The 111,506-nt window shown below is 41.8% G+C and overlaps 3 protein-coding genes and 4 non-coding genes across 10 annotated transcripts; 5 read left to right on the top strand and 2 right to left on the bottom strand.

Annotated features, from left to right (window-relative positions):
* Positions 1-33,037: 33,037 nt before the first annotated feature.
* On the bottom strand, positions 33,038-38,932 carry rnaseh1 (ribonuclease H1). Of its 2 annotated transcripts, none has more exons than XM_040125409.1 (8): positions 38,425-38,932; positions 37,581-37,705; positions 37,135-37,317; positions 36,759-36,858; positions 36,571-36,625; positions 35,543-35,627; positions 35,057-35,181; positions 33,038-33,352 (listed from the first exon to the last, which is right to left on the bottom strand). In XM_040125409.1, exons 1-8 carry the CDS (start codon positions 38,550-38,552, stop codon positions 33,236-33,238), a joined length of 918 nt encoding a protein of 305 aa, XP_039981343.1. In that variant the 5' UTR covers positions 38,553-38,932; the 3' UTR covers positions 33,038-33,235. The 2 variants fall into 2 exon arrangements, with proteins under 2 accessions (XP_039981343.1, XP_039981344.1); XM_040125410.1 differs by having other exon boundaries at positions 37,135-37,314.
* Positions 38,933-39,262: 330 nt separating this feature from the next.
* Positions 39,263-47,628, top strand: rps7 (ribosomal protein S7). Of its 3 annotated transcripts, none has more exons than XM_040125412.1 (7): positions 39,263-39,380; positions 40,094-40,179; positions 41,121-41,192; positions 41,887-42,030; positions 43,874-43,938; positions 46,475-46,625; positions 47,518-47,628. In XM_040125412.1, the coding sequence occupies exons 2-7, from the start codon at positions 40,105-40,107 to the stop codon at positions 47,593-47,595; spliced, it is 585 nt and encodes a 194-aa protein (XP_039981346.1). In that variant the 5' UTR covers positions 39,263-39,380; positions 40,094-40,104; the 3' UTR covers positions 47,596-47,628. The 3 variants fall into 3 exon arrangements, with proteins under 3 accessions (XP_039981346.1, XP_039981347.1, XP_039981348.1); XM_040125413.1 differs by lacking the exon at positions 39,263-39,380 and adding an exon at positions 39,446-39,622; XM_040125414.1 differs by lacking the exon at positions 39,263-39,380 and having other exon boundaries at positions 40,073-40,179.
* Positions 41,364-41,583, top strand: LOC120789494. The gene has a single exon (XR_005707397.1). It is a non-coding gene; the product is annotated as a small nucleolar RNA SNORA73 family (small nucleolar RNA).
* LOC120789502 lies at positions 43,228-43,448 on the top strand. The gene has a single exon (XR_005707405.1). It is a non-coding gene; the product is annotated as a small nucleolar RNA SNORA73 family (small nucleolar RNA).
* LOC120789504 lies at positions 45,425-45,645 on the top strand. The gene has a single exon (XR_005707407.1). It is a non-coding gene; the product is annotated as a small nucleolar RNA SNORA73 family (small nucleolar RNA).
* On the top strand, positions 46,701-46,921 carry LOC120789503. Its single transcript, XR_005707406.1, has one exon. It is a non-coding gene; the product is annotated as a small nucleolar RNA SNORA73 family (small nucleolar RNA).
* A 529-nt stretch (positions 47,629-48,157) lies between the features above and the next one.
* On the bottom strand, positions 48,158-104,807 carry cnksr3 (cnksr family member 3). Its single transcript, XM_040125931.1, has 22 exons — positions 104,489-104,807; positions 86,866-87,029; positions 79,441-79,643; positions 77,375-77,462; positions 73,404-73,445; positions 70,866-70,985; positions 69,208-69,267; positions 68,915-68,983; positions 68,107-68,256; positions 65,715-65,845; positions 65,258-65,439; positions 64,277-64,366; positions 62,386-62,682; positions 53,933-54,219; positions 53,003-53,076; positions 52,187-52,258; positions 51,352-51,407; positions 50,718-51,218; positions 50,473-50,564; positions 50,172-50,388; positions 49,911-50,083; positions 48,158-48,725 (listed from the first exon to the last, which is right to left on the bottom strand). The coding sequence occupies exons 1-22, from the start codon at positions 104,538-104,540 to the stop codon at positions 48,549-48,551; spliced, it is 3,297 nt and encodes a 1,098-aa protein (XP_039981865.1). The 5' UTR covers positions 104,541-104,807; the 3' UTR covers positions 48,158-48,548.
* Between the last annotated feature and the right edge of the window lie 6,699 nt (positions 104,808-111,506).

The raw sequence follows: 111,506 nt of genomic DNA, 5'->3' as shown, positions 1-111,506 counted from the left end.
CCCCCCCCCCCCACCCCCCCCCACACCCCCACGGCCCCAATGAATTCCAAGCGTGTAGACTGTGTGTGTGCGCGCGCGTGTGCGCGTGTGTCAGCCCTGCAGTGAGTCTCTGGGTGTTGTTTTGATTTTCCAACCCGCAGACTAGATCTGTCTCTGTCTCTCTCTCTCTCTCTCACACACACACACACACACACGTTAAAGCCTCTATAGGCGTTGAAATGCGTCAATGTGTAATTCCCTTTGTTCAGCTTTGTGTGAACAAAAGAGTTCGACTCCTATTTAGACTTTTACTTCATTATTAACAGTAGCAACCTACCAGTGTCAAATCATTTTCTGATGCTTTATTAGTAACAAGCCCTTAATTAGAATAATTTGCGGGTTGCCAGGTTGTGAAATTTGGCTCTGGCTGGTGTTTATCCTCCACCTGCACGACCCTTGTTTCGTCTTTTTCGCTCCCTGATAGCTGTTACGGCTCGTGAAGTCCACTACGAGACTTCATGAACCGCAACACGGAGCTCCCCACAACCTGAATTCCTTTGAGAACCCGTGGGGAGGCAAAGGTGGTCGGTCCTGCCCGGCTTTTCCACCGCACTTTAAAAACTGAGAAGGATTAGATGTAGGTCACTGAAAAGGCGACAGCGGGAAAGACTTCATTTCCTTATGCACGTGTCCAAAACGTACTCTTCAGTGGTTTTCATTGTAAAACCTTTAAAGAGTCCGTGTCGATGTACCTATGGGGGGGTGACGGGGGTTATTGCTGTGTTTGAAGGGTACAGAAATGCAGAAGGTCCCAAGTTTTAAGTTTGAGACTGTCCTTATGTAAAAGCCAAACAACCCCGTAGGTCGTCTGTTCAAGCCGGAGTTCGGGCAACGTGCACCTTTTACACCATTCTAACAGAGCATGTTGTTGTTGAGTGGACGTAAAGCAATTTTTGCTTATCCTTCCAAAATATTTAGTCGCAGGCTTTTACTTTATAAGAACTGTGTTAATTGTGGTCAGGCGCTTCCTGTTTGCTTTAGTTATCCTCGAGGCACTTGACTGGAGTCCCCCTGTAGCATATTGAATCAACTGGACATAGTTTAGAAAAAGGCACATACCTGTGTACGGACGTGGCGAAAGATGTTGGTACCCTTCTAGTCCAAAAAAGAAAACACACACTTTTCTCTGAAATAAGTAGAAACAGACAAAAGTTATTGGCATCCGCTTTTCTCTGTTCCATGTTTAATAAAACAGACACGCTGATTTGATTTTCAATGTGACATATTATTTTAAATAATACAATAAATGAAAATGGCATGGATGAAAATATTGGGACCCTTAACCTGGTAATTTGTGGCACACCCTTTTGAGGCAATCACTGCAATCAAGCGCTTTTTGTAACTCTGAATGGCACATCCACACTTCTCAACTGATAGTTTGGTCCTCTCTTCCCGAGCAAACTGCTCCAGTTCTGTCGGGTCTGATGGGTGCCATCTGCAAGTTCCAGATCCTTCCACAGATGTTCAAATTGATTTAGATCCGGACTCACAGCCACTCACTGGGTCATTATCCTGTTGGAGGAGCCATGACCTGCAGCTGAGACGGAGCTCCCTGACACTGGGCAGTAATCTTCTGATTTCATTGTGCCCTGCAGAGGCTGAAGGAACCCTGTGCCAGACGCAGCAAAGAAGTCCCATAACATAACTGAGACTCCTCCACGTTTCACAGTGGGGATTGGCGTTCTTTGCTTTGAAAGCTTCGTTTTTTCTTCTGTTAACATATAGCTGATGTGACCAAAAAGCTTTAATTTTGTTCCATCTGTCCAAAGGACATTTTCCCGGCAACATTGCTGCTTGTCGACATGCGTTTTAGCAAACTCCCGTTTCTCTTTCGAAAGTGGGGTCATCCTTGGGGTCCGCTTTAATTCAGAAAGTGACATATGGTGCAACTGGACACTGATGCACCTTGATCTTTGAGGTCAGCTTGTAACGGTTTTAACGTTTTCCTTGGTTCTTTTTCTACCATTCAAACTGTCCTTCTTTTTAATCTTTTCCTCCTGTGGCCATGTCCAGGGATGTGGGCTACGGGCCCATAGACATTAAACTTCTTAATAATATTAGCGACTGTCGTCACAGGAACATCAATCTGATTGGAGATGGTCTTGAAGCCTTTATCTTGACCATGCCTGGCAAATATTTGCTTCCTTATTTCTCAGACAACTCTCTTCTTTTCTCTCTCCTGTACATGTTCAGTGTGGTACAGAATGATCCCAAACAGCCCAATGAGGACTTTTCTCCATTGAAATAGGCCGAATGACTGATTATAAGATTGAGGACACCTGAGGTAATAATTAAAGACAATTGTCTGCTGGAAATATCACTACAATCCACTTATTTATCACCACTTGTCCAAGCCATTTTAGAAGATCTTATTAAAATAAGCAAGAATTCAGCTCTTTTCACAGCTTCTCTTATTATTCTATGGCAAACTAAAGACATACATGACAAAAGAGCTTTTAATTTCAACGCTTTTCAGGAAGAACGGAGCATTGTTTCATTTAAGTGTAAGAATAGGTGCAACCGTTAGGTGCCGCAATTCCCACTGCATGTCAGGACAAAGACCAAGCCATGAAGTCCAAGGAACTCTCTGTAGACCTCCACAATAATGGTGCGGCATAGATCAGTGCAAGGGTATAAAACCATTTCTATGTTTGGACCCACCAGGACTCTTCCTAGAGTAGGGCGACCGGCCAAACTGATTAACAAGGCAAGAAGGTCCTTGCTCAAGGAGGTGACCAAAAATCCCAACGGTCCCTGTAACAGAGCTTCAGAAGTCGTCTGTGGAGACGGGAGAACTTGCTGGAAGGACAACCATCTCAGCACTTCTCCATCAATCAGATCTTCATGGTCGAGTGGCTAGATGGAAGCCTCTTTGAGTAAAAGGCAGATGACAGCCCGCTTGGAGTTTGCCAAACAGCAATGAAAGGACTGAGAGCTTGAGGAAAAAGATTCTCTGGTCTGATGAGACAAAAATTGAACCCTTTGGGCAGAACTCCAAACACTGTTTCTGGTGAACACCAGGCACTGCTCTTCACCTGGCTAACAGCAGCCCTACGGTGAAGTTTGGTGGTGGCAGCGACCCGAGACTGAGGTGACGGTTCAACACGACATTGACCCAAAGCATTCAGCCAAGACAACGCTGGAGCGGCTTCGGGACAAGTCTTTGACTGACGTTGAGTGGCCCGGCCAATGCCCAGACTTAAACCAAATAAAACATCCATCATCTGTTGGTTTTGTCGGATGCGCCCCGTCCAATATGAAGGAGCTTGAGAGGATCTGCCAGGAAGAATGGTATGAACTGCCAGAAACTGAACTGAGTTCAAAGCTTGTCGAGACTCACCTATGAAGACTCAAAGTGGTGACTGCTGCGAATGGGGCCTTTACAAAGTACTGAATTAAGGGTCTAATACTTTTGTAAATGAGAGATTTCCGTTTTTTTATATAATTATTAATACATTTTCTCAAATGAACTAAAAACATGTTTTTATTTTGTCATTAAGTATAGAGTTAAGGTCAAACATGGCAATTGCATCCACTGACAATTAAATCTATAACAAAATAAAGTACACAAAATGTGAAGATGTCTGAGTACTTTCTGACTCCTTCCCTTGATCTTTTGCTCTGCTACTCAGTTTTTCCCTCCTTTGATTTGGTGAATCCTACCATCCACCTCCTCACACTTCTCAGCTTTCCTGTTTTTCTAACCTTTCCCTCTTTTCTCTCTCCCCCTCCCTCCCTTCTTTCCTTCCATCATATCCTAATTTCCTTTCCTGCTTCCTTCCCTCATCCATCTTTCATCCCTCGGTCCATCGATCCTCCACTCATCTGGCTTCCTTTTCCTTCTGCTCAATCCCTCTTATTCTCTCCATCTCTCTGTCTCTCTTTCCATTCAATCATCCCTCCGTTCCTCTCCTCTTCCACCTCTCTCTCTGTCTCGTCTTCATTTTGTCTCTCCGCTTTGACAGTAGACAGGAGTGAACTGAGGACAAAGAGACAGAGAGAGAGTGGTAGAGCGAGCTTAGTTTGAACAGGCTGACCTAGTTAGAGTCTCTCCTTTAATAAAATATTGAGACATAGAAAAGAAACACGTAGGTCTCTCTCTCTCCATGTATGTATATACATATATGTGTATATATATATATACATGTGTGTGTGTATATATGTGTATATGTGTATATATATATAAATATATATATATATATATAAATATGTGTATAAATATATATATATATATATATATATATATATATATATATATATATATATATATATATATATGTGTGTGTATATATATGTGTGTGTATATATATGTATGTGTGTATATATATATATATGTGTGTGTATATATGTGTGTATATATATGTATGTGTGTGTATATATATATATATATATATATATATATATGTGTGTGTGTGTGTGTGTGTGTGTGTGTGTGTGTGTGTGTATCACTCTTTATCTTTACTTCTTTCGACTTCAGTTTTTAATATTGCAATTACAGATTTAAGTCCGTAAACTCGAGAACTGTTTTCTACTCAGTCAAAAACATCCGGGAGTAGTGATAAAGATGATAATTTTACTAAATTAAAAATAGATATAAAATGAAACATAAATCTGCAATTTTTTATGTATACTTTAGAAGAAATTTGATATTTCCAGAATATTCACTATGTTGTTTTTATTATTATAATTATTATTCATTTTGGCTTTATTCTATGAAAAGAAAATGTTGAGAATTTTTCAAAACCTGAATCTGCATCAAACTACACACAGTGATAGTAAGTGCAGAAATGTCTCTAAATCTCATAATGTTAAAGCCCCCTATGTGGTTTTAAAGGTTCGGAAAATTTATGACTTTGGCAACTCCTAGAAGAAGTATTAAAAATGACAGTAGCTGACAGCGAAGCACAACGCTTCCCCAAACACACAACAGAAGGCCTAGCCGGAAAAAAACAAAAACAAATAATAATGGTGCACAGCTGTGAGGCAGTTTAGAAAAGAAAAAAAATTTAAATCTTCTCGGCACAATTTCTGAATACAGAATTAGCAGCATTTTTTAAAAGTTGCGGTTTGACTCCATCAGCACATTATTCTGTTATTTCTGATGATGGTGAGATGAAGCTTTATGAAGCACTGAACCATTCCAGCAAAGTGGTTCCAGAAAGGGGCTCTTTTCTTGATGCTTCTCGTTAGGCGAAATGATCTCCCCTGCCTTTGAGAACAATCTTTCGCAGGGTTGGGGATCACAGATCAGGGTTGGGGTACACAGAAACCCCATTACCAGCTTGTGAAGGTGTGGATAAATTAATTTCTGTCTTTCCCTATATTTCAGTGGATCCTCGAGCCGCCCAATTACTGGGTGAAAAAGATCGAAGTGTTCCCAAACTGAAGAAATCTTTTTCCTTCCTTTTCCGTGGATCCATTGCAAGTATGTTTGTTTGCCACCCACAATAAAGTTTACCATGTTTGTGTTAGCATGCTAAAATTTGCCAATAAGCACTAAAGACTAAGCACAGCAGAGGCTGATGGGAATGACGTTGGTTTTGCAGGTATTTGGTCATAAACCAAAGTATTGGACAAATGGAAATTTCCATCTGTTGATGGTGCTGGACGAAAAGACAGAGGATCTACAAAGTCAGTAGGACGACTGACTATCAGTACGACGACCAACCAATGAACACTGCCTGGGGGGGGTCAGTCGCAGCTGAAGAAAACTCCACAGGGTAAATGTAAACAAATTAATTCAGTTAAATGCTTTGTCACCACGTCTTCCTGACTCGTCCTCACTTAAGATTATAACCACATACGAGTGTCTGATAGAAACATACACTGTTCGGCATTTTATTGTGCCATTTTTTTGTAAATTAGTTTAAACCGGAACCATAACTACAGAGGTACACTAGAAGAAGGTGACCTTGTCTTCCTCTTCAGGGTGGCCTTGGCTGTTGGCTGCAGTGCAGCGTATTTCTCCTGATAAAACTCTGTCATAAAGGCAGGCATCATGTTTACTGTGATAGATTACAGAAACTTGAGCAAGTTTCAAGCTTCTGCAGGTTGGTTTTGTCTGAAAAGATTCACACTTTCTTACCCTTACACACACACACACACACACACACACACACACAGATCCATCATCCTCACGCTGATCTGAGCTGGTTAATCAGATTTCTGTCGTTCCTACCTGTTTGGATCTGAACCAATAGACACATGCTGTCGACTTCTCTGGATGAATTCAGAGACACACTCCCTCATCCCTCTCTCTATAGGTCTGCAGTGTGTAGGTGTGCAGCAGTGTGTAATAGGTTTTTCTGTGCAGCTCTGCAGCCTGAAGCCTCCACTGGGCTCAGTGGGAGAAAGTCAATTACAGCAGGGCTGAGCCTGGCCTGCGGGGGGGCGTATGGGAGGGAGATAAGAACGTAAAGATGGCTGCCGCCGAGCACTCCCCCCGATTGAATGCATGGGCGGCGAGCGCTGCACTTTGCCCTCCTGCATCTTTCCAGACGCAGAGCCAGAGAGCTGTGGCAGAGGAAAACTCAGACTGAGACTGAAACACAAAAGAGCAGATGCGGCGACTGTTAATCCTTAATATTATCTGCTTTAACACACAAGTTTGTTATTGATTACTTTCATCGGTTCAACGGTTCAATCAATAATATGACACCATGTAAATTTGCTGTTTATACCCACAGAGTTTAAGGAAATTCTGGTGTGTTACAACTTGGATTTTATTATTTAATCAGTTATCGGTGGTGGGAGGAAGACTCAGATGTTTTTACTTAACTAGCAACACCACATTGTAAAAAGACGACAACAACAAAAAAAAAGCCCACAAAAAATTGTGCTTGAGTTAAAGGGCACAAGTATTATAAACAAAATGTACTTGAAAATGGCCCCTTTCAGATTGTTAAATTATGGAGCCCCAAAAGTTCGTTCTTTTGTTTCGTTTTTTAGTTTTGTTCCAGGACGAGTTACAACTTCATCATTCTTATTACTAAATGGTGACACAAATGAGCGTAAAAGGCACCGGCAAAGAGGATCCAAACGTAGACACACAGGTGGGCAGGCAGCTGCGGCGAAGTAGCTTTAATCAAAGAAACGGTGATGGCAAAGGGCTTATAGGCATATACTGGCAGTCAGGTACAGGAACGGGCTCTGTTAACAGAAACAATAGAACAGACAAGCCACAACAGCGTGAACAGCGCGAGAGACACACAACAATCTGGCAGGGAGTGGGTGTAACTGACTGGAAGAAGTACAGGCTGGAATAATGGGGGAACTGGGAACAGGTGCGTGAGTGGGTGGGGAGGAACTGGAGGGAAAGTCCGGGGGCATCGAGAAGAATGCGGGTGCCCGCGGAAGTGAGAGTGCGGCGGAAGGCGGAGACAGAGGCACAACATGCGACATAAACGGACCCGGGCAGGAATCGTGACATTACACAACTCCAGCCTGAGCAGGTCTACAGAGACACATAACTTCAAAACACCGGTGGTGGTATGCAGGGCCTTTCATCTATAATGATGTATCATATTTTATAAGCTGAACATATGTTTTGAATGTAAAATCTGAAAGTGAGTGCAGCTGAAATGTCAACGCGCCGCGAAAACCGGGTGCTCGTTGTTACAAATCCCGTTTCCCTCCAAACCATTGTGTGTATGCAGAGCAGAGAGAGCTGGTGTGAGTTAAAAGATGGACCTTTCAACCTCGTTGTTTATTTTATTTGGTTAATATTCCATGGGTATGGAGCCTTCGTGGCTCGTTTGAATGTTTTACAGTTTGTTTTTGTGGTGCGCGATATTAGATTCCTATGTTTAGTAAAATGACCGAAATGCCAAGTGTGAGTGACGGTAATGATGACTTAATTTACTCTGTTCATTCAATTCTTTGTTTACTTCTGACATTCTGATTTGTAATACTATTCATGATATATTTCCTTTTACGTATGGAGAAAAAAAAAAAAAAAAATCGTCCATCCGTCCACCAAGAACAATGTCATTATCAACACAGAAATGACCCAAGTCGTATTAAACTGGAATTATTCTTTAAGAATTCGAACTCTCTGTTTGCAGACTGGTTGGTGGAGATTTAAACATTCCCAATAAAACACTGAGGTGATTATTTGCAAGTGAAACGACACCCACGACATCCTGGTCGAACCTGGTCTAAATTGGGCTGAAAGTCTAACCTCTTACAGTAACAAGCAGTTGTCCGATTGTGAGCCAGGAGCAGGTTTGTTACTTTATTTAGGACGTATACGTTCTTTAAAAGCCTAACGCCTCATAATTTTATCAGTGGGAGATCCCATTATTGCTGCCGCGAAATGCGCTTATTTTGTAAAGGGAGCGCGTACAAAACAAAAGAGTAGAACTAAAAAGATTTTTTTTAAATAGGCGAGAAAAGAAGATACATCTTTACCATGTATTGGACTAATTCTCACTCCAAAGTGACCGGAGGGGGGTCAAGAGCGGTAACCATTTTTATTTTGTCTGTGTCATTTTCAGGCTTGTGCACAAAGAGAAGATTCTCATCTTAGGGCTCAGGTTGTTTACACGTCTGCGTAGCACGTAATCAACAGCTTCAACAGCGTTCACATGACGATATGTGAACACGCAGATAATGTGTCAGCTCAAACGTAACCTAGTTCTAAATGCACCACTAAATCAAATCAGGTTGGACCTCACAAATAAATCTGGAGGATTTTAAATTACATTTCAAAAAAACTAACACGACAAACCTTAAATTAAAAAAGGTTTTTATTCATATTTCTCCGCATTTGCAGGCATAAATAAAATGAATAATGTTTTTGTTGTTGTGTTCGTTTCGAGCCGCCCAACGCTTCTGGGACTCAGTACACACACACCATCAGCAGCCACACACACACGCACACACACACACACACACACACACACACACACACACACACACACACACACACACACACACACACACACACACACACACACACACACACACACACACACACAAATGAATCTGAGGAGAAGTGAGGATGAGAGAAGACACGCAGAGATGGAAATCAATCACATCATACGTGCATGAACAAACACGGAGTAAGTGCCTTGCTCAGGGACACTTTAACAGAACACACACACACACACACACACACACACACACACACACACACACACACACACACACACACACACACACACACACTCTGGAGACAATGAGAGGCTTCCAGCTGGTGTGTTTGTGCGGTCTCATATTTTTCATCCCAGCAAAGCAGGCAGTGACAGCAACTCCAGCCAGGCAGTGTGTGTGTGTGTGTGTGATCTTGTGCTTCTATATTTACGAGGACCTATTTCAGTTTTAGACCTTAAACATGACATAACTGATTATTTTTTGGCCACTTCTGTGCACCGGAAACAAGAACACAGCACTGACGTATCATCTGCTTTTAAGTTTATGTGTCAAACGCGTCAGCAAACATTTGCTTATTAACACATCCAGCAACATTATCCTTCATTTGGATCTGTTGTTTGTGTCCACCTGATGAATGTAGTCCAGTACTCCCTCTCTTTTAGCTCTGTTTTTGGTCTCCACCAACTCCTGATGGAAATATCCGGCTCTTTAGCTGCTAAATGCTCCGCCGTGTTCACCAGCTGGTCTCTGGCTGGGTCTGTCTGCTGTTTGCTGCTGAGCAGGTAGTGCGCAGTGGCTTTTTACAGCTGTTTCTCTGAAAACATCTGCCTGCTGTGGCTGAACACGACGCCATGAGAGCAGTGAGAGTGAACCGGAGCAGTAAAGTCGTCGTCCGGACAGATAAACATTGAGCTGAAACTCACTGCCAAAGCCCCGTGAAGCCGAGGGGAGCTGCAGGTTCAGCTGATAATTCTCTCTAGGCTCATCGTTACAAATGGCCCCTTTCACATTGAACCCTTTGTTTTCACATTGCTATTTCTCAAAATACTGATTATAGCCGCTTTAAAGAGAGGGCGTTTTTGTCTGGTCCTCGCTTCGGTTTTAGGGTAAGTGTTAAAATTTGGTTTCCTTTAATATTGAGTTTAGGGGCTAGAGAGTGTACTACGTCAGCCGAGGGTCCTCACAGGGACAGAAATACAATAATGTGTATGTGTTTCTGAAAGCCTAAAGCTCCTCGCTGCACAGGATTAGCAGTCTTGCGTTTCAAACGGGGGGGAGAGGGAGAGAGACAGAGAGGGAGTCGGACTGATGCTCCTTCTCTCTGCAGAAGCTAATAAGCTCCACTAGTTTTCCTCCTGCAGTGAGCTGATTACAGCATTTTACCTCATATACCTCAATTCAAGACCAACACATCCGACCAACATACTTTACCACTATAACCGAATATACCCTGCCATATGCCCCAGCGCACTCTTATCACCAGGTGATTCATCTCATTGGGGTTATTATTGCAATCTAAAGCATCCCATTATACTGTATCTGTGTGTCTCCTCACATATGTAGTCGTGTACTACATTTTTCTTATTGTCCAGAAATCCCACCGAAAGTAATAATAATAATTAATCGATCCTACTGACAAGTAATGTGTGTGTGTCTCTCGGCCCTTCTTCTATTTGAGGGGCAATCATGCTCTAATTTTTGGAACGACAGTTGGCATCGTTAAAAGTATGTCGAATTAGCTACTAGCAGTTCCTGTTTGCGGCGCACCCACGGGTGTACAGACAGCTATCACTGGATCACTGTGATAGCGAAGAAAACTTAGAAACGTGATGACTCTCAAGCAAGTTCTGGAGTTGTGAGAGGTGTATTTTTTCCATGATTTCTGATCTGATTTCTGGACATTTATTCCCGACGGACAACAGAGATAGTGATAACCTCACGCCGATTCTGTCACGGTGAATCCAAAAAATGAGTGTGTCACATCTGTGCGCTCAGATTTGACTGAGTTATGACTCAGAGAAGAGGTGCAATTATTGACGCACTTTGCAGTAATCGGGCGCTAACTGTTTTCAAGTACCTTAATTTCCTCCACCTACCGACACTCACACAGGCCAAATCGTCGGGCCGAACAACAATAACCGAGACACAAATAAAAGCACACAAGGACGCACATGCACGTGCACGCAGGTAACACAATACACATTCCTGCCAGTGGCTTCACATTATTCTACCCATCAACAGGTGGCGATGATGTGCCAAGGTATGCTGCGATGCACCAACAGAGACAGAGAAAAGGACTAATTGCTGGTAAACATGGATATAACCAATGCAGGTTTCAAAAAAAAAAAAAAAGGAGACATGAAAGAGAGAAAAATCGTCTTTGCAAATGTTTTATAAAGGAAGAAAATGCACTTGACGTGTCCGCTGGACCTCACGGATACAAACAATGCATTTTGATAAGTAACTCTGAATGTAAACATGCTGTAGCTTTTGTTTGTTTAGAAAAAAGCTCCAAGGGGCAACTTTAAATTTAAGACAACAAAGTTCCAGAAAAAGTAAAATGGGTGCTGAATGCTTTTCCCATAATTTTATATGCCCGAATAGACCTAATATATCAAATCCTCCCATATCTTCCCATATTTTTCCCCATTTACAGCCCTCCACGTGCCGCCTATTCCACCACACTCCTCTACATAACCCTACATACCACCATGTCATCCCTATATCCACCCATAGATCCCTATACTAATCCCTGTACCCCCCATATATCTCCATATGCTGTTACACACCATAAACACCTACCCCTTGTACTAACTTTTCATATTATAATTACCGTTTGCCACATAAATCCTCATCCTTATAAACATCCATATGTCTCTATATAAATCCCCTAAACCCAATATAACCTCATATATCTCTGATATGGGGTTAAATAGCCTCATATTCTCACACACTCTGAGACCCTTTTCGGTAAATCCTGACTGTGGAGTGCGGAGCCTGAGCTCAAGCAAGATAATTATGATTAAGTTTTACATATTCCTGTAGATTATACCAGCGAAGCTGTCGAGTAACTACCCTCCTCGCTTCCTCTCCTCCAGTCTGTGTTTGTGTCTGTGTGTGTGTGTGTGTGTGTGTGTGTGTGCGGGAATGACTGTGTATCGCTGATGTCTCCGCTTCCCTGCTTTATATTCTGCTCCTGACTCTCACTTTCTCTCACACACACACACACACACACACACACACACACACACACACACACACACACACACACACACACACACACACACACATACACATACACATACATACATTGAAGGTCTCAGGATGGACAGATAGAAGAGAGAATGAAAGGGAGAATGCAGAGAACAGGATATATAAGGCAGAGCAGCAAAGGAAGCTTTAACATGAGCCATCCTCCCTTCTTCTGTCCTTTCCTTCCTTCCGACCTTTCATCTTTTCCATGTTTCCTTTCTCCCTTCATGCATGAGTAGCTGTTTCAATACTTATATAATATATCTATACTGCCCTGAGCCAAGTATCTTTAATGGAGGGCATATGAATCTGTAAAATTACGCTTAACTATCCCTTTAAAATATAAACACTGTTATTCAGCAGCGATGGAAACAGAGTACAAATCCTTCACCGCACCAACAGTATAAATACTACAATTAAATACTACGCTTTTCAAAATAAAGCCAAGGTCAAGGTCCGTCTGTAAATACGTTCTGGCTTCCCTACTCTGTCTGTCGCTCTCGGCTCCGAGCGCATTGGTTCCTCCTGAAGACGTAAATCTTTAAAAACACCTCACAAACATGTTATTTATTTTGACGAAAAAAAGAATTTCCTAAAACTGCTGGTGACTGTAGTTTTTAATCGGACAAACAAGAGGAAATGGTGCATTTGTTGGGGACTATTTTCAGCGGCGGATTAATCCACGTTTGGTGCTCTAGTGAGTATCTGGGGCAGCAAGACGCTGTGTGTGTGTGGGACTGAGTCTAAATAAACTACAATGAGTGTGTGTTCATGGTGATGAGGGAACATGTCACCCAGTGCAACAGTGTGACTCACTGATGTGTGTTTAATAGTTTTTGGACAACAGTTGAGCTCTGAGGCACATATCAGGCTAATAGGAAAAACTACAGTACAATAGTCTACATGATAGAACACGATTAATTGGATCTAATGGCTCAAAAGAGTTGAGGGGTATTTGTGATCCTCAGAAAAATGTATTCTTTTTATTTTACAGCCGTCTCTTTTGTTGTGATTGTGTATCACGTGACCTGCAATACCCAGCGTGGCCACTAGACCACAACTGGTTCGTGGCTCCGCGTTGCTGCCAGAGAATTGGTAGGTATCAGCTGAACCCTGATCAGATCAGCACACAGCTGGAACTGCAGGAGTGTGTATCTGTGTGCGTGTGTGTGTGTGTGTGTGTGTGTGTGTGTGTGTGTGTGTGTGTGTGTGTGTGTGCGAGTGGGGTGGGGGTGGGGTGGGGGGTAGGGGTGTGGAGGTGGGGGGTGATGTGTGCCAGGCAATGATGTCCTCTCTGTAGGTCATTCAGCTGGCTCTGTCTCCCTCTTTCACACACACACACACACACACACACACACACACACACACACACACACACACACACACAACACAGCAGTGCATCATGGGTAGAACAAATGTCTGGATGACAAAAACACACAAGCCCTCTCTCAGTATGTGTTCTTCTTTGTTCTTGTGGTCTACGACTTTTGAAACATCATCAGTCACAGTCCAAGCACCGTTCCAATTCAAAGTCCGCATCGGGCCAAGTACAGATTAGATAAGCCGGAAGTGTTGGTGCTCCACCCGTCGTACGGAGGATACTCCGGGACCTGACCTACTGTGCGTGTGGTGCACCAATCAGAGGTGACGGCGGAGAGTTTGAGCCAGGCTCAAAGCTGTCATCACTTTCTGTTACTATGTCACTTTTATTAGGTTTTCAGGTTTTTTCAGGTGAGAAAGATTGGAACATGTGGTCAGTTCAAATTGTCTCTGATGTTTTTTTGGAGACGCGAGGACCCTCCTGCCGGGTAACGACCGCCAACCGTCCCAGGCGACTCTGCTGACTCTGTCCTTCACAGCCTTTTGAAATGTGTTATAACTCTTTTCAGACGTCAAATCCGGTCTGAGAGTTGTAAGAACGTAATATTGTTACTGCCTGGTAGTTTGAAGGTAAAGCTGAATACATGTTAACTACGTTTTGTTGGGCAGTTTTAACAACAGCGCTGCCTCTGTGGACTCGGTTCAGATGCATCACCACCTTTAGTATCGATGAACATATACGTAAACGGAAATGAACAGAAGTGCCGTCTGTGTTAAATTGGGTTAAATTTTTAATATACATTGCAGACGGGGTAACAGCCGTATCTTTTACAACACTCACCGCTCTCTACTCTGCCTCCTGTTTTTCTTCCCATCTTCCTCCTCTGCCCTCCCCTTGATCCTCCTCCTCTCCTCCCTTGTGCTACTCTCATACTCCATCCTTCTCCTCCTCTCTATTTCCCCCCATTCTTCCTCTTCTGGATGTTCCTTTTCCTGCTTCACCCTCTCTTCTCAATCCTCTTCTCTCGTTTTCTCCCTCCTCTGCTTTCTCCTCCTTCCAATCTCATTTGCCCTCTCATTATTCATCCTTTCCTCTCCTCTCTTGTATCCTTCTCTCCTTTCCTCCTCTCTTTTCTTGTCTTCTGCTCTTCTTTCTTCTTCTCCTCTTATTATCTACTCTCCTCCCCTTCCTTCCTCTTCGCTTGCCCTCTTTGCTTACCTCTCCTTTCGTTTCCTCCTCTCCTTTCATACTTTCCTCTCTTGTCTCTTCCTCTCCTTTCTTACTTTCCTCTCTTGTCTCCTCCTCTCCTTTCCGCCTCTCCTCTTGTTTCCTTCCCTTCCCTCCTCTCTTCTCCTCTCCTCTTCTTGTCTACTTTTCTCCTCTTCTCCTCTCCTCTGCCTTATTGTTTCCTCCCATTTACCTCTCTCCTTTTCTCTCGGTTCCTCTCCTCTCCTCTCCTCCCCTCCCCTGGTTTTCTCTTCTCTCCTTTCTTTCTCTTCCTCTTTCTTTTCACCTCCTCTTATTCGAGACAGAAAGTTTCACCTGTGGTTTCTCAGCACTGGCGCCTCCGGCGCACAGATCTCCTCCTAGCACCTCCTCAAAGAGCTTACCACCTCCTCCATCACACACACACACACACACACACACACACACACACACACACATCCATATTTGAATTCCGTTATCTAACGTTATCGAGGCCTGTCATGTTGCGATGGGATGAACGTTCGATGTTCGAATGGGGGGATTTGGGAATTGTCAGTGTGTGTGTGTGTGTGTGTATGCGTGTGTGTGTGGGTGTGTGTGTGTGTGTGTGTGTAAATTATTCATCTCCCCTTGAAATGCAAATGACAGCTGAGGCGAGGGAGCCGCCACGCTATGTAGGTCATTTCCTATCTCGCACGTCCGTGGTGGGGGAAAGAGAGTGTGGGGGGGGGAGCAAAGTGAAGCGACCGGCTGATGAATCGCCAATCAGAGACGCACTCAATCACCACCGACAGGAAGAGGAGGCAACGATGAAGATGAACTCCTCTTCACTGGTTTTCTCAGAGGGAAGAACATCTCTGTGAACTGCAAGAATTTCCTCAGAGGTAACTTCCACTTTAGTTAAAGTAAAATTTCTCGTTTGAAACGTACTCAGACGCACTCCACTATTACGGTCTGTAACTAATGTCACCAACTTAAGAGACAGACAATATGCAAGTGCGAAACCATTTCCATTAAACTAAATAAAATAATTCAGTGATCTTCTGCAGAAACTCAGGGGCAAAAGTGAAGAGTTACAGGTAAGATAAATGGCGGAATGGCGGTTTAGGCGCCAGCCGTGAACCGCGACATCCCTTGGTCTGCGTCCAGATAATGACCTTTGTGGCATGGCCCCCTTAGTTCCCCGCTATCTTGAATAATAAAAAGATAATAATTTTAAGAAAAAAATGGGTTAAAAATTTGCATTAAATCAGTCACAACCCAGTCCTAGTATCTAACTGAGCAATTCTGTAGAGCCAAGAGAAATTCAATACCCGCAGTTCGTCTCATGAAAATCACCCAACTCAGAGCAACTTTTACAAGCCAAAGCAATTTTAAGAAAATCAAACATCTAGCTCTACAAACGTTCTTGTAACTGCAGTCAGCGGCGGAGTGGCCACACACAAACAAAACAAAAAAAGACAAAACAGAGAGACAAAGAAAGAGAGAGAGAGAGCGGGAGGGAGAATCGACGTGGCTGTGTACGTGTGATCAGCCCCGTTTCATTCATGTGTTGGTATCTTTATCAGGGTTTAAACACTGAGGCAGCAGTGGACCGTTGCTGAGTCGCTTTACACGAATAACAAAGTTCTGGGAAAAAAAACAAAAAAAAAATCACAGGTGCAGCTGAAAAGCTCAGAGGAAAGAAGCTAAGATCCAAAACAATCCAAATACTACAAATAGCTGTGCATCTAGCAGCAGTAACAACAGAGAGGAGGAGCAGAGCGGCAGAGTGGCCTCAGGACCACAGCTCCCAGTGATCCCAGTACAAACACCACTCAAGTTCTACACTCAGGGCCGGGCAGAAGTCAACAGGAAGCTAGTCTGAGTTTATTTAGCGGGATAATGTTGTGTGGCTGTGTTTTCTGCTCCGGTGAGCAGCAGCTCAGACCGACAGGACTTTATGACGGAGCGAACCAACGAAGGAGGGAAAGCCACTAATGCTATGTCTGGTGCTGTATTTACTGCTGTAGTGTCCAGTTTGAATTCTACTCTCAAGCTCTCTATAGCTTCTAACATGTAATTATAGAGACCGGAAAGTGAAAAATCGAAACACATTTTAATACGTTGCATACGGAACAGCAGTAAATAGCAGCTACGTTACTTATTAATGTTCAGCTTTTGTTGATATATGGTCATTTTTTTGAGATTGCAGCTACTGCAATATGACTGTAATAAGAAAAGGTGCTCCCATCAAACATTTCTTCACAACCTCCAGTCACAAAGTCATCATAGAATCTGTAATTGAATTGTGTAAATAATGATTTGATTACAAAATTATAAAAATATAATTCATGCATTGTTCTACAAATCATCATAGCTAATTCATCCTCTACATGTCTCTTGTAAAAGTGTGACGGGGGCCGTACGTGGTGGTCTGTCTCCCGACGGGTTTTGGTGGGTCAGCCCGGTAAATCTCGGGCCAATACCTATTGCTTATACTTTATTCATTTTCTATAAGTTCTTCAAACAATCACATTTTTTTTTACAGCTGGCTTTCAGTTTTTCAAATACATTATTACCACAGTTTAGCACAAAACAACAAAAAAAAGGGTCACATTTAGCTTTTTTTTTCTAGTTTGGGGGGGGTGCTGTTATAAATTTAGTCATTTTTGGTCACAACAACCAACTAAAAACAATGTCTGAGATCCTTTACGGCGTCAGCTATGTAAATCCAACTTTGAAACGTCCATTATTCAGTAACGTTTGCGACATTTACATTTCTGCGGGAAGCTACGCCGCAGGCTGGCAAGGCTTGAGGCCACTGACAAAAAACCACTGGAGCAGACGAGCGCTTGAGTTATTTAGCCAAAACACGTCGGTCTTTATACCACAAGTGTTGCCGGAGTTTCTGACCTCTTCAAATTCAGTGTCATTAGTATCAATCACCAATACGAATGGATCGATCACATGTTACATCGCAACCTGAGCACATTATCATTCTTCTCAGTGGTGCAATATTTGCTCCTCTGTTGTTGCTGTGTGCAGTGATCACCTCTGTAGATTAGCGGATTTACACACTGAACATTTGTTATTTACCATTAAAAACCGCCCGTAGTCTCCTTGGAAACAGGCAGCCATTTTGGATTCTCACAGGGAAGAAGCTGATGTCGTAAAATGTGGCTGCCATCACTCAAACTGTCGTTCCCTGTAGTGACGGGTCGTCTGATCCGAGCTGCAGACACCCACACAGACACAGACGCAGACACAGACACAGACACACACACACACAGTATATGTGTCATACAGTGGATTTAAAGGTAGATAGTCAGATAGTGATGGTTAACACGTACAGGCAACTGATCCACAGAGGGGAAATGCAGTGTATCCTGATATTAGTTTGTATGTTCTGTAATTTAATATTTGAAAATATTACAATATATCCATTTAAATAAATTCATTGTAAAATGTAGTTATATCCCTCATTTATTATGCATAAATTATCATAGTATAGTTCTTTCATGTTTTCTATACTTTAAATGTATTCTACAAAATATTCTACCTACAGTTTTTTGGTGCAGACTTGAAAGTAAAGTGAGAAATGAAATGGTGAAACTTAAATATATTAAATCTTCACTTATCAGTAATTTTATATTGACACCGAATCACAGTGTTGGTCATCGTACTGAAACAAGAGAGAATTATCTCCAACTCTGCAGCTCTACGGAGCCTTTCAGCCTCTTTTAGCTCATAACTTTTGGTTTTATGATATATTTATATCGCCGTTGCATCGTTCGAATGTGGGTAAAGATGAAATATTCCTGACCCGTTTGGATTAAAAATGTAGTCTATAAGCGCAACGGAACTTTGAAGTAGTTTACCTTAGATGGTAACACTACAGACAAAGACGAGGATGTTTGCGTGCTTTGCAAAAAGCAGCTTCCTGACTCTGCGAACACAACAGATCTGAGGACTCACCTGCTTCTGCAACCCAGGTGAGGCAGCAGAGGTGCAAGAAACGAGTGGAGCACAGCGCCACCTGTGCAACCTTGTCCAACTACCAACTCTTCATCACACTCATCCTCAGGACTTTCGCCAGAAAAAGAATCCAAGTCGTACCGAAATCTAAAGACGCACAGATACTCTCTCTGACCACGGCTGGATCGACATCGCTGGGGAGGGCATTACGCCGTATGGGTTGTGTTCGAATAAATTCCATTAAACTATGTGTTAGTTTGAATTTCTTCAAACTTGACTTTTTGAAAAAGCGTCAGTGCTATAATTTTTATGTCATCACGCCAATCGCCCTCATTTTCCAGCATCAGGAGGCAGCTTTTTTATAAGCAAAACAAGCTCTAAAAACCACTACCTGCTCAACAGCAACCGGCAGACGGACACAGTCAGAGACCAGCTGGTGAAAACGGTGGAGCATTTAGCAGCTAAAGAGACAGATATTTCCTTCAGGAGCTGGTGGAGACCAAAACCAGAGCTAAAAGAAGTTATTGGATCAGCACACAGCTGTTATTGGACCTACATTCATCAGGCGGACACAACAGCGACTCAGATGGGATGTTATTGTTGCTCTGTGTGTGCTGGATGTCTGCAGCTATTTGCTGACAAGTTCATCAAAACAATTTCATAAGGTTTTCATTCGGAGTTTCTCTGCCCACAGATGGCAAAAAAAAAAATCAATTAATGCAGCTTTAATTTTTCTTCTGCGAGAGTCAGGGCCTGAGGATGTTGATGTAATTCAAATCAATCAGTTCTTTTTGTTCCAGATCACAGTATCTCAACAACCACTGAACAATTAGACGTTAAATGTGCTGTGAATGTTGATGATCCCCAGATGGTGAAATATAATGATTTTGTTAACCCCCCTGACCTTTCCTGTAACGTCACCATCAGGGCAAAGTTTCCACCTGTATCTAGAGTAAAAGTGGGCAAATTACCATAGAATTTACAGAGGGTATTTATTAGAGGATGACCCCGTGACCTTTCCTCTCTGGCCAATCTCAGGACAAACTTTACAATTTCAGTTTCTAAAAATAGTTATCTGCCTATCTGCCTTTTATTTTGGGAGCGTGGAGTGTCTCTGCAGGGTTTTGGCTTTCAAAAGATCTTTTTTTTTGGGGGGGGCTGATTTTTGCATAAAGAATGAGGAGAAGATTTGGAGCCGAATTAAGAAACATTAAGCCGGAGAGAGCAGCTGAGTCTGCAGGAGGCTGATTAACATTTAATACAACGGAGAGACAGAGAGACAGACAGACAGAGACAGACGCCGTCCATGTTACTGAAGGAATTCATACAAGCTGTCTTTTTTCTTTTCTTCTGCTGCTGAATGAATGAATGGACGAATTAATAAATGTTGATGATTATTTTTCAGTTTTGGTTCTATATTTGTATATGGATGTAAATACCACCAGACCTTGTCAAGATTACTAAAATTTTAAGAAATATTGAGGAAAAGGCTTTTTTGTGTTTGTGAGAGAGACAGAGGGAGACACAACCTAATTAAATTGACTGACGACAAGGACATAATTTATACTTGGGGGCTCGCTAAAATCTCTCCAAACAGTGTCCTCTAATTGACCAGCGACCACAATACAGATGAGCGAAGAGGGGAGCTGTTGAAAAAGTCTCTGAATGAGTCGCCTTTAGTTGTTACTGTGCTCTCGCAGCAACAAGCTTGTGTGACTGGGAAAATTTGTAAAGAAAAAAAGTCGAGAGTTTTAACACTTAGCTGAAGTGGAGAAAAAAAAAAAAAAACAGGTGCAATGATAAAAACGGAGTGCGACAAAGTGCAATGGAAACACCGAGGAGACGATACATCACAGCAGATGAAAAACGTCGGCTCTACGCGGAGTGATGAGGAGCCCGTGACATTCCTCAAATCTATACAGTAAGCAAACAGAAACGTCACGTTTCCATCACATTTTCCGAGCGGTCGTCCCTCATTTGAGGTTTGACTGGAGCTCTATCAGTTACGTCATTTCATTGCACCATCTTCCTCTGCAATGATTTAACAGAACCCGACTGGAGAATTGGCTCTGCAAACTGTTTATCTACCAACTGCTCATATGCGTGTAAGAGTAGTGGATGGAAACGCCCATTAATTTGCATTTTCTTCTGCAGATTTTATGGAAATTCGGATGCAAGGATGCTTCCGAGGGGCTCCAGCTCCACTGCTGCTGAGCCTGTGCTCACCATTATATATATAATATAAACTGTAGTTTCAAGTTTCTAGGGACAGTGAACTGACAACGAACCCAATTTCCCAGAGACTGCTGCTGTGCCATGTGAGAAACCTAGACAGAGATTCTTTCTCATCAGAAAGTTTTGCGGTTTTATTGTCAGTTTCGGAATCAGTGTTTGTCCGCGTGATAGAGCGCCCCCTGGTGTTTCACATCTCAGTCCGGTATGGTAACCTGACTATGGCAAAAGAAAACAGACCAGCTAGGGCTGTAAAAGGCAGCTGGGAAAAGTGCAGGTCGCCGGGAAGGATCATTGGCTGCTCTGTGTAGTACTGCTGTAAACAGGAGACCTCTGTCAATTGTTAGTGACACTGAACATCCCCTCTTTTCTGAATTTGAGTTAATGCCTTCTGGACGACACAATAGGACACCTCCGGTAAACAAAAAGGTATGTAGGGGATCATTTGTTCCAAATACAATCAACAGAATGGACAAACTGCACTAGAATATCCCCATGTCGGGGATCCCATTAAATTGTACTGTATAAACTGTTGTATATACAAACAGCATATCGCTGTGGTGCTGATGTTTGACCTTGTGTGTGTGTCTTCATTGTTTCTTATTGTTGGGATCGTTCTTTTATCGTGTTGTTGCTTTTAGTGGTGTGACAAAGACAAATTTCCTGCCGTCGCGGGACAATTAAGCTCTGTTCTATTCTACATTTGCTTTACCTGAGGACACCTGATCTCGTCTTATTTACGGAGGTGGTTGGGGCTGTAGGCAACCTGAGAGGAAGACTGCAGATGCTGCTCAGGGCTGAAAAAGTACTTTCACCTCCTCTGCATGTTTTCTGGGTAAAAAAGGAAAAAAAAATGTAATTGAACCTTTTTTTTTTTTTAACAGTGAATCTTCTCCTAAAAAGATGCTGGATATGAATATCAACCAGAGAACAGGCTCTATAGGACAAAGCTGTCAATGAAACTAAACATGATTATAAATAGGATTCGAGCATTGAAATACATAGATTTACATTTGTAAATTACTGTTATTATGGGACGCTTGATAACACATTTTTTTTTTTTTAGTTGAAGAACCTGACTCCTGAAACCAAACCCACACCCTTGCAGGTCGATGTTTTCTTTTCTCCATGCAAAGCTTTTCAACAAAGCTGCAGACACAACAGCAGCGTGACAAAAGGAATCGACACCAAAACAATTACTGAACAACAGCCCTGGGAGAATCTATAAAAATCTGTTTTTATGAGTGATTTTCGAGCTTCTACTCATCAATATATTCAGTACAGCACAGTCTGTGGATCATTTCTATTCAAACACACATACTGTGCTGTGTATTGTAAGCTCCCGGCAGCGTGTTACAGTGACATCTGGATCAGCGAAGAAAGAAAGAAGAACTGAGGTTTATTTGACTCACTCGACGATCAAAAATTAATCCACTATCGTCACTTTGCGCTGGATAAAATAAATAGTCTAAATAGTTTTGTGTAAATAAATAGTCTCCTATTAAAGTCACCAGCTACGAGCAACTTTGTCCAAAACAATCTCGTCTCAATCCTGGCACTACTGAGAGGCTAGTCTTGTTTCATAGTCAATCACAGTGCGCCCACATAACAATAACAATAATAACAATAATAATAATAATAATAATAATAATATTAATTCCTCCCATAACTGTGAACTGAGCGAAGGAGGAAGCTGAGGTTCCCATGAAACAAACGAAGTGAAACACTTGAATCTGAGTAAATAAATGAGCCAAAAAAAACAGGCTAATTTATGCAGAAATATGCAGAGGCTCACTGGCCTGTGGCAGAGCCCAGAGGGCTTCACTTTAGCTCCCTGTAATCGAGTGGTACGGCCGGAGCAGACGATTGGTTGCTTGGTATCGTTGGCGGTGGTGTTCTGTCAAATCGAGACCACATTTCCCATCAGCCCTCTTTCCTCACAGATGAGGATAAAGACATTCCAGCAGATATTCCCTGCAGATCTGATCCAGTCTTGTTTGTGTTTCTTTTTTAAGCACTAATTCTGCCTCCCCTTAATGTGTCTGGGATGATTTATCGATGCTAAAGCTGGAAGAAGGGACGTGTTGTGCTGGATGTATGTTTGGGATTCAGGCGGTCTTGCCTCTGCTGCCGGCTGCCTCACTGGATGTCAGCCTGCTGCAGACCTGAGCAGCATTTTAACAGCCAGCAGGCAGCTCACAGCACCACAGTGTCCCATTTCTACCACATGCAGAGCTCAGAGCAGAGCTGGAGAGTAATGAAGTACTTTTACTCAAATACTCTATTTAAATACAGTGTTGAGGCATTTGTGCTTTACTTGAGTCATTTTATCCTAATATTCCTTTACCAGGCTCCATTTTAAGACAGAAATATTGTACTTTTTTTTTTTAAATCAATATGGTACATTTATCTGACAGCTGCAGTTATACTTTGCATGTTAGGATTTTAAGTACTAAACATATCAGCTTACAAGTTATTCTGCCCTTTTAGCCATAGTAGCAGCAGAGCTGCAGGGTAGGCGACGTTGGTCGGCGAATCGGTTCACCACCTGGTCCACGCTGAACAATTTGGTCCCACGCGTTCACGTTCTCCTCGGCTCAGCTACGGCAACCGCAGCCTCTCAGGGCTGCAGGCATGGCTGTAAACGCTCGGTCTTGCTGCTAATTAAACTCCCCAGAGGCATGTCGGCCACTTAAAATGAGCTCCACCAACAACAAGCTCCTACATTATGACGGCCCCGTCTCCCAGAAATATCGCCTCTATGCGACTTACACTGCAACAGCAAATACGTTTCGTAAGGAAACCGCATCGCTGGCTGGATTAGGCCCAGAAGCCATGTGTTTACTGAATGAATGAAGGCTATATCTATCGACGGCAGCGGAGTCACCGGGAGGCGGTGGCGGTGGCGGTACAACGTGCACAACTATCACACCAGAGATTGGTTAAGATTACGGAAATATTGTGGTTTCCGTTACATGTCAGTAACACATTACACGTACACATTAATGCGTCAGTATTGATAATATAATACAACACATAATATATATTTTAGCATTCTTAAAGCGGACATTCGGCATAATGAGTACTTTTACATCAGGGCTGCAACTAACCATTATTTTCAATAGCGATTGATCTGACAGTTATTTTTTTCGATTCATCGATTATCGTTTTGTCTACAAAATCCCAGATAAAAGTGAAAAATTATCTGCTGCAGACCAAGGTGATGTCCTCAGATGTCTAGTTTTGTCTGACCAACAGTCCAAAATCCAAAGATATTCATTTGACTTTCATGCGTGACAAAGAAAAGTTAGAAATAGCAAATATTTGACTTTTTTTTTTTACAAAGATGACAAAAACAACTATTTGATTGTCAAAAATATTTGCCAGTAATTTTATATTTTAATATTTTCTGTCGATCGACTAATCGATAAACTGACTACTCGCTGCAGCTCTGTCTTATGTCTGATAGATTCTGCATGTAACACTAATACCTTACTTACTTTAGCTCAACTAAAAACTATCAGTCCATTGCTTCTACTTGTACTGCAGTGTCACACGGCCATGTTTCCTCGCATGTTAACTCTATAACGTACACACTATATACTAACGCTGACAGTCAGCAAACTATTCTGTACAGGTGGCAAATGATTTTCATAGTCTGAGGTGGCGTAAACTTGCAACTCTGTCATTTTCTCACAGGTCAATAGAAAAATGCTGCTTTGTAACAAGAGAAAGAAAATCGCTGCAAACTTTGATCCTCAGTCCCCACCACCACGTCTCACTTGACATCACATCATGCCATTGGTTTTGGGGCACTCTTTTTTGTTTAGTTTTCTTCGTTCCATAAATTTTAGAGTTTGTTTTCCCTCAGCGACCCTGGGTTCCTTCTGACTTCCCTGATCTTCTCTTTCCATCCCCTTTGTATTTCTTATAGATGTTCCCGATTTCATTTTCTCTTAATTCTGCTTTTCCATCTTCTCTGTCTTTCTCCGTCAGTCATCGTGCTTCCATTCCCTCGACCACCTTACTTCTCTTTCCCCTCTCAGTTCCTCCCTCTCCTCCTCCTCCCCGTTTCAGTCTATCTTTGTCTGCTGCCTCTCCTGTTTCCTCAAATGTCCTCCGATTCCCTCACCGTCGTCAGCGCCTCTGTTCTCTTGCTTCCTTTTCTTCTCGATCTTCTCCCCCCTCCACCTCTCATCTTTTTTTTTTCCCCCCTTCCGTCACATCTGTCCTCTGTTTCGTCTCCTTCCTCCTGTTTCCCTGCCTTCTGAAACATCAGCGCTCACAGCGGGCTGTCGAACCACCCGCAGTATCTACCCACAATTCACTTCTCCTCATTATGAGGACGCCGGGTGATGGCGGTGCCGAGTTCAAACGCTGAAATCAGCAATTAAAAGAGGTTTATGAGTCAGTTTCGGTGAAGAGGTGAAAGCGGGGCTGTTGTGTTTGATGCCGTCGTCAGCATCGAGATTCTTTTCTTTTGCTGTCAACCACTTAAAATCTTTTTTAATGATAATTCCGACACAAAGACGTTTACTCTGCCTCTGCTGCAGCATCTGGTCAGAGCTCCACTGGACTTCCACATCCTGAACTGTGATCAAAATGAAACGGACACATCAATGCTCATCTAATGAACAGAAAACTGTACTGAGGCTGTTCTTTCCCACACTGTGCCAAATTGCACCAAATCATTTCTAGCTCATATTTTTTAAGTTTCCAAACTTCACACCTCTACAGAATGAGGAAACATTTTGCTTTTTTTTTTTTTAAATGATGCCACTTTGCTTCATAAAAATAAGTCCGGAGAAATTTTGCTGCCTCCTGTACTTAAAAATCCTCAGTTATGTGCTCCTCGTTACTCATCATGGGATTATCTTTCAACACAAAAACGTGATGAATATATAGAGAATGAAGACTCGCTGTAGTACAGCTGTGACTGTACTGAGTTTTCCTGACAATGGGGATTGGACAAAGGCAACGCACACCAGTGGTTTGGCAGTTGACCGCCATTTACAATGAGTGGTGTATTTAGTGGGGGTTTTTTTAAGCAACTCTGCATCTGTGTTGGTTATAGGGTTGAATTGGGAATGTGTCTGCTTTTGGGGTGAAATGATAGCAGTTTTTTAAGATTTATTTTCATAACATACAGGTCTCTTTTAGCAAATTTACAGGCAATTGGGATTTTATTTGCTACTGCTGACGGAAAGGTGAATGATTATAAGGCAGTGGCTCCCAAAATTTTATGATACGGGGATTGTCGTCTCCCGGATCTCTCGTTCCCCGTTGCGTGTAGGAAAACCCGTTGTACCTGCCTGCCGGCCCGTCCATTTGTCTGTAATACTGGTCCGCTTCATTTTTTCCATTAAAGTTCCCTTACTGCACCTGCCTGCGCTGCTGCTGTCACCCTTAACAGTATGATCTGATCACCATGGACCCAGCAGGCCTGACGTTTTCTGTGGAGGAACTTAATGAGGTGACCCGCAGCATGCGTTTTCCTCCACCGCACCGCCAACATGTCTCTAGCACTGAGCAGAAAGATGCGGCTCTGGCACTGGTGCTGAAACCTGTGTCATCAAAGCCTTGGATGATGAAGATGGATGCAGATTCTATGGCTTCTGCCACCACAGAGCTTGCTTCCTGCCGTTCCTGTTCCTCAGGCAGCCAGCCTCCGGCCTGAACCCCTGACTGGCGACTTCCACCTCTACTGTCACGATCCCTTTGTCAGCCCTGTTCATTTAGGCGTCCATCTCCTGCCGCTCTCCATCCGCCCACCAGATGTCCTCAGACTTTCCTCCCTATCTCAGTCACCTGACTGCCAGATCCACCTGCTCACCTGTGTCCTATTCTCAATCACGAGCCTCTCTGCCCACTCACACACCTGTTCCCAGTTCCCTCATTATCCCAGCCAGTAAACCAGCCATTTCCACCAGCTCCTTGTCAGATCTTTTGCTTATGTCTCTGTGTCTCCCTATGTGCCTGCTACCTGCATGTAGTAACCTGTTGTCTGTAGCTGCCCTGCTGCCTGCCTGCGAGTCTATCCATCTGTCTGTAAGACTGGTTTCACATGATGGAGACTCATATTGTAATTAAACTCATCCAAAACAAGTAATTACTGAATGATTCAAACTCATTAAGAGAATAACAAACTTCACCTCTCTGTATTTCAAAAACTCAGACACCATCTTGGAAACTGTCTCCTCGTTTGCAGGCAAATTTCATGAATAGTCAACAATTTCAGTGTATTTCCATAATGAGCTTTACTTTCATGCCAATATTTGATTTTTTTTTTTTTTCTTTTTTCTTCCTTTCAGAGTAGGCGTCATGATTTCCAAATGCTGAAGATTTCGTTTCGGAGTGGAACTTTAGAAATACAGAGATGGCATCAGGGTGCGCAGAGCACGCAAAACTTTCCAAGAGGGCACAGATAGATTCATACGTTTCTGTCCACGATGCAAATCATCAGGGAGACGAAACACCAAAGCCCTCAAAGATTTAGTACTAAAGAAGAAAAAATAAAAATAAAAATAAAAAAAATCGATCAGGATCAATCACAATCACCGAGGTCTGACCGAGACCTGTGGTGCGTTCACCGACCCCACTGACCAACATCCATCCACAAGCCTAAAATGTAATGGAAGTGTTAACAGGAAACTCTATGCATCAGGGACAAATACATGATTTTGCTGTCCGTGTGTTTATTACTTGAAGATTAAAGTCATTTCACCCAAATTACCCAAAAAAAAAATGTATTTTCAGTCTAATATTTATGTGAAAAGATTTGTTGTTATTTGCCAAGATTTTGAAATGGTACAATTTCGTCAGAATTGCTTAAAGTAAAAAAAAAAAAAAAAAAAAAAAAAAAAAGACACTAAAAGACTGAGGTTGTTTTCTAAAGATAAATCTGGTGGGTTTTTTAGTTTGTTTTTTTTTTTAAATGCGCAGAGAGTTGGCAGGTTCTTTATTCTCTTTGACCTCCAGTTACTTTCTGATTTCACCGATTGACACATCTTCAGCTGGAGAAAAACCACTAAGCAGTTGCTGTGGGGTTTGATTTGTGAAAACACGCTGGAGTGAAAAATCAGGAATGACAATCCTTATTTAACAAATCAGAGGGGTCTTTGAGCCATTACCCCTCCTCTAGAAAAACAGTGCCTCCACCAAAAATGCAAAAACCTCTAAGAAACTCTCCTTTTTCTCCATATCAAACAGTCCTGTTGGTAGCGAAGGGGTTGGGGGAAGCTGGTTTCAGAGCTGGATGCAGACAGCTGTCATGGAAACAGATGCCACTTTGTTCTTCTCGGCATCTTTGATTGTGACTCCTTCTGTGCCTCCTCCATTGACGACATGCTGAGCCCTGCTTCTCCTTGATGCCGGATCAGAAAGGAAGCACCAGTGTAAACACCGTCTCGGGACTGGATGAAGAAATAACTTGATGATAAATGTTGGAGAGGAGAGCAGAAACCTGTCTTAAGAGCTACGGTACGTCGTCAATGCCAGATGTGCGCTGATAACTGAAAGAAACAAACCAACTCAAGATTTCCCTGTTCTTCAGTCATGGTGGTAGGTTCTAAATGAACCGAATGGCATGACCCCAGGGACTCAGACGTGACCTCAGGGACTCAGACGTGACCTAAGGGACTCAGACATCTCAACAATTGGGAGATGAACTCAGAAATTCAGAAAAAAAAAAAAAAAAAAAAAAATTTACTGACTGCCTTGCACATGATGTTAGCAACTAAGGAGTCGGGAACTCGGACGTGAGCTTGCCAGCTCCAGATACAACCTCAGAGACTCAGACATTGACCCAGAGACTTGGACATGACCTCAGCAACTTAAGACATGACATGACATTAAGTCATTGACTTGTATGTGGCAATGGCAACTCTGATATCATGAGTTTTGGAAAAATTACACGTGAACTCACTGACATGATTCCATACACGATCTTGGCAATTCAAGAAATGGTCTCAGCATCTCAAATATGGTGTCAGTGACGCAGGCATTACCTAGAAAACCCTCCAATTTCTACATCTCTTATACATGATTCAGACATAACCTCAGTAACTCAGAGCTGACTCAGAGCTAACTGCAGACGTGGCCTCAGCGACTTCGATATTAACAGTGTGACTTGGAAATAGCCTCAGCAACATGGACCTGAGCTTGGCTACATAAAAGTGACCTGAACAACTGACAGATGACCTCTGGGACTTGGACATACCATCATACGTGACCTTTGTGATTCAGAAATCGTCTCAGCGATTCAAGCATTACATGAGTGAGCCGGACATGACCCCAGCGACTCCAGACATGACTACAGCAACTTGGACGTTTACTCAGTGACTCTGACATGACTTCAGTGACTTGGACATAATCTTAGTGGCTCAGCTGTGACCTCGGGGACTCAGACGTAAACTCGTCAACTCGGACGACTGACCACAGCAGCTCAGACGTGGACAAACATTACCATGACTCGGATGCAATCTCTAACTTGGACTTAAGCAACTTGGATACAACACTACTGAGCCCGGGCTTATTTTCTGTCAAGCAACTGAAGTTTTCTGCGTTAAGTTTTCTTTCTTCCCTATCAGCACTGCGAGCACTTCAGCGAACATCCCCCGCTCAGTGTCAGGTGGTTTGAGGTGTCAGAGAGTTCTTTAACCCCGGCAGAACATTCTGGTTTATTTTAGACACTGTTGGTCTAAAAACTGACAAAACCTCTAACTGGAGTGTGAGCAGGATGTTTCTAATGTCTGGTTTGTTAAGTTTCTTTACAGTTTGCTCAGCCTTCCTCCCCTCCAGCAGGGCAGCGGCGGACGGATGCCAGAGCCCGGTCTGCTGCAGAGGCAGCAGTGTGTGTTGAGGAGGAGTGCTAACGAGGCTCAGCCAGCCAGGAGGTGAAGCTGCTGAGGGGCGATCTTTGACCTCCTAGAGGCGTTTTCTCTCAGACGGAGCTGCCTCTGGCGGGGTCGTGGTGCCCAACGCTTGCCGCGAGGCAGCGGTCGAGGTCAGAGCGAGGAACCCCGAGCCTCCGTCCTGCCGTTTCCAACATCGACACCGACCAATTGACCAGCTGCAGGAGAACGGAGGAGGAGGAGGAGGAGGAAGAGGAAGAGGAAGAGGGGAGCGAGGGAGGAGGGGTGAGTCTTCTGTTTCCATCAGCAGAAAGAAAGCTGGAGATTATATTTTTACGAACACGTACATTAGGTCTTTCGAAGGGAAGGAGAAGAGAAGCAGTGATGGAAGAAGTAATCAGACACTTTACTGAAGTAGAAGTACCAAATCAACAGTTTAGAAATACTTCATTAAAAGGTTAAAGTTCTGCACTCAGAAGCTTATTAAAGGAAAGTATTACCAACAAAATGTACTTAAAGTACCAAACAGTGTGACTGTGTTGTATTAAGCATATATATTTTAGGATTATTATTACTGCTGCTTAATGTGTAAGTACCTTTTTTCTGTTGTAATTTGTTGAGGTGGATTTTAACAACTTTATAAACTGTTGAGCAGTTTAATCTGGAAAACTCACTGTCAAATGAAGACATTTGTTTAAAATTATGTCCTCAAAACAAACAAAAAAAACTTATTATCCTAAAACAAGTGAATAAAAACTAACAGCAGTAAGAATACTGTTCAACCTATTTATTTTTTTTTTTTTTTAAATCAGTTTGTTAAGAAATGGAGTGTCTGTGGCTTGAAACTAGAAAGAATTAATTAAATTTGTTATAGAACGTAACTGAAACATGGAATTTGCATTGAAGTAGGTTGGAATATTAGCACTACACTGTCAGGTTTTGTATGGATCAGTGAATCAAATGACTAACTCTGAGCTAACTACCGAGCTTTTCGCCGTTTTTAGCTCATAGTTTGGGCTTTACGTCGTTACTGTTTTGGTTCAGCGTCAGCGCCACTATCGGCCTCGTTTCTAGCAGCATCAGGCAGCTTTTTGCAGCAAACAAGCTCTGATAGAACCTCTGTCCACTACCAGCACAGATAGAGATAAGCTGGTGGAGAAAGAGGAACATTTAGCACCTTAAAGAGTCAGCTATTTCCCTCTGGAGTTGGTAGAGACCAAACCAGAGCTACAAGAAGAGTGAAGGTTAAACGGAGATTCATCAGGTGGACACAAACTCCAATTGGGTGACAATGTTGCTTCTTAAATGCTAGACGTAGAAACAGGCAATCGTTTGAAACACATAATCCCTAATGACTTTATCTTTCTACTGGCTAATACACTTATGCAACATAGTGCTCCTTTCACCTCCACTTTTCCAACTGCAACTCCTCCAAGCTCAGTTGCTACAGTCTTACGGACTCCTTTGTCTGTAGGTCGTGGGTCAAAAGTTAAAGTCTGTTTTTTTCCGGGTGAGAAAACCACCTCACCACAAGGTCAGTTTATCATATCACATGACATGATCTTCATCAGCAGATGTAGTTTCTCAGTTGTCATGGAGTTATAGATGTTCACGTTTCCCTTTTTAAAAAGCATTTTAAGGACTTCCCATCCATGTCGAGTTTTTCCCGGTTTAGCTTGAGTCAACAAACAGGACATTGGTTTGATATCATACATTTTGTACCCCGCTATGGCTTGCCCTCGCTTATATTAGCCATTTGCCTGTTGAAGATCCAGTAAGATTGAAATGTGCCTGTTCAGTCTAATAAAGTTGGAGGCTACAGCCCAGTGTGCCGATACCTTGTCTAAACACAGGATTAGATGTGCACACATCTACCTTTCTGTGCTAGCAGTTAATCCGTCTCAAATCTATCCATCACCAGACATTCACGTCATAAACTAAAAATACTGCATGGAGCCATGGTTTCACTCAAGTATTTGCCTGTACCTGTAGTTCCAGAAACAAGAAAAAATCATTTTGTTTTTCTTTAAACTGCATCTCCTGGCTCAGTCTCCCTCTTCATCTTATAATTTTAGATATTCAATTCAAAGTTTTAATATACATTCAGGTATTATATCTATGAAGGTATGAATGAAGATAACTGCTAAATTGGGTTCATTTAAGATATGATAGTGACAAACAAGATACTTATTTCATACCACTTACCAGTATTTTATTTTTGGAGCTTTTTATTCAGTTGTTAATTTCTTTGTTTATTCATTATCATTGTTTCTCAGTTTCTCTGGTTATGTATCTTTTGGGCTGGTGTTATGTGTTGGAATGTCATTTTCTCCTTGTCTGTTAATGTGGTGTGTGAGTGGATCCCAGAAAGAATGACCTCTGTTTTGACGATGGCTAAAGGGGATCTTAATAAATGAACTGAAATGGTTGCTGTTTCCACTAGGAGCTTTGGTTCTTACCCTGCCCAGTATGAGATGACATCCTCTCTCTCTTTCTGTGTGTCAACCTATAAACTGGCCAAACTGTAATTTCCTTTAAAAAAAATAAAGATTTATGTTGGGCATGTTTTAGATTGAAACGTGGGCATCTTCAGCCTTTACTTATATCATGGAAACAAGTACATATTAATAGAATATCTCCCACGTAGACCCCCACACAATCAAGGTCAATACTGTTTAATGTATTAGTGTTTTAGAGTTTCTCCCGGTTTAATTTTGTGGCTGGATGTAACACATTTGGATGCAGATCTAAATCACTCTCAATTCGATTTCACTGTAATTAAGTTTATTTACATGTAATTTGAAGACAATATTCTCCAAGCAATGACATGTATGAAACAATGTGCATCAAATGTGTCAGTCAGTATTTAAACTGATACTGTGTGTGGCTCTAATAATGATATGGAGCGCCTCCTGCTGGATGAAAGACTGCACTACAAGTAGACTGAATAATCGACACTAAAACCAACAAACATATTTCTTCTCCCCATACCACACACACACCGTTCCTCGTGGACCTCTCTTTGCCCTTCCTCCTCTCCCTTCTAATTTCATTTCCCTCTTCCTATTCCTTTTTTCCCCCTCACCTCCATCAATGCGGCTTTTCCTCATTTGTTTCCTCGTCTTTGCTCTCATCCATACTCTCCTTCATTCTCCTCTGTCTCCATCTCCTTCTCCCCTGTCCTCAATATACATACATACATACATACATACATACATACATAAAGTAATAGAGAATCCTGGGGAGAAACTTCACACTGACGGACTTTGATGTCACGCTGCATTGCAAAACACAAATCTGGTGGTTACAGATGAAACTGAAAACTTTATTCAGAGCAGAAACACAAATTTAAAAAAATCAACATTCGACAGAAAAACACAGAGTGCCCCCTCCGAGTTTCAGTTTAGTGACAAGCGCTATTGTGAAGAAAAACAAACCTCCGAATCAAAGCGGTCTGGTTGATAAACCAGAGTACACGTGATCAGTCCTGCAGTAGACCTCTTTAATGGTAACTGTCTCTGGCCTCATCCTGCTGCGGTAAAGGCTGCGCTGCTCCTTCTCTCGACAGTCTGTCAGCCTCCTCATTGCCTCTGTAGCCGGCATGACCTGGAATATGCATCTGGAGGACGAGGAGGAAGGAGAGGAAGAGTGAGAGAGAGAGAGAAATGCTTCTGACTTGTAAAGAAATTCTCTGAGACTACGCATCTGGTGATTTCCTCTGCAGTGCTTTACTTTCTTTGTTATCTCTTCTGTTTCTTCATCTGAGCCTTTATGCCACATTCATTTCATCTGGGAGTTACAACAAAGATGAGTTTCCAACTTGTAACTAGCGTTCGCATGAACGCCAAAGTCATATCTACAACCTGGAAAGTCAGGTTTCCCTGAAAGCTCGGATATATCCAACTTGGCGCTTAATACAGAAGTGCCTGAAAAAAACAATCAAATATCACCGCCTCACATCAGCTTAAGTCCACTGTTAAATGTAATTAAACCTACAATTTATGAACATAGTACTATATTATCAAAGCACGAGGTTTTTAAACCTCACAATGCCGACTTTGCACTAGACTGTACAGGTGTATTTTATAAAGTGGCCACTGAGTGTATTCTGTATAAAAAGGAGCATGGGTGACACAGCAACAGCAAAAGCAAACAAAAAGGACCAGTCTGAGACATTTTGGGGCAGAAATAGTCACATTTAACTATAAACAACAACAAATTAAAAATCTCTCCGTGGAAATTAGATAAAAATCACTTGGTACCGGTTCGGTCTCATGGCTGAGGAGCTCTAAACAGCCACTTAGTTTGTCTCAGGCCGACTCTCTGCAGCAAAAAGCAAAATCCTACTGGTCCACTTGCAAAAATTGGGAACATGCACATGCTCCTCCATTGTAGCCGTTTTTAATTTTCACGCACCAGCATCACATTGGTCTTGTTTCCACCATGTGAACTGCTTTTTACTTTCACACACTGAGACCCTCTGTTCAATGTGAATGAATTGTGCCTCTGGCGCCCCTATTGGCCATTTTTCTGACTGTTGTAAGGTTGACGTGGAAGCTGAACAGAGTCACCGCCTCACGGTTGAGGGTAGTAGACCGCAAGAACAAAATCTACAACAAAATAACACTGTAAACATAGGATGGCAAAGTATCACAATATCACCCACCAATAAGTCTAATAACATTGCTTTTTCTTGAAAAAGAGCAAAATAACACATTGGTCTAAAGAGTTTCAGTGATCACATCACAGGTAATGATCTAACTGTTGTCTTTCTGTGGCTATTAAACCTTTTTATTGGTGTAATATCGATGAAAAAATTCCTTATGTTTGGCTTTCCTCGCATTATGTTTTGTTTCTGTTTATTTGGAGCTCTTTTTATCTTAAGATTATTCTCCCATGAGACCAGTCTAGCTTCAGGTTATGTTGAACATCCAAAACATAAAACACGATGTAGGGGTACAAGCCACCCAAACAGCTCAGATGAATTGGAAATATTAAATTCAAAGCTGCAGGGTCATTTTTTATGTCCTATCTAGAAATCTAGAAAAGTATTAGGATCTTATGTAATATGATAATGTATAAGATTAAACCAAGGGGTAATGCAAAAGTTAGGAGGCACATAATGTAGCCAACTGCCCTTTTCTCAGGGGGTAATTAACCTGCTAAATCCTTCATCTTAGATCAGTAAACGTAACTATTGTGGATTTTCTTTTTCTCATAGTCAGGGTCCTAGCTACTTACTCTTCTGCGTGGCCAGACTGTATATATTTTTACAATAAATTTTTAAAAAGGAAAAAAAAATGTGGTGCAGTCTGATATTTACCCAGACCACCTCCAGCTCTGCATTCAGTCTGTCCAGCTTCACAAAGTCTTCTTTGTTGGTGATCTGACCTCCAGACTTCAGCCTCCAGCCGTTCAGCTTCCAGTTCTTCACCCAGGTGGTCACACCTGCAGGAAACACGCCACAGAATTCAGGCCCAACTCTTTAAAAGATAATTCCAGTTTATTTAAATCCTAATGCAGTTAACCACACACTGGTGTTTCAGACTCGGACGAGTGTTTGAAATGATTCATGTTTTAAAAAGAACGGGGCAAGTGCAAAGTTAGCACGACTCATAGAGCCACCACAGCCAGATGCACGGGTTGAGATAACCCAGAATGATCCTTTATGGCCTAATACGGTGAAATTCAAAAATCTGAACCTGACACGTGTTGGTATGAACCCCAACACTTTCAACCAGCGTTAGATTCAGCAGGGTCTATGTTCATGTCCCCATGACTTGTTTTAATCTGTGTTTCTGTGACTCACCGTTAATTGTAAACTTGCTGTCGGTGTAGAGGACCAACTTCTTGATATTCTTCTCTTTGGCTTGTTCCAGCGCTCTGCAGGCTGCCTGGTTTATACACAAAGACGCACACGCACGCACACACACACACACACACACTAAGTTAACAGGGTTACAGCCATTAACACATGGTTGTATCTGTGCAACTGCATGAAAATTTGATATTTGCAAAAATATGTTTAATGTTGTAATATTTACAAAGTCTGTTCATAAATTTTTTAAGACTTGTCAGGCCAGTTCTGGGGAGAAGAAAATAAATAAATAAATAAAATCATACCGTAAGGTTTGACTCAGAATCTTTTTGATTTGTAGACCCAGAGAGCCTATAATATGTTGAGGATCAACACAAGTACACACTGCTCTATATCATTCAGCTCTGTAAATGTTTTATTAGTGACACCGTTTTCCTCTAAGTACTGTGATAAATCTACATCAGAGCCTCATACAAGTAAGTTCGTTGCTTTTCTCTCCGTGGGTCAGCGTGAGACATCAGTATCAAGTGAGTTTTGTCCAAAATCTAGAACAGGACTTCACAGAAACTTTCTAACTTTTATCATAAGAGCTCAGCAGGTCAGGGCATGGTCCGGATGTTTTCAGGTTTAGCATGAAGGGAAGCATCAGGTTGGCCTTGAGTTCTACGGGCAATCAAAATTTCTGCTTCTGACAAATAAAACTGATTTAGATTTAGGCCCGATATTTGTAAACATTGAATGTGAGACATTGTAAGGCTTTAAAGAGCAGCAGACACACTAGTTTGAAGTAATCTTTAAATTAGAATAAAAACATGATTTAAGCTCTTGATTTCGTATCTCTAAAATCTAGAATATGTAGTTTGGAAAAGCGTCCATTTAGACTTTACCAAACACTTAGAAGTTTTCTAGCATACTTTTCATTTTTATCCATTTATTAAATTTTGCCAGATCGACATATTATGTCTGTCTGACTATTAAAACTGAAGCACTTATGCCGAGATATGATGAAAGATGTTTACCCGAATCTCTGCGCGCTGGTTGGTTTGTCTTCCCTGCAGCCGCTCTGCAACATTTCTGCAGGAAAGCAGTGATAAATTGACTGACAGGTTATTGGATTTATTGATTTCATTTTTATTAATTATGGAGATTTTGAACGTGGGTGTCTTCGCTTGTCTTGTGCCTGTCTATAATGAGCGTGTTTTCTCACAGTGGGTGGTTGTGGCCCCAGTAGACTCCGATTCCAGCTCGGGCTCTGCTCTTTCCGTTGGCCGTGCAGCAGCCGTCAGTGTAAACAACCACAGCGTCTCCTGGACGGAGGGAGAACAGCACTGAATTAAGTGACACTCACGAGCCTGCTGTAGTTCAAGTTCTATTCGATGCCAAGGTTTTCTACATTTGAAATTTTACAGGCATCAGTATGTGTTAAATGCCATGTAACTAAATCATTTTACAGATTATCTGACCACATTTATTCAAAAACGCCTATAATCCAACTCAAGTTGGACAAAAAAGTGAGGAAAAGCTCCAAATCAAAAATCATTAGCACATTTATCTTATTTCCACAGAGAGTTTGAACATCTTACCCATGTATGTGAATCCGTCTGTGCTTACTGAAGATGAGCTTTCTGACCGTTTGACTTGTTTGGGAGGAGACACCACCTCCTCGTTGTCTGAGCGACATCTCTTCTTACCAAGAGGGATGTACTCCAGAGGCTCGGGGCCTCTTTTAGGAAGAAGACTGACGCCCGACTCCACACTCTGAGCTGCTGAAAGGAAAAAACACAAAGTTTGTCGTCACCTTTGTCATTTAAAATTCGAGAAATGCCATAGTGTTCTCTCTTAAGGGGCTACAACTAAACCCACAACTTAACTTGCTTCTGGAATCAAAACTTCAACCTTTTTAATGACGGGGTTTTCTCGGATCAGCCCCTCCTCATGGACTGATGGGTTACAACCTCTAGAATAAGTCAAGAGATTCTTGGTGGCTGTACAGAAGGAAAAAAATTCAAGTCAGTCTAGAACAGCGTACCTTTCGTCACCTGTGGAGCTCCAGAAAGTTCAACTCCTCTGATGTACGCCCAGGCATCTCTCTCTGATGCAAACTTTTTGAAAGAGGCAGACGGAAATTTGTCCACCTGGCTCTTACATTCATCCCTAGGTAACAGTGAAAAACGGGAAAATAATCATCAATAATCCCAGCAATCTGAACACAAGTCCTGCAAATTTCTTACAGTAAAAATTTAAACATCACCCCAGACCTAACATATTCTCTACTTAACAGTATCTCCATCTGATGCATCATGAGCTCAACATTATTCTTGATTAGTACAGGTGTTGTGTGTGTGTGTGTGTGTGTGTGTGTGTGTGTGTGTGTGTGTGTGTGTGTGTGATCACGATATGCAGTTTTACAACTCTGAAGCTCTATATCCTGCACATCATCCCTTTTCGTAATGCTTTTTCGTATCTGCTGGGGTTTGGTGGACCAAACCTCAAATAAAAATGTGACAATTTTATGGCCTAAAAAAAAAACCCGATCACCCGATGTCATCCTCTGGTTGCTCAGCACCGCCCACACTGAGTGTGTGTGTTTTGAAGAAAAGGGAAATGTAATCACTAAAATACGCAGTTGCTAACATGTTTTCTTCCATGCCGAATTAAAGTGTGGATTGTAACGATTACAAAATGCTGTTGAATTATCCTTTCCGTGGTCTTTTGTTATGAATAGGCTCAAACAGACTTTAAAACACCTGAATTCTAAAAGGAATTTGGCATGTGACTCCTCGCACTAAAGAAAGAGATGCACTTTGAGGGATCAGTGGCTTTGCTTTTTCTTACAACCAAATGTGCTGACGTTAGGATGTGAACAGTCTCACCATGAGTTGTAGACTCCAGGTTTGAAGCCTTTCTTTACTGCATAGAAAAACTTGCCCTTCGCCATGTCGTCGACGGCGCTGCAGACGGTCCTGCGTGCTACTCTGAAAAGACCAGTCAGTCTCAACATCACTGTCTGCCAATAAACCGCCGCGAAACGGAAGGGGCTGACATCGTGATGCTGACTCAAACACAATAAAATATCATCAAAATAAAAATGTGGGACGAATTCAGCAGCCAAAATTAGCTACTTAATACTAGCTAGTTTGTCTGGTTCCTCCTAACCGGAAAAGTGACACAAACGCCCAACGAGTATTCCTAATAAACACGACAACAGTGTAAACGATCTTATAGCCTTCTAAGCCCGGAATTAAATGGTTTTTTTAGCCTGAAAAGCGCAGCGACGAAGAAAAGACGAGGAAATATCAAAAACTAATGTTGACAACGGTTAACAATCATCCGTGTACTCGGCAAACTCTCGCGATGTTCTGACGCTGCATTCAAAACATCTCGTTTAAATCGTAATTTCGAGCGACCAAGTAGGAAAAAAAAATTCACGTCAAACGACGATTTGTAGTTGAGAGGCGGGGATATCGTGAATTTCTGATAATTGCCGCTTGGTGGAAAAAAAAAAACTACAGGCATTTCAACAAACTGTGGAGCGGACATCAACAGTATTACAATCAATTCAGCTAATTCCAGCGGAGCTATACACTCTTTTTGAGCCTGGTTTCAACAGGTAACGAACTGCTACAATGAATAATTTAGGCTGTGTAAGAGGTGTGGTTACAAGGGAGTTACGCGTACATTTCTTACTTTTCTCGTTGTGCCTGAATGCAGCATTATCACTCAAAGCGTGGACCCCAGAAACTCTCGCGATATTAGCGTTGCTCGCTCGCATGGGATTAATTCAACTCTCGCGATGATCCGGTCTCTTCCTTGGCCGTCGTTGACAGAGGTTAGTCGTGCCATTTTCTAACGCCCTGAGTTTTCTGCTCCAAAATGTGTTTTAATTTAATTAAAGTGTTAAATTTACGCACCGTAAAACTTGTTTAGTGTTTGATACCTTAGATTACGTGATTTGCGGCGACGGATGGCTGTTTAATAGCACAAAATAGATCATAGTAGAGTCGGTCCGTTGAATTGGTTCTGGTGATGGGGAGCAGTTAGCAGGCCGTGCATGTGTTCAGACAGGAGGAGGTGACAGACCTGGATTTATTAAGCTCTGCTCATGAGTCGTTTTATGACAAATAAAAGTAGTTACTGCTGTTTTCTAAAATCTCCAGCAAAATTCTGGCAGGGCAAAATAAGACAGCCGGCTAAGCCGTAATAGCTAACGTTCCCTTATTGTAGCTGACCTGCAGTGGGTTTCTGCTATCTCGGTGTAATTTCTCAGTTTTTCTGGCTCCAGATTTGCGCGGGTTTCTCTTAAAATAATATTTTTTTGGTCCTCAACTGTTTCCTATATCAGAGAGCTATGGGGTAACCCCCTGGCTCCCAGTTAGCTTTGAGCTGGTTTGTCCTCAGTTTAGCGCCGTTCATGCTGGTTTGAAAAGAGCTCCTCCAGGATTCGTGTCAGCCCGGTGTGTTCACAGATTTGTGTGTGTGTGTGTGTGTGTGTGTGTGTGTGTGTGTGTGAGAGTGACCCACATGTCTTCTTTCTCTGTGCAGAGACAAAGGCCATGTTCAGTACCAGCGCCAAAATAGTGAAGCCCAATGGCGAAAAGCCAGACGAGTTTGAGTCTGGGATCTCCCAGGTAAGAAGACCAGGTTCCAGATCATGTATGTTCATTTTAAAGCTGGATCGAGTGTGTGACTGTGTTTGTGTGTGTGTTTAAAATAAGTTATTTGTTGTGTGAAGTGATGCTGTAAAAGTCAGCACCGCATTGGCAAGATAAGGGCACTGAGTCAACACGTAGAAAATTTAACTGCTAAACAAATGTATTAAATTGAATGTTAAACTTTGTACTGGAATAGAGAATAATATTGTAGACACACAAGTGAAACTCAACCCTCACGGTACGAGTTTTCCAATCCTCAGACGATGAGTCGAAGTTGAATGCAGGAGGGAAACCGCTTGTGAAATGTCTGTAGACATACTGGTCTTCCAGATAATAAGATGTAAAGTGCTGTGCAAAAGTGTTTAGGCACTGAAAGTCAAGTGTTTTCTATAATAATCCTACAGAATATTTTCTGTGGATCAGTTAACTTTATATGAACTACAGTAAGTGTTAAAATCAAGTCTGTATTTTCATGTGGTCCCAGACTGACTCCATGATGCTGAGATCAGGGCTCTGTGGGGGCCAGACCACCTGTTGCAGGACTCCTTGTTCTTCTTTATGACTCTGGCTATGTGTTTGGGCTCGCGTTCCTGCTGCAGGATGAATGTGGGACCGATCAGACGCCTCCCTCATGGTTTTGCGTGATGGATAAGAACGTGCCTAAAAGTTTTGCACAGCACTTTACATTAGAAGGAGAAAGAATCCACTGTACTTGTTTACTGATGGTGTCGCTGTTGTTAGGCAGGAATCAGATTCTGCTCAGTTGCATATAAGTGAATAGAAACAGATTCAACCAGAATCAGAGATACCATTTTAACAGTTTGATTATCGCGGCCCTTGTAAACGTGTTGAGCGAGTTGCTCTAACACTGTAAAAATACAGATATTCCAGGCTGATTTTTAAGTGTCTCCCTGCAGGCTCTGCTCGAGCTGGAGATGAACTCTGACCTGAAGGCTCAGCTGAGAGAGCTGAACATCACTGCAGCAAAGGTAGGAGCTTTTAATTCATCCCGTCTATACTTTCTACATTATATCACTCATTGCAGTTCATAAAGAGCTAAACATCTCACGCAGCATAGAACTTTTTGCTGCTAGTCCTTTTTTGAAATCTCGGTTGAGAAGCTGTTATTTACCTGAAAATGTTGAAATTAAAAATCCGGTCCGACGTGGACACCCAGCGAGTTGCTCTCCTGGCTCTGTCCTGGTGGCGTATGGGAGCGTAGCTCTGAGCTGAGACGTACAGTCCCGTTCCACAACGTCGGAGAGAGAGCCCCGTCCCCGGCTGACGGCCGGCGAGGACGGGGCGTCCTGCATATTCCTACAACTTCCCAGAGTCCTTTTGGGGCCGTTACTGGGGAGCTAAACCATGCAGTGCACAAATTGTTTGACATCAGGATTATACCAATACTGTGTATGTTGAAGTAGCAATATTCTGGGGTCAGTTGAGTAAAGTTCAATTTTCCTTTTGTCCACTCCACAGCAGTTTGTAAATCATGAAATCTACCTAAATTATTTGTTCACCAGGCAGTTATGTATTTGAGACTCCTGAATGATGGTTGGTTTCTTGCAGAGAAGATTAACTCAAATAGTTAAACAATCCTGGTCTTAGTTGGTAAGAAGTACGGATGTTACTCGGTGTTTTTTCTTCTCGTGAAATTAAGTTTTTGGTTTTTTTCATCTCTAGGAAATCGAGGTTGGTGGCAACAGGAAAGCCATCATCATCTTTGTCCCCGTTCCTCAGCTGAAGTCCTTCCAGAAGATTCAGGTGCGTCTGGTGAGGGAGCTGGAGAAGAAGTTCAGCGGAAAGCACGTGGTCTTCATTGCACAGGTGAGGATGATGGTCCACCTGTAGGGATTCTGTCCAGCGGTCCACATGTTTTGAAGGATACGCTGAAGACTGTTGACCCACCCCAGAGTGTCCGGTGCAGGCTTCAGGAGGAGAATGTGGGGTGTTGGGGCTGTTGTTCCTCATGTGAGAGTTAAAGCTGCGTCTGCATCCAGAGCTGTAAAGAAATTCGATCTCATTCTCCCATTTGCACAACTTCTATTTCTTATATTTTCTGACCTAAGGTTGTAGGAATAACATACAGATGGCACTTTCCTTTGTAAAGTATTAAATAGTACAAAATTTAGTCACTTTAAATGACTGAAGTATCTTCTCTTGACTGTCGTTGGCAGTAATGTTAGTTATAAAAACACTTTTGTGTCAAATAGCAGGCTGCCGGGAGACATTACACACAAATTAAAAGTGGGATTGTTGTGACAGTTTATTGAAGCTGCATGAGGCTGTTCAATCTTTTTTTTTTGTGGTGTTTCAGTCAAACTGTCACTACTGCTGCTACAGTAGCCCAGAAGATCATCAGCTCATAAGGAGAAAAGTGGCAATTTTTGCAAAAACTTACTTAATTGATCTTTTTTAATTTGGTTAATCTCTCCATCCATTTCCTGCCGCTTATCCTGGTCCATGTCACACAAATTTAATCAAATCGTTAGTGTATTATTGTTAAATACTGATGGGAAGTTCTTCAAAATATGAGACAACAAATAATTCTAGGCCGTGTCGTTCCAACTGGTTTACCATCATTCTTTCATAGTAGATTGTGAAACGGGTGTTACATTTAATTCTGTGTGGAATTAAAAGTTCTTAAAAACTCTTAAATGTAACTTGGTGAACCCTGCAGAAACCCTGCTTTGAGTCATTTGCCCGCTGTCATTGACCAGTCAAAAGAACTAATCTTCAAGTTAAGTTTCTCCTACGACCCCAGAGCCTTTGGGATTATTACAGATGTATCGTTGTCGAGCTTAAGAGAGAGCATTTTGTCTCTTTCTGAAAAGTTTATGGACTTAACAGCAATGACATGCAGCAATTTGATTTGGTGTTTTTATTTACCTTGAAAAATAACTAGCAAGATGAGCTATATGACAAGTTTTTTTTTAAACAAACCCATACTAAATGAATCAGTTACATAAGTCAGATGAACGAGGGGGTGTAGAATTACCGGTTTTTATGTCTTCTCAATTTTATCCGACGTGGACACCCAGCGAGTTGCTCTCCTGGCTCTGTCCTGGTGGCGTATGGGAGCGTAGCTCTGAGCCGAGACGTACAGTCCCATTCCACAACGTCGGAGAGAAAGCCCCCGTCCCCGGCTGACGGCCGGCGAGGACGGGGCGTCCTGCATATTCCTACAACTTCCCAGAGTCCTTTTGGGGCCGTTACTGGGGAGCTAAACCATGCAGTGCACAAATTGTTTGACATCAGGATTTGAGTGACGTGGCTGTTTGAAAGCCAAATGTTAAGTTTTCAATGAAGTTCACTGTAGTTTTAAAATTAAGCCATTTGTGTAGTTAAATTCTCATTATACATGTCTTGCTAAATTTAGTCCATGTTTGTGGTGAAAATGTCTGAAACTCACAGTATTTACATGGATGTTTTGTTGGAGAATGAAGCAGGTTTTTGACGCTTTTTGTTTTATAAAAACTAGGATACATAAATATCTGCAGGTCACATCCAGTGCTGACACTGAATATCAGCCTGACCCTGATTCATTTGACTTATTGGTGTTTTTATTTATTTATTTTTTTTAAATTCAAAAATTTTCATTTGTCTCCTGTTTTTTAAATGTTGGTGAATCCTGGTTAGAGACTGATCAAAGGATGTTGTTGACTTTCAGAGGAGAATTCTGCCAAAACCCACCAGGAAAAGTCGCACAAAGAATAAGCAGAAGCGTCCCAGGAGGTGAGTAGAAATTCTCAGTTGAATGTCACACTGCCTGAGATTTATTCATGCTGTCAGAGTGTAGAGAAATAATGATACGCAAGATGGTCTATCAATGTAGTTTTTCTTTAATAGTCCTTTTCTGGTTGTTACTGCTGCGGTATAACTCAGTGATACAGATTTCTGCATCCCTCCGGTTGTTTGAGCTGAAGGTAAACAGTAGGTCTGGGTGATATGATTTACCTTTTAGCTGTATTGTTACGCTGTTACAGGCAGTGTGGCTAATAAAAAAGCAAAACTGCTTTGAGACAGTTAGATAATTAGGTGGGGGAAAAACGTCAACAATTTTTACGTCATTTTTGTGCCAAGAATTGACTGGTTCCAGCTTGTCAAACAGGAATGTTTGCTTTTCTCGTCTTTGATGGACCCTGAATATGTTTGGGTGTTGGACTGCTGGTTGGACAAAACAAGCATTTAAATAAAGCTCTGTGAGGTGGATTTGTGATTTTTGGGCTTTTTAAATAAATTGACTTGACTGCGATGGGTCAACTTGAGCTCTACGAAATCGTGACGGTTATTGGTCGACAGTTGATTGACCAACTATTGGTTAAACAAAAATAATTTAGAAGAATTGATCATGAAAATAAAATAGCTCCAGCCTCTAACGTTAAATTCAGTGTATTTGATCAATATGACGAAGTGCCTTGATTTGTCAAGTATTTAATTCACTGATCTATCATTTACCGGATGTTTCCATCTTGTCATCTTATCTGTAAAAAGTAAATTGAATTTCCCAACTATTAATTGTTAAAATTTAATGTTATCACAAAGTAAAATTACATAAAGCATCATAGATTTTGTCCAAATGGACCACCCTTAACCTACAGTGACTAAATTTCCATGTTTATTTTTTTTTAAATGTAAAATCCTAAAGCAATAAAATCGTCCCAAAACATAACGAGGGCTGCAGCTAGTGATTATTTTTCATTATCAATTAATCTGCTGGGTCTTTGAGGTGTGATGTCTTCAAATGTCTTTTTTTTTTTTTTTTTTTTTCTGACAAACCGGCCAAAACTTAGAGATTCAATTTTCATCACATAAGACGGGGAAAAGCAGCAAGTCTTCACATTTTACAAGCTGGAACCAGTGATCGTGTATTTATTTATTTTTGAAAAAAGACTTCTAGCTATTAATTATTTTTTAAAATTCTTCTCATACAGTAGGTCTTAAGTAGTTGATTAATAGGTATTTAGTCAGAAATGGGTTAGTTTTTTGTCAGTAAAACTCAGACCCACCTGTCGCTCACAACAGCAGCTCATTTTTAATGTTTTTAGGAAAGTCTGAAGATCAAATTCGACCATTGAAAGCCTGTTACTGTGAAGGTCTATACTGCAGTTTGAGCATTTTGATTTTCGGGAAAAGGTTTCTTCATCGTTTAAATTGTTCTTCCTTGGTACCAGTGCTGATGAAACTGATGATGACACAAAGTTATAAACCCACTTTTTATCCGACGTGGACACCCAGCGAGTTGCTCTCCTGGCTCTGTCCTGGTGGCGTATGGGAGCGTAGCTCTGAGCCGAGACGTACAGTCCCGTTCCACAACGTCGGAGAGAAAGCCCCCGTCCCCGGCTGACGGCCGGCGAGGACGGGGCGTCCTGCATATTCCTACAACTTCCCAGAGTCCTTTTGGGGCCGTTACTGGGGAGCTAAACCATGCAGTGCACAAATTGTTTATACAGATTATTAAATTGTTATATGACTTAACATGGAAACCAAACAGATTGTGAAACGAATACATGCTTTTATATTATTTACTCAGTCACTGGCATTAATACACATAAGATCCATTTAACTGTATTTGTACCTGAGAGGTGCTGAAACAAAGTCCTTTTTGTGTCATTCCTGTTTGGGGGGGATTAAAGGTATTCTGCAGGGTTAAGTCCTACAAATTTGTATTAAATGTAAAATATTGTAAATAACAATTGTTTAGCTTTTTCATTTTAATTTGACACATTTGTAATGTGACATGATAAAGAGTAAAGTGAAATATCACCACATACATGTTTGACTCATTCTCCTATAATTACAAACCACAATTACAGATAATTCTCTATTGATTAACCTGACGGTGGTGGTTTTGTCTCACCGACAGACCAAAACTCAGACATCTAATTTAGAGCTGCAGCAATAAGTCGATTGATTAGTTGATCGACAAAATTGATTCAAAAATTTTAACTGAATGTAACTAATCAGTTAAGTAATTTTTGCAGGAAAAGCATTTGCTGCTTTTCCTGGTTTGACATTTATAGAAAAGTAAATATCTGTGGGTTGTGGACTGTTGGTTGAACAAAACAGACACGTGACCTGAGGCTCTAGGAAAAAACTGTTTCTGATGTTTTATTGACCAAATGATTAATCGACTATCAGAACAGTTACTGACTCATCTTATATTCATGGAATTATCAATTTTAAATGACAGATTTGTTTTCAGCTCAGGTTATGTAAGCAGAGAGGCTGGTGTTCAGTATTAATGTGATTTCTTTGATTCGTCCTCCAGCCGTACTCTGACCGCGGTCCACGACGCCATCTTGGAGGACTTGGTGTTCCCCAGCGAGATCGTGGGTAAGAGGATCAGAGTCAAACTGGACAGCAGCAGGCTCATCAAGGTCCACTTGGACAAGGCGCAGCAGAACAACGTCGAACACAAAGTAAGTGTAGACGGGTCTGGATGTTCCGACAACGTGACGACCGGCGCTTGGCGTCATTGGCCGGTACAGTTGGATCCGACGTGGACACCCAGCGAGTTGCTCTCCTGGCTCTGTCCTGGTGGCGTATGGGAGCGTAGCTCTGAGCCGAGACGTACAGTCCCGTTCCACAACGTCGGAGAGAAAGCCCCCGTCCCCGGCTGACGGCCGGCGAGGACGGGGCGTCCTGCATATTCCTACAACTTCCCAGAGTCCTTTTGGGGCCGTTACTGGGGAGCTAAACCATGCAGTGCACAAATTGTTTGACATCAGGATTGTACCTGACATGGGGGGTTTTCACGGATCCTGGTGTTTTATGTTGTTACATTTAAATAAATACAGATTGTCCTTCAGGTGCTTGAACAGTTGAATCCATCAGCCTGGGGGGGTCCGACCCGTGCAGAGCACAAACTCTCTACCCCACTGATAGTGAAGTGTAACTGACTTGAGCTGATTCAAAGGAAGCGAACATGTAGATAAATGTTTTTGTTACTCGAAGGTGTGAACTGGTGCTGGAAACATGACATCAGCTGTTTCTGGTCTCCCAAATGTGGATTTATTTTTTTAATCTTTCATGACCGGATAATTTGGCTCCATTTGGTGTTTGACAAATTTTTAAATAACCAATTACGGCACAATTCTGTAACTTGGCTTCCCATAGACCAACCATGAAACTCAAGAATGATGAGTAGAAAACTCAGTGTTTCTGTTTCAGTCCCACCGAATGAATAAATTCGGAAACGTTTAGGAAACGGCCCAAACCCTGTTAACGAGTTCAGTCAAATCAGTCGATAAATGTCTGCAAATCAAACTGATGTGAACCTGAGGCTGACGTTTGTCTCCCGTTGTCTTTCAGGTGGAAACCTTCTCTGGTGTCTACAAGAAGCTCACAGGCAAAGATGTCGTGTTTGAATTCCCAGAATTCCAGCTGTAAATGCAGATGACAAAATAAATTTGTTTACTGTCATTGTTGTTTTGACGTTTCTTTCATTCTTGTAGAGAAAATCTTGTGAAGGCTACTTGACACAGAAAATGACCCCAAACCGTTGGTGCGTTTGTCCTGTTTATCTGAAACGCATGGAATCGATTTTTCTCCCTGGATTGTTTGGTTCAGTTGCAGGACCTCCCTTGTCCCAGAAGTAAAGAGACAAATTTAGCTTTGTTTTTTTTTTTACATAAAAGTTTACTGGTGAGTCAGAAGCATTGCAGCCTCCCAAGGCTGATTCTCGTCTTTGTCTTTGTAAAGTTCAAATACTGAAGTCGAATGTGTTGTGACAGTGTGGGTTGATGGGAAGTGACACGAAGAGCATACAGACGCTTTCAGCTTCGGAAGCATTTACTGCAGAAAATAGACAATACAAAAAACTGTAAAGTCAACAGGAATAATTTATCTGATTTAAACAAACACCGGGCTGCACATTGGGGAAAATAGGTTGAAACGCTGAACAGAGGAGCCCGAAAATGTGATTTTTTTTTTATCCTGCTGCAAAACACTATGTAGCTGGTCTGAGGTTGTAGTGTGGACCTTCCCCGAGCAACGACGCGTGCCGCTGCACAGACGCGTCACTGTTGCTTCCTACTTCCCCCAGTAAGCACGGAAAACTAAAGCAATTAAAATCACGAGCTGTCATCAAATCACCGTATTATACTCGCGCGGACGCCACAATGTCTGTGTGTGTTTGGATATTTTAAACTCAATGGTGACCATGGAGCAAATGAGGCAACAGGTCGGAGGTTTAACTTCCATCGAAGCACTTAGGATTTGGAAAGTGGCCCAGACCACGTTCAGCGCCACTGCTTGGTCTCGGTCGCTCTGGTGAGAACCTGCCCTCTGCTCCACCTGGTACCAGAAGTGTGGACACGTGGAAGCGTGTCCGTAAGCCTCCGTCAGCCGCTCAGTTGGTCGGGAGGTCTCAGCCCCGCAGCGGCCCCCGCTGCCCGGCTGTGTCGACCGATCTCCCGCAGCAGGATGAGGTTGGAGAGCTTCCACTTCCTGAATGTGGGCGCTGCGAGGTCCGGGTCGGTCAGGATCTGCTCCACGGCCGCCAGCTCCGACTCTTTGGCCTGAAAGCACGCGAGAGGGTTTGAATCATACGGTGGTCTTATCAAACTGAAGGCTGAGCGCACATGAAGACGCGGGGTTCACATCCAGACTGAGGAACCTCTCGACAACCTCGCTGCGTTGGTGGACTCAGCGCCTGAAGGCAAATAGCTCGTTTTAGGCTTTAAAAAGTAGGAACTGTGAGTTGAAGTTACACGTCGGAAGTGAAAAAGTTAACATTACTGTTTTCTTACCTCTGCCAACTCACATCTCTCTAAGTTCACATTTTCAAAAGTTCACAATCAGCACAAAAGCCGTCGGTGTGGATCAAAATTTGTGTCATTGCTTTGATAGAAAATGCACCGAAACTCTTATTAAATCTCTATTTTTTTATACGTTGACACACTATCAAACATTAGACCGACGTCTGCCACCTTCTGCCACATCTAGAGAGAAAAAAAACAAACATTCACAGCCCATCCCAGGATGGCATCGCTTCTCCCTCCATGTTCACGTGGGCTCGGACAGTTTATGATCAGACGTCCCGCTTGGACACAACGAATGCTGGAGGCCTGGACGCATCTGCTGAGGACCGCCGGGATCTTCAAAAGGTCTCTTCATCCCCGGTGGATTGAGGAGAAGGCGAGAGGTTTGATGTGGATCTGAACTTGTGGCAGGAGCAGTTACTTTATAGTAGTTCTTCTAAGTGTTTTGGTCGCGCTGGGTGTGGGGTTAACTGCGGCGCTTGAGCTGCGTGTCGGTGAAGAGGAGCGGAGTTTGGGAAATGGGAACTCAGCACAGAGAAACGTACGTCAGCAACTCACGTCTTGTAAACCGAGAACATTTTGTGTGTGTGTGTGAGAAAAACTTTGATCTTCAAAGTAAAAAGGGACTTCAATCAAATAAATGTGGTGCAGTGACGGGTACAATATTTTCCTCTGAAATGCGGCTGAGTAGAGGTAGTACATGATGAAAATACTCAAGTAAGGTACAAGTACCGGAGAGTAAATGTACTTAGTTACTTTCCACCACCGCTAATTAGTAACAGCAGCGGAGCTCTGTTGTAACCTACACGATTTGAAGATGGTTCTCTCTCCGTCAGCAGCTCTCAGGATTCACAGCAGCCAACCCGAGTTGTTTCTGGCCTCAAGACCCGCCCCCCCGCTCCCCATTCGCCGATTGGGTCAAAGTCAAAAGTTCGGGCTCACCTTCAACGTGCTGTTGAGGATCCTGAGCAGGTGAAGCTTCTCGTTGACATTGTCGTCCTTGCATCGTCTGATGAACGACGCCCTGAAGTCCCTCTGCCTCGACTGTCCGATCGGAGACAGGCTGGCAGCCTTCAGGTGGTTGTAGAGGTTCTCCATCTCGTCGGGTTGCTTCCCTGGAAACGGAAAAAAAAAAAAAAAAAAGAGGTCAGCAAGTTACATCAGCGGTAGCTTTGGTAACCAGGTGTGGTTCCGGGTGTTCACCCTGGACAGCCTCCTCTTCGCTTTTCCCTCCGGCGTGGGTCGGAGGGAGGGCCGCCGCTCCAACGGTTCTGTCCGGCCTGGGTAGGTCCTGCCCGGACAGGCGCTCGCCGCCCTCTGAGGCCGCTCTTCCCCCACCCTCCAAGGTGCCACTGCTTGTGTTTCCAGCGGTTACTGTAGAGGGGGGGGTCGAGCCACGGAGAGGCTGGAGGACGTCTCCCTGTGAGAAGGACGGAAGCTTTTAGAGACTGAGGGGAGGATCTGAAGCAGCGTCTTCAGCAGCGTTTCACACTTTGTCACTCACGTTTTCACAATCTGCTGCTTCCTGCTCAGAGTCCTGAACACAAGTCGAGGCAGACTCATCGGGGTCCTGATCGCTGCCCTCGCTGTAGCACTCTGCACACAGGAGGACAGAAAGAGGGGAAGAAAGAAAAGCAAAATGGATAAATGTGATGCAAACGTAGGAAGAAGATTCATGTCGACAAGGGACGGGAGAAGGGGGGGGGGCACGGGAAGAAGGGGTCACATGAAGAAAAAGAGGAGAAAGACTAAAAGAAGAATTGAAGGATGGGAAGATGGGGAAAGGGAAGAAAGTAATGAAGAAAGAAAGAAAAGCAGGTAAAGTATAGAAGAAAGAATGAAGATGGTTGTAAGGATAGGAGAGGTGACAGGAAAAACGAAGAGATAGGCAGACGGGAAGGGAAAAGAGAAAGAAAGGAACGGAGGGAAAAGAAAGAAGTGAAGAAAGAATGGAAGAAGAGAAATAAACATGGGGAGAAAGACTGGAAGAAGGATTGACTGATAGGAAGGGGAGTAAAGGAAGAAGTAGGAATAAACAAGTGAGGTGAACAAGATAATACAAGAAAGAATGGAAGAAGAAAAGAAAGATAAAAGACAAAGGACCACCGGACAAAAGAATCGAAGAAAGGCTGGGAAATGGACAAAAGATGAACAGGACGAGGGAAAATTGGAGGAAGAGAAAAGGTGCCGACAGGAAAGAGGATGAATATAAAGAATGGAAGGAGGACAGCAAAATGAGATAGAGAAAAACTGGTATAGTCGAAAGATAAGAATGGAGAGAGGGAGCGATGGTTGTTATTCATACGTATTTTTTGTTTTATAACGTGTGTTGTCTCTTATGAATAATTCTTGTGTTTTCTGCGTGTATGACCGAGTGTCTGACCTTCAGCCTGGATCGCCTCACATGGCTCGGCAGCCTTCGACAGCTTGCTGATCCACCTGCGCCAACACGACACTCAGTGACTCAACGTTCTCTTATTACAGCCAAAAAAAATAAAAGAAGAGGAACTAGGTAGATTTAGTTCCTCTTCTTCCTCCTCCCCTTAGTATTGTCTCAAAGTGGGGACAAACAAGGGCGATCACGTCTTTCTGGAGAGAAAGATCTCAACAACTATCAGCTGGATTCGCAACAAATGTGACGTGGATGGTCATGGTTCCCAGAGGTTGGATCCTAGTGATCCTGGAGATCCGCTGACTTTTCATCTTGTGGCACCAACACCCCCAAAAAGTTTAACTTGTAGACAAGAGTTATCGAAAAATCCAACAGACAGATTTCCATGAAATTTTCCTGATCGCATTCCTGCTCCCCAGAGGATGAACTCTTTTGATTGTAATGACCCCCGTGGCCTTTCCTCTAGCGCCACCATCTGGACAAACTTAACACTTTCAGCTGCATTAATGAACTCCCCGCTGAACCACTACTACACCATTACCTATGCCAGCACTTCCCTACACCCCCCCCCTGTTCTCGATTTCATGGCAGTTTATCCAATAGTTGTCGCTGATATGTCACTCAAAACCCGAAAACGGGAACCTCATGGTGGCGCTAGAGGAAAAGTCGGAGGATCACAAAAGTCGGGATCACCGAAGTCCTGAGGGAAACATGAACGTTTATGCGAAATATCATGGCAATTTGTCCAATAGTCGTTGAGATATTTCACTCTGGACCAAAACAAAAAACCCCTGGAGCCAATCGTAAAGAGTTCTACACCACTCACTGATTCATCTCGGCCAAGCTCTCCGCAGCCATCAGGATGGTCACCACCAGCGGATGGGAGGCTGTGATGGCACTGAAACAACACAAAGCAGGTCATTAACAGGACCCATACGCGCTCCTCTGGTCCCCCAACCGGGACGCTTACATTTCAAAGTGTCCATCCTCCAAAGCCCGGCTGGCTGAAACCCACCCGGGGGCGGAGGGCAGGTGCGATACCTGCCGTGCTTCAGTCCCGGGTTTTACTCACGCTAAGTTCGGCGGATCAAATTTGAGATTATGTCCAAAAATATTTAAGCAGAAGATTAACAACGGCCCCCTTTTTCTTTTCTTTTTTTTTTGCAGTATTTGGTGTCCCCCGAGGACCGGGACCCATTCACTTCCGCTCAGCTAAACATTTGAAACCTTCACATCTTTATCCGCTGGGCCCCGGCCACCAAAACTGGAAAAGATCTCGGGTAAAAGATCAGAGAAATTCCCGAGGAGAGGGTAACTTTTAATTATGTGCTCCGGCCAAGCAAAAAAAAAGTAAATTCTGGATTACCAAGTTAAAAGAGAAGATAGAAAGATACGGTTAAAGTCTCTGTACACGGCTGGATAAAGTGCAGTGTGTTGGTGCAGCTTCATACAAACTGCGAGCAGGAGGCAGCTGTTTGACCACGAGCAACTGTTTGTGGTTTTTGATTGTGTTTTTTTTTTTCTTTCCTTCTTCCTTCCTTTCTTTCTTTCATAATAATCGACCGTCGCTAAATGTTGCACACGGTAACACAGACAGACAGAGAGAGTTTAAAAAAAAAAAAAAAGAAAAAGCATGTCGTACTGTTTCCTCCTGCATTGTCTGGCCTGTTCGATGGTGAAGCCGGACAGGTTGATGAATCCCTCTGCCTTCTCAGCCTGCAGACAAGAGGCAACAACACACACACAGTTTGAGCCACTGAAAGCTGCAGAGAATCGTGTGTGTGTGTGTGTTTTGTGTTTGGGTTGTTTTTTTTTAAGTACAACACATCGATCTCGGGTTCCTGTGTGAGCTGCGAAGACTCGGTGGCGGCAGTCACAGGATGCAGACCCGCGTTCGTTCCTCGCCGCGCTGGTTTCCCCTCTTACCCACCTCTTACATACTTTATTCAACTTGCACATCACTGAGATCGGCACCTATTCTTACAGCCAGATGCCACATGCAACCACGCAGCGTGCTCACAAGAGGCCACGGTAACACTTCAATTCAACCCCCCCCCCCTCCCGTTTCAGATCATTTTGTAATGATCTAAAATGTGTCTTCATATGAGAAGTTAGAATCGTTGACATCCTTAAAAACTCACACAGTGTAGCCGACACTTCGGCCACAGTTGAACAAAAAAACAAGACACCAGAGTGAAGACAGACGTGATAAAAGCATCGGACACTAAAGCTTTAACATCTGCGTGGAACCTGAATCCAGCGCTGCCCCGATCAGTACAGATATGTATGGGGATATCCAGAGTCGATCAATTATCATCGTGAAACTGATATGGCACGGCCAAAAGTATGTGGACAGGCCAACAATACACCACGTGTGTGTGTGTTTGTGGTAACCTGCTGCTGCCACAACCTCCACTTTTCTGGTTTCGGTCTTTCCACCGGATGTGGAACCCGGCTGCAGGGATCTGATCCCTTTTCAGACACAGGAGCATCAGTGAGGTTCACTGGGCTTCCAGGATTGACTCTTGGTCAAGCCAGACAGTCTTAATTCTCAAAAAACAATCAAACTTACCATCTTGTCGGTGTACCAGTACAGGGAACTCTTCTTCAGGACAAACCATTTCTTCTTCCATTTGCTCCCCAGGAACCTGCGGCCCTCCTTCCTGCGGTGAAGCCAGCCCTGGCAGTCCACCACGCCCAGGTCTTTGACCGAGACACGCCGCCGGCTCATGGCCGCAGTGGACCCGGAGGACAGACGGCAGGCCAGCGGTTGAGATGGAACTGCAATTTCAGATGTCACGGGTTCCGGCCGCACGGCAGGTAGCAGGTACCTCGGGGCTCCATGGCTCCAAATGGGTTTCAGTCACTCAGTCAAATCTGAACACACGGGCGCGAGACACACATTTTTAGACTAAGTGTGACCTAGACTTCCCGGAGATATCATTATCTTCTATGTCCGTCGTGAATAAACATCTGGCTTTTTTTGTTCTTGTTACACTGTCAGTATTTTGGGGCTTGTAGTTTTAGTAACCACTTAATCGTAAATCCTTCACTAAGTTGTGTGTGTGTGTTAAGTCGTTTCTTAAGTTCTTAGTAGCTATTCTTAAACTAGTGATTTACTGAATCTGTTTGCACCAGTAAAGCTCAAGAAATGTCAAAGTTAATGAGGCGTCGTCCAGACGGTTACTGTACCATCGCACGCTCAACCGTAACTTTCAGAAACAACAGTTTTTGGGAGGACAAATGATAACTGACGTTGTTTTTTTCCAATGTGTGTGTGTGTGTGTGTATGACATATGACTCACGTATGCGTGCATTCATGTAGTAAGCAGCGTGTTAAGAGATGAGAGCGCGATGCTTCAGTCTGGCTGGTAGTTGAGCCATGGGGAGTTACTTTGTGAAACCGGCCCCTGACCCCAAAGGTCCATTTAGTGGGTAGTAGGTGTGCAGATAAAGTATCTGCACACCTACGAGTCTATGTCTGCCCATGGAGACCGGTACTTATGATCAAAACACTCCACACCAGCCTCGAAATGGCCCCCCCGTCACACCTTCGACGGACATTTTACTTTTCTCAGTGAGACGAGGCACATCTTCACATGCGTGACAGCACTTTTCATTCTTTGCACTGAGCTCAACTTAATACTACTTACGCCTTTCCTGTCTTTGTTCTTGTTTCATGTCTCCTTTTTTCATCAATACATATTGAGAGAACGACAATAAAAACTTTCATAAATAACGCTGAGTAACTAATTGATTCTACAATGGTCCATAGTCCAATCTTATATAATGCACCTTCATCCAAATTACAAAAAAAAAAGAAAAAGAACAAGAAAACGAAACATATCTTCTTACTCACCTGTAGCGCCACCTAAACCTGCAGATAGCTTTAGTTTTATTTGTCCGGATTTTAAAATCTCTCTCTGAGCTTCCAATACAAAATATGTTTCTCAAAATATCAAGAAAAAAAAATAAAAAGAAAGAGAAAATTCAGCATTTCATTCCAGAAACCCTGTTACTCTGGATGCTCCCCAGACCCAACTGTGACCTGCTCTTGCAGGAAGTATTGAAGATTAGACTAATAAGCATTAGATGTATCTTCAGTAGAAGGTACATTTAAGTGACATTTGAGTTTTTGCTCCTAGCGAAGGCCTAGAAAAACCACAACGAGGTCTAACCTGCGAGTCTGGACGTCCTCTGGGTTGATGTGTTTTCAGCAGACCGACGCTCAGCAGAGGAGGAACTGGAGTTTTCTCAGAATCGCCTGTGAGAACTTACAGAACAACCCAGAGACCGACCACAGAGTCAAAATCATACTCACTGACACAGACGCTACATCAACCCCACGGTATCCTTCCTGTTTCACACTTTCTTCATGGTCCTTCTGCGCTCCTCTGTTTCTCAATAGTCCCTCTACTCAGAAACTTCCCCTTTGTTTTTTAGAAAATCTGCAGCTGCAGGTGTTCAAATGATGATGTATTCAGTAGAAGCTTTGTTTTGTCGTTGGTGCAGAGTCGTGCAGTCACAGAGGAGACTGTGGGCGTTTGCTCTCAGCGAACTTGACCCAGCAGCTGTTTGATCCCACCCGAGCCTCCACTAGCTGTCCGCAGCAAACACACAACGCATCTGTCTTTCAGTGGCATGATGGTTGGAAGAGGAGTCAAATTTAAAATTAAAATAAATCAATCAATCACCTTTACTGGTTGGTCTGAGTACTCGGTAGGATCCAAGTCCTACCACTTGGATCCTGGCCTCATTTTTCACCAAATTTCATATAAGTGAACTCAAATCTTTCCAGATATAATGTAATGTGTATAACAACACACAGAGAAACCACTGCGGCGGGAACATTAGGTTCTGTCGACAATTTTAGAGTTTAAGGTTTGAGGGCTTTAAGTCTGGGCCGCGGTTGGGTTAGGGTTTGGGTCACATGCACTCTGGAGCAGGTTTTCCATCAAGGACCTCTGCTGCATTCATCCGTCCCTCAGTTCTGACCAGCCCCCCCCCACCCCAGCATGATGCTGCCTTTTACTCAAACTGGCCTCCATCGGGCCGCTCCACCACGAAGCCCTGACTGATGCGGTGCTGCTGAGACGGTCGTCCTTCCAGCAGGTTCTCCCACATCTGCAGGGGACTTCTGAAGATCCATTAGAGTGACCGTCGGGTTCCCGGACACCTCCCCGACCAAGGCCCTCCCTGCCCAGTTACTCAGTTTTGGCTGGAAAACCAATTCCAGGACCAGTCCTGGTGGGTCCAGACTTCTTCCTTTTCACAGTTACTGAGGCCGCCGTTCTCCGGGGAACACTCAGAGCTTTAGAAATGGTTTTATAGCCTTGACCTGATCTATGTTTCACCACAGTTTTATCACCGAGGTCTGCAGAGAGTTCCTTGGCTTTTGTCCTGACATGCAGTGTGAACTGCGGGACCTTCTATACACATGCGTGCGCCTTTCTAAACAATGTCCCATCAATTTTCAGTTTGCCACAGGTGGACTCCGGGACATCTCAAGGATAATTAAAGCAAACAGGATGCACCTGACCTCAGTCTGGAGCCGCAGCAAAGGCTCCGAGTGCTTTTGTAAATGAGAGATTTCAGTTTTTAATTTTTAATAAATTTGAAAAGAATTTCTGAAGCATGTTTTCGCTCTGTCAGTGTGTGTTAGTGGGTCCAGATCAATAGGCAAAGGTGGCATATTTCATCCATTTACAATTCAAGCCACAACACAATCTAAAATTAAAACTGGAGGGGTCTGAAAACTTGACAAAACTAGTGATGCAGAGATTTGTTTAACTCGTCGTAGTACGGACATTCTCCACTAGATGGGGCATTACCACTATAATTGCAAAAGCTTGGGACTTGAACTTGGCTCCGGGTCCTGGTCCACACCAGCTACATTAGTCATTATGATGCATTACTCCATCATCCAAATTGTGGACCACCCCCCGTTTCTCCCACTCTCTTTGAGCAACAGCAGCAACTGTTGATGGATGCTGCGCTTTGAGTGCGAGCCACTGACAGTTTGGATGCATTAGTCTGTATATCAACATTTTGATAATGGACTGCTAATGTTTATTATGTAGTGACTGAATCGGTTTGATCCCTGCTGATACAATTTACACTGAATATCCTCTGCTTTAAAGCCGAATAAATTCGGTTTACAAAAGAACTGCAACTCAATGTCCGCTTACTTGTTCCAGAGCTTTCCTCCATGTCACAGTCTTCTTCAGCAGATGGGTGTTTGCTCTGTTGTCATTGAACTGTTAGGTGTGAAAAATAATTTAAATATGACACAGTTGAGGCTGGTTTCATTGATATGGACTTTACAGAGGTTGAGAAAATGAAATGTATGGATGTGCGCTCCATCACAGTGAAGCCAGACTCTGATCTAAACTGATCTAAACACCCTCCAACGTGGAAATCACTACCTACTAATTTAGTAAAAAAACAAAACAAACACACACCGTTGACGTCCCCAATGTGACAAAGTCTGACAAAGCTCCGAATTCAAAATGTTAACTCTGAATGTGTATGACAACGAAGTAAAACATCTTCCTTTTGCAATGTTGAACATATTATTCATTTACAGAGGGAAGGTGTTTTTGTTTTTGTAAAATGTTTTCGTGCCTTACAGGTTAATCATCCAACCAAAGGTATTGGCAGTACATTCTTTCCAGTTCACCAAAAGAGTCATGTCTCATCATAATGATTGTGCTTAAGGGAAGGTTAAAAGTTCGAAGATTTCAAAACAAACTGCACTTTATTTTCATATTTTTGAAAGGTTACAAAGCATCACAGAGGCATCATACTGCAGTGCTCTGGAATAATTCAGATTTAAACATGAAGATTGAAACCAGTTAAACAAAGTGACTCTTACAAAATACAAACTAGATTCAAATCATTTTACATGGTAGTTTGTCAAAATGACAAACTCATCCTGAACAAGTCAGTGTCCCTGAACAATAAACAAGTGAGGAAATGTCAATTTAAAGTAAGACTATGGAACTTTTAGCCGAACAGCGGCCACTGCGGCCACAGGTGGTAATTACAGGGTGACGACACCTTGGGTTTCACTACATCTCCCATGATTCTCTCCGGCCAGCCGTTTTAACGACGCCATCGTTAGGTGACCCCAACTGAGAGCAAGGGGAATCAAATCAAACCAAATCAAATCGGCAAACTGACTCAGTTAATGTCAGCTAAACGGCAACATCTATGCAAGGTTTGTTTACATAAGCCGCCATAAACTGCTGGTCGTACCAGACCACGTGAGACTTTAACAGGAAACACCCTGAGTGTTTTGGATAAAGCGACACCGCGTTTCATGGCGTATATGGTGGAAAGTCACTCAGCACATTTACATCTGCTCCGATGCATTTCGGAGGCAAAAATTGTGCTTTTTACTCCACTACACTGATCTGATAAATGTAGTTACTAGTCCCTTCGCAGTTTTAGATTAACACACAAGATGTAATGTGCAAATAAACTATGAATTATTATAGGTAAAGATGAGAAAAGATTTTATTGATATCAGAAGGGACACAAGTTACCCAGTAGTTTATAAAGTCATTAAGTTGCAACATTAAAATATAAATTATTCTGAAATTGGCCATTTGCATCAAGATTTCATTTCCTTTTGGTACTTTTAAGTATATTTTGATGCTAATACTTTTGTAATTTTACTCAAGTAACATTTTGATTGCGTGACTTTAACAGGGTAATAGAGTATTTATTGCTACTTTTATTTAAGTAGAAGATTTCAATATCTTTTCCACCACTGTTGACTTCAACTATTCATTTGTAAGATGAAGAACTTTGTATTTCTTCTTTGAAAAGTTACATAGTCTCACTTTAAATAGAAATGTGTTCAGTAACCAAAAATCTAAGCTCTGCAACTGTTTCCACTCATTTCCACATTTCATATCCAGCAAAGAAAATAAGAGGTTGCCTCTGTGATATCTACAGTTTCTGATCAACTCTGATAATCTTTTGTACAAGCTTCATAACTCTTGCATAATGTTTTGTTAGTATAAAGGCACCTAACATGAATCAGAAAGACTTTACAAAAGTAAAAGGTCTTTGAGGAAACTTAAGGAGCTCCTCAGATCGTAAACATCGGAGGATCCAAGACGTTTCTCTGAGGAACTCCTTCAGAGAAAACCCTCTGAAGGAGTGATATGATAGAAACTTCAAACACAGGAGTTCTCCAAAGACCATTTAGAGGAACCACTGATGTTTTTTTCAGAACGCAGTAAGCCACACCTGAAATACTTCAAATCAATTAGTTTTAGCTGAAATTGTTAGCGGCTTCCAGCAGACCTGCATCGAAGTCTCTGCAGATATCTCACAGCAACAGTTTACAGAATGAACTGAAGAATGAGTTTTTAACAGATTAATTTATGTGAAAAAATTTAAAAAGGACAACATGGCATTTAAAAACTTTGTCTCAAACCAAAATCAAAGCTAAATTTGGGAGCATTTTCTCTTTGACATCAACTGCCGCTCTGAGAGTTTGTGTTTTCCTCAGTTTGAGTCCTTTTGATGGATTCAATTTAAAAAATGTTTGGAAGTTTTTACATTATGTATTGTTACAGAAAAACGTAATAGTTTTAATTTTTTATAATAACCATAAGAATTATTTCTTAAAATGTATGTTAGGTCATAACATTTTATAAATGTTCTTATTTGCCATGTTTCTTTGACTGTTAAAGCACTTTGTTAGAGCATTTTTTAAAATTATTTTTTAATTATTGCTATTAAAAACAAGTCTATATTATTACTGTTGTAACAGGACTGTGTGAAGCTTCAGAAATATTTATTAACAGTGTAGAGCTCTTATATATCTTTTTTTTTTTTTTACCTGCTCATAATTTGTTATACTCTGAAAAGCACACTTCTCAGATATGCGACAGAAGTTCAGTTTGGCAGTGATAGAATAAAAACTGTCTATAAAAGCTGCAAAATATTTACAAATTGTTTTGCCAGACATACAAAGAGTCGAGATTTGAGAGGCACTAATGGCTCCTGAGATTAAGAAGAAAAGGTGCTCTGATGTTTAGAAATGCTTCACCATTTTTAAACTAGAAATAAACTGGACTTTGATTTCCCGACACTCGCCATTGAGGCCTTAATTCTTTGACATTTTAGGATTGTTTAGATTTTACTGATTCTAATTCTGCTTATTGATTCTTGTCATATAATTACAGTAATAAAAAGAAATCAAAATCCGTTGAAAACAAAAACCGGCTTCATTTTCAGCAGATTTTGGCTGCCATAGAGAGACATATAACTATTTTCTCTGTTGTCATTCACAAGCTGCATGTTGGCTGACGTCCTGTATGGAAGCTCAGCAGGTCCAACATTGAAAAGCGTGTTTGTTAACAGATCCCTAGTTTTCGTACGTTAGATACTGGTTCAAATATTTCCATATGTCTTTGATGCAGCTGTTAAAGACGTAATTCCAGCAGAGTTGTCGAAATTCTTTTACGAACTGTATTTAAAAAAAATGTCCAAGATCTCTCCAGAATTACAAAGTCAACACAAGATGTTGAGGTTTCAGCAACAAAATTCACTTCTTTTTAAGTGTCTTTAAGGATTAAAGAGAGGTATGTTCCAGATTGTTTGTCCTGATGAGTCTGAACCTGTCACACTCAAGTTAGGATTTTCTGGCTCCAGTAACTGACACAGATGGCGGAAGGCGCTTAACTCAAACGTTGGGCTTTAAGGTGTTGCATCCATGATTTAATTCAGTCTGTTGATGGACCAGGTGAACTGCAGCAACCAGAGTGGACGTGCTGAAAACATTCAGATCCACTGAACTGTTCTGTCATGTCTTGAACTGGTTCCCAGTTCACGTCAACAAACTGTAGAAAGTCACTTCATCTAATGCTTATTAGTCTAATCTTCAATTTTTTTTCAATAAAAAAATGGGAAAATTGTAACCAGTTGGTAAGAAGCCTAACAGTTTACAGTCTGGCCAGGAGCCCCGTGAGGCTGTATTTAGACATAGTGATGCTCTGATGGGAATGTCATTAGTTTTGCAGATATTTGGTCATAATATTATCAGACAAATTGAAACTTGGCCAGGGTGGTCAGGGAAACAAATTCCCCTCAGGATAAGACCACTGTGCCAAATTCAATGGCGATCATCCAATATTTCAATAAAAACCAAAAATGTCAACCTCATGATGGGGCTAGAGAAAAAGTCAGAGGATCACCAAAATCTGTAGCATTCATCCTCTGGGGACCACGAATGTCTGTACAAAAATTCATGGCAATCCATCCAGCAGCTGTTGAAATATTCCGTCTGGACTAAAGCAATGGACCGACTGATCAACATTACCTTGCCGTGGCTTAAAGAATGTACTTTTACTTCATCACGTCAGCGTAAAATCTGGGCTTTTTCCAGTTTTTTTTTTAACCCTTTGGACACTTTAAAAACACCAGGCTGAAAAGCAGTGCTTTGCTGCCCTCTCAGGATCCAGGATTTAGGCCTGTTTCTCCTCGGACCACACCCAGCAGCGATGTCACAGTGAGAAGTTAAACCACCAGGAGGTTAACAGGTAAAGGTCGAGCTGGGGCTTTAAACTGAATTAAATGCTCCAATTTTTGTATTGATGACTACTCAAGTGGAAAATGTAACTGATAACCGTTGAACAGAGTCTCCAGTATGACATGAAAAATCCTGACAACAAGCTTTGACCACACTGTCCCAGTCAGTGTAGATGTGATGTTGCAGATTTTTGTCTTTTCTTCTTAACTCTGGTGTAGAAGTCCACCATAAGATCTCTTGATTCATTCCAGAAGTTGCTTTTCCATGAACTATTTCTTTTTTAAAGTTCTTTGCTGCGCTTAGTTCACAGCTGCTGAATGCCTGCAGCTGTAGAGAATTGACATTATATACATTTAAAAACCTTTTTATGGGAGACACCCTGTGGACCAGGCTGAGAATACACAACCTCCTGTGGGAGCCAAATGAGAAGAATTTGTCTAATAATATCTAAACCATGTTTTGCCTCCGTCAGTGGCTGAGCAGCCTGAGACGAGCCAGCAAGCCGCCGAGCAGCGAGCTCGACTGTTTAGTTACAGCCTGGGGAGGAGAAACAGCAGCAGGGGTGGAGGAAGCAGACTTTTTGGACGCTGCTTCCTGGTAAGGGATGGTGGCACTGTTGTGCAGGTCAGCGTTGATGAAGCACTGGCTGCCTCTGATGTGGTCGACGCCCCGAACAGACGGATGTCCTCGGTACGGCAACGGGAAACATGGCTCCTCCTCTGTGATGGTGCTGATCCCCTCGTTACTCAGATATCTGTGAAGAATGTCCTGCCCTGTTCAGAAGACGAGACGGGAACAATGAGTTTGATGTGGTGTTTGAAGTCTGTTGCAGTTTCAAGGTTAAAACTGGAACAATGCCTCTGTCTTTTATTGGAGTAACTCTTCTCTTGTGTGTTTTAAATATCAGTGGATCTCCTGGTTAAACTATTCTCTATGTTTCACTTTGAAAGACAAAGTCCATGATTCTATTCGGTTTGAGTTGTTGAGTTTTAAACATCAGTGAGTAACAGTAACAGTAAGCTGAAAGGAAAGCGTGAACTCTATGGTTTTTTTTGGGGACAAAATCATTTAGTGTGAAATAATGCACCCCCCCCAAAACAAATATCAAAGAATACTGTAAATTCCAAATTATAAGTCTATTCATTTCCCTGTTCTAAATAAATAAATAAATAATACAATCCGGTTGTGACTGTCAAGGTGAGGTGAGAAGCCACAAGACTGGACGTCACAGCAACAAATAAAGACAGAAAGGACTGGCTGATCAGGTGTCTGCGCCGTTTAATTCACCGTGATACGGGACAGCGTTCACAGTGGGCAGAAGTTTTGCAGAGGAGACGACTTGTTCCTGAAAGGCAACAGATTACTGACGCTTTTTCAAAAACTAATGTTGTCGTCACTCTAAACAGTCTCGTCTGGCATCGAAAAAACTTGTGGGAGAAGCCACAAGCAGCTCAAGCTGACCAGTCGCAGTTCTTGTTGTCCCCACGTGGGATCTCGGTTTCTGACGCAGACGTGTATAAGCTCCATAACTATGCTGTAATCCCTTAATGCACAACTAAAAGTCTTTACTCCAGAAACAAGGAAACCAGATTCAGATGAAAAGGTGAACTGCTGCAGGTTAATATATGGTTCTCTTGAAACAGCAAGTGAGAATCAACCAGTAGGGTGAATATTTCTAATTTCTTTCCTTTTTTTTGTCTCATTTGTTTTAGGGATTTTCTTGATTCCATTAAAACCTTAAAATTGAATCAGGTCACTCAGTTTATGTAAAGATCACGTGATTTCATTCAAGAAATTAGAACAAAGGATTTCTGATACAAAAAAATTCATGCTAGCACCAAAAAAAGAAATACCTAGACTTATCACTTATTATTGTTGTGCTGAAGTGGGACTGACTGTTTTAAAGATGAAGTCTTGTGTAAATGGCTCAATATAAAACATGAAACAGCTGCTCACAGCTTCATATAACAGTATGTCAAGTTAATTCTATTGTTAGACTCCCTTTAAGCGTCAGTGGAAAACAGTCCACCTCTTAATGTGTCTTTATTTAACTGTTCTGACCAGAAAACCCATTAACAGTCCGTTATCTTGGACAAACTGCCAAAACATACACATTCAGATCCACGGTGTTTGTTCCTCAAGGTGAAGTGCTGTAAGTACCAGACTGAGCTAGGAGTGAAATCAGCCCTGTCGATGCAGCATCAGCTCCCGGGGTTAATGATCGACGAGGTAAAAATTCAAAGCATGCAGCTCGCCCCGCTGCCGTTTATCCTCGGCTGTTAATTAGGCAGACATATGGCCGTTACCGATAACGGTCTGATTACAGGCGCTGGGGACGTCTGGGTTAGCCAGACAGGTGGCGCTTACCTTTCTTTCCCTTTGCTCCAGGCCTGGAGGATGGGTCAGACACGCCCGAAAAGGACTCCACCGGCATGGAGACGGGTCGAGGTTTACCTGCTGAGAGTCCAGATAGAACAAACGTTTAAAACCCGCCGCAGGAAATTATGCAGGAGGATGTAAATGAATGAAACCCTTCATTTTCTTTTTGTGTGTTTACATTCAGTTTTCAAACTCATGATAAATCTCATCTGATCCCACTATTCTCAACAGCTGCAGTAGCCACAGGGACCGACAGAGGTTATTATGAAGTTATATTAACCACACAGACATGAGAGTGGCATCGATTTTATCGTCTATCTCTCAACAAGGAAGTGAATTAGCACATTTCCCAAATTTTAGAATCATTCCTTTAAAATATCCGAATCACATCAGAGTTTGTCACGCTCCGGGACGGAACCCATGTGGCGTCACTTGAAAAATATACATAAGGAAAAATACAAAAAGGACACCGCAGTCAAATTCACATAACGACAAAGCAGTCTCTCGAATCGGTTTGGTCCAATTACTGAACTTTGCGAAACGACCTTTACACGTAGCTGGAATCTTATGTTATCCTAGTTTGGACCTTTTAGTGCCATTTAGGTGGACTCCTAGTGGTAAGATCAGATCCTTTGTGAATACAGCCCTAAAATCAATTCTATTGTCGATCTGTAATCAATTTCACTTCTTCATATTCATCAGCTATGACTGGAACAGATCCAATAAAAATGTTATTATAAGCTGTAAGTGTGTGTGTGTATGTAGACCCTGGTGTTCTATTTTTTTGGGGACCACTTTGAGTTGAACGCCTTGACAGTGAAGATATTTTGTCTGGTCCTGACCTATTCAAAGGGCTGTTTGAGGGTTTAGACTTGGTTTTAGGGTTGAAGTTAGAATTTGATTTAAGTCAGAGTTAGGGTTATGGGTTAGGGATCTACAAATGTGCGCGTGTGCGTGCGCAGCACTCACAGCGTGTAGAGGGGCGCTGTCGAAGGCGGACAGGGATTGGCTGGTTGAGTTCAGGGGTGGGTCTGACGGACGTCCTGTTGACGTCCGCAACAGTGAAGCGTCGCCGCATGTCTGAGTCCAGACACGAGTTCGGAGACTTCGGCCTCAATTTCACACATGGAGACAAGTTCATGTTCCCATCTCTGCAGAGAGAGACAGAACAGGAGAGGTAAGATCCCTGAGAGTGATAGTATTTTTTTTAATCATTAAAAACTAAATTTGAAATGCTGATTGAAGACCAGTTATTATTCATGTCCAAAAGGAATTATTTGAGGAATCTTTTCTTTTTTTAAAAACAAAAAAAAAACAAAAAAAACAAACAAACTTTGGTCAAGTTACTAGACTCAACCTCTGTGTTTCATTAAAGCTATTCTATTGTGTAACCAGGAAGATAATACAATGTATATCCGGTACTCACAGTGGTACGTACGGCGCTGCAGGGGGAGGCGGGATGTACAAATCCAAGATGGCTGTTCTCCCTCTCTTCCCAGGAGCCTCTGAGGTTTCTGGCTGTCGAGGTCTGGGGAGACCTGGAGCTCCCTGAGACGTCTGAACGAAGAAAGAGAGAAATTATTGGTATGAAGCTGGTTGTTTGGACTTCATTTTACAATGAACCTCATTTTACAAGTCCAGGTTTCCTTAATTATAGTCAAGCAGAAAACTTAAAACTAATACTTTGATTATGTAAAGAAACGTTATTTGAAGCTACTCTACATTTCCCTGTGGTAACTACTTCTAATTAGTTTTTCTGTACCACAACAAACAGGAGCAGAGGAGGGGGTGATTAATTTAACGGTGTTTATCATAAAACAACGGTAAGACGTTCCAGCTCGAGAGGAGAAACCGCAGACCAAGCTCTTCTTTTTCCTTCCTCACCTCCAAAGCTTTTGCTTTTCCATGAACACAGGAAATTAACTCAGCTCGTTTTCTGCTTTGCCTGTTGTGCAAAAACATGTCTAAAGGAGTTTAAGATGCTCCTCTGCTGTCCCCAGGTCAATTTTAGTTTCCATTTAGAGAGGTCACGTGATATTCTGTATTTTTCCTTTCACTGAAAAATCCCACAAAAAGGCTAAAACCAACACTGAATGTCTCCTGCTAACAAGTGTTGTGTGCGCATCCAAAGCCTGATATATCTTATTCCTCTGTGCCAGAGTTTCACTGTATCGATAACTAATAAAAACCCATCGGTGAGTCACACTGTTGCACTGGGTGATATGTTCTTTCAACACCGTGAACACACACGCTGCTTTGACTCTGTCCAACACACTGTCCTGCTGCCCCAAATACTCACTGGAGCACCAGATGCGGATTGATCCGCCGCTGAAAATAGTCCCACGCAAATACACTATTTCCACCTGTTTGAGTAACATTTGCTAAAAACAACCGTGTCAAGCTGTATGTTTATCTTAATCAGGAGGCAATGCAACAGATAGGGTGGACAAGTCAGACTGTATTGAGAGACGGACCAAGACAATGTTGATTGTGGTCTTTTCATGGGATTTGCTGACAAAAAGAAAAATATAGACTAACACCACCTTATATGCCATTTGAGAGGGTGCGACTTTGAAAAGAAAACCCTATAACTATTTTATTATATACTAATAAGATTAGCTACTGGTGATGACAGGTTAAAGGGGTGGTTTTGTGATTTAAAAACAATCTATAATCAAAACTTAATGGACAATGAAAATAACCATTATTTTCCAGCCAAAATGACAACGTACATTTCTGAGTCCACTGAGAAGTGATTACGAGGCTGAGTACAGGGGAGATGTAAGCGCTGATGACCTTTGAACTAAATGATGGGAGTGACAATGACGTAAAGACAGACTGACTTCAGATCTGTTTTGATAGCCGAGATTAGAGACTGAACTCTTCGACTTAGCTGCCGAGTAGCATTTAAGGAGCCTATCTTCCCTAAACACACACATCCTGGACCTCTGTCGACACAAAACCTCTGGAGGCAGTCTGGTGAATTCAGATTCAGTCAGATTGTGGAGTAACATATGAGTCATCTTCCAAAGAAGTCTGACATCAATGCGGCCTGATGTTTGGAGTGTTTCCTATCCCACTTTTTTCCAGGAAGAGGCAAGAAGGGATCCATTGTTCACCCACACATCTCAGCAGAGCAGCAGACTGGGTGGCTGCTGTGTTTTCTGGTCAGATTGCTCACAAACAGAAACAGCTTCAGTAGAAACTAAATGTTACGATGACAGACTGAAAACCAACAGAGACAGGCTTTATTTACCTCAGACCTGCCTGATAGACCCACAGCCTACAGCTGCTGTGTCTGGCTCAGTGTCTGGCTCATGCTACAGAAAGATTTTTCAACAAATCTGGGTATTCAAAATGCCAATTCCTTCTCCTCCTCCTCTTTAACTACTACTACTTTAAGTACTAGTGCTGCTATTAGTACCAGTGGTAGAGATAAAGCCATAAATATCCTGACAGACAGTTCTCTTCCTTAATTCCTTCAGCTTGAGACTGAACTCTGGGAGACTCTAAATCAGTGAAGAAGCACGCATGTGAACTTTGTAGCTACTTTAACAGACACACTCCTGCCCAAGCAGACAGCTCATGTATTGGGAGAGCGGGCGTTCCCACAGCATTTAACAGCTCCACAAATGTCAGCTACACAACCACAGAACAATCTACTGCTACTAGCACTTCTATTGAGAATGATTTTTAAAAAAAGTCTCAAAAGAAAAGAAAAGAAGAAGACACAAGTGAAGAGGTCAGCGAAGAAGAAACCACAGTGCCACTCTGGCTGGTGAGTTCATCGAGAAGGGAAGGGATGTTGGGTCAGCTACCTGTACGAGCGGCGGTCTCCAGCGCAGGTTTTTCAGAGGAGCAGGTGCAAAGCCCCCGGAGACTCCGGACGGTCTCTTCTTCACCACCAGGATGACGTTTCCGGTCTCAGCCCTCAATATTTTCACCAGGTGCTTCAGCTGCCAGCCCACCTGGACCAATCACAGAGCAGAACGCTGAGCTGTAATGAACACTGCAGCCGCCTGGAGAGCACTAGCCTAAATTAGGACCTTAGGGTTTATTTAAAATGTCTTTACTAATAAAACAAACTGTAGTGTAAAAGCCTCGGAAAAAAAAAATCTCTAAAACACAAAAAACACAAGTACGTTTAAAGAAATAGTTCAAAATTTGGGGAATTTGTTTTCATGCACAGATTTAGAGGAGGAGATTGACACCACTGTCATGTCTCTACATTAAATATGAAGCTACAGCCAGCAGGCTTAGCTTAGCATAAAGACTGAAAACAGGGGGAAACAGCTAGCCTGGCTCTGTCCAAAGTAGTTTGGCACATAACCCCACGTAAAATCAAATGTTGTTTTTAGAATTGATTTTTTGAACGGTTTAAAACACAAGACATACTGTGTTAATCAGTGAGCCTTAGACGTGCTGTTAGGTGTTTGTTTTTTTAACCTCGGATGGAAACAGGGTAGCCGTTTCCCCCCGTTCCCAGTCTTATGCGAAGCTAAGCTAACCATCTCCTGGCTCCAGCTTTATATTTCCTGTACAGACACGAGAGTGGTATCAAACTTCTCATCTGAATCTCGGAAAGAACATAAATACACGCGTTTCTCGAAACTACTCATGACTCACCACTGTCTGTCTGTTGACCTGAATGACTTCGTCTCCAGCGTGAATTCTCTGGGTTTTATCTGCAGGAGACTGAACAGAAGCGTTTTACTCTTGTTAGAGTCAGTACATATACAAAATAACACATCCTCCACTGTTTCACCAGGAAAGAAGCGTTTTGAGATGTCTGAAAAACACCCTGATGCTCTGAAAGTGTCACAACAACAAACCAGAAATTGTTTACATGGGTTTTAGGACCAGAGTCAGACTGACCAGACAACACAGAAGTTGCGATAAGGAACCAGTAGCACACTCACGTTCTCTGTTGTTCCTGTGATGACGTGAAGCCCGTCATAGGTGGATTTGATGTAAATCCCCTGGAAGATTAAACACATTTGAAGGACTCATTGTTTGGGAATGTACATATGAATCTTCTATATAAATAGAAGAGATCACTTCCCCAAATGGGAACCCCACTGTACACCTCTTGTGGTTTCTCTGTAATTCCTTGTTGCTGTTGTGGTTGCAGGGTTTTCCTTTTTGGACCTACATCTGTTTCTGTTTTCGACTCAGCACTGATTGTGTTTCATTGGGCAGCACCAAAATACCCGTTAGTGTTTCTTGAGGGAAGTCGGGGTTAAATTGTGGGTTTTCTTTTTACAGTACCTGGTACTTATCTGACAGTGGTGTCCCGCTGATATGGTCTGAATGTAAATGATGTTTGTCCTGTATTTGTATTCTGTCTTTTCTTTTATGCCTTTTCTATGTTATCGGTCATCCAATTGAATGAATGTTCCCTTGTCCTTTTGGCCCTTTAGCTGTCAGAACTCAAGCTCAGCACAAAATGGTAGATGAGACTGGATGTTTTACAAAGTGGAGATTTACAACTTAACCTAACTTTATGCCAAGTAAAGAGAAGAGTGTCACAGTAATGTATTGTGTGTGTTGTGTCAAGGTCGGAATCACTGTGCGAGGCAGAAAACTGACCCAACTATTGAGGCCCCTGGACTGGGTGGGACCAGCTATTCCTGAATCCGTTGCTAAGGTTAAGTGTGAGGGTGTTTCTATGGTGTTAGTAGCTAATAGATAGTTTCACCATCTAATTAATAACTTACTAAACCAGGCTGCACCATTAGAACTGAAGGAATGTTTTGCTTTAATATCAGTATAACTTTACTGAAACAGCATTAAAAGATAAATTTGTTATTTTTCCAGTGTCTCTTAAAACAGTACTGCTGTGCCCATATGTACGTTAAAATAGGTCTGGTCGCTGTAACTATTCCTACTCTCCACACCGGCCCTTCAGCCTTTCACCCAGAACATGACTACTCTGAGAGCTGGGGAACAAAATGCACAGCCCGCGTTCCGTGCACTCCAAAGTTCGGTTCATATGAAGCTTCAGCAGTCCCACTAAGCTAAATGGAGTTGGTATCTTTCAAAGTTAAAGTCTGGGTTTTTTACGAATTTCTCTCTTTTTGTTTCCCCACACAGTAGTTCCCTGTGAATGTGTGGGCGAAGGGATACTGACATGTTAAAGAACTAGTTTGTGTGGAGCAACCAGTTTTATATTTGTGATGCAATATCGTAAATATCAAACACTTACATTAATACAAGGCAAAGTTTGAACTTACAAACTGCTAGTGTCAGCGGTTGGTGATCAGAAAACATGCCTACATCAAACCAGCTACGGGTTAAAGGAAAGAAATGAAAAGACTGTGTCAGGCTGCAGAGTGCAGGAAATCCTGCTCATGTCTACGGTAGAATAATCGTCTGTGAGGCAAACTCCAGCGACAGGTAAGGAGTGGTACGTAAAAATGAATTCACGAGTGACTCGTTATTAGTAATGGATTACTTCTCTGAGTAACTTCCCCATCCCTGCTGCGATCTGTCCCGACTCCGTTTGAATATGTACTGTAGTTACAATTTGTGTTGTTAAATCCATGTTAATGTTGGGACCAGCAGAATCTGAGCTCACCAGTCCCTCCCCAGGCTTGATGTTGGTGATGTGAACCTCCTCCAGACAGGCCATCTCACTCTTTGAGGGGTCAGAGGTCACCTGGACCGTCTTCTCGCAGATGCCATTTAGAGCTCGCGACTGAAACACGCAGAAGAAAAACAAAAACAAACCCATGGTCAATGGCTCTCTCATTCAACCAATAGTTTCAAAATGGTGAAATTACATTTCGAGCTGAAACAATTACTTGATTAGTAGATTAAGTCAATTGACAGAAAATTAATTGGCAACTATTTTAATAATTATTTGTGATTATTGATAAAATCATTTTTCATATTAGAGGACTTGCGACTTTCTTTGTTCTGAGCAGCAAACTGAACATGTTTAGGTTTTGGACTGTTGGTCGGGCAAAACAAGCGATCTGAAGACGTCGAGCTCTGTGGTGTTGTCACTTTATGTTTTATAGACCACAAGAGAAAATAATCAACAGACTGATAATGAAAATAACTGTTAGTTGCAGCCTTATGTAACTAACATATGAAATTACTTGACGACATCTCATTCAGCAGACTCGACAATGCTCATTGTGAGATGATGGGATCAATAACTTCCATTTTAGAGTAAAAATACATCAACAGTGTTTGAGTAAAAACCTTTCATTTGGCTTCTATTTGTACTGAAACTCCACAGACGTATTGGTACACTAGTTTCACAGCCTTAGGGGAACATCAAACACCTTTTCAAAAGTCACAGTTAAATTTCAAAAAGCTAAAAATCACAAAAATATAGTAGATGGTGCTTTGATTGGACTTTATTTGGTAAGTGGATGACTTCTTGTTTGTACTACTGTTACTTATATTTGTGATAAAAATGTTACTTCTATCACAAATAAATAAATGTATCATTTTATGTCATTTTTAGTTATTATTTTCTGGGCTTCTGTCCTGATAATATAGTTCTTTTTATTTATATTATATATATTTGTTTTTTTAAATTTAGAATAACTGACAACATAGACAGCAAATAGCAACATTTAACAAACATAATCGATCCGATTGTGACAACAACAGACATGATAACAAAGCTGACAATCATTTTGTAAATGAAGAAAATACTGATTCAGAATAAGATACTATAAGTTTAAAAAAAATAAAAATCCCATATGATCAAAGAAAAAAAGAAAAAATACCCTGATGAACAGAACGGCATCGCATAAAAGCTCTAAATGTTGCAGTGTTGTACTTTTAGTTGGTTTTGTTACACAACAGACGAGGATCCTCCAGGAGCCTGAGGCCTGAACACAGTCTCATATTGTCATTAAACTGACTAGACACTAAAGTCTGGAGCACTACAGGGGGTCTGAGGTCATGGGAAGCAGGGAGGTGATTGGGAAAACACTTACAGGCAGGAAATTACAAGTAAACCAGGAAAAGAAGCTATTCTAAAAAGTTAATACTCTACTCCTTTTTCTGTTGATTTGCCTTTTCAGATTTGGGTGATTTTTGGTGCTTACCATCAGTTTATAAATTACATGCTTGTTTCAGTCTAATTTTGCATGGCTCTGCATGGTTTTAAAAATCAGTGAGTGGTTTCTGTTTTTTGTTCTCAGGACTTCTTCTATTTTATCTAGATTTGCAGTGTTTCCTCCTTTGGTTGACTTTGTTTGTCCAGGTGACAATAAAGCCCTCCTCAGAGTAACTTCTCCAGGACGCCTAGAGATGTGTCACTGCTCAGCAAAAGACCTGTAATGCTCTTATTCTGGAGTATGAAAGACTGCGAAAACTATATGAAAAGAAGAAAAAAGCAAGCGATTGATGCTAAAAAACAAACAAACTGGGGGCTTTGACAAAGTTTCATTGAAATTGTTGTCTACCAACATCACGTGGACATAAACAGTCACTGGACTGTTACAATATATGAAAAAAAATAAAGACAAAGCACAACACAGGTGATGTATTCGTGGGGTTCCCATTGTCTCATAATCTGTTTATGGAGGAATGCTAAGACGTTTGTGTAATTTATGTCACTCTACACAATAGAACAACATTAACAATGCAGAGTTAACGAGAAAAATTCATTTTTTTAAAAAGTCAGCAGCACAGGGTTGCACGGGGATTTTTAAACCTTGAATTTTAAAGCAAAAATAAAGATGTTTAAGGCTTTTGAAGGATCTACAGGAGAAAGACGAAGTAAACTTAGTTGTGTTTTTAGTTATATAAGGTCATCAACTTACAATGTTGATTGATGCAACTAAACTAAAACCTGAGGTTTCATTACAGGAGAGTAAGAGGTTACAAGGCCACATTGGAAAACAACGTTTGGTTGCGAAGAAAACCAGGAAAACCAACAGGAAGTGTTATCTCAGACAAGAAGTGGATGGTCCTGAGCTGACTAAATAAACCTGCAGCTTCACACACACACACACACACACACACAAAACACCACTGGACACTCAGTACATGACGGCAAAAGGAAATGTGTGTTTTACTGACTGTGTGTATGTTTGTTCACATGCTTCAGATTAACATCTCTGTGTAAAAAAAGAGAAGCAGCACTCACCACTTCCAGAATCTTCTCTTCCATCTCATAAACAGTACAGTCCTGCAATTAAAGAGACAGTAAGACTGACCGATTCACATCACAGTGCAAACATCTGCATTATTATCACAAAAAAATCCATAAAATCTGCCTATGAAATAGGGTGACTCATATTTTAAACCACTAGTTTCAGGTAGAATATAAAATATTCTTGAAAAACAGGTGTGTAGGAACAGTAATGGAGTGATTTGATTTATTTCTAGTTCTAGACTTCTACTTTTAAACTCTTCCTGCAACTGCATTGAAGCACAAGATATTTTACCTTGTTTTGTGCTTTTATTTTGAAGAGGCATATGACAACGGGGACAGTACATAAGACTCTGACCACAGCAAATTATGCATGAAAATGAGGAAAAGAAAGTCACAAACTATTTGACCCCACAGACTCTTTAGTGCTTCATCATTACAAATAAAAGCTGCACCTTGTTCGAAAAAACAGAACTTTACTTTAGGTTCTAGTCCCAACGCTTCCAAAAGACACATAATGTGCCCGGCTGTTGGACATCCAACCATAAATGGAGGAATCTCTGTCTGTCTGAGGTCAACTTTCTCGAAAAATTGCTCATCTGACCGACTTCAAACTTTGCAGGCCTACTGCTGAGGATCCACGGAAGGGAGGGAGGGGATGGGAGGCTCTCCAGAAAGCTTCAAACGTCGCTTTTCTATGCGTTACTGGAAGTGAAGAAAAAGGTGGAACCACACTACGAGCAGTGCAGCACCCGGATAATGTTGTCACATTCCGCATGTCCTTGCTCAATTTGTGATATTTAACCTCCCTCCAGACCTACAGGAAACATACAGCTGTTTTCACAAGCTGACTAGTATTCCTCAGGACCAGTAAACTGTACTGCATGAGTAAAATCAATGAACACGATTTATCCTCCAGAAAAAATGATGCTTAACTCCTCGATTCAGATGTTGTGATGTAGGAGGCAAAAACTGGGGTGCACGATTTAATATTTTACTCAATATAAGGCATTATATAAGCTTTTATAGTTTCACTGAAAACAAGGACATGTAGAATAGTGGCTGGAAAAAACGTATTTTACAATTAAGAGATATTTTAAAGGGAATTTAAAGGAAATAATTGGAATATTAATGTTTATGTCGTCAGAATATTACGACATACTCGCATACGTGTCACGTGTTCTCTTTTTAAGCCTCTCGTATTATTGAGGCAGCTTTCCTTTTCAGAAGTCTGTCTGTATGAAGAACCATGATGGTGGTAAAGAGACGGGGTGGCAGACAAAAAAGAAAAGAGGAATCAGCAGGAAACAAATATTTGAGAAATGACAGCCTACAGGAGAGTGAAACCACAGGGAGTGACCGCAAACACCTCCCAGAGACACAGAGGATTCCTCCTGTGGTTGGTGAAATAACAGCTCCCTGTAAACAGGCTGACAGGATGATTGCATGACAGCGAAGGGGGGCGACGCCTCAACGCAGCACAAAGCTCCACAGTCACATGTAGGGACGTGATACACTGCAAAAAATATTTAACTGCACAGCAACGACTTCAACTGTGAATCCCGAAACCTACTTTCCAAATTTCACCTGTGCTTTTCTCTTATTAATAATACTGAATCGGGTATTTTGTTGCCGTTGGAGCCTTCTGCCTTATTTTCGTCCTTTTTTGATTCATAAAAACTGCTGTGCTTTAAACCAAGTGAAAGAAGCCGCAACAAGAAACACACGGGTGAACGTCTGAAGATGGACCAATGGCTTCTGAAAAAGCATCTCCTACCATTATTAAGCACCTGAATGATCTAATAACCTCAGTTACCTTTGACAGGTTCCTTCATCACCATGAACACACAAACTGTAATTAATTCTGACTCAGTCCCACACACACACACCGTCCTACCGCCCCAACACTCACTACAACACCAAATGTGGATTAATCCGCCGCTGCAAACAGTCCCCAACAAATGCACTGGTTCCTCCTGTTTTCTGATAAAAACTACAGCGACCAGCTGAAACTATATATTTCTGAGGTGTTTCTAGAGATTTATGTCCTCAGTAGGAACCAATGGGTTTAGAGCTGAGAGCCAGTCAGAAATTATTCGGGAGAGAAATTAACACATTGTTGGTTTTTTCACTGGATTTGTGGGCAATAAGAAAAATAGAAATGAATTCCAGCCTTATCCTTTAAATGCACGTTTTGCATTAGTGGAAACATCTTTATCAGTCCTGATCCCTCATGCTGAGCTGGTCCTGTAGGCTTTAGACATTCAGTGTTGAGTCTATCATCTGGATGTTTAATTGGCATCATCGCCCTGAGGAGACTTTTTACCTTCACTATTTTACCTTAAAATAAGAGCTTCGACATCATTTTGATGGTACACTGACTTGTAATAGGGACAATAGTGCCTCTTTCATTCCCACCCTGAGCCCAGACCGAACGCCCGTTCTTGCACTATGTAACTTGGGTTGAGTGGGTGTGATCCCCTGCGAGAACGCTTTACGGCACAACGTGACACACACCACCAGCTATGGGTCTTCAGCTAGCTATAAGAAGAAGCTAGCTCAGTATTCCCAGTACAGACATCATGGCGGAGGCGAAGAGACTCGTTCCTAGCATCTAGATTGTAGCACAGGACTCCTGTGGGTTCAGATGTTTTCGGTCCAGCAGATTAGACGAACGCTGACTTGACGTGAGTGGCCATCTTGACCGCTGGTTTGAACTGAGATGATGATTTTGTGTCTGTTGCCTGAAAGGTTTTGTTTTGTGTACATAAGCTGCTAGCTTCTAGGCGTACGCTGCTTCCAGTTCCCTTAACTGCTCGGAAGAGAATTTAATGTGCCGGCATCCTGTAATTACCTCTTGTGGTTGCAGAGGCCGCTGTTGCCGCTGCACAGCAAAAGTCACATAGTCTTGCCTGAACTTATCCTAGGTACTATGATTGAGGTCAGTTCCTTAATGGCTCCAGTGGAGAAGTTACTTCATTATTTGATTTGAAAGAAAAGTGAATTTTATAGCATCTCATGCACTGTGCATGTACTGTACACGTGTCTGACCACGGCTCAGTGACAACAACTGTCCCATCATAGGTGTTCGAGACAGCTTCTTTCAGCAGATCCACTGTCTCCATGATGTTTTCTTTTCCACAGCAGCATCAGTGTGCGTGTCTGCATGTACATGCACGTCGGCAGGGAGAGGGGTGATGGGATGCAGTGAGCGTTAACACCTGAACTCGAATGGTACAGCAGATCTGCTATGGACTGAATCACCCCCGTGGACATTTTCCTGCTGATATTTTGCTGATTTAAGTGATTCTAGGAGATTTAACTGAAACACTAACACACAAGCAAGAAGGAAAAAAAATGATATCAAATATACTAAGAACCTGAACAAGACTTGACATGCCCCACTGCCATTAAACTGGTTTTATCTCAGCTGAGTATCTTGTGCCTTCATTTAAATTCTAGACAGGATCTCAAAATTGTTAAAGATATGAAACATGTTGGGCAGAATTTTAGGGAAATGCGTATAAAATGATGCAGAAGACATTTTCAAAATGAAAGAATTTTGATTTAAAGAGAAAATCAAAAGATTAAGAAGTTAAAATGTAAAACCATCCTTTCATTGCTTGTTTTGGTAACACTGATATCTGAAAGAGAATCTTCATCAAAGGGACTTTGTAGATGTAAACTGCAGTTATCTGGTGCATCATCATGACTATTATCATCAAAGCTGGGAAAATAAACAGTCCCGGAGGTCATGAGATGAGAAGTTTACGTTCATTTCAAGATTTTGTTTTTCTTTGTGTGTTGTCCCTTTCAACAAAAGTAGTTTCAGACAGAACACATCTGAGCATTGTCTTTGTCAGGGTGTCATATAGAGATGACGTTTCTGAAATTTCCCAGGTATAATAGTGGGTTTCCGTGAGAATGCCCAGTACACTGAAGAGTGCTATTCGAGTCTCACTGACCTTCTGGACGGTGGAGGTGAGCTCCAGACAGAGCTGGATGATTCTGCTTTTGGTGGAGGTGAAGTCGTTGGCGCTCGTCAGAGGAGTCCTGAAAAGAGAGAATATTTCTGATGTTATTATTACGGTGGAGTGACCTGTAGTAAAACCATGAACCCTCACAATCTGAGCACAATCTCCCCAGACACAGATCATGAACATTTATTCCACTAACCTACGTTTTTCTAGCGAACAAAAGATCTGTGGAGACAAAAGGTGATTACGCATTTCAGGTGAATCTTTGAGTTTTTGTTTTTATTAACTTTAGATCCTAACAAATGTCCCAAGCAGAACCTAATTTGATTCGAATTGATTTGTATATGTATAAGCGGATTCAATAATGGATTCAGATTCCATTAAAATGCTACTGGGACCCAACCTTAGGTGTTTTTGTGTGTCTGTCAGATGTCAGGTGTGTTATGGGTGTCAGAGTTTGTGTGTAACAGCTACAGAGAAGCAGGAATGCTCTTCAAGCTGATACAAGCTGAGAAAAATCCTGAAAGTAGAAGAGAGAGACACCAACAGCTGACAGACATCACACGTGTTAACAAGGACCAGCACTAATAACTCTGTGTGTTAGAGTGAGAGCGTGTGGGACGGTGCATTTTCACACACTTTTGTTTTTCTCGTACACACCTAGTGAACCGTAAAACTCTCTCAGGCAAACTGACAAATCTTGTACTTTCTAGAGGACATGAACTTTTAAACTCTTCAGTGTCACTATGCGCTTAGAAAGCTTAAGTGGAAAAGGTTAAGTAAAGAAAAATATCCTTTATCCAGCATTTCTCTCTTGTACACTCCTGACCTAAACTTGCTCTACAGCCTCCTTAAAACTATGGGTCTCTATTTAAAAGACAACACATTTAGACTAACCAACTAACCACTAATCAATTAGAGATACATGCATAAATGCAGATAAATGCGACCCACGTCCCTACAGAACACATCCCCATAGTAGTAATCTGGGGTATCTCAGACTTAATGCTCTTATTTAAAGGAGGCATACAGACAACTTTTCCCTTACAGCTTGATCAAAGGACTGACACAGCAGTTCTTAAATGTTCATTTTTATTATGCTATATATAACTTGGTAAAAAACTAATTTCGACAAAAGGATATTAAAGGAATAGTTTGACATTTTGGCAAATGCACTTTTTTGCTTTCTTGCAGAGAGTTAAGAGAGATAAAGCTACAGTCAGTTACAGTCAGTTACTCCAGCTTAAAACAACCACGTGGTGTTTTTACGCAGGTTGTTGTACAGATGTAACATGTTATATAACATGTTAAATAGTGACTTTCGAACTGATGGGAGGTGGATATTTTTACCTCTGGGCTGTTTCAGGGGGCCTTTATGCTATTCTCTTTCAGTCAGAAGGCGAATAAGTATTTCCCACAATGTTGAACTATACCTTTAGGAAGCTCACAAGCTAATTCAGCTACTATAGACACAGTATGTAGACTCAAGGGAGTTGACAGCCTTCATGACAGGGGTTGGCAATAAGTTTGAACCATGGGCCAGTTTTTCTCAGCACTGTTTATTGTTAATTTTTTTGTTTTTGTTTGTCAGACTGCCGCCTATTTGTTTAGGTATTTGCTATTTAGATGCAAATTAGTGATTATATTTGCTGTTACAAGGTCATGTTCACTGGGATTTATGAGACTGTGTTAATTACATTGCTACCTACAGTAGATTTGGGAAAAATTATGCAAAACTTTGATGCAAACTATGAAAGGGAAAACTTTAGCTGTACTATTTGCCCTGCTACCAGTAGCTAGGAAACTGAATGTCTTGAATGGTTGAAAATTTGATGACAATAGGAGACTAGTGAGAACTGAATGGCTGCCTATGAGGGTTGTATTCTATTAGAAAACAGAAGGAGTCGTGTACTAACCTGCATCACACGTGCGTCTCTCTGTTATCAATCGGCACGTTTAATAAAGTTGGAATTGTGTGCGCTCATTGTACTAGTAGAGCACGAGTTTGTTTGTATGTCTGTATTGTATGTACGGATTGTGCTTGTGTCTACCACCTGTCCAGCCAGCCAAGCAGACTCTTGGCGGCTCCGATCAGCTCGACCACGGCGGTCAGGAATTCGTTGGAGGGTTGATGGGAGTTTTTGGTGTGGTAGGCAGGATTCTTCCGGCGCTGCGACACAGCGCCGCTCAGGTTGTGGTGTGCCGCTCTCATCTTCCCCACCAGGGTCTTCAGATTATCTGACTCCACGCCGTAGTTCTGTTAAAAATTGAAAAAAAAAAAAAAAAAAAATGGTTCAAATACAAAAATAAAAGATCTTACATTTTAAACATAATCAGAACATTATCGTTACTAGAATCTAGAATCTTATATGTTCAAAGCTGCAGTGAGGAAGGTTAGAAGCTGTTAAATCAACATTAATACCTTAGTTTTCCATCTCCTACTAGTGGTATAGTTAGTGATTGCGTATTTCTAAATATACAGTATATCGGTCGACTTTTCACACCCCTTTAGTGCATTTTCTTCACAAAAAGCACCTAGTGACAAACCTAACGACTGTTTGGACAAACCGTAACTACTTTCCGAAGAGAGTCGCCTCATTGCTCCGAGTGTGTGAGGTCAGCCCTTCCCTCCACAGACACACCTCTCTAAGCATCTCATTCTACTCAACGTACAGCAGCTGACACAGACACTGACACAGTTGACTTCCAACTCTCTCTCTGAGTGTTCATTTTACAAGTTACTATAGCTGAAATCACAGCACACCTGTTGTCTTTAACTTGTTAAAACATGTCATCTCAAAGGAAAATTGGAAATGCAGCAAACAATCACCATTATTATTACATTTTTTTCAGTATTTTGGTCCTTTGACTTTTTTGTATTTTGCGCGAAGCACTTTGAGCTACATTAATAATATGAATTGTGTGCTATATAAATAAAAATATGAAACGTCTCAAATTTAACGTTAAAATTATTTATATTATTTATTCATTTTAGAACAGTTACAATCAGCTCAGGTCAACAAAACACAAACCACAACCTTCACATCATATGCAGGGATGATGGATGGGAGTTAAGGCATTCTCATGACCCCGGACCAACAACATCCCACCCCCCCTGAACCAAAACACACACACGTACACACACTCCTACAGTCACTATAGCAATGTTCTGACTGAAAAAATATTCCACACTTTTAATCGATCAATAAACCAACCAATCATCCGATCACTCATTCAACTGACAAATATCTGAACTGTAGAGATACCGGGGATGTAGCAGGACACATAATGTTAAGTCTTATGTACATCCGGACACATTTCTCCAAACCTTTAAGTATGATTTCCAAACTTATCAGTTACTGCAGGTGATCAAATTCCTTTCCACTCTTCTCCACAGATCTGAACAGGATCTATAATTTATTCCCTCTGTCAGCTGTCAGCTGACAGTGTGAACAGGCTGGCTCGCCTGAGGCAGCTCAGATGTGTGAAGCGCCGTGACGCTCGGAGCCAACGAAAACATCTGCAGCCAAAGTGACATTCCACCTGTCAAATCACTGCACTGTAAAAAAACAAATACATCTATCCACCTTAAAAAAACATGACACCTGACAGTGGGTTAAAATTATGTTTCAGGTCAACCTTCAAACCGTGTTAAAAGTAACATGATCTCACCCTGCGAGGAGTAGCCGTGTCAGTCAGAGAAGAGCTGTAGATGAAGTTAGGCCTCCGTTAGAGCAAAATAGGCAGAATCAGACTGTGAATCTGACAAATTAAATACGCAGATCTTGCTTCGGTTCACCAAAGATCCTAATAAGTAATGTAAATAAAAGGCTTTTGTATTTAAAAACAGAAGAAATGCATGAACTGAAACTCTCCTCTAGAGCTGCTGCAAGTAATGATTATTTTCATTACTGATCAACCTCTGGACTGTTTTTTCAATAACTTTGATCAACTGTTTTGTCTGTAAAGTCTTGAAACAAAAAATGCCCATCGCAAGTTCCCAGAGCCCAAGGTGATGTCTTCAAATTGCTTATGTCATGTCCAACCAACAGTGCAAGACCCAAAAAGATATTAGATTTACAGCAGATCTTCACGTTTGAAAAGCTGGAACCACAGATTGACTGGGTCAGAACCTAGTATGCGGCTGGACCAGCCCTTATCGGTTTGCTTCTCTCCTGCTCTGTGTGCTCACATACGCAGTATTTTGATAGAGCTGAATTCTCAATAATGCTCATTTAAACTGTTTTCTGTTTCTGTTGTCAGACAAGGGAACAAGTATGAAATAGTGGTAAACCATCAGTACATCTAGAGACAACGGCGCTAAGTTGGAAACGCTGCCTGTAAACCCCCTTCCCGATGATGTAATAGAAACTGTTTGCGCCAATTCATTTCGAAAGAGCAGCAACCAGTGGTGTAACGTCAGCACTCAGCCGCACAGCATTTGGCTGACTACCAGACATTCGTGTTTATAGGGCTGGCGCCGCTGTTGCAGTCCAGCCAAAAAATTACCGAATCTACAGTTGCCAATGACTTGATAATTAATTGTTTCAGCGCCACTTTGTTCACACCAGAACTGTCTTTAATCAAGAATAAACCTGCATACCATGGTATGGAAAACACAAACAACTGCCGTTTGTCACATTTTAACACTCATTAAAGCCGGAAAAATGAGTATTTAATTACTTATTACTTCTCACAGATAGAATAAAACATTACTTGTCATTTTGTCAACAGTTAGGCTCATATGTGCCAGTGCATGTCTGACTGCCAGTGGATGACATAAACCCAGGTTACTAGTTTTGAAACACTTCTGTGTACAAGAACAATTGTACTGGCACATCATCAGTGAAAAGATTACGATGATGAATGGCCAGTTATTTTGCAAAATCTGCAAATCTGCTCTCAATTTATGATAATTATTCATTTGGTAGACGCTTTTGCACCGTTAATCTGCAAGAACTGTGGCTCTAAAACATTACTGGGACAGCTCTGGGCCCAGGCTAAAATAGCCTGGCTCATATGGTACCGTTAACAAGCTTTCACAAAGCGCTGGCAGAGAGATGTGGTCATACATGAACAGGAGATTAGTTGATCTTCTGTACCTGTTCATATAGAGCAAAGGCCCTCAGGGTGACTATTTTTAGAGCTTCACGAGAAATTCAGGGCTGATGAACAGACATTAACGTTCCTTTAACTCTGATTATAAATCTGTAGTGTTTAAATAGTAAAACTCGGAAAAGAGAAAGTGTCTCTCGCTCTGCTGAATGAGCCTTAGATGGAAAAATGATCATCTGACAGCCAACGGAAACTGCTAGAACAAAACTGCAATGGCTCTTCCTCTACATGCTGTACACTGTTTGAATGTGTGTGTGTGTGTCCGGGGAAGGGCGGGGGGGTCCTTCTGACAGGTGAGAGGGGTCACATCTGTTTCCTGCCCCACACCAGAGAGCAGTAAACTCAGCTCTGCGCTGCAAAAAATACCCACAACACGTCACTTGACCTTCAATTCATATTTACAGGAAAACTCTCCCTAAAACACTCGAGCTGCTGCTGATGTGTGTTCTATTCACGACACTGTTTAATTGTTTTGGTGCATCTTTCTTTAGGAGGGCGTTATATTTTTATAAAAGTTAGTATCTGAAAATGTTTCAGGGCCATAAAACATCACCAGCAAATGTCCTTTTAGTGCGATCGCCCTCCCATGTGCAACTTCTTGTTGTCTCCTTAACCAGGTTCCATACTTGTGGCGCATTCCATTCGCTGAGGAAGGCCGTGGGGATGTGGTTGAAAGCCAAGGTCAGGAAAAAGCTAACAAGTGAACCTTGAGTTTAGAATCAGTCAGGAGTCTCACCTTCATGACCCTCATGGACAAGGGTCATGGACACTGCCCTGCTTTTGTGAACTGGTATTTCTATGAAAATTGATTTAATGATACTGACGCTTAAATGCGAAAAGAGAAAGAAAAAAGAAAGGAGAGAGAGAATGCATAGAAGGAGAAAGGTAGAACTGAAACTTAAACCCCCTGAAAACTTGGTTTCAAGCTTCAAGGTTACATATGCAACAATCAGTCAAAAACACAAACACAGGAAGGATGTGTTCGGTGCCCTTAAAGAAGTCGTCCATTATGATATTCCAAAAGAATCAAATGTAGTCCTTCTTGGTGTAACTGCAGAAGGCTTTGACAGAAGGTTCAAAATCAAATTGCTACAAAAGGGGTTTCCATTAAGTGCGTTATAATTACGTGGTGGAAACCTGATCCTGTATCATACAACGTCTAGATTCAAAAAAGTATGGGGACTGTACGCGATGGAGCAAACCACATATGTATTCAGGCTCCAAAAGCCTGGATTCATGTAATGGCCCTATTAATGCAATAGGATTATTTATTCTATGTCATACTCACATGCCATCAATTCATCCACTCTCCCTTTCTCCTCCCTCTCTCTCCACCAACACCCACTTTTTAAAAAAAAGGAATATTATTTAATTATTTATTTATTTCCTCCCTTTGTTTTGAGGTATCTGTGTTAGTCATTACCTCCGCCATGGAGGTTATGTTTTCACCCGTGTCTTTACGTAAAAAGTATTGAACAGATTTGCACCAAACTTGGTGGAGGGATGGGGCATGGCCCAAGGAAGCACCCTTTATATTTTAGGGGAGATCTGGATCATTAACTATAAATTTGAATTTTTTTTTTTCCTCTGAAGTCTGGTGTATCTCATCTCTCCGCCTAAACACACAGTAAGAACCAGAAAACATGCAGTTGGAAGTTGATCTGCTTCACTTCAAGATAACACCACCATATTATTTCCAACAAGCTGAGTCATATCAGACACAAACTTATCTCAACCCATTAGCACATTTTTTCACGTACAGATGAAATGACTGTAAAAAATGTCCAAATCCACAGTCTCTCATAATGTCCAGATTCCTTCAGGCTTTTACCAAATAAAAGCAAACTAATATCTAGAAACAAAGATCGTCATCAAGTTAGCTTCCAGACGTCACACAATCTGACTTTAACCACCCTGCAAGTAGTGAAGTTGAAACTGGTGGATATGAGAACAATTGATCCACCAAGCTTCAATAACACAGCTTTAAACAGTAGTAGTAGTTGTCAGGTCTGTGGTCAGTCGTCCTTTTATCTTCACTGTTTGTCAGCGGTGACAGCAGAGTGTCAGGCTCCATTTAAAAGGCTGCTGGATCCTATTGAGCTGAGTTACACCAGTAAACCTCAGCGCTGACTGTAAATCCTCCTTTTCACTGGGACACAGACAGTCATGGCTCATAAACAGCTGACTGAGGGGCTCCGTCTGGAGCTCAACACTTCTACTGTTTCAAACAAGAAGTCTGTTGGTTGAAAGAAGTGTTTCGCTCTTCTCATAGTAGGATGAGGTCAAACGCTGTATTGTAAAATAAACATTTTAAAAAATATTTTAACAAATATGGAAGAGTGACATTCTACTTCTGTCGAGATAAAACTCAGAACTGAGCACACTTTGCTATTTTTAGAGGCAAGTTGTGATGGACTTGCATTTAATATTGAGATTTTTGGCTTCAGTCTTGCACGGTTTACCACATTGAAATAAATAGAACTTCATTAAAAGCATGCATAAGTTGGGGGAAATCTTCAAATGATTCTTAACATAAATATTTTCAGTTTGAAGGAATTTAGTTTGCTTCATGCAGCCCCAATTTGATTATGGCATGGATAAACATCAGAAACAAAATTTCTCTCTCTCTCCTTTTCCTTTTTCTTTTCTTTTCTTCAATGCTGTATTTTTTTTCAGTGTACAGTTGAAGTATTAAACCCAGCACTGCGGGCCTGTTGCCAGATCTGATTAAGATTTAACAGAGTGCATTTTATTTACATCAGCACATTCTCTAGCGTGAGAGCCAGGCCCAGTATGAACCCCTGCTCTCAGACCATGTGATGAAAATGAAGTAAATTCATGAGCCGGATGCTCAGATTCAACACATTTTAAAAAAGGTAGAAAAGATGCAGGAGAACTTCATTGGTCGGTCAAGGAGCTGCCAGAAAAATACTGGCATTCTTTGATATTTTTTGAATCAAGTACTTTCAGTTAAGACGCCTCTTACAAAGAGTTCTTATAATCAAATTCTGGTATTTCCATGACCGCTGGGATCTGTTGGTTGTGATTCGTGTGTACGTACTTTGCTCGGCTACACCTCAAACCTGACCTCCAAATGTGTCTCCAAAACATCAACCGGTTCTGTCCTCAGAAAAAAGGAGAATGTCCCTCGAGTTTCTTTTGACATAAAGTGACCACCGGATTCTGACATCTAATGATTCAGTTAAGTCTCGCTGCAACTTGAGGTCACCAGTGTGCGAGGCTGCTTAATGTGGCTTTAAATTTCTTTATATTTATTTGGGGTGTAATAGAGCACAGATGTTTGTGTTTGGTACAGGACTTAGAATAGCTTCTGTCTACAACTCAGCGTGTGGTGAACAGCGAGTTCCACCCTGAAAGCTCTGGCAGTTTGTTGCTTGGGCAAAAACATACTCACGCAACTGTGCTTCTCTAAAAACCGCTTCGTCAAACCTGTTAACGCATTAGTGACGACATTACAGAGAATGTCTGTTAACAGAGCGAGTGGAACACAGACTGAAGTTCTCCTCAGCGTGGAACAGCCTCTGACTGGAGATTCAAACCAAGACAAAGCAACTGCCGAAAAGCACAGGAGTGTTAATCGCTGTGGATCTGTGACCACCGCTGCAGAGAACACAGGATTTAAGCATAATAACCCGTGGCACAGATCGATGAACTGTGTGTCAGAAATCACAAGCCCCCTCAGAGTCAAAACTCTAAGTGCACATGATGCAGCATGACTTCTTCTTCTCTTCTTTCTTTCTTTTGAGGAATATCATATAATCTATCCATATTCATATCCACCCATTCTGGATCAATTTCCATAAATACACATTCAAATAGTAGAAAAGGGACATTTTTTCCTGCAATTTGTTGTCTTGCCTCATCATCCTCATGCCTGGACGTTTTCTTCACTACCAAAGTAATCCAGCGATAGTTGTCCGTTTCCACGGTTACAGTTCTAAGGCGAACTGCTAATAGCTAGTTCAGCATGACTTCTCATGGTGCAACATGGCCAAGATGCAAAACAAATATAGACTTAAAAGCTGGGCTACAGGTGTAGCCGATATACTCTTAAAACATGTAGTGACTCTGCTAAAAGCCTGTAAATAAAGAGGGAAAAGCTTCGGCTTCAAAGAATTAAAGTGCTTGAGTTACATCATAGATCGTCCCATGTATATCAAAGGCTGAAGCCATTTGGTTATTGACTAGATGTTTCAATGAAATATACCAAACCACAAAAGTCGGAAACCTGTGAAATTCTGTGCGGTGCTACACCACTAATATCCACCTGACGAAAGACAATGACGATGATGAAAGACCCCATTAAAGTTGGCAACAATGTGATGCTGTGACAGGTCACTGACCAGAGCGCAGAGCAGATCCACGGCTTCCAGCACCAGCTCCTGATGTCCGACCCGCGACACGCCCAGAGACAGCAGCTCCTGGTGGGACATCCTGAGCAGCTTCTCCCCGTCCACCTGCTGCCGCTGGAAAGACGGGATGTACTGCTGCAGGCTGTCGTCCAGACCTGAGGGACAGATGAGAGACACCGCACTGAGAGGGCAAACCAAGTACACAATAAAGAGAGAGGAAGATCCCTTAGTGTCACAAAGACACTTCTGTGCTTGCTTTAGGTTGTTTTTGGTTTTGTTGGCAACATGTATGAATTAAATAGGAAATAGAAACATACTTATCATACATAGTTAATCAAAAGAATTTGACCAGCCCTGACTGCAGTAGGGCACAGGAAGGAAAAGGTTGACAAGTACTGTACATGTTAGAGTAAGCGATACTAAGAGAGTTTCAGTTCAGCAGCTGAATTTCAGTGAAAGTCGGCTCTGTTATGATCCGCTCAAGTCTGACAGCAAACAGAGTTGCTGAGTCAGCACTGACTTATTGACTCTTCCTGCTGATCCATCAGTGTGACGGCCCACAGCTCACATCATCCTGTAACCTCACCTCAGGATCAGCAGGATCACTCTGGGTTTAGACGGACACAAAGTCCTCCTGTCCTGCACACAGAAGGTCCAGGTTTGACTCCTAAGCTCTTACATTCATCACCAGCAGCTGTACTGTGCCTCATTGTTAATTAAAGTATAGTTTTTGCAAAAAGCTGCAACTTTAACTACCATTAATAGATTTTTGAATTTATAGGTTTCCAAACCAAACCAAAATATCTTAGAGAAAATTGCCATTTAAGTTAATTTAAGTTAAACACTTAATGGCTCGGATATTTTTGGTTAAAACTAGCTATTATTTACTAATGTGATTAAGGAGTAATTGTTTTAGTAATTTTTTAATTAAAAATCCCACATATGTGCTAGTTCCAGCCGCTCAGATGTGAGGATCTGATGCAATTCTTTCTTGTACACGACAGTAAAGTGAATATTTTGGGTTTCGGACAGAACAAGACATTTAAAGACGTTACACTGGTAACGTTGCGTGTGTTCTGACATTGTATGGCCGTAACAAGTAATCGATTAATCGAGAAAATAATTAATTGCAGACTAATTATTTATGAAAATAATCATTAGTCACAGCCTTATTTTACACATTTGTGTAATCTAATGAATCCATTCTGCAGGACTAGCAGATAAGACCTGGACGATCCTGGACCTGCAGGATCCCCCTGACCTTACGCGACTTTGAGCGTAACACCGCCAGCTCCAGCGGCGCCAGTCTGTGTCTGACCCTGAACTGTGACCTCTGACCTCTCTGTGAAAGACAGCAGCTGGAGACGAGATAAAAGAGTTCCCACCGCTCGATCAATGGATGAGCTGAGCTTGAGCTTGAGTATTCTACTGATACACAACAGCACAAGCAGAGAAAATGTTCTGCCCAGGATGTAGTGGATGTGTTTGGTTTTTAAAGGGGCACAAAAATCGTAACTACAACTGCAGCTAATGATTACTTTCAATATCAGTTAATCTGCTGATTTTTTTTGCTATTAATCGAATAATCCTATAGTCTATAAAATGTCAGAAAATTGTGAAAAATACTCGTTAAAACGTACTGAACTGTAAGGTAGGTCTTCAGATGTCAGCAGTCCAAAACCCAAAGATAGTCAGGTTACAGTGACATGATACATCTAAAAATAAATCATTTCAAAAACCTAAAAATGAACTGCACATTTTAGCCATTTTAAACACATTTAAATTGAACTGACCAGAAACTTAGCTAGCTAGTATTTCTGGTGATTACAATGCAGCAGAGAGGTTCAAAATTTTCATCTTCTGGTATCACCTTTAAAAGTCAATAATTGATTGAATAACTGGTCAAAACTAAAATAATCTTCATTAATTCTGATAACTGATTAACAGTTTAAGTCGTTCTTAAGCAAAAATGCCCAAATTTCACTCGTTTCACCGTCTCAAATGTGAAGACTTTCTGTTTTTTTAGTCTTCTATTATAGTAAATTAAATATATTTCGGTTTTGGACTTCTGATTAAACAAAAGAAGAAATCTGAAGAAGAATCACCTCAGGCTCTGGGAACTTGTGATGGATATTTTTTATTATTATCTGACGTTTAACAGACAAAACTAGTCGAGAAAATTATTGGCAGATTATTCAGCAATGAAAGTAATCGTCAGTTGCAGTCCTGGTCTTGTTAGCTGCGTCCACCTCATAATGCAGCCAATTTAAAAATCAAACTGTCTCCAATGTCAGCTGAAAGGTAATAATGAGCATTCAAAATGTAGCGTACAGGTTTAGAGAAACTGCACTGACAGGAGATTTAGACACTATACTGACATTTCAGCTGGTACAACACAGAATTAATCACCAAATACTGATTCACTAACAAGGATGTATTTGTACACACTGTGTAAAGCAACGCTCCAACACTGCAGATGGCTACAACTGAAGACAAACTAAAAATACACGTTGGTTTGAGAAAGCTTTTGCACACGAGCATCCACCAAATGGCAGATGCTGTGACGCACTCAGCAACAAGTCGGCTCAGCAACTGGCCAACAAAATGCCTTAGCTGGTGTGAACAGTGGAGAAGAAAACAACTGGCCCTGCATGTGGTCATTAAAGTGTCCCGCAGAAACTCTGACTCCTGTTTGTCTTCAGTGGGACACGCTGGACGACAGATGGCCGACCCTCACTCTGACAGCAGGGAGGAACATTCCTCCTTAACTAACTGCTGATGTGACACCTCTGAGTTCCACAGGCTTACTCCTCTGACAGTGGGAGACACCAAGAATAATACACTGAGACACGGGGTAGCGAAGCACTTTTGGCCCCTGTAGCTGATTCTGGGACATTTTTGTCTTTGATATTTTAATCAAACGATGAAATAAGAAATCGGCAATGTGTATCAGCTGTTATTGGAGTTGGACAGATCTGTCGATTAGTGACTGATTTTTTCAAAAATACTAAAAATTCTCTGGTTATTTCTTATATGATGCGAAGTTGAATGTCTTTGGGTTTCGGACAGTTGGTCACACAACACATGACACTTCGTCTGATTAGCAAAATGCCAAAACTGTTCCATTCGTAATAATAACAACTACGAAAAGTGGCAAATCGACACACACGAGGAACCGTTTCTTCAACTGGATTAAGTTGACCGTGACATTTGTCCATTAAATTTTAATTTCATCAAGTACATCATGCAAAATGGCAAGATGGCATGAAAACTGGCAAATAAAAGTTGAACTTGTTTAAATGATTTTATTTTAATATTGGCCGCCCTTAACTTCTACACTAAAGATCTGCTTCTTTGCTGGTTTGTTTTGGTTTCTGCTTTAGTTGAGCTGCTGCAACAAACTTGTGAATTCAGAAAACATGTTCTGCTCCTGCGTGGAAAGATGCCCAGTTGGCGAGAGTTTGTGGTCAACAGGAATGTGTTGGCGACAGCCAGGATCACATTACTGACACCCGAGGAGGCCGATAATCTCTCAGCTGCACAGCAGGGTCGGCTAAATGTCACGCGACGGCCAAATCACCTGCTAATGAAAGCATGACAACGCCGGGCCAAGCCTCCCTGCAGAGCACACCGCAGAACCCCACCACCTTAACAAGCAAATCTGAACTCCTGTTTAGCCTTTACGTGTGATTTTTCCCTTTAACACAAGCAGGTGGGATTAAGTTGATGGTATCTGGTCCAAATTCACAGACTTCTCCACTGGCACTGTTCAAGACTCAACTCTTAAAAATATGGCTTTGAAACTTTAAACAAAAAAACAAAAAAGAAGGTTAAAGGCATTATTTACACTGCAAAATAAGATACTTGATGAGAATATAAAATAAAGACACTTAATGAGTCCAGGACAGTGCCAACATCCAGCGCTGGGTCCAATGTTCTTGTGAGAAGTAAAATAAAATGTTATTAATTTATGTGACAGTTAAGACATTTTGTTTCATTCTGCATTTCGAACGTTGCAGCAGGGTTTGGCGCCCGGCCCAAACTCTTGGAGAGCGGCTTCAAACGGCTGGCAGACGGCGAGGATCGAGCAGGATCACCGCACTGAAATAAAGCTGAGCGCTTGTGCTTTTGGCTTTGGAGACGCTTCTCAAGCAGCACGAATAATGAAACACAGCAAACTGTGGCGGTTTGCATGAAAACTGCAAAAAATATGCAATCAATGTTGTATGGTTTGAAGAGAGAAGTCTTTTACTTGTATTTATAATGTACTGCTCAAACCTTATTATTTTACTTTTCATATATTTCTATCATTCTAATGTTTTAATCACGTTTCTGAGGTGTTGTGACATTAAAAACTCCAGTAATGTGTATTTAAATTTTGTTGTGCCCTTGCCAGTAACAGTCTTGAATTTTTTCTCGAGATCAGATTAAAATTCACCTATTTTTACCAGTTTGAAAAATCTTCTTCAAAATCTAATCGATTACTTGTTTCCTTGAAATTTTAAAGGATTCAAACAGGATTCTGCCCTCCAAATGATCCTACCAGTAGCATTTTTTAGATCTATCTAAAGAATATACACTTGTGATGGACATTTTTACAGTGTATACTGAGTCAGGTTCAGATGATGAAATATTTACAGCCCGAGTCTGTTGCTGCTAGGGTTTACTTTCCAAACAGGTCAGAGGAAAATGAGGAAAGATCACGATACTGGCAGCAGATCAGCTGCTGCTTCTTCTTTTTGTTTATTTTTAAGAAAAGGACCAAACCATAAAACTAGTTTTATTTAAACAGTTTCAGGGTCCCTAAAAACCTTCAGATTTTTACCAGATCTTCATTTTTACATCTAATTTGATGATCTGGATACTGTCTCCACATGTGCCACATTTAGTAGATAAGACTGTCGTTTTTGTCAACAAATCCCATGAAAAGCCCAAAATCAACAATGTGTTAATCCTTCTCTCAAAATGTTCTGTCTTTCTGACCCATTGGTTCCTACTGAAGAGATAAATCTTTAAAAACACTTCACGCATAGTTTAATTTGTAAAAAGAGCCCAGTAATTTCCTAAATTTGCCTCTAGTTTTTAGCAAACATTACTCAAACTGTTTTAAGCGGCGGATTAATCCACATTGGGCGCTCTAGTGGGTACTTCCAGCAACACAGCAGTGTGTGTGGGATTAGGTCGGAATAACTGTTACCCAGTGCAACAGTGTGGGTCACTAATGGAGCTGTATGGCACAAAGTAACAAGATAAATCAGGCTTTCGATACACACACACCAAACTTGTTAAATGAATAATTTGTAGTTTTGTCTTTTCATGGCATTTGTTGATAGTAAGAAAAATCTGATGTGTCACCAGATTTATCTTGTAAATTTATAAATCTCTACAGTATGTGTAAGACAACTCTTTAAACAGCTTCCAGAACAATTAAGACAATAACCAAGTGTGTTTCCAAGCCCTCCAGACCTCTGAATCATCATAAAATTATATCTTCTGTTCATCTATTAACAAGACTTATAATCAGCAGCAGAATCATTCCCCACCTTCTGTGTTTTACCACAAATCTTAATCTAATCAGCTCTGAGGTCAGTTCACAAGAAAACATGTGGCCTACATCTCTGTGTGTTTTAATCTGGATCTCAGCCCTTCGCTCTCTGTAAAGCTCTCTGAAACCAACCTGTTTGTTGACAGAATAAATTTGAGTCAACATAAAAGCACGTTGGAGACTGACCAAAGTGCACAGACACTCCTAACCTTGACAACTTTCTCACTGATGTTTTTTACAAGTCATTACATGGTGATTCTTCAGACTTTGCTTGTGCTTTTCACTCCTGTATAAAGCTGTTTACAGATTACTGCTATTTATGCTATAAAAAAACCAAACAAAAAAAACCAAGTGAAACTGTCTCATGATTTTAGAAACCTTGCTATATCGTATGGCTTTAAATGACTTTAAAGGAACCTGTGGGGATGGAGATCTTTGCAGTTCTTTTCCAGAGGCCCAGTTTCCAGAGTTTACTTTAGTCACAGATGTAACAGAAGTTCATTTCTCGTGGTCTCATCTCAGACCAGTCTTATATTTGCAGACGACTCTGGCCCTCTGCCCTCCTGTCAGTCAGGCTCTGGTAGGAAACTCTCTCTGCACTGAAAGGCAGCTGCAGCAGTGCAGGGTGGAAAAGTTTAATTTCTTTTTTTTTAAGTTCATAAACTCAAAAGCAACAGAGCTTTAACATTTAAAGAAAGACTCATTTTAATGTCTGTTTACTGCAGGGGTTTGATATACTTCTTTTCACTTCACAAATCAACTAAACAAGGAATTTGTCCAGATAGTAGACATCTGTGGGATGACAAAAGTACCTTCGAAGATGCAACCTACTGCTGGATAACAGGTAGAAAAATAGCAGATTAATGCCCATGGTCTTGCAATAAAACGTTCAACAATGACATGTAAGAGTAATGATCAAGTGTCCACATACTTCTGGCCATGCAGTGTATGTTAGAGTTCCTGTTTTAATGTAGCATACACATATCAGAAAACCTCACTAGAAGAAGAAAGTCTTTACCCTTGAACTCATTTTTGCAGGTTATTGTTAGGCAACAGATGAAAGTCTCTGACGGATCAGTTCTAGTAAAAATCTAAAAGCATCTTTCAATAGCTCAGAGTTTGTTGACATGGTTACATTTATGGACCACCTTCCAAATTCCTAGCCTGACAGTAACTGAAAGTATTTACAAGGATGATAAAGTGGGTTAGCCTGTCCGTCTCCAGTCAAACACGTGAGGACGTCAGTAAAAAGAGGTGCAGGTGAAACTCCAGCTGCTCATAAACAGCCAGGTTAATCATTTGTCAGAGAAATCAAAAGAAACAAGCGGTGCTGCCTCATATTACACAGCGCTATGACAAGGCTCCCCACTTATCAGATCCTTTTCAGGGGAGCCTTGAAAGATATTTGCCATAATTATTAATGAAAAAAAAGGAGGAAAATTGACAAAACCATATTAAAAATACTTAAATAGTTAATAGGCCTGTAGTTTCTTGCAATCATTTCATGTTGAACATTCTCATATAATACAGCTACATAACTACTATAATTTACAGTTTTGACATTCACTCATATACACGTCACTTACTTGTATGCTAGCTAGTTACTTATTAGTTGGATAGTGATATTGCACTTTAATTAATTCTCTTCTTTTTTGATGCAATAATTCACAAACATTTCGAGGATAATTTCTCCTTTTTGCAAAATACAAGCTGCAAAAGTATTTAAAACGGGGAATCACACCAACTGTTTCAAACCATTTCAACTCAGGTTGAGAAAAACCTTTTTACTGCAGTCAAACAAGTGAAATAACACATCTCTAGTTTGAAATTAGGCTTACTACTGTTCATTTTAAGGAAAAGACTGTCCTGATTGAACTCTACGTCGCCTGTTCATTACAACAAAGGGCACGTGTTGCGTTGCTGAAGCACAAAGAGAGTTTGGACCCGACACTCCCCAGCTGGGGGCTACAAAAGGAATATTTACCCCACCTCCATCACAACAGCACGAGGGTGGAGAGCCGAGACGAAAAGTGGCAAAAGAGCACTGAGACTATTCATAGCTTCACTTGGCCTCTGTCAGACTCTACATTATATCACACACACACACACACACACACACCCTGACCATTCATCTCAATGGTACAAGACAGCGGGGGGGCACTGTCGAACAAACAGTATTCAAGAGGAAAAAGGATTTCCTTCAGCACTGTGCAGATTTGTGCTTAGCAGTCCTATAAAACTAAACAAACAGGGATTGTGGGAGTTCGCAGTGTGTGCAGAGCAAAGATAGCAATAATCCCACTGCACAGACCTAAAGCAGCCCAGTTTAACCAGTAACAGCAGGGCACTGGTGCAGCGATTGGAATGGATGGTCCACTCAGTAACGGACAAAATTAAAATGTCCGTCAAACTGGCTGAGAAATGTCCCAGATAGGGACGTGTTGCCCTGTGAAGCACCAGAAAAAGAAAAAACTACTGCAATACAACTGACACTACATGGATGTTAGATTCTTACCACTAGCGGGGTAAAAATCCCTGATGCCCTGATGGTGGCAGCACAGAAAAGCCTGAGTTATTACCTACATCAAGAAGCCTTTATCCTCTGTAGTGCAGCCATTTTCAGATTCAGTGCTACAATGTCAGAATTGAATCTTGGATTCCATCAGCCTCAGCTGTACTTAAAGATGAACGCTGACGCTAAGACTAATACTGCCATGTTAACCTGAGACCAACAGGAAGTCTGTTATTAGCCTAAGAGGTATCCTACCATGAAATGAAGACCTGGAGAAGTAGAAATTTTGACCTGAAGGTGGCGCTAAATGAAAACAGAAGCGATCACCAAAGTCGTCACATAATCAAAAGATATTTATCCACTGGGCACCAAAAATGTCTGTTTCATACTTCCTTGGAATCTATCCAATAGGCTGTCAGCATATTTTGATCTGGACCAAAAAGTGGGTGGACCAACTGAATTACAGACTCACACTGCCAACAATAGAGTTACACAACAATAAAAGGAGGGTAATTTCTTTATGAGAATGCAGCATCCTGCCCCCCTAACGTTACAGCTGATACTGCTGTTACATCACTATATTCCATTATCTCATGAAAAGCAGTCCTGCAGATGTTAATCGTTCAGTTTCTTTATGACGCTGAAGCTGCTCGAGCTGTTCTGACGCAGGCTGACAAACCTCCCAATCTGATTTACTGGGACCCATTAATAAGGTGTTACATGAATCATGGTGATAAAACTCTCTGCACAGCACAGATGTCTGACTCACATCAGCAGGACCACAGGAACATTGTTTTGTCTCTTGACCAACAGTCAGAAAGATGTTCAGTCTACCATCACAACATAACCAAGAAAAGCAGCAAATCCTAGCAAATGGTCGCAGATCCGTTTTCTGTCATTACATTAATAGATTAATTGGCTTCAGCTCTACGTGAGTCCCGTGTAATCGTGGCTCCAAACACTCTCACTGCTGAACGACATCAAAGTTGCTCACAACCGGGAAAAAAGCAGGAAGAGGTGCTCAGGGGAGGGAATTTGGCCGTTTCCTCTGATTCACCACACTCCCCCAGTGAACCCAGTTTCACTGATATGACAAACGTTGGGTGGGAGACCAACAACGAGGAAAGAAAATACCTATCTGCCAGTTGGGCGATGTTTTGATCGAAATCACATTACAGGACAATCAGTACAATTTCATGCAAATAAAAGTGATTAAGAGTGGTGTGATGACTGTAGAGTTTAGCAGGGGTCATTTATAACTGTTCAGCCAACAGTAAAGGCAATAATTAAGACAACTGAACAACTGGCACCAAACATACCACCAGTACTCAAATTACCTTAATCAGATAAATAAGAGTAACTAGGTTAAAGGCTGGTATATAGTCTCCCAGAACTAGTCCTTAAAATGTGTTATCCAACCATGTTGTAAAGCACATGTATTTATAGTTGTTCCGAACAGCCACACTGGAAGATGATGATAGAGAAGGTGGAGTCGCACTATTGTTTGAAAACTCGGGTAACAGCGCACACTTTCAGACAGTCTCTCCAGGAAGACATTCATAGTGTTGAACTTGGTTGTTCACGTTAAAAGTGCCATTAATAGTTGATGAAAAAAAGAGCGGTAGAGAGAGAAGTACAATCCCTGGTTCCTTTCTCACCTCACAGTCAGTGTTTGGACACCTTTATTTAGTTACACTATAATCAACAAAATTATGTGTTGTACCTCACTGTTGCTCTTGTAGCTTAATAAGAGCAAATTAAATCTGGTGTAAAGTCTGAAACCACTTATAGAAGCAGATTAATGCCCATGGCTTTGGAACGAGATGTTCAACAATCACACACGGGTGGAATATTCAGGTGTCCACGTACTTTCGGCCATACAGCGTATTACAATTCCCCCGTTTTTTCAAGCCATCAAAATACTGTCTGAAGTTGATGTCTCCACTGTAAATGTTTTCATGATGTTGTGAATTTTCACCATTTCTGTGCTTCTGATGGGACTTCAACCCCAAACCCTGAGGGCATTAGTGCCTTGCTCTGCCTCAGGCAATGACGACCTGACGACTGTCAGGTGACAGTTGGAGGCTATCCTCCCACTCAACAAACAACCAGCCTTCACACTGTGGATCTGATGCCAATTTCTTATCTGGTCTTACAGGATGACATGTGGCTGATCTGGATTCGTTCCAGCTGTTGAGTTCAAACAGCACACCTGTCTGCCTTCACTCATGCGAGACCCATTGGTGACAGGTTTGTCTTCTTTTTGCTTGCTCTGTCGCAAGTTAACTATGGCATCCTCGAAAATACAAAGAACTACAGGTATAAGAAGAAAAAGATCTTAAAAGTTTAACTTTCAACAGCAACCCAGAATTTCACCTTTTCGGATATCGAAAGATCTACTTACAGGAATGAGGGTTGGATTTGCTGGCAAATGTTAAATGTTGAAATGTCGAAAAATTTAAAAAAAGGTCTTGTATGTTTTCAATCAATGTATTTGAAATACATATGTGCAGGCAGCTGCATAAATGCGGGGATGTGAGGCTGTTTCTTTTTCATATGACAACTTGAGTCTTTTAAATACTGGGGCCTTCTGACGGCTGGTCAGATTTCACTTCGGGCTCTGATAATTCATGATAACCATTTGTCATTATTTTTGACATTTTAGAGAATAAACTTTTAAGAGAAAAAGAATGAAGTGCTGTCTGATGCACATCTGGTAGAAAGGTGTGAAGGAAAAATGAAATAATGAAGAAGAAAGTTTGACTTCCTGCACACTTTCAGATACCTTAATCCGATCCAAATGTATAACGCAAATTGTAATCAAATCTCCAGAAAATCATCAAAAGGAAATGCAAATTAATGCATGTTTCCTTCCAATACTGTTATGAATATTAGCAGTAGGTTCATCAGGACATGATGGGAAATATGATGGAAATCTGATATTTCTGCTTCTTCATGTATTCATGTGAGGAAGTTTACAGTTTCCTCGTCGCTCCACGCGGATCTGACGTTTTCATCTCTTCAGTGGAAGCTAGAGTGACAATCGGTCCCACGCTTCATGCCCATCATGATTTATTCTCTAAGTCTGTTTCCATCGTTCTTTGTCGCATTGTATTTTAATCGCTACATCAGCTTTTGCACATCAGTCAACCCTAAACACTGTTGATATAGAATTCTCTGTGTTTCACCTACGTCTTTTATAAGCAAAATTGAAAATGCACATTAAAATGGTAAAAATAGGTGGATGGAAACGCAGTTTCTGTCTCATTTCAGGGATTTTCTCAGTCAGTTATTGATGGTATAATTGTCTCGGGTGTTTGTTATTTGACTGGCCACTGCAGCCTGCGGTTCTAAACAAATACTTTTTCATATTGTGATTTATTGCTTGATGACAGCCTATGACGAAAACATTCCATCTTCATAGTCACTAGTCTGTCTGCTTAGCAAATAACTCAAATAAACGAGCTCTTTGGCAGTCAGGTGACTTGTTTACTATTATTTAGTGTAAATCAAAATGAACCAAATACAAATATGTAACAAAGTGAACTTTCTCAAACTTTCCCAAACTCTAAGCCAAAGAAAACAAGCTGGAGGTGAGATCAAGAACTTAAAATGATAAAACGTTTTGTACAGTTTATGATGAAAAGAATGGATTATTAATAGATATTTCCAGCAGTGTGGGCCTCTTTACAGCTAAATGAATGCACATTGTTTAATAACGGTAATTAAAGTAGGTTTCTCAGTCTCCCAGATCTGTAACCTTCCTTCCTTCATCTCAATAACAACAAAAAAAACAGACAGGAAGGTCTTTGTTAGATAAAATTCTTCAAACTGAAAGCACAATGATGAAGAGTTTTGGCTGCTCTCCTCTGCTCTCCACCATTTTGAAAGATAAAATAAGTTTATTTTGGCAAAACAACATCAGGAGGGAGGAACCGGAGAGTCAAAGTAAATGATAACAATCTGATTTTACAAACTCTGCACTTCTAAACTGTCAGAATTTTATAAAGTGGAAATTAAGGATCTGTTGGAGCTGAAGAGGGTTTTTATGACCTATTTACGACCCGGATGGAGGCATCTTATCAGTCAAGTACAATCACAAAAAGACTGTCAAAGAAGTTGTGTTTTCAGTAGTTTTGATAGTAAAATAACGATTAATAAGAGATTTGACGTTGAAAATGATTTAACACTGAGAGAGTTTCATCATTTTCTGATGGACAACTGCACATCTATTACACTTACATTTTTCTGCATTAATCAATAAACCGCTTGGTCTAAAAAAGTCCAAAAAAAAAAGGGTGAAAAACGCAGATCAGAATTTCTACTTTAACTATCTTTATTTCTAATCTACAAAACTCAGCAATATACAGAAATTCCAGCTCAGTGTTTTAGCAGTACACGGGTAATGTCTTCCAATTTACCTCCTCATATATTTGCTATGTTTCTACACTACCCTTTGTAAACAGAACTGGACGCAACACTTTATTTTAACAAGCCTCCTAACCCTGTCGTCATTTACGTTGCCATGTGCGACTGCACCTGCCAGACGAGCAGAGTGGCGTGTGGATTTGTCTCAACGCGCTGAGCTCATGTATGCGTTTAACTTGAAGCTACAGCTCTCTGATCAGTTTGCTCCAGTAACACGGGGCACTTAAAAAGTGCCTCAGGGTTCAGTCCCAGGGAGACTCCCACTGATCCCAGAGCTACATGACGTTTGTCTTGGTTCAGATGACACAAACCTCAATACTTTGAGTATGGACCAAAACGTGTCCAAAGCATCGGGAACCGAAAACTGTCAAGTATTAGTTGGCACCAAATGCTTCTTCGATGTCAATGTCTTAGATTCTTTGTACTGTTTATTTATGCTTTGATCGGGAATTTCCTAATCTTAGCCCAGAAATCAGCTAAATTCAGATGGTGTTTGCTTTAGCAAAGTTCTTGTATGGCTGCTTTCATTAAGACCATATTAAACATTTATGTTCCGATATATATATATATATAGCTATTGCTAGATAAAGCTTTGGACTATTTTTTTTTTGTGAAAAAAGAGGGCGGGCAAGACATGTTTGTACTCTAAGGTTCTGAAAAAAGTATTCTAAAACATTATTCAAATTTGCAGCAGTCTTGAAAATTTTAAAATTATACCCAGCCTCAACTGTACAATAATAAAAGTAATACTGTATCTGAATCCCTGCAAGATTTTTAAGGCTTGATTAAAGATTTTCTAGTGCCAATTTGAATATTAGACTAGTATCTCAACCAATTGAAAAATGACTCAAATGATTAATCGATTATCAAATTATCTGCTTATTAACTTCTTTAAGACATTTTCAGGATATGCAAACATCTTGAATATGAAAACAATTCTCAAATCAACTCCATGACTTTCTCTAACATGGGATGTTCTTCTAACTGAGGAAAGCAGGGATGTCTGGCTGCCAGATTTGAGAATATGGCTCCATAAATCGTGCACAAGAGATGATGCAGGAGTGATGATTTTCCCTCTTTCCGTCTTTGTCAGATTGATTTCAGTCTAAGTTAGTACAGTGAACATGAAAAAGTAATTTCTTGTACTGGCGAATTCATGAAATTCACGCATATTCCTTGACTGAATTAATGGAATTCCCTAACTAACCCTCTCCTGGGATTCTCCTCCAACATCTCTGATATTCCAGGATTATTCCACGATTTTTTTTTCCCTCCAGCCTGGATGAGATGTTCCTGGCATTTGTGACAGCCGGCCTGTGGGAACCAACTCCAGATCAAACAAAAGGATTTTAACATGACTGACTGAACCTCCCATGAGAGAAACCTGTTGCTGAAGTCATACGAGGCGAGTAAACACACACTGATCGCCTATACCCACTGTGTAGTTACGCTGTAAATACTACAGCAGGATCTGGGTCACTGACAAATTAGGTCAGAAGAATAAAACAGAATAAAATAAAATGCATCCTGAATCCTGAAGTTTTATCACTTTACTGATCAGATTAAGTTATTTCCTCACATCTACAACTTTCATCTTTGCACGCTGAAGGCACGTACAGCATCCACGTCACTTAATGAACGGCAATTTTTTTTACAGAGCAGAATCATAAGTGAAAGCAGCTTTTAGACGCCAGACTGTGTTGAGAAAATTCCCCCTTTAAAGACAAGTCTGGTGATATTCCATATTATGAGAAGACCAACCTTGTAAAAGAACTGAATTAGTCCTACTAGCAAGTAGAGATCAGTCAATTACTCAATTAATCCATTAGTCAATCAGTAGAAAATTAATCTGGTACCATTGTGATTATCGATTTATTGTCATTTTTTAAGCAACTGCCACAAATCCTAAAATGTGAGTAGTTAGTGGCTCTCTAAGTCCTCTATGACATTAAACTAAATTGCGTGTTTTGGACTGCTGGTCAGACAAAACATCATCATAGAGCTGTACTAAAAAAACATGACATGCTCCTTTATTACCATGAACACACACACTGTTTATTTCAACCGTCCTGCTGCCCCAAATACTCACAATGGCACCAAATATGGATTAATCTGCTGCTGAAAAAAGTCCCCAACCATTGCACTATTTCCTCCTGTTTGTTTGCTAAAAACTAGAGTGAGCAGCTGTTTTAGGAAAATACTCTGCATTGTTTTACACATGAAACTATATATTTGTGAGCTGAGTGTGAAGATTTACATCTTCAGTAGGAACCAACGGGTTTGGAGCTGGGAGCCCCAGACAGGGTTGGGAAGTCAGGAAGCACTGAGAGAGGAGACTAACACATTGTTGGTTTGGGTCTTTTCATGAGATCTGTTGCCAATAAAAGCCTGATCCTGTAAACACAGTTGCCCTTTGCACATATTCTGACATGATTTCGGAGTAAGGCATTGCAACAAAGTGAGAGTTGTAATGAAACAAGAATAATTAGATGGATTGTGTTTTGAGTTTGATTTGTGTTGTAAGCACTGACAGCTGGCACTGAGTGTCTAATCGTGTTTAATTATTTTCTGATCAGAGACCTGCTGAATGTTTTATTTTAGAAGGGGAGAGAACAAATCAAGGTCCCGTGACTGACCCGTGTGTTTGTCTCTCTTTCCAGATCTGTTTTAATGGCGCCAGCACCAGGGAAAAGTGCCACAGTGACCTTTTGACCCTCCACACGGCGGGAGGTCGACTTTTGTGAAGAGCTGTTGTTGTCTGTGTCTTTATACACTCAGCTCTGCATTGTCTCTGCCGCTAAATGACACATGGATTGGTATGCAACTGAGCTGGGGTGAATGGATGCTCGCTTTCTCACAACAGTAAATTCAACTCGCACACAGACCGGCTCACGGGGTGCTTAAGACCTTTCACCATTTCAGAGGATTTAAAATGTTCCAAAAAAACAAAACTGATGTGATACAGTTTCAACTTTAACTCCTCAACACAGCTGGAATTTCATCTCCCAGATGTTGAGGAAACATCCAACAACAGTAAAGGTTGGAGGCTTTTGACACCTATAACAACTTCTATATCGCCATCAAAACAACCTAATCTCAGTTTGGTCGCAGGCTAAAATGTTTAGCCTTCCAGGTAATTGGGCTGTTTTGTTATTTTTCCAGACTTTCCAGTCCAGGAGGTACCCTGTGGAAATATCTTTTTAAAAAAAAGTGCAGTGATTACGAGCTCTTACTTTCAAGGATTTACTTTTATCAATATCTGAGGAAGAATGAGCTATAACCAAGGATGCATTGATCTCAAATGTTAATTTGTAAACATTAACAAACTGAAGCATCAGGCTGAGGCTTCAAACTTCAAACTGCAACACAAATGATTCTTCTGCTGCTGCTGCTGCTGCTGCTGCTGCTGCAGCTGCTGGTCTTGCTGCTGCTTGTCCGAACTTCCTAGAAATTGAAAACTGGTCTTTATCAAACCAGAATTATGGGCCTAATTGTCATTTGATGGTTCATCTGTTAACTGGTTGGGCCTGTTAATTGCTCAGTTACACACTGTAATCAATATACTCAATAAAAACTCAAGACATTTTCCATCATCTGAGTTACTGTACTGCGGGCAGTGATATAACAGTCAGTAAAAAAAAAAAAAAAAAGGTAAACACTGCTATAATCATGGAGGCTTTCCTTATCAGCCTGTCAACCTGCAGCCGGTTACTGAGTCAACACACATACACAGTGGAAGTTTAATTAACCCGCACCATCATTTAATTCAGTGTACTGTATGTTTTAGGCTCAGTTACGCGCGTAACTCTCGCCAAATAACGAGCAACCAGGCAACGGCAATATTGCTGAGCTGATTATGGCTGCGTCATGGACTTCAATACTTGTCTAGTACTGAGCAAAATGTGTCTGTGGCGCCAAGATCAGACAACTGTAGAGTATCAAAAGCTGGCGCTGAACGTTTGACCAGATTTGTATTCTTGTTCTTTGATTGTTTCCGATTTAAACAAGACTTTTGCCAATTTTAGACCTTTTTATTTAAGGAAAGTTCTTGCACGGTTGGTTCTGTTCAAACAACATTGAACGTCTGAGAAATTTGGCTTCTATTGCCAAAAGAAATTTGGAGTTTTATAGTACAACACCTTCGTATTTCTCAAAGTGAAGCACCGTCAAAAAGGTACCGGTTTGGTGTGAAGCTGATAAACTCATACTTTATCGGCACTCGCTGGTCTCAAACCTCACCAAGGGATGACCAGCCCCAAAGATGATTTAAAGTCACCATCCGTGAACCACATTTAAAACAAATGGGTCGCAACGCCGCCAAAATTCAAAACACAACCTGCTTCGAGGCCAAAATTCACAGACAGGTCTTTTTATTCAGGGACTAACACGGGACAGCAAGCCTGGACTTTCAATTATGATCAGATGAGAAACACTTACATACAACATTAAACAACCGTATTGTAAAACCCACAGAATTCAGCAATCTGTACTAAACCCTGACAAACTGTATCCCCTTTGACCGTGCAGTTGTTAATTTCCTTAGAAATGATCATTTTATAACATAAATACATGTATAAAAGAGTATGTCTTTGGTTTCCATGGTAAAATGTTACTGATTATTGCTCTAATTACACCCTAGAACCGCCTGTGTCATCATTAGTGCTACAACTAGCGATTTAATTTCATTATCGCTTAAGCAGCCGGCTATTTTTCCAATTAATCAATTAGTTGTTTGGTCTGTAAAAGATTAAAAAAATAGTGACAAAAGGTGATGTCTTCAGATTGTTTTTTAAGTCCAAACCCCCAAAGATATTCAGTTAAGTACAACATAAGACTGGGAAGGGGGCGAATCCTCACACTGGAGAAGCTGGAACCATCAAATCTTTGGCATTTTTGCTTAAAAAAAAAATGGACAAATCATTTGCCGATCATTTTTGTTTCGATCGATTAATCGACGGATCCATTCCGCTCTAGTTATGATTGCATCGGATCAAGAACTTTCCCTGATAAACCTCAGAGCAGGCGGTGAAAGAACAACATCAACCGTTATTTACATCAGTAAGCTACCTGCTAACCGGGTCCCACAGACCCGTGGGATAGCGTTAGGTCTCACTGTTCGGCAGCCTCACCTCTCATCCAGTCCGTCACTTGTCCCGGGGTCCACTTACTCACAGCCTCCATTTCTCAAAAAGCAACAAAACAACAAAAACAAAAAACTCCCCGCAGCGACAACCGGCTTCTTCTCCGGGGTTTTACTTGTTCTCTCTGACTCGCTTCGTCCAAATGGCCGAACAAAGCCGTCACTTAGACGCGATCTGGTTCATGGCGACGCACGGAGACGCACCGGTCGTGACGGTGCAGCGGTCCGCCGCTCACCAACCGACTGGTCTCGTGGAGGGAAACAAAAAAAAAGTTGGTAAGGCGACTTGGACCCGCACGAGCCAAGCGGCGCGTGGGGCGGGTGTCGGAGCGCCAGCGCGTCGACCACGCCCCCCCCCCCATGGGGTTCCTTCTCCGCCAATCACATGAGAGAGTTTTCTCGTGTCGCCTTCAAGTGCTGTGGGAGCGACCGCCAATTGAAAATTCTGACGTTCAAATTTGACACAGCTGTATGGAAAAGCTTATTGAATTAGATGTTTTGTTGATTTTATTTATTTTTCACCTTTTATTTCCTGAACTTAAAAAATCAGAAAAAGCAAAAGAAACCTTAAACAGTATTTGTGGCTTGTGCACACGTTTGGGCAGCCTTCTAAATCAGTGAGAGTATCACATTAAAAGTGTTTCCCCTTGCCTCCAATCAGATCCTCCATCATCCGTCTTGCGCTCCAGGTGTTGGCTCGTTAAGCTTTCCCAGGGTCTGCAGGCGTTTCCGGTGGGAAGGGCTCGCAGGGAGAGAGCCACTATCCCTGCTGACCGGAGAAGAAGAACCTAACAGCCGGGGGAAAAAAAATCAGACTAAACCTTGGTGAAACTTCAGAGTTTTGACTGGATGCAAAAAAAAAAAAAAAGAAAAAAGGGCTGGGGGGGGGGGGGTATAATTAAGACTTTTATAAGGCACAAAAGTACATTTGTGGAAGAAACAAGTAAAATTTTGCAAACGATCACAACCTTCATTATACCCCACAATCTGAAAGTGTTGGAGAGACCAAATAAAAATGTAAAAGTAGATGGAAAGGTAGGGGGGAGCAGTGCATGACCAAAATCTTTCCCCGAGCCTCAGTCAGAATCATTTAACCTGACTTTAACCGCCGAACACCGATGTAAAACTGAAACACTAGGGCGTTTTCACATTTACACGCTGGCTTTGTATGAAAGCCGCACATCTTTCTGACATCTTTTGATCTATTCAACCATTCCTCACACTTTAACTTGAGTTAAAAAAAAAAAAAAAGGCTTCCTGCTACTTTCACTCAAATAAAAATGACTCTGATACTATCAGTTATGAGTTCATCTTCCACCGTGTATACATATAGAGTGTCAAAACTGTACTCAGTGGTGTTGCATTACAAAACTGCACCATTACTCATCCTCATGCTTCGTGTTATGTGTATGCGGGGTCATCCTGTCAGTTATGGATATGTCAGACAGCACCTGAATGCAGCGGCGTGTTGTGGGCGTGGCTTCCTGCTGCCCCTGCTATATATGTGTATATATATCACCCCACACTGTCATTTTTTAATAATTGCGATTTACAAACCAAACAAGTAATCGATTAATCAAGACAATAACCAGCAGATTAATCAATAATGAAAAAAATAATCACTAGTCGCTGCCATGTTTAAAGGATTTAAAAACTGGCCCCATGTCAATGGGCTGCAACAGTAAAATATATCATTTTACCTTTTTAAAAAATTATTTTTCTGCTTTTACTTTTACTTTTAATACTTAGGTACATTTTTCTGATTATATCGACATACTTACAGTAAGTAGGATTTTCAATGCAGGACTTTTACTTGTAATGAAGTATTTTAACAGTCTGGTATTAGTACAGTTACTTAAGTAAAGGATCTGAGTATTTCCTCCCCCACTAATTAAAAGTTAACCTTAACGTCTTTCCACCAAATGACTCAAAATTAAATATATAAATAAATACTCCAAATTTCTTTTTTCTTTTCTTTTAAGAGAGATTGTGTTGGCCAAACTTAGAGTGAGGATATGAGGAAGTACATTTGAAAACATTTACAAAAAAAAAAATCGAGTACTTTTAATTGCGGGATTGACCGCAAATCAAGGCAATCACTCTGGAGAAATATTTGATCAAGTAAAGATTCATTTGCTGTGAATGCTTTACATGATTGCACTCAACTTAAAATGAATGACAAGTTTTTATATTAAGCCAGGTTCATTTATCTTATTTTGGTCAATGATTTTATAAATGTTTACGCATTGTTCACCCAGTTTAAATATCTGTGTTGGTTTTAATGCTTATTTTTGCAGCAGATTATTATTTACTAAATTAAAAATCCATGGCCGGATCAACCTTCCAGGGCAATGATAGTGTTCTTCGGGCTCATATTGTGACAAACCCAACTGCACATGGACGCTTCAGTATTTCCCCAGACAACCGGAAACCCACCAGTATCCCAGAGCAGAAAAGTCGTTGATTAAGTTGATCAGTTAGTTGATTAATCGGTATCCGTGTTCTACTTTGCGAATAATCAAACGACGCAGACCCGAGTGATGTGGCTCGAACCCTGGGGCTCTCGGGGGCCCCTGTGCACTTGTCCGCGTTGCCCTGGTGGTGATCCCGCCTCGCGAGAGACTGACTGACACGATCCAGTCCGGGTAATGGAGTCGTTTCCATCAGGAGATGGCGCCACAGATTTACGCGATGAGGCAGGGACCAGGCAAAGACTGTCAGTGGAGACAGATGGCTCACTCTGAGGTTGTTTGAAAAGAAATAGTCGAAAGTTTGAGGGAGATTTATCAGAAAAAGAACGTTTCTGATCATTTCCCACATATTCAGCCATTTCCCTTTGGTTCTAATTCCCTCCTGGAAAATCTTTTTCTTTTTTTATCCCTCACATTTAAAAACATGTGGGGACAGGATGATCATAATAACACTGCGGATGTAGAAACTGTTCTGTGCAAAGATTTTAGGCACTTTAGATGTTTGGATTCTCAGACCATCGGGGAGGCGGCTACTCGGTCCCAGATTCATCCTGCGGCAGGACAAACGAGCCCAAACACCCACGGGCCAGAGTCGTGAAGAACTGTCTCCAGAGACCAGAAGAACAAGGAGTCCTGGGGCAGGTGGCCTGGCCCCCACAGAGCCCTGATCTCAGCATCATGGGGTCAGTCTCGGACCACATGAAGAGTCAGAAGACACTGAGACAGACGGAATCCGCCGAAGAACCGTGGCAGGTTCTCCAGGATGCTGGATCAACCTACCTGCCAAGAACCTGTGCAGGTGCAGCGCGGTGAACCGCTCGCTCGTCCGGTCCCCGGAAATTCCGTCGGAGTGAGGCCTCCTGTCGCCGCTGCCCCTCTCCGGCGTGAGTTTGTTTCTGTGTGTGTGTCGAGCTGATAATCAGATCCGCATGAAGCTGCAGCCGCTCGGTCGCACCGCCGCTGCCTGTCGGGGAAGTTTGGCGAGAGAAAGCGGGCACCGGAGAGTCCGGACGGATCGCCCTCCCCGGGTTACCCCTCGCCCCTTCCGGACCCGGAGGACCGAGCGCAGCGGACGCGCCGGGGTTGCCCTGGTCGCTGAACCCGGCCGTTGACCGGGTCCGAGCCGGACGCCCGATGGAAGCCTGAGGCACGTTCTCTTCTCGTTTCCACCTCGATGGAGGCGGAAAAACCGCCCTGTTCTCTGAGGTAGTTAATGATGCCTTTAACTTCTCTTTCCATCCGCGCGAGTTCTAGGAAAACAACCTGCGGGATCACCGCCCGTCGCTTTGTGTGCACAGACCTGCGCGCAGTAACGTTAACGTCTTCCTCGTGAGCCAAAATCCAGATGTGATCGCGCAGAGATGCGTTGCAGATGTTGGGGGGAAAAAAATCGAACCGAGCAGTTATTATTAAAGTTACTGTCTGTTGTTGCTCTGGCAAACTCAGGTGAGCAGTAGGGAGGCACTTGAATATAACGATATACTTTTCGCCGTAAACCCATGAGTTTAAAAGTAGTTTTCAAGCTCACAGGCTCAAATCTGTGTTCATATAACGAGTCAAACGGTTTCTAATCCGTGTGATTGAATCAGAATCGTATGTGGTTTTTTTCCCCCCTTTTAAAAATGTAGTTTACTTTAGTTTATTACGTTTATTTTGTCAGGGAGGGACCACGTACAGAAGCATTAAGGGAAGAGATGTATTGTACCAAATACTACTAATGTCATTAAAACAAATACAAGTTCACAGCACAGCGCATTCTGAATTCGATCATGGAGGGGAAACTGCACTATGTAGGGAGATGAAGAAACACTTCCCCTAAACACCAGGACAGTTTGTCGGTCCAGGTGAGCTCAGGTGAGCTGCAGTCTGTTTAAAGGGGCCGTAAACCGCACGATACGACCGCACCGTGACCCAAAATATCGGCATCTCGTGGGGTGGAGATGGGCTCAGCTCGCCATCTGCTGTTTGTAAAATCGTCCTCGGCCTAAGCGAGGCCGACGAGGCCGACATTGCGCAAAGCGCGTGGTACTCATCTACGTCACGAGATTCATACGTGGCAGAAAGGAAGTAAACACCCTGTCATCGGAGGCGGGCGGCCCACTTCCCCCAGCGCCCGGCCTCGACTGGGAGTCTGCGAAACCGCGTCGGTTTTCAAATACATACTGATCGAGATTCGTCATTCGCAGGATGTTTTTCGCTAGTTTTTGCTAACCCCCCTCGTAGTAGTTTTACATTTCGGCGCAGCGGTTCGGACTTGTGCTTCCGACGCCCGTGGAGGCACCACCGGACGGCATTCTCTCCCCCTCGGACCCTCATGTGGCTCGGCAGTGGTCGCAGATGGCAGCAGGTCCCTCGATAACAAAACCCCGCCGTGTACATTTGCAATCTGCATTTTCCGCGAGAGTGCTTTCTAACTACATGCTCGGCTCCGGGCGTTACTGGGACTGGAGCCAACGGCTCGAAACTGATACGGCGCGGGACCACCGTGGTCCTCCACCACACTGACGTCTGCCTCGGGGGATCCTGCAGTGGGAAAAGACCTCCACCTCCGAAGAGCCGCCTAGCAAAGGTGGCTTGCGATTCTGTGTCGCTCTCCATTTTTCTCCGGGGATGTGATGTAATTTCTTGAAGGAACTCAGAATTTCCTATGTTCGTTTTCGTGCTAATAAACCGCTTATTTCACATGCCTCTTCAAATTCTCGTCAGAGCCCGACTTACTGATACTTGACGTCCGGCATCTCCGAACCTTTGCAGTGGCGCAGCCGTGTTTGTCTGGAGTTGAATTTGAAAGGTGGTGACGCCTGAAACAGGAAAAAGTTTTCAAAGGCCAAATGAACCGTAACGCTCGGGGTTTGAAATTCTAGCAATGAGTATTTTTGGGCCAAAAGTCCCTTCACCGGAATACCGTTCAACACAGGGCAAAATGTGTCTTAAAATGAAAACGTGGCTTTAGGGCTGGGTGGTATTTTGATATTAATCTGTAGGATATTCCTTTCTTTGTGTGTGTGTGTGTGTGTGTGTCATCAATTTTTTGAATTGTTTTATATCTTTTAAACAAAAGAAACATGGGTCGATGACATATCTCCTTTTGGTCCACGACTATACATTCAGTGGCAAGAAAAAGTAAGCGAACCCTTCGGAATCATCTGCATTTATGTACAGACTCTTCTGAGAAATATGTTGAGATCTTCATCTAAGTTGCGGTTGTGAAAAACCACAATCTATTTGAACTACTAACATACAATTTCTTGTATTGTCTTTGGCCACACTGAATACATCATTAGAACGTTCACAATGTAGGTTGGAAAAAGTATGTGAAGCCCTCGGCTAATGACATCGACAATGGCGAACAGGGGTCAGGAGTTATCGACACCTGGAGTCCGGCCAGTGAAGCCAGATTAGGGGTTTCGGGTTAGAGCCACTGTGACTTAAAAAAACACACTCAAACCTTTTGAGTTTCCTGTTCACAAGAAGCATCTGCTGATGTGAACGAGGCCTGACAAAAGAGAGACCTCAGAAGACTTTCGATCAAGAATTGTTGGTTCGTGTAAAGCTCGAAAGGGTTGCAAACTAATCTCAGAGAGTGTAGATATTGATCAGTCCACACTTAGACAAACAAACGGAGATGAAATGGCTCCATGGCTGCTCTCTCTAGAAGCCGGCGCCCAGCTAGGATGATGCAGAACGCTCAATGAGGTGAACAACAACCCCAGAGTAAGGGCTAAAGGCTTAAAGGAATCACAGGAGCTGGTTAAAGTCTCTGTTCGTGAGTCTACCATGCTCAAATCCATGGCAGGACACAACGAAAGAAAGCTGCCGCTCTCTCCAAAAAAACAACAACCCGGCATCGCTGCGGGCCTGAAGTTGACAGTGGTTGAGCAGCTTGACACCTGACTGGCGTAAAAAGGGCACTGCGTACCAACATGAAAACATCATCCCAACGGTGGAGCGAGCATCGTGACGACGGGGGGGTCTGTTTTGCTGCCTCTGGGCCTGGACCGCTCACCATCATCCAGGGGAACAAGAATTCCCAGGTTTAATGTCAAGGTGGCTCCTTGCCAGCTGAAGCTCGGTAGAAGTTGGGCGATGCAGCGGGACAGTGACCCTAAACATGGAGGTAAATTCAAACCAAGAAAATCCACCTGTTGGAGCGGCCCAGTCGGAAACCAAGACTTTAACCCAACAGAGGTGCTGCGGAATGAGCCCAGAGAGCCGTTCACACCGGACGACCCGAGGAAGCAGGTCTGAGCTGAAGAAGCTTTGTAAAATTCCCGCTGCACATCGTGCAAGTCTGATCCACAGCCACCGGAGATGCATGTTCGAGGCCAACAGAGAGGAGGAAGAGGAATTTCGACCAGTTATTACATCCAAAGGTTCAAGTACTTTTCCCACCAGCACTGTGAATGTTTTATGGTTGTGTTCAATAAAGACACGAAAGATTATAACTGTTTGTGCGTCATTAGCTTATAAGCGCGTTGTGTTTGCCCGTACTTGTGACTCAGATGAAGATCAGATCCCATTGTACAACCAACTAAT

Source organism: Xiphias gladius, chromosome 4 (assembly GCF_016859285.1).
Source record: "Xiphias gladius isolate SHS-SW01 ecotype Sanya breed wild chromosome 4, ASM1685928v1, whole genome shotgun sequence".
Classification (NCBI taxonomy): domain Eukaryota; kingdom Metazoa; phylum Chordata; class Actinopteri; order Istiophoriformes; family Xiphiidae; genus Xiphias; species Xiphias gladius.
The sequence above is the reverse complement of the archived record's forward strand: the minus strand, read 5'-3'. Positions and strand labels throughout refer to the sequence as shown.

Coding starts and splice junctions, on each gene's coding strand:
- rnaseh1 (XM_040125409.1), bottom strand. CDS start 38,552: ATGTTGAGACTGACTGGTCTTTTCAGAGTAGCACGCAGGACCGTCTGC. Junction 37,706..38,424: donor CCTGGAGTCTACAACTCATG/GTGAGACTGTTC, acceptor ACTGTTACCTAG/GGATGAATGTAAGAGCCAGG. Junction 36,859..37,134: donor AGACGGATTCACATACATGG/GTAAGATGTTCA, acceptor CCCTCCGTCCAG/GAGACGCTGTGGTTGTTTAC.
- cnksr3 (XM_040125931.1), bottom strand. CDS start 104,540: ATGGAGGCTGTGAGTAAGTGGACCCCGGGACAAGTGACGGACTGGATG. Junction 70,986..73,403: donor AAGAGAAGATTCTGGAAGTG/GTGAGTGCTGCT, acceptor TGCGTGTTTCAG/TCGCGAGCTCTAAATGGCAT. Junction 65,846..68,106: donor GGAGACCGCCGCTCGTACAG/GTAGCTGACCCA, acceptor TTCTTCGTTCAG/ACGTCTCAGGGAGCTCCAGG.
- rps7 (XM_040125412.1), top strand. CDS start 40,105: ATGTTCAGTACCAGCGCCAAAATAGTGAAGCCCAATGGCGAAAAGCCA. Junction 41,193..41,886: donor TGAACATCACTGCAGCAAAG/GTAGGAGCTTTT, acceptor TTTCATCTCTAG/GAAATCGAGGTTGGTGGCAA. Junction 43,939..46,474: donor AAGCAGAAGCGTCCCAGGAG/GTGAGTAGAAAT, acceptor TTCGTCCTCCAG/CCGTACTCTGACCGCGGTCC.